The 144,179-nt window shown below is 35.0% G+C and overlaps 8 protein-coding genes and 1 pseudogene across 11 annotated transcripts; 2 read left to right on the top strand and 7 right to left on the bottom strand.

Moving 5' to 3' along the window:
• Positions 1 to 522: 522 nt before the first annotated feature.
• On the bottom strand, positions 523 to 2,952 carry LOC145574546 (uncharacterized). The gene has a single exon (XM_081632364.1). The coding sequence runs from the start codon at positions 2,609 to 2,611 to the stop codon at positions 692 to 694; it is 1,920 nt and encodes a 639-aa protein (XP_081488490.1). The 5' UTR covers positions 2,612 to 2,952; the 3' UTR covers positions 523 to 691.
• Positions 2,953 to 39,984: 37,032 nt separating this feature from the next.
• On the bottom strand, positions 39,985 to 41,149 carry LOC145575185 (uncharacterized). The gene is made up of 2 exons (XM_081633087.1): positions 40,949 to 41,149; positions 39,985 to 40,755 (listed from the first exon to the last, which is right to left on the bottom strand). The coding sequence occupies exons 1-2, from the start codon at positions 41,147 to 41,149 to the stop codon at positions 39,985 to 39,987; spliced, it is 972 nt and encodes a 323-aa protein (XP_081489213.1).
• A 40,504-nt stretch (positions 41,150 to 81,653) lies between these two features.
• Positions 81,654 to 82,934, top strand: LOC145575184 (F-box protein SKIP23-like). Its single transcript, XM_081633086.1, has one exon. The coding sequence runs from the start codon at positions 81,654 to 81,656 to the stop codon at positions 82,932 to 82,934; it is 1,281 nt and encodes a 426-aa protein (XP_081489212.1).
• Positions 82,935 to 82,961: 27 nt separating this feature from the next.
• Positions 82,962 to 87,049, bottom strand: LOC145574545 (root phototropism protein 3-like; annotated as a pseudogene). Its single transcript, XR_014098100.1, has 4 exons — positions 86,842 to 87,049; positions 86,669 to 86,741; positions 84,816 to 85,945; positions 82,962 to 84,672 (listed from the first exon to the last, which is right to left on the bottom strand). The product of XR_014098100.1 is annotated as a root phototropism protein 3-like (transcript).
• On the bottom strand, positions 83,002 to 84,033 carry LOC145575183 (uncharacterized). Its single transcript, XM_081633085.1, has 3 exons — positions 83,868 to 84,033; positions 83,559 to 83,719; positions 83,002 to 83,505 (listed from the first exon to the last, which is right to left on the bottom strand). Exons 1-3 carry the CDS (start codon positions 84,031 to 84,033, stop codon positions 83,002 to 83,004), a joined length of 831 nt encoding a protein of 276 aa, XP_081489211.1.
• A 4,120-nt stretch (positions 87,050 to 91,169) lies between the features above and the next one.
• LOC145576255 (alpha-crystallin domain-containing protein 22.3-like) lies at positions 91,170 to 98,263 on the bottom strand. The gene is made up of 3 exons (XM_081634040.1): positions 98,116 to 98,263; positions 93,479 to 93,783; positions 91,170 to 91,807 (listed from the first exon to the last, which is right to left on the bottom strand). The coding sequence occupies exons 1-3, from the start codon at positions 98,133 to 98,135 to the stop codon at positions 91,560 to 91,562; spliced, it is 573 nt and encodes a 190-aa protein (XP_081490166.1). The 5' UTR covers positions 98,136 to 98,263; the 3' UTR covers positions 91,170 to 91,559.
• A 4,625-nt stretch (positions 98,264 to 102,888) lies between these two features.
• On the top strand, positions 102,889 to 105,684 carry LOC145576254 (increased DNA methylation 2-like). Its single transcript, XM_081634039.1, has 3 exons — positions 102,889 to 102,959; positions 103,915 to 104,790; positions 105,224 to 105,684. The coding sequence occupies exons 2-3, from the start codon at positions 103,938 to 103,940 to the stop codon at positions 105,496 to 105,498; spliced, it is 1,128 nt and encodes a 375-aa protein (XP_081490165.1). The 5' UTR covers positions 102,889 to 102,959; positions 103,915 to 103,937; the 3' UTR covers positions 105,499 to 105,684.
• A 545-nt stretch (positions 105,685 to 106,229) lies between these two features.
• LOC145574543 (nuclear transcription factor Y subunit C-3-like) lies at positions 106,230 to 112,925 on the bottom strand. Of its 3 annotated transcripts, none has more exons than XM_081632362.1 (4): positions 112,778 to 112,925; positions 112,359 to 112,416; positions 107,381 to 108,148; positions 106,230 to 106,568 (listed from the first exon to the last, which is right to left on the bottom strand). In XM_081632362.1, exon 3 carries the CDS (start codon positions 108,145 to 108,147, stop codon positions 107,398 to 107,400), a length of 750 nt encoding a protein of 249 aa, XP_081488488.1. In that variant the 5' UTR covers position 108,148; positions 112,359 to 112,416; positions 112,778 to 112,925; the 3' UTR covers positions 106,230 to 106,568; positions 107,381 to 107,397. The 3 variants fall into 3 exon arrangements, with proteins under 3 accessions (XP_081488488.1, XP_081488487.1, XP_081488489.1); XM_081632361.1 differs by having other exon boundaries at positions 106,230 to 106,565; XM_081632363.1 differs by having other exon boundaries at positions 106,230 to 106,565; positions 112,784 to 112,914.
• Positions 112,926 to 122,200: 9,275 nt separating this feature from the next.
• LOC145576253 (cation/calcium exchanger 5-like) lies at positions 122,201 to 128,741 on the bottom strand. The gene is made up of 2 exons (XM_081634038.1): positions 127,801 to 128,741; positions 122,201 to 123,660 (listed from the first exon to the last, which is right to left on the bottom strand). The coding sequence occupies exons 1-2, from the start codon at positions 128,602 to 128,604 to the stop codon at positions 122,896 to 122,898; spliced, it is 1,569 nt and encodes a 522-aa protein (XP_081490164.1). The 5' UTR covers positions 128,605 to 128,741; the 3' UTR covers positions 122,201 to 122,895.
• Between the last annotated feature and the right edge of the window lie 15,438 nt (positions 128,742 to 144,179).

Raw genomic sequence — 144,179 nt, 5'->3', positions numbered from 1 at the left:
CTTTTTTCATCCTTTTTCCTTAATGAGGAAGGGAGGGCCTGAAAACTGAATAGTAAATTTGTGTGGTCTATGAAAGCATGCAATTTGAAAGTGTGCTTTTAAACATAGAGAATATGATTTGATTGTAGTTGGATTTTTTTGGCATAGTAAAGCAAATTGCCAAACAAGTTACATTGACTGATTCTTACTTAGTTGAGATTTTGGACTCCACGTTATACACTTCTAAACCTTGTAATAGTAGTATACAACACCCTACACTCCCCTTAATAATTTCATCATTGTTGGTGGTTGGACTTTGGATTTATTCATAGGACAATATATCTCCCTTTCTCAAATTGAATACAGCTATTATAATTCCGTACCATTTGTTCCTTGGTCGTTGTCAATGCGAATACGACTATGCCCGTTCCATTATGTTTCCGAGTACACCTAAACGAGAACACGGATGGAATTTAATTGCACCAAACAAGAATACAAGATAAATGCATTATCATCATAATAAATTTTTCATTATTATTATTGCATTGCAAAATTTACTTTTCATCAAAAACATACTAGTAGTAGTAAGTAAAACAAAATTAAACAGTCATTCTTTCATAGAAGAAGAAAACATCCTAGTTTTCAAATGTCAACTATTTTGTCATTCTAAAGCTTTTTTTTTTTAGCAAAAAGGATTTTCACTATTCACCAATCAACGAACCCTTGAAGCATAAGCAAATGAAACAACAGCAGCCAAAATTGTTGTTGCAGAAGAAACCAAAGTCCAGAAGCTTTTCTTCTTCCTTTCCTCCAACAAAGAGTATTGCAAACTCTCCATTTTCTGTTGCACCTCTCCTACCTTCTCATCCCTCTTCTTAAAAACCGACCTCATCGCCTCCAACTCCGACAATATCGGTTTCAATTCACCACTGATGCTCCTCTCATTCGCCGCCTTGTTCCCTGCATCATCACCTCTCTTCTCGTTTTCCATAGACAGTTGATTGACAGTGTTTCGCACCATAGACACAACCAACTCGAACATCTCAGTTTTCGCCTTCATTGTATCCTCTAACTCATTGACTACCCCCTTGTGTGTAGCAAAATCCTTCTCAATCAACTCCTTATCTTCCTTTAGTTTGTTATACTTGTTCTCAATCTCTTTCTTTTCTCCTACAAGGGTATCACTGGCAGTCCTTAAACCCTCAATCACCTTCGCAGTATCCTCCATTTTCTTTGAAATTTCCGATACCTTAACCTGTAAAGTCATCCCATTCTTCTTCTCCTCATCCAAGGTCTTCCTACCCTCATCCCTTTCCTTAGTAACTCGGGTTAATTCACTCTTGTGATCATCAATTTCAGAGGCTAATTTCTTGTTCAATTCGATATTATTCGTATTCGATTCTTTCACCAATGACAACTCTCCTTGAGCCTCTAACAACTCTTTCTTCAACCCACAAACTACATTGCTCACCCCCTTGAACTTACTCTTCAATTCAACAAGTTCTTCCCTAACTTGTTTTGCACTCTCAAGCTCCTTCTCTAACTCTCCCAACCTCGCCTCGACATTCGATTTCTCACCCTTTAACCTCTCAATCTCCCTCTTCTTCTCATTCTTCTCCTCCAGCAAATCACTCAACCCCTTCTTAACATCCTCCAATTCTGCCACTGTCCCAGCATTACTCTTCTCCAATTCGAAAAACTTCTCCCGCCATTTCTCCTCATCTTCCCTAACACTCAAAACAACACCATTCAATTGCTCAACTTCCTTCTCCAATTCACTAATTCTCACATTGCTATTCCTCTTCTCATCACACAACTCATCATTCGCCCTCGAAACCGCCTCCTTTTCGCCACTCAAACCCTCGATTTCCCCCTTCAAACCCTCACAATTCTTCTCCATCAAACTCAATTCACTCCTCATCCTCTCAACCTCCTCCTCCTTCTCCTTCACCGCCTTCGCTGAAACCTCATACTTCACCTTCAACCTTTCCAACTCCTTCACAACACTTCCCTCTTTCGATTCCGCCACATTAATCTTCTCCTTCAATCGATTAATCTCCTCAACTCGAACACCCAGCTCATGATTCAACTCATTTCGCTCTCGAATCGCTTGATTTACACCCTCTTTCTCTCTCCTAATCTCATTCCTAAGATCATTCTCCAATTTCTTCATCAATCCAATCTCATAATCACCATCAAACTTTGCCTTCTCCATCTCTTCTCTCTCCTTCACAACAACCCCCATTTCTCTCTCCACTTCCTCCAACCTCTTCTCAACACCCTCTTTCTCTCTCCTCAACAACCCCACCATCTCAGACTCCATGAAAACAGACACAACCTCCTTCACCACCTCCACTTCAACCCCTTCATCCTTCACCCGAGTCAACTCAGCCTTCAACGCTTCAACCTCCGATTTACACCGAGTCAACTCCGAGTCAAGCGATTTAATCTCCTGCCGCTTCTCAACAGTCTCCTTAAGAAGCATTGCATTCAAGGAATGCAAGCTTTTGAGCTTATCCTTGTCATTTGCAGAAGGGTCATCAATGGCGGCGGTAGTTTGATGGTTGTTTTCCTCCATTTTTGTGGGATTTTGTGGGGTTTGAGTTTGATGGGTAGGTTTCGTTTTGGCCATAGTAAAGTGGGTCTGAATCAAATAAGGGTCTTGTTAATGGTGGGGTGAAGAAGATTGAAAATGTGAGGTGATTGGGAATTTCTAGGGTTTATTTGAACGGCTGATAAAAAAGAGGAGATAAATAAAATTGGGAATTTTTTGAAAAAGAGTGAGAGAGTAGGAGGAGAGAGAAAAGAGGGGTTTAAAGGGTGGAGTAGGGTTTTTGATTTTTGAAGTTTGGTGGAATTGGATGGATTCGATGCATTTCAAATTCAAAATGAAGTGCAGTTTTCGAGGGACATTTTGATTTTTTTGGGTGTTACAGAGAATCAAAGGAATGCCGGAAACAAGGCCTTGTTTCATGCCACGTGTTTTTCACGTGATGGCCTCTTCGTTTGCCTTTTTTTTTGACAATTTTTTTGGGTGTTAAGATGATAAAAAATGAGAGATCTTTAGCCAAAAATCACAAATGAGTGACACAACAACATAAGTGGACCATTTTTTGTATTGTCAAAAATTAACCAAAATTAAAACCACCCTAAAGAATTACTCTATTCATCTTTTGAATTATTGTCCTCTTAAACAATTAAGCATGAACTAAACTGATTGGAGCTAAACTGATTAGAGCTGAACTGAACTAAAATTAAGCTAAAGTAGACAGACCCTTATGTTTTTTGAGCTGCTATGGTCTATTCTGCTCTGCTGAGTGCAGACACCTGTTCTGCCATGCCCTGCTTGAAATCTGTTATGCTCTGCATTGGCTGTCCATAAGCTCAAAGAAAAGGCCTAATTTGTTTTAAATTGATCGCACTAGTTTGATTGACACACTTATAATTACAGTATGTGTGTGTGTGTGGAAATATTGTAATTATCTGTCGTGGATTAAAATATAAAAAGTTGATACAATAAAAATATACTTAAAGACTAAAAACATTTTACTTTACAACATTATTTTTACATATTCATTAAAAATTAGTCAAAATAGTTATATAAATAATGCAAAAGCCAAACTATAACGATTAATTTTAAAATAGAGGTTGTAGTGTAGGCACAATATAGGTTTATTTGGCAAATAGTGGAAAAGTATGAGTAAAAAAATTGATCATGAGAAAGAGTCATCGAAGGTCTCCACATCACATAAAATATGAAAAAAAAAAATAAGAAATAAGAAATAAGAGTGAGATAGTTAGTGGGAGTGGAGCCACTCATAGTATTAGGTCCCGTTCTTTTCACCTTAATTTTGCTGAACTGAAATTATTTTTGCTGAATTGAAATTATTTTTACTGAACTTAAATTAATTTTACTAAACTGAATTATTTTTGCTGAAGTGAAAATATTTTTTTACTGATTTTCTATTATAATTCTTCTTTCAGAAAACTGAATTTTACTGAAGTGAACTTATTTTTACCGAACTAAAATTATTTTTCCTGAACTGAAATTAATTTTACTGAACTGAACTTATTTTTACTGAACTGAAATTATTTTTACTTAATATTATTTTTTTAAAGTGAAGAGAACAAGGCCTTAGTTTCATATGTAGTTGGCCAAACCATGTGGGCGGGGTTGCTTGGTCAGGGTTTACTTGGTCGGCCAAGGTTACTCGGTCATGCTTGCTGCTTTTCATTAGGAGTAGGTGGCGCCATGGCAGACTTTGATCAACTTTCCTTCGCTTACCAAAGAGCAAATTCCTTAATACTGTCTTTTCGCGATAAGGGTTACTTGGTCAGGGGTTACTCGATTGACCAGAAGTTACTCGGTCAGGGATAACTTGGTCAAGGGTTACTCGATCGCTCAGGAGTTACTCGATCGGCCAAGGGTTACTCAGTCGCTTAGGGGAAACTCAATCGGTCTGGGGTTACTCGATCAGGGGTTACCGTTTTGATGTGTCTCGATCGGTCACACGGTCTTGTTAGCCACACAAAAAAAGGGTGGGGGCTCATATTACATGGGTTGAATGAACTGAGTGAAATTTGCATTTAGAATAACAAAACAAGAGAATTGACCAAAATAGTACTCGTTGATTAGGAGTTTAGGACATGGGTTTAATGAATAAAGTGATTAGGAGAATACATGACAAAAATATGAGGACCGAAAGTGCAGGTATTGTGACATGATTTAATAATTACTTTAGTTGGATTGGATTTAGCCCAAAAATAATCATATCCGAACTCATTGAATAGGATTGGACTTCATGGACCAAAGTAGGCATTTCCGGCCAAGTTTGAACCTCATCATTAGATTGCATTATATTGACATATTGGTCATTAGATGATCAACTTTTGGTGGATAACATAATTATCTTTAATCAAATTATCGAAAATTGAGTTCAATTCAAGAACCATTCAAGAACCTCAATCAATTTTCTTTCCTCATTCTCGCTCAACCTTTTGAGTCCTACATCATTAGGACGTGTTTGGCATAGCAAAATATAGTTTTGGAGGAAAATGTTAGTAGTAAATGTTAGCTGTTAACAAGTTGTTAGCTGTAAAGGTAAGTAATAATTAACCAGGTGTTACATATAAAAATCTATATTTTTGTTTTCCTAAAACTATAAATTAAATTTTCAACAGCTACCTCTAATCTTTAAAGCTAATATTTTAAACTTTTGATAAAAGCTACATCCATCACCAAACACTAATCTAACCACTACACAGTCAAACTCTCATATTTTTTTTATTAAGTAGTGATTTGACCAAGTCAAATCACTAAAAACTACTCAAAAGCTACTATGGCATATTATGTTGGTGTTTGCCTTACAATGATAGCAAAATAGCTTAGTCGTTCAACCACCACTACTGGCTAGAGTTAGCAAATGCTTGTTCACTTGCTCTTGTCTTGGCTTAGAGGAATAATGAGGGAGTAGGGATGGCAATGGGTCCTGAACCCGACCTAGACCCGGTTGGACCCGACCCATATTTTAGGGTCTGGGTCCTTAAATTTTAGACCCGATGGGTCTGGGTCGGATCTGGGTCTAAGCTTAATAGGCCGGGTCTGGGTCTGGATCCAAATATTGTAGACCCAGACCCAACCCAGATCCGACCCATGGACCCGTTTTTAAATTTTTAATTTTTAATTTTTTGTAAATAATAAATATATATATCAGTTATAAAATTATTAAAAATCACTTAATATACTGCGTAAATAGAGGTTTAGAAGATAAACTTTAGTGAAAATGAGCAAATAAAACAATAAGCAACCAAGAAATTAAGGTTTTTGCGGAGTACGATTTTTTTTTTCTTACATTGTCTTTACTTTTTAATGAACAAATTATGTTTGTGTAAAAAATATGAACAAGTTTTTTTTTTTAATGCGTCTTTTATTATTTTAAAGTAGTACTATAGTTATAAATTTATAATATATATACAAAATTATAAAAAATTAATAAAAATTAAATTAGACCCGTTTTAGACCCGAGACCCGCTAGACCCGATGGATCTGGGTCTGGGTCGGATATGGATCCACCTCTAAAATTTCGGGTCTGGGTCTCAGTGGACCCGACCCGGACCCGACCCATTGCCATGGATATGAGGGAGGGAGCGAGTATTTATGGGAAGAGAAAGAGGGAAGCCTTAATAAATGTTTTGTAATTGTATGGTGGATGCCCAAACTAAGTTAATCGAAGCTATATAAATAAGTAATCAATTGTCATTCTACATTTGACATTTCAATTGTCAATCTACATTTGGTTCAAATTATACTTCTTATAATGATATTTTTTTTTTTATTTTTTTTTGAAACATACTTCTTATAATGATATAGAACTTGTCTTTTATGAAAGCTAGATTACGGTTTAATGTTTTCTATTTTTTTTTGTTTTTAAATAAGTAAGAAGAAATAATATTAGGAAACCCTCGTCACGAGGGAAAATTGCTTTCGATACTTAGTTATATATATATATATATTTTTTAAAATATTATTTTAGGAAATACTCAATTATGTTTTACACATAATGTTTGGCATACAAGTTAAAATGGTTAAACAAAACAAAGAAAGTAAAAGACCTGCGTGCTTCTTTAGCTTATGGGCTTTGGGGCCAAAGATGCCCAAACAACATATTCACAAACTCTAATTTGCTATCAAGGAATTGCCTTCCAAACACTTTGTGCAAATCAGTGTGAAACCGTGGCCCATTAAATTATGAACATTTTTATACACATCATCAACCAGTCCACACTATCGTCTCATTTACCGCATTTATTTCGAAAATCAATTAGACTAAAAACAAAATTAGTAGTAACAAATTTATGAAAGAAAAAGAAAGAAACTAACAAATTTATCTCTAATTTATCGATGATTACTGAAATTTATTCTAAGAGAAGAGCTATTGCATTAAAACAATTCCTATTTTTATACCTCCTCCGGTGAAATAAGTGGTCGAAAATTTTCATTTAAGGCACGCGTCATACCTAACACCATAGTTGTGGTGTTTTGGCTACTACACAAGTTCAGGGTGTTCAATGCACCTAAGCCATACTTGCTTTAGAGTGTTGCGCCTAATTTTGCCTAAATAAAAATGCTCCGATTTTTTACTTGTAAAAAGCTTTGTTAGTTTAGTGTGACCCAAATTTTAAAGCCCGACTTATTATGTCTTAGGCTTCTAGAAAATTTTAATACGTTGAGAAATTGATATATGGAAAAGCCTATAAGAATTGGAGAATTCTCAAGATGCTTCCTTATTTAAGTAGATATTTTCAGAAGGTGTATAGAAATTTCCACACATATCTTCCACCTCCATATCTTATCTATAAATAAATGTGTGTTGAACATCATTTGGGATCCACCTACATAATCCTCCAATGCTCCGATCACCATATACACTCTATGAATGTCCTTCATTATAATGTTTCAACTTAGAGAGGTTTTTATCTATAAGTTTTTATCTACATTTGAAGAATGTCAGCTCACTAAATCTTGAAGGACAAATCACAAAGATACTTCTTCTAGTTCCACTTATGCAATTTCACAAACTTGCATTATCTCTTCAAATAAGATTAGAATTAGATCTTTCAGCTAGATTAATTAAATATTTGAAATTAGTACTCATTGCTCTTATATGATATAATTATTGATATTAAAACATAATCCTATCGAGTTAGTTCCCTAAGTCTAAAAATTGATAGTATTTTGCTCACAACTAGTAAGATTTTGAATTTGCTCTTTGTTTCATTGTATACATTTTTTACTTGTACATAGCCCACATTTTAATTGATATACATAGTACGTGCTGTAATGTGTATATGTACAATGCTAATTGAAGTATTTCGACGGATTCAGGATCCAATATTCGTACATGCCCCAAATGTTCTTAATCGTTTTAGAATCATCATCTATTTTCTTATGACAAGAAAATGAGTGGCAGTGAACCTAGGGATTAGAAACAAGGGATTTGATGACATGAAGCAAATTTATTATTCAAATTTTTTTTAGTACAATTAAAATATTTTATTATTTCTTTAATTTTTTTTTCAGAGACTCCACGACAAGCTCTTAACAGTTGTCGGGGAGCATGCTCTGTGAATGGAAGAATGGCAAATGCTATCTTCGACAACTGTTGTTTGTCTATGAAAATCAGTTCATACAAGTTCCTCATAGGTACGGATCACAGAACAGAAACATGAAATGGAACCTTGGATGTTCACTTGATGATACTGTCTATTTTCATAAAGAGGGATCTTTTACCAAAACGGCTAGTTTGACAAAAAGTATTTACCAAAACGGCTAATTATAAATTTAATTCCCAAACTAGCTAATTTATTAACTTGGAAGGAATTTATCTATTTCTTATTTCCTTTGAACCGGTTTGGTTTACTTTTTTTTTTTTTTTTTTTTTTTTTAAACTTTGTTTTTTTGGTTTTATTTTTATTTACTTAAAGATTTTTTAAGTTGGAAAATTTAAGCAATATACAAAACTACGAAGAACGTAAATAGTTGCAGACTCGTAGAACCCTACTTCCGATCAAAAAAAAAAAAAAATAAAATAAAATTAAAAGCACTAATTTTTCATCTTGATCATATCAATCACAAAAATTTTGAATTTCAAGTAGTATTGTTCTATCAAGACTACCGCAAATAATACTCTTTGTTAATTACGACGATAAGAGATTTTAAGGTACTGTTCATCTTTTTCATGTCTATTAATTATATACTCTTTGTTAATGTCGGCTAGTAGGAATATTTTTTTGTTTAATGTGTATGATAAATCAAACTTACATATATTTATTTCTATCTTTATGTGTTAAAAAAAATAGTTGTTTTTTTTCTTTTGTTTAAAACTTGAGAATTGCTTCATATATATTATGTTGATTGTTATTGTTCAAATTAATGGGATATTTAAACTATGGCATTAGAATTTAAATAAAACCAAAATTTTAAAAAACTAATTCTTTTTAAATAAAACCAAAAAAAAAATAAAAATAAAAAGAAAACATAACGGGTTCAAAGGAATATAAAAAATAAATAATATCCTTTCAAATCAATAAATTTAGCTAGTTTAGGAATTTAATTTTATAATTAGCTGTTTTGGTAAATACTTTTGTCAAATTAGCCATTTTGGTAAAAGATCCCATAAAGAGGTTGATTATAAGGTATAATTTGATCTGGACTATTATCTATTGCTCTATCTGTACAGTCTACTTAAGTAATCTTTGGTGGGTGTCAGGTTTCTAATTATCTGGCAATTCTCACTGCAGGGTCCCACTAGGTCTCGAGAGCGCAATAGGAAGGAGCTTGACAGTCATGATCCAGGAGCTTACAAGAAGCGCAACTGTGGAGAAGATAGAAGTGACGGGAGAAGGTCTAGAGAGCAGCACGATAGGCTCAATGACAGTCATGATTGAACAACTTACAAGAAGCGCAAGGTTTGTGCTGATGACAGAAGTTTGTAATGTGGAAGATGTTTGTAATGTGGCTGAGATCTGGGTGTTGGGAATTTTAATTAGTATAAATCGGTTTAATTAGTATATAAATCAGTTTAATTAGTATAAATTAGTTTATTTTGATCCACATTTCGTTGAAGTGAATCAAATGTTTCACCACATGGTTTGTTACATATGTTACCTTAACAAAATCATTGAATTCATTGTAAATAGGAACTTTGGGGCAGAGCTTTCCTAACATTGTGGGATCTCTGTCTCCACCTATATAATTCCTCTGTAACTCAAAATTTGGTGAAAGGTGTGTTTAATGTGCCCAACTTGGGTATTTGGTAGATGTATCCATATTTTTGGTTGAAAGTGCCTTTAAATCTATGTTGTTTTGGTGACTGTAATACTTACTCTTACTGTTTTTTTTTTGAATAGCAAAAATATTTCATTAATTAAAAGTCATACGACATCTACAATATAGATTGACGTTAACAAATACATAAGATATTGAATCAAAATAAAATTTTCATACATAAAAACTACGATCGTCGAGTGACTGTAATACTTACTCTACTGTTTATTTGTTAGTTGTTAGTTTATTAATTACAAGGTAATATGTTCTTTAATTTGTGCTATGGTTAGTCTGGGTTATTGAGAATTTATTGTGCTTTATAAATTAAAATGTGTTACTTTTATTTGCTTAGTGTTAACATACGGTGTGCTTTTAGGGTGGCTGTAAGTCTGTTGTGATGTCCTTGGTTATATGAGTCCTGTTCTTATTATTTAAATTTATAATCTTTAAATAATTTATGGATACATTTACTCTCTAGAGGTTATATATATAAATATATCCTATTATTTTGCATTTTACACTAGGTTTCTTTGGTTGTGTTTTGGGTAAGGTTTCTGATTTTTCTTGTTCTTCTTCTTGCTCTCCTTCTAATTTGTATATATATTGTGCATCCATATTATTATGGTTGGTGTTTTTGTTCCTGCAGAACTTTACCAATTGACTTTGCAATTAATGGATTACCTTTGGACTTAAGTATTGTGGCTTATAATTTGAACTATAACTATTTTGTGAGGCGGTGGTTGAAGTGATGTGTCAATAATAGAGAGATTAGAGAGAATAGAGTAGTATATGTCATATTAGCGTATGCACAAGTATATAGATACAACCTAGAGAGATTAGGGCTCGTAACATAACAACGGCCCAATAGCTATACATTATATGGCCTAACACCCCCCTCAAGTTGGAGCATGCAAATCACAAATGCCCAACTTGCCAAGTAGATACAAGAATTGTTGTTTGTTCAATACCTTAGTGAAAATATCCATGAGTTGATCCGTCGTTTTCACATACGACGGACTAATAACCCCTTCCTGAATAGCATCCCTAACATAATGTCAATCAACCTCAATATGCTTAGTACATTCGTGAAAACCGGATTTTGTGCAATATATAATGAAGATTGACTATCACAAAACAAGCTCATCGCAAGGGGATGAGAAACCCCAAACTGAGGAGTAGAGCCTTCAACCATTTCAACTCATCTGTGGCATTAGACATTGAACGATACTCTGCCTCTAAAGAAGACTTAGCAACGGTTTGTTGCTTCTTAGTTTTCCAAGAAATAGGGAAAGCACCAAGAAAAACCAACCAACCAGAAATCGATCGCCTCGTGAGAGGACAGCTAGCCCAATCCGAGTCACACCAACCTGTATATGTAGATCACAATCAGAGCTCAAAAGGATTCCCTGACCCGGACATCCTTTCAAGTAACGCACCGTACGAAGGGCGGCCTCCCAATGATCTTGACGCGGTTGTTGCATAAATTGAGACAAGATATGAATCGCATAAGCCAAATCAGGTCTCGTGAAAGATAAATAGATCAAACTACCCACAAGACGTCCCTCAAAAAAAAAAAAAAAACTACCCACAAGACGACGATACATTTCAAGATCAAAAATAAGAGGAGACTCTGATTTAGCCAGAGTATGATTCTGCTCAATAGGAGTACATGCCGGACGTGCCCCTAGCAAACCAGACTCTACAATAATATCAAGAGTATATTTCTGTTGACATAAAAATATGCCCTCCGGACTACGTGCAACCTCGATGCCAAGAAAGTATTTCAACACTCCCAAATCTTTCATATGAAAACAGTCGTTCAGATATGATTTGAATGATGAAATTGCAGAGGAATCATTACCAGATATTATCAAATCATCAACATACACCAGAACACTAAGTTGAATAGCCCCAGATTGCAGAGTAAAAAGAGAGTAATCAGAGTACGATTGTAAAAAACCGTACCTTTTCAGAGAAGAGGCCAACTTAGAGAACCAACAGTGAGGTGCTTGCCGTAACCCATACAAGGACTTTTGAAGACGACAAACCAGCCCAGGTTGAGAACCATGAAAACCAAGTGGAGGCTTCATATAAACCTCCTCATCAAGATCACCGTGTAGAAAGGCATTATGAACATCCATTTGGTGCAATTTCCAATTTTTCGCAGAGGCCACCGCAAGAAAAGCAAGAACAGTAACCATTTTTTCCACGGGAGCAAAAGTCTCGTTGTAATCGATACCCTCAACCTGATGATTATCAAATATAACGAGACGAGCCTTCAATATTTCAAGTGTGCCATCGGAATTAAGCTTGACCTTGTACACCCATCGGCACCTAAGGCTTTCTTTCCCGGAGGCAACTTTTCCATCACCCATGATTCATTATTTTCAAGAGCAGTAATCTCTTTTTGCATGACCTCTCTCCAACCCTCATGCTACATTGCCTCGTTAAAATTAGGAGGCTCAACCATTGTATCCACAACTGCAATAAACACACAATGTCATAAAGAAAATTTATCACAATTCACAAAATGTGCTAAAGGATAGGGAGTACCTGAGGAGCTTTGACTTGGCGGTGAACTTGGAGAAGTAGATAGACTCAGAAGAGAGATAGTATGTGCGACATAATCATGATGCCAACCCGGAGGATGCCGTGGACGAAGTCCTCGACCCAAGTCGAGATTAGAGGTAGAAGGAGAGCTCGGAGCAGCATCCGAATTGCTGTCTGAGTTGCTGTCATGGGCAGCAGCAGTAGGCGCCACAGGAGGGCTGCGGACAGCACTAGAAGCCACAGGCTGGTTGTAGTCTAGGCTGCCAGCAGCCTCGGCAGATGCGGCAATGTGAGCAGCAGAACTAGGGGATGCAGTAGCAGCTCGAGCCATAGAGGGAGAGTGGGGAGGGCTGCCATCAAGTGTGTTCTGTGACCCATGTGCAAGTGAGGCCTCACCAACCTCCAACACAAACTCCAAATCATCCAAGAAATCATGATCGATTCCATTTGTGTCATTATTATCTCCTTTATTAGAATCATCCATACTAACAACACTTGCAAAAGGAAACTATTTTCATAAAATTTGACATCCCGTGAAACAAATATTTCACCCGATTCAAGATCATAACACTTCCACCCCTTTTTACCATGAGGATAACCCATAAATACACACTTCCTACTACGAGGAGCAAATTTGTCCCCCTTAGCCTTTTGATTATGAGCAAAGTAAAGACACCCAAACACCCTTAATTCATCAAAATTAGTTTCCTTACCAAAAAGTATTTCAAATGGGGTTTTATTAGATAGAATACGAGAGGGAATACGATTAATTAAGTAAACCGCGCCTAGAACACATTCACCCCAAATTTCAATCGGTAGGTTACCTTGAAACATCAATGCACGACTAACATTCAATATATGTTGGTGTTTACGCTCTACTCTACCATTTTGTTGAGGGGTGCCAACACAAGAGGTTTGAAAGAGAATGCCATTTTCATTAAAATACGGGAGCATGGGTTTAAACTCCATACCATTATCACTCCGCACTCATTTAACATGAACATCAAATTAGCATTTTATCATAGCAAAGGAGGAATAAAAAGATGAATAAACCTCAGTTTTATCATTTAATAAATAAACTCAAACACCTCGGGAAAAATCATCAACAATTGTTAAAAAATAATGAGCGCCACAAGTAGAAGGTGTCTTATATGACCCCCACAAATCACAATGAATCATTTCAAACATACGACTAGCCCTACTATCACTATCCGGAAAACTAGCCCGTGGACAAATTTCACATGCTTTATTTAAGAATTTGCTACTAGAACTAGCACTAATAGCAGGCACTAACTTGACAATTGGATCCGACGGATGTCCCAAACGACGATGCCATAACTCGAATGTAGAAACCTCTGAAGATGTTACCACACATACTTTAGGAATTCGCCGGAAATAGTAGAGTCCATCTATCCATTCACCGCCTCCAATCAGGCTCCCCGAGTGTTGGTCCTGTATAGCACATAAAGAGTCAGTGAATCGTACATAACAATGTGAGTCATCAATCATTTTACACACCGATATTAAATTGTAATTTAATTGTGTAACAAATAAGACATTCTTAAGAGTGATTCCGTCAGCCAAATACACACGCCATTCTTTTGAAGCAAGAGCCTGTGTACAATCCGGAAGACCAACAGGGCATGAAAAATGTCACGCATATCCATCAAGCAAGATTCATCACCGGTAACATGATGAGAAGCGCCGGTGTCGATAATCCAAGAAGAGGAAAAATACTCACGCTCATCTTTTCTTGTTGATTATTAGTAACCATATTCAACAAAAGACGAACATGCTCGGGCTTAAACTCGGATGAAGCAGTGAGAGTGTCTTGAGAGGGTAAGTTAGGGGGCCCAATAGAGCTGCCCATGGCATTAGCTCGTGCCATGGGCTTGCTGGTATTTGCGGCAGCAGCAGGCAAAGCGGGAGCAGTAGCAGCAGAGGCAGGGACAGAGGACCTGCTGCCCTGCTGTGAGGCAGAGTGTCCAAAAGTAGCGACGCCCCCCTTCTTCCCATATTTTTCCAGCCACCAGTCGGGGTAGCCGTGAAGAATTAAACAACCAGAGTTTTTGTGACCCGATCTTTTGCAGTGAGTACAATAGAGCTTCAATTTGTCAGTGCGAGAGGGAGATTGGAAGGAGCGGCGACCATCTCCTTGAAGAGCAAAAACATGAGTTTCGGCCTTCTCCATTGTAGCCTTCCCTTGAGAAATCCCACGAGAGCTTTCCTCTTGAAGGAACGCTTGATAAGCATGGTCTAGGGTCGTCGGGGGCTGCTAAGAAAGAAGATTCGTACGCACAAGAGCATACTTATCATCATCAATACCAATCATGAATTGGTGTAATTTTTCTTCCTCCCTGTCCAATTCATATTTCTCGGGCAACGTTGCACGTACACTTGCCGCATTCACAACCATGCGGGGGCTTGAGACGCAATAAATCATCAAAATAACCCATCAATGTTGTATAATAGTCCTCAACCGTCATAGACTTCGATGGTTTGCAAGTAGCTATGGCTGTCCGTAATTGTTGGAGACGAGGACCACTAGCCTCGCAATATCTTTTCTCCAAATAAACCCACGGCTTCCTTGCTTCCTCAAAGTAAGGAACAGAGGCTGCAATCTTGGGGTCAATTTGTGCCGCAAAATCCATGAGATTAACATGGAATTAACAGTGTTCCAATCAAGCAATTTGGTTGCATCAGAAGGTTTAGCGATTGTGCCGTCAATGAATCCATATTTTCGCCTAGATTTCAATGATAGAGAGATAGCACGAAACCAAGCAAGAAAATTATCACCCTTTAGGATGACATTAGTGATCTGATTCCCCGGCTGGTCGCCGACGCCAAGGTAATAGGGAGACGAAGGGTCAATTTTCGTGTCATCCACCATTGTTGATTAGAGAAAATTAGAGAAGATTAGAGAAAAAAATTGTAGAGTTTTAAGGTTTAGTGTTGTTTTGGCTCCGATACCATGTCAATAATAGAGAGATTAGAGAGAATAGAGTAGTGTATGTCATATTAGCGTATGCACAAGTATATATATACAACCTAGAGAGATTAGGGCTTGTAACATAACAACGGCCCAATAGCTATACATTATATGGCCTAACATGATGCATTATTAATAAGCATTATTTTGTGAGATGGTGGTTGAAGTGATGCATGATTAATAAACATTATTATGTGAGATGGTATAATTTTATTCAAAAAAGTTACAAATAAGTTTAAGTTAACATTCATTGGTCAATTTCTTTTTCTTTTAAAAAATACATTTACCATTTTTTTTTATAGACCAGAGAATTTAATGAGCAAACAATATAAATAATTAAGTATTGAGTAAGATAATTACAAACCCTTGTACTCGAAGAATCTTCTTTAGAATCGTTTATTTTCTCATAATCCAAAAGTCTTTTGTGTCCAATAAGTATTCCATTACGCTTATCCGTGATATCGAATGTTCTTGATATGGCTTTCCATTTACCATTCGATGCGCTTCGTTTTGGACGACCTCCGAATACATTTTTTCTCTTGGGGTGAAGAAGTACCACTTCCCATCTTGTGCGGGGTAGCATGCTGTAAATACGAGTAATTGTAATTTAAAAATACGAGTAATTGTAATTGTAATTGTAATTTAAAAATACGAGTAATTTTTATTAGATGTCTCCAAAGGGACAAGATACTCAAAATCTAATACGGTAGAATCAGCAAAACACAAAGAGCAACATATCCACGGTTTAATTTAATTTTATTTTCAATTTTTAGGTGCTAATTAGAAGACCAGAAGATTAAAGAAGCTCTAGAATCATAACCATTATAGGATATAATGTACATGAATAGATTATTAAATTAATAAAAAAATATAATACAATTATAGGATAGTTTTGCAATAGTTACATTAAAATTGTAACCATTATAATTGAGTGAATTTTAACCCTCCAATTATTAAAATCCATCTTATCCATTCATTGAGTTGATTTTTGACTAAAAAATTGAGTGAATTTTTACCCTCCAATTATTAAAATCCATTTTATCCATTCGTTGAGCTGATTTTTGACTAAAAAGTTATCATCAAGTTAAATTTAAATAATCCTTTTCATAAAAAAAAAAAAAAACTTTAGATATCCCTACCTTATAAAAAGTAAAAGATAACTTTAAGGAATAGTGTGATACCAATTATACCCTAAAAAATGTTAACAAAAATTGTGTACAAAATGTGTATTTACTTTTTTACCCTTATTAATATGTTTACTATCATTAACATATTTAATGTTTTTTTTTTATTAAACATATATCATCAATTAATTCGGTTTTTTTTAAACAAAAAACTTGTAATGTTTTTTTTTTTTTTTTTTTTTTTTTTTTTTTTTTTTTTTAATAAAAAAATTCTAATGCTTCACTCCATATGATATTATCATTATTTAAAAAGAAAAAAAAAACTGTATGTGCAAAGAGACGGTTTATTACCAAACAACTGTTTATTTTTACTCTTTCATGGTTGCTCTTCTTATTTACTCTCTTGTCGTCCTTTAATTGCAACTATTTTTAAGGTTTATTAGCTTTTGAAATGAAAATATAAACAACGTTATAGAATTTGATTGGGATTCATATTAAATAGTATAGTGATATTTGAGCAGATGTTATCAAAAGGTATAAAAAAAACTTAAAAATCCTAAAATCAAAGGAAATCAATGGTAGGAAAAAAAAAAAAGAATTGAAGCTTGTATTAATTATGGAGAGAGTTTAAGAGGAAAAATATAACTAATTGTTTATTGCTTTAGTACTTGGTATTAGATATGGATATTAGATGGTCGTCATAGAACATTAAAGAACTTACATTAAAATGTTTTCAGCTACAACATTTTACATATCATTACTCCGTATGACCAAAGCTCAGAAAAAAATTCATTTGAAGAAAAACATGCTAGAAATATTATACTAAGTACTCCGTATTATTGAAACAAGCAAATCAATTAAAAGTCTAAACTAACAATTGTCGCTTAAAATATGAAGGGGTGCAAATCAATGAAATATTATTTGATAATAATTTTGAAATAACACTGTCAAACTTTTGAGGGTTTTACAAAATAATTGTCATAAAAGATTTTGGTGGCTTTCTTATACTTCTACAAATTTCCATATACGCACATAAACCAAATAGTACATATTAAAATTACCAGTTCTATCACCCAAACCAAACATGTAAATACACTCTAATACAATTTCTCCTCAAGAGCTAGCTCATCCGTAGGCCAGCCTACTAAAATTAAATTATGAAAATTTTCTACACTACTTTTTTAAACCTGAAATATCTTGTCGATCTTTTATTATTATTTATTATTATTATTATTATTATTATTTTTTTGTTCTAGTTTTGTTTCTATGGGGATAATTCATTCTTCAATGAATTTGATAGAAAACCCGTGAACCCTAAAAATCTATGTTTAGTGCTATAAAAGACAAAAATCTAGTGTTGATTTTTAAGACTACAAATTAATACGCACTTCGTATATGATTAAGGGTACCATTACTGGTATAATGTACGGCCTTTTATAAGTGTGTCACCAAAATTAAATTTTAATTAAAAGACTAATTTGTTTATACTCCATATTAATATATAACATCATGTATGGCATGCCAATAATCTGGTTAAAAATTAAACATGATTTGCTCTCTAGAATTTATAAAATTTATGTCTCAAAATTGTTATGGAAGCTAAAGGTTTTTAATGTAAAGTTTTAATCTTGCGTACCTGTGATAACGCTAGGATATATGATTTGCGTGAATATTGACTTCATGCATGCGATTTGGGGGCAAAACTTGGCCATTGATCTTGGGATTGAGATAGTAGAGGATGAGTTATTCATCATAGGGATTAAATCTGTAACCGAGAGGAAAGTTATTGAAGTAGAAATCTAATTGTCTTTCAGCGGCGGGATCATCGCTACTTTGATTTTTTTGTTGAATTTTTTTGTTTAGTATATATAAGAGTTAGGGTTGTCCATTATTCAAACTCTAGTCCGAAATCCAATCCAATTCAGTCAAAAATAAGCTATTTGAATTGGACATTTTTTTAGTTTGGATTGGATTTGGACTTAAAAATTTTGAAATTCGGATTTTCGGATTGAATTTGGACTTAATTTTTTAAGTCCAAAAGTTCAATCCAGTCCAAATAGTACGAATTTATAAATAAATAAATAAATATATATATATATATTAATATATAAAATTAATAATAATAATAATAATAATATAATAACCTCAACCCATATAACATTAGGTAGCCCAAAACCCAATAGCCCAAATCCGCCAAATCCCCTCATTACAATTTAAAGTTTGTTTAGTTTATCAGTGTTATGATTCTTATGAATTTCTTAGGAAGGTTTTTTTTTTTATTTTTTTTTATTTTTTTTTTATTTTTTTTTTTATTTAGTTCAGATTGGATTCGGACTATGAGATTTTAATTTGGATCGGATTGGATTGGATTTTGAAAACTTTGAATTTGGACTATAAAATGAGAGTCCAAATATATTTCGGATTGGATTGGACTAGGCTTCAATCCAATCCTAAGTCCGAACGGACACCCCTACCAAAAGTAGTACGTTTAATTAATTATCCTACCTATCAAAATTATATCTTTTAGTATTTGCATCAAAAAGAAATTATATCTTTTAATATTACTCGTATAAAATACTATCTTATGATAAATGTGTGAGAATATTTCCTAATTTAATTAGACTAGTTTGTTTTCGGTAGGTTAAAGTACTTTGATTTGTAGGTCATTAGTATAATAGGATAAAATTGTACAAGTCTAACTTATTTTTCTTTTTTGCAAATTAAAAACAATAAAAGTAACTCTGCCAAAATCCTAAAATTTGTGAAAGTGAGGGATAACTCAACTGGTTATAACTCCCCTTTCGATTCCAAAAGAACTTTAGATTGATTCTCATCACCCGTTCTTGTGGCTCTCTAGATTTTGGAAAAAAAAAACCCTTGAAATTTGTCATTATAGACCAGGCCATCACAATAAACCAAACTAACGAATAAAATAGAAGTGAATAAAATAATAATAATAAAAAATTGTAGTCACTTATACATGCATTAAACTATCTAATACCTAATAAATAATTAATATAATTAAGTTGTTACTAGTAGCTAATGAACCTAATGATGTTTTTAGAGTTAACATCACAATCAGGCCCTTAATTCTTACATGTATCACTCTTTGGGTACTTAATTTTTTTTTTTTTCACTTTATGGGTAATTAGGACCTGTTCACATTTAAATTAAATCGAACTGATTGGAGCTAAACTGCACTGATTGGAGCTGAACTAAACTGAAATGAATATTTTATGAGAAAGGGAAATTAGGAGCTGAATTGAACTGAACTGATTGGAGCTGAACTGAACTGAACTGAAATTAAGTAAATGTGAACATGCCCTTAATAATCAAGTTAGTTCCCGACTCATTACTTAAGCGTATGATATAATTATTGATTTTAAATATAATCGAGTTAGTTCCCGACTCATTACTTAAGCATATGATATAATTATTGGTTGTACAATATAATCGAGTTAGTTCTATTCACTTCTATCATCAATCATTTAGTATTATGCATTTCCTCACTTGTACCAGAACACATTTTAATTGCTATGTATACAAAGTGCGTGCTGTAATAAAATGGAGCACACTTTCTAAGTCAATGCTACATCAAGTAAGAGCTAAAGTATTAGCTTAGAGATTAAATAATATTTCGGAATCGAATTCGTGAGAAAGATTAATGGCATGGAACTCTGTTCTCTAATATAAACCTATGAAAAAGATTTTCGTTATTATCAAGTATTGTAAAGGACACATGTTGATCATTAAAGAAAATAACATAATGGTATGTAGTGAAATCATTGAATATCGTTTTAATATCATTAATATAGGTTGAGAGATGGCTAACTCTAATATAAGTTCATCAAATAGACAATGTACTATTTCTTATTTATATTAAGCAAGCTAAGTCATCAACGCAATAAATAGAAGTATATAGTGTAGTAAATGAAACTCAAATTAGAGCAAACCAACAAAAGTAAACTAATGTTAAGTTTGTGTTAACATTCTAAAATAAATAAAATCTATTAGCTCAAAATTCCGACCACTACCTTTCCCTCTAGCAAGAAATTCCACAACCCTATATTTTCAAAATTCTATATATCAAATATATCTTTTAAAATTGCTCATTTTCAAAATTCTGTAAATCAAATATATCTTTTAAAATTACTCCGTCCCACCACGAAAGGTCCATCATTATGTCATTGAAATTATAAGTAGCATTATTATTATCACTACTTGTATTACCAACCTCGAACGTTGATGGCATACTTGTGTGGCCAGGGTATTCATATATGGTGCAATTGCTTGTACTTCCAACCTCGAAGGTTGATGGCATTGAAGAATTGATGCAAGGATGCTCGATTGTATTACCGACATTTATGTTCTCAGCAGGTTTTATGGTACTACTACTGCTTGTACTTCCAAGCTCGAAGGTTGATGGCATTGAAGAATTGGTGTAGGGATAATGCTCGGTTATTGTAGCGACGGCTACGTTCTCAGCAAGGTTTATGGTACTACTGCTTGTACTTCCAACCTCGAAGACTGATGGGATTGGAAGACTAGTGTAGGGATGCTCGATTGTAGTAACAATGGTCGTGTTCTCAGCAGGTTTGTCATTCTGTACACGTTGTCCTTCCTTTTTATCAGTCGCTACTAGTGCTGAATTTTTCGACTTCTTTCTGCCTTTTCCTTTGTTTTCCTTTTTGTATATTATACATAGTACGTAATCCAACTTTATACAAGTTTGTCAAAATAAAAATTAATTAATACGTTAACATTTAATATACATAGAAAATAATAATAATAACAATAATAAAAATGCGAGACAAGATCATATTTTAATTAAATCCAATTACAAACAAAGAATTAAGTGTAAATTTTAGTTGATTATAAAAATAATAAAATATCTGTTATTTTCACTTACAACGAACGCTTAGATTATGCACTATTCATATATTCCAATTGAAGTAATGGAATATTATAACAAGCAGTCAAGCATTATTATGTGAGACGGTATAATTTTAGTCAAAAAGTTACAATTAAGTTTAAGTTTATTAAGTTACCATTCATTGGTCAATTTTAACACAATTTCCATTATTTTTTTTAGATCAGAGAGTTTTTAATGAGCAAACAATAAAAATAGCTAAGTATTGAGTAAGATTACATACCCTTGTACTCGAAGAATCTTTTTTCAATTGAAGTATTTCGGAGGATTCATGGATCCAATATTCGTACATGCCCCAAATGGTCTTAATCGTTTTATTAGAATCATCATCTATTTTCTTAGGACCCAAAGTCTTTTTAGACTTTTTTTTAAAATCGTCTATTTCCTCATAATCCAAAAGTCTTTTGTGTCCAATAAGTATTCCATTAAGCTTATCCGTGATATCGAATGTTCTTGATATGGCTTTCCATTTACCATTCGACGCGCTTCGTTTTGGACGACCTCCATTAGGATACATTTTTTCTCTTGGGGTGAAAAAATACCATCTCTCATCTTGTGCGGGGTAGCATGCTGTAAATAAATCAACATTACAATAACAAAATACGAGTAATTTTTATTAGATGTCTCCAAAGTGACAAGATACTCAAAATCTAATACTGTAGAATCAGCAAAACACAAAGAGCAACTTATCCACGATTTAATTTAATTATATTTTCAATTTTTAGGTGCTAACTAGAACACCAGAAGATTAAAGAAACTCTAGAATCATAACCTTATGCGGCAGCAACGGGAAAAATAAATTAAAAAAAAGGATAATACAAAATAATGTACATACATTAAAATTAGGAAATTTTGTCAGAAAAAACCATTTATAACAACTATTTTGTTGCAAAAAACCTTATAAAAATTTTTTTGGCAAGAAGAAACCAGATTGTAAAATATTTTTGTTGAAGACAACCTAAGATCTCTAATCAGTTAATTAACCCTAATTTCCCCTTAATTCTTCTAATTACTCGTAACTCTCACTAACTATTTAATAATTAAGTTGATTTATAAATTAAAAAATAAAAAATAAAAACCACCCTCACCACCCCCAGTCAACCACCCTTTCCTTCTCCCCCTTCCAGGACAGCAGTCTCCTCCCCCATCCATGCCGGCGTCCAACCCGCCGGCCAAACCCGAAATCGCAGCTAAAGCATTATCCAACAACATGAAGACCCATCGCCAATCCAAACTGGGTTTACCTTCAACCGCACATCTCTCTAACAATTTCAACGCTTAAATTGCAAAATCTAGGGCCTTAATCGGGCCATCCTCATAAGCTTCAAAAGAAATGGGCATACATTTAGGTTATCAAGGGAAGATTCGTCTAAATTGAGTGGGATTTTTTGTGGGTTGGATTTTTCTTCCCTGAGCTACGATCAGGGGAGGTTTTAGCCAGCGAAGTTGAAGGTGAAGGAGAGGGAGTGTGTATTGGTGCAGGAGATGGGGAGTTGAGGCGAGACCCAATTGAGGGGCAAATTTGGCCTTTGGGTGGTGGGTTCAGTGGAGGAGAGAGAAAGTGTTGGTGGTGGAGTTTTAGCAAAGCATGTCATTTTTGGGGGAGAAATGGAGGAGAGAGAAAGAGAGGATGAAATTGGAAGGAAGTAGATGAAGATTGAAGAGCTTTGGGTTTGAACTGCTAGGTCAGAGCGGGGTCGCCGGCGGACAAAAAGGGGCTATTGGGTTCGGTTCGGCGGGGGTGAGGGGTTCTAGGCGGCGGCTAAGGATGGGGGAGGGGGAGAAGAGTGGTGGTGAGGGTGGTTTTTTTTTTTTTTTTTTTTTTTTTTTTTTTTTTTAAATTTATAAATCAACTTAATTATTAAATGGTTAGTGAGAGTTATGAGTAATTAGAAGAATGAAAGGAAATTAGTGATTAATTGAGTAATTAGAGATCTTAGGTTGTATTCAACAAAAATATTTTACAATCTGGTTTCTTCTTGCCAAAATTTTTTTATAAGGTTTTTTCCAACAAAATAGTTGTTATACATGGTTTTCTCTGACAAAATTTCCTTAAAATTATAACTATTATAATTGAGTGAATCTTAACTCTCCATTAATAAAATCCATCTTATCCATTCATTGAGTTGACTTTTGACACATATTATAAAAAAGTTATCATCAAGTTAAATTTAAATAATCCTTGTAAAAAAAAAAAAAAAAAACAACTTAAGATATAAATTTTAAATTATGAAATTTTTTTCTGAACTACTCTTAAAAACCTGAAAATGCTTGTCGATCTTTTATTATTACATTTTTCTTTTCTTTTTATTTTTTTTATTCTGGTTTTGTTTTAATGGGGGATAATTCAGTCTTCAATGAATTTGACAGAAAACCCATGAACCCTAAAAATCTATGTTTATTGGTATAAAGGACAAAAATCTAGTGTTGATTTTTAAGACTACAAATTAATACGAACTTCGTATATGATTAAGGGTACCATTACTGGTACTCCGTATATTGTACGGCCTTTTATAAGTGTGTCACCAAAATTAAATATTAATTAAAAAACTAATTTGTATTACACTCTGGATGAATATATACATCATGTATGTATGGCATGCCAATAATCTGGTTAAAAATTAAGCATGATTCGCTCTCTAAAATTTATATCTCAAAATTTTTATGAAAGCTAAAGATTCTTAATTGAAAATTTTAATCCTACGTATGTACCTGTGATTACGCTAGGAGCCTAGGATGATCTGCGTAAATATTGACTTCATGCATGCGATTTGGAGGCAAGACTTGGCCATTGATCTTGGGATTGAGATAGTACAGGATGAGTTCTTCGTTGTAGGGATTAAATCTGTAACCGGGAGGAAAGTAATTGAAGTAGAAATCTAATTGTCTTTCACCGGCGGGATCATCGCTACTTTGATCATTGTGTTGTTCTTCTTCCATGGTTCAAATAATTTTTGTAAGAAAAATCTGAAGTTCAATAATTTTGAATTCTACTTGATTTTTTTTGTTTAGTATACATAAGAGTCTTGGGATTACACCAAAAGTGTAGTAGTGTACGTTTAATTAATTATCCTAACTATATCAAAATTGTATCTTTTAATATTTACATCAAAAAGAAATTATATCTTTTTATATTACTCATATAAAATACTATCTTATGATAAAAGTCTGAGAATATTTCTTAACTTAATTAAACTAGTTTGTTTTCGGTTGAAGTACTTTAATCTATATGTATAATAGGATAAAAATTATTTAAGTCTAAATTATTTGTGTTAGAATTTTTGTTTTCTTAAGAATTGTTTTAAAAATTGTTTGTAAATGTCGTTTGACTATCTTTTATTATAAAATCTTAAATAAAATAAAAGTAACTCCACAATAATTCTGAAATTGGACTCCATTAGGATTTAATGTAGCTTAATTAACTAAGCTTACGATCCCTTGATTTTACAGTATGCAAGGGGATTGATGACGACGACTTTGTTGTAATTGTGATCTATTTCACAATTTCGTGAAGTATAATCATCAACAATTATTGTTGGCTCGACGGGGATAAAACGGCCAAAATGCGCATAGTCTTAACTTGTTGTCTTGGAAGGGATTAGCGTTGATATCGGAGTTTTATGGATTCCTCACATGTTGTGATCGATGTTAGCACAATTGGTAACTTTAGCCCTTCTTCACCTGTTTATGCCAATAACCCTTATCATCCCAATCCTTTTCCTTTAAATATTATCTTTTGCTATATAATTGGTTCGGGTCACGACCGAATATGATGCAACACCCTATTACACTCATGATTCTAAAGTCCATCATCTTTATCTTTTGCTTACATGGCCTATCCATTTTTTATTTTTAGGCCAATCTAACATATTCTACAGATTAATTTTATCTTCTATCAATATACATAAAAGATAAAAACTAAAAACTTCTGTATAACTTTACGGATTTATAGAATTGATTTTTTTTTTTTTTTTTTTTTTTTTTTTTTTTTTTTTTTTTGTATTTTTCCAAAAAGAGTAGACTTTTTTTTGTAGATTAAACGTACGCCACCTATGAGCCCTAGCACATATGAACAGCTATACCTGTTTGATTATACGATTATGAGGCTGGTTTAAATTTATACCAAATTCTGCTCTTTCATATTGATAAATTCTCACTGTATTTTTTTTGTCGAATAATTTGTTGGTTGTATTTCAAATGGCTGATGATTGGTCTAGGTTGCCAAATGATCTTCTCGATGCAATTGCTCTGAAATTAGATTCAATTGAGGACTTAATATATTTCTCCGCGGTATGTCGTTCATGGAATGATCTTTTCATCATGAATAAGCAAAAGTGGATGTCAACCACACCTTGGTTACTACTAGCCGAGCACGAGCACAAACACGAGCACGGTGTTTGTTCGGGTCGTAGGAAAATCTTTGACATCGGCATGAATAAGTGTTTAGAATTGAATATACCACAAGCCTCTAGGAGGCGGTGTTAGGGTTCGAGTTATGGATGTATTGTGATGATAGGTGGCCACAACGACAAGCAAGTCTCGTTATTTAATACCATCACTAAAGCTCAACTAAACCTACCATCCTTGAATCCTTGCCAGTGTTGCCATTCAATACTATACTGGTAGTTCGATAAAACCCGGGAACTTCAAAGTCACACGAGTACACAAGGCATTTGTATTAAATATTGGAGATGATGATGACAACGACTTTGTTGTAATGGTGATCTATTATCACAGAATACTTCACGATATTTACATGTTATCGTTGGCTCGGCCTGGAGATAAAGCATGGACAGAGGTTATATCAACAAGCCGCGAAGAATTGCCTTATGTAACTGATGTTATGTCTTGGAAGGGATTGGTGTTGATCCTGCATCGAAATGGACACCTAACATATTGTGATCTTGGCACAATTGGTAATAAATATAACCCTTGTGATTTCAACAAATGCATTAAATTTGAATATTTTGTTATGGTCAAACCCTTTATAAACAATTTTCTGCATTAAATTACATAAAATATTATGATTACATCCAAATCTTAATCATTTGAAACAAAACAAAAATTATGACAGTTTTGTTGAATGACTAATTCAAAGTTAGTTGCTATTATTTAGCTATGTTTAGTGTTAGCAGTAACTTAGGATGCTAATAAAGTTGTTTTAGAGGTTGTTAGTGGGTTAGTAAGTTTATGCAGTAAAGTTAGGAAGTGGGATTATGCTCCCTATTTTTTAGTTTATTTTTGTTAGTAAGCTGCACTATTTAAACAGATGTAATTTGCTTCCTTCAATTCAAGTTAATAAAATCATCTTTTGCTATCTACTATATTATATTGCTTCAACATTGTGGTATCAGAGCATGACCAGGTTTCGATCTAATTAAAAAAAAAAAAGTAAAGTTAGAGTGAGAAAGCATCAGTGAGAAAGTCCCCTGCTTCACCGTGAGAAACCCATTACCCCAAACACAAAACCCACAAAATTGAGTGTGAGTGAGCAAAAATGGCAGGAAATGGCACAAATCCATCCTCTCAGCCTTTAATTCCCATTTTCAAAGGGGAAAAATATCATTTATGGAGTCTTAAAATGAAGACCATGTTTAAATCCCAAGAGCTATGGGATTTAGTGGAGAATGGGTATGATGAACCAAACCCGGCATCGGCAATTCCCGATGCACAATTGAAGGAGAACCGCAAGAAGGATGCAAAGGCGTTGTACTTCATTCAATCGGCACTAGATGACGACATCTTTCCCCGAATTACAGCAGCAACAAGTGCACATGAAGCATGGGAGACACTCAAACAAGAGTATTTGGGTGATCAGAGAGTTATTAAGGTACGATTGCAAACTCTTCGTAGTGATTTTGCTGACTTGACCATGGGTGAGAAGGAGAATGTCCAAAATTATCTGTCTAGAGTGACTGAAATTGTCAGTCAAATGAGATCATATGGTGAAAAAATTAGTAATGAGACCATTGTGAGTAAGGTGTTGAGAAGTTTGAATGATGATCGGAATAATGTCGTTCCTACAATTGAAGAGTCAAAGGATTTATCAAGCTTTACCTTTGATGAATTGATGGGTTCTCTGTTAGCTCATGAGAGTCGAATGAAGAAAAGTGCTGCCAAGGTGGAGGAAAAGGCATTTCAAGTAAAGGGGGAGTCTTCCTTTCAGGGGAAGAGTGAAAATTCGGGAAACCATGGCAGAGGCAGAGGTGGTTTCCGTGGAAGTCGAGGCCGAGGTCGAGGAGGATATCATGGTAATGGCAGAGGCAGAGGTCATTTTAATGATTCTCGTCAACACAAGTCTCAAATCCAATGCCACTATTGCAAGAAACAAGGTCACAAAGAGGCTGATTGTTGGACCAAACAGAAAAATGAGCAACCTCAAGCAAATTTCTCTGAGAAGGCAGAAGATGAGAGCAGGTTGTTCATGGCATATTCTCACATTTCCCCAAGAACCCATGATGTGTGGTTTCTGGATAGTGGATGCTCAAACCACATGTCCGGGGCAAGGTCGTTGTTCAAAGAGCTTGATGAGTCAATAACAAGAGAAGTTCGTCTAGGAGACAACAAGCAAATGCAAGTGGCAGGAAGAGGTGTCATCGCCATCAAAACCGTGCAAGGTGATGTAAAACTCCTGTATGATGTGCAATTTGTGCCTAATTTAGCTCATAATCTATTGAGTATTGGTCAATTGATGAGTAGTGGCTATAAGATTGTGTTTGATGATGGTGTTTGTGCTGTGATTGATAAGAAGTCAGACCATAGTATAGCAAATGTTCAAATGACTCAGAATAGAATGTTTCCGCTTGATGTTTCAAATGATGTTATGAGCACTGTATTGATTGCTAAATTAACAAATGAATCTGAGTTGTGGCATTTACGTTATGGGCATTTGAATGGTTGTAGTTTGAAGCTTTTAAGTCAGAAAGAAATGGTAGTAGGATTGCCAAAAATAGGTGAGCTCAGTTTTTGTGAAGGTTGTGTTTATGGGAAGCATAACAGAGCCTCTTTTCCTACTGGGAAGGCATGGAGAGCATCCGAATGTCTTGAACTTGTGCATGCTGATTTGTGTGGGCCTATGAAAACTGAGTCATTAGGTGGAAGTCGATATTTCTTGTTATTAACTGATGATTATTCACGCATGAGTTGGGTTTATTTCTTAAAATTCAAATCTGAGGCATTTGAGAATTTTAAGAAATTCAAGGCATTGGTGGAAAACCAAAGTGGAAGACATATAATTGCTCTCCAAACTGACAGAGGGGGTGAGTTTGTGTCTGATGAGTTTAATGCCTTTTGTGATGAGCATGGACTTCGAAGAGATCTTACAGCACCATACACACCTGAACAGAACGGGGTGGCAGAGCGCAAGAACCGAACAGTGGTAGAAATGACCAGGAGCATGTTGAAGGCAAGAGGGATTCCGAATAAATTTTGGGGAGAAGCTGTGTCTACTGCAGTGTATCTCCTAAATATATCACCAACAAGGGCGGTTTTCAACCGAACACCGTTTGAAGCATGGAGAGGTAAGAAACCCGGGGTAAGCCACTTGAGAATTTTTGGTTGTGTAAGCTATGCTTTGGTTAATAACCGTTCTAAACTTGATGATAAATCTGACAAATGCATCTTTATTGGTTATTGTTCTCAATCCAAAGCATATCGCTTATACAACCCTGTAAGTGGAAAAGTGATTATAAGCAGGAATGTGGTGCTTAATGAGGAAGCTCGCTTCAAGTGGAATGTCGACAAGGATGGCATGGCTGATTATGTTCCCATAGATGGTGAAGCTGATGAACAACCAGCTGCAAATTCAACCACCTCCTCACCTGCAAGCACTCCACCATCAACTCCAAGCAGTAGCACGAACGAGTCACCTAGCTCTTCTGGCAGCAGTGACAGCCGTGAGACTCCAGTAATAAGAAGTAGGCCTCTGGCAGAGCTTTATAGTTCATGTAATTATGCTCTGCTGGTCACCGACCCTATTTTATTTGAAGAAGCTGAAGAACAATCTGAATGGCAGCTTGCTATGAGAGAAGAAATGGCAGCAATTGAGAGGAACAACACATGGGATTTAGTTGATGCTCCAGAAGACAAGAATGTGATAGGGCTGAAGTGGGTGTTCCGAACAAAATATAATGCTGATGGAAGTATTAAAAAACACAAGGCTAGGCTCGTGGCAAAAGGATACTCCCAACAGCAAGGTGTTGACTTTGACGAGACATTTTCTCCCGTTGCTCGATTTGAGACGGTGAGAATAATGTTAGCATTGGCTGCCCAGCTCAAGTTACCTGTGTATCAACTCGATGTGAAGTCTGCATTTTTGAATGGTTATCTACAAGAAGAGGTTTATGTGGCCCAAACAGAAGGCTTTGTTGTAAATGGCTTTGAAGACAAAGTATACAGATTGAGGAAGCTCTTTACGGGTTGAAGCAGGCACCACGAGCATGGTACAGCAGAATTGATTTCTACTTTCGGAACAATGGATTCACAAGAAGTGAAAATGAGCCCACCTTATACTTCAAACGTGAAGGTAATGGTAATTTTTTACTAGTTTGCCTTTACGTAGATGATATGATTTTTATGGGTTCATCCGAGTCTTTAGCTGCAAACTTTAAGTCTAGTATGATGAAGACTTTTGAGATGACAGATTTGGGGTTGCAATATTTTTTGGGTCTTGAGGTAAAACAAGACTTGGATGGAATTTTTGTATGCCAAAAGAAGTACTCTACAGATTTGTTACAGAGGTTCAATATGTCAGAATGTGAAATTGCAGCCACACCAATGAATGTCAATGAAAAGTTACAACGTAAAGATGGAACGGAAGCAGCAAATGCAAGGCTATTTAGGAGTCTAGTGGGTGATTTAAATTACTTAACACACACTAGACCCGACATTGCTTTTCCAGTCAGCTTGGTATCCAGATTTTTGCATGATCCTACCCGGCAACATCTTGGTGCAGCCAAAAGGATACTTCGATATGTTGCTGGAACTATAGACTTTGGCATTTGGTACTCAAAAACATCAAGTTTCAAACTTGTGGGCTTCACTGATAGTGATTGGGCAGGTAGTATTGATGATCGTAAGAGCACTTCAGGGAGTGTTTTCAGTCTTGGTTCAGGTGCAGTAACATGGAGTTCTAAGAAGCAAGAAACAGTAGCTTTATCGTCTTCTGAAGCGGAATATGTAGCAGCTACTTCAGCAGCACGTCAGGCTTTGTGGCTTAGAAAATTACTAGCTGATCTTGGTTATATGCAAGCAGAAGCTACTGATATTTTTTGTGACAACAGGTCAGCTATTGCAATGAGCAAAAATCCAGCATTTCATGCCAGAACTAAGCACATAGATGTGCAGCATCACTTTGTTCGACAACTTGTAGCTGATGGAAAAATTATTCTGAAATTTTGTGGCACCAATGAGCAGGTGGCTGACATCTTCACTAAGGCACTTCCTCAAGCTAAGCATGATTTCTTTCGGATGCAACTAGGAGTGTGTAACTTTGAATCAAGGGGAAGTGTTGAATGACTAATTCAAAGTTAATTGCTATTATTTAGCTATGTTTAGTGTTAGCAGTAACTTAGGATGCTAATAAAGTTGTTTTAGAGGTTGTTAGTGGGTTAGTAAGTTTATGCAGTAAAGTTAGGAAGTGGAATTATGCTCCCTATTTTTTAGTTTATTTTTGTTAGTAAGCTGCACTATTTAAACAGATGTAATTTGCTTCCTTCAATTCAAGTTAATAAAATCATCTTTTGCTTTCTACTATATTATATTGCTTCAACAAGTTTTAATACCTCATCGTACAATGAAGTAGAATAGTACTGAAAGATCGTGCCTAAATCATTAATAAGTCGGCCTCCACTTGAACTCTGATTATAATCATCAATCATGTACAAAAAAAAAGACATGATTTTGTTACCAAAAATCATTAATACAAGCATTAACCTGTACGGGGGTATTTGGTATCCTCCCACCCGCTTGCGCAAGTTTTTTCTCAACCTATAAAAATGCATAATAATATAAACAATTGTGTAAGAATAATGTTTTTAATAAAAGTGACGGAAATAAATTAGGTAGAGCTGTTCATGGGCGGGACGGCCCGCCAAGCCCGTCCAACCCGGCCCGCAAAAAGGGCGGGCTTGGACAACCTTTTTGAAAAAAATTGGATATTTGGGCGGGCTAGGCCCGGCCCGTTAACATAAATGGGCGGGTATGGACAAGAAATATGTATTGCGGGCTAGCCCGCCCGGCCCGTTTATTAATATATAATAATAATAATAATAATAATAATAATAATAATAATAATAATAATATATCTGTGGTGAGCTTGTTTCACAGAGAGTGTCGAAGACCGTTGTGCTAATGGATGCTGTTGCTAAGCTCGATGATCCCCAATGCGAGTTGTTGCTTCTTCGTGCGTGTGCTGGGGTTTCAAAACTCTACTTTGCTATGCGCACTTGTCCTCCTCGTCTTTTTGAAACAGCACAGGTTTCTTTTGACTTGGCCCTTCGGGCTTCTTTGGAGCGCATTGTAACAGCTTCGGGGCCTGGTTTTGGTGATTGGCAATGACGACTTGCCACCTTACCTTTTTCTTATGGTGGTTTGGGTGTCTATTCGGCGGGTGATGTTCGGCTTTATGCTTTCCTTGCATCACGTCTGCAGTCTTCTGGTCTTCAGGCTACGCTTCTTCGCCATTCTGGTATTGTTGGTCCGGGGCCGGCCTTCGATGGTGCTCTTAGTCTTTTTAACAGCGCTGTGGAGACCGACCTTATGAGTAACCCTAGTGAGATCGCTGCCCCCAAACTCATGAAAAAGTTGGCAGATATATATTTCACGAAGGTCACTGCATCTGCGGATTCCACTTTCTCCTTAACTCCACGTCAGGTAGCCTTATGGAAGTCCCAGCAGGGGGATCACTCTTCGGCCTGGTTGCGGACGGTCCCGATATTGGGTTTGGGTCAGACTATGAATGGTAAGACTTACCGTAGTGTTCTTTGCTACCGGTTAGGTGTTCCTTTGTTCTCCGTTTCAACTCCGTGTTCTGCTTGCTCAAGGGTTTTCGACGGGGATATTTATGGGGATCTTGCAGTGTCTTGTGTTGGGATGGTGGGTATTAAACATCGGCACAATGTTGTTCGTGACACCCTTGTTGATATTTGTTTTCGGTCTGGAATTTCTGCTCGAAAGGAGGTTAACATTGGGTTGATTGGAAGAAATGACGGGGCTCTACGACCAGCAGATGTGCTGCTTTATTCCTGGGATAGAGGCCTTGATGTGTGTGTTGATTTGACGGGGTCTTCACCTTTGACGCAATCGGGGTTGTTTGACTTCGTTCCTGGTCGTGTTGTGTCGGCGGCGGCTCAGCGGAAGCGGGACAAGTATGGGACGCGTTGCAGGGCTATTGGCTATGGTTTTCTTCCTTTCTCTTTTTCTTCGTTGGGGGAATTAGAGAAGGATGCTGTTGCGTTGCTAAAGCGGATTCAGGCTTTCGCTAAGACTCAGGATATTGGTGCTCGTGCAGCTGCTCACATCTTCAGCAGGATAGGGTTCGCTATAGCTAGAGGGGTGGGGGCCCATATTGTATCTCGGCTCCCCACCAATTTCTTGTAAATTGATTGACTCTGTAGGTTTTGATTTTTGATATAATAATAATAATAATAATAACATTCTTATTTTAATAATTTTATTTAGTTAGTTAGTTATGACATACTTTGTGTATTTTTGAAAATAAATACAAAGAGACTATATTGAACTATAAGCATTTATTAGTTACATTTATTCATTTTAATTTTATATTTTATCATTAACACTTATTAAATAAGTTTTATCATACATATATTTATAGCATATGTCATAATTTCAACCTTTTTTTTTTAATTTTTATTATCATTTGTGAACAAAAAATTATAAGACAACTATACCAAAATAATTTTAGCACTAGTAAATAATAAAAAGATTAGTTAGTATTATAAAAAATAAAACAAAAATTAAGGCCCGTTAGCCCGCGGGTAAGCCCGGCCCGTTTAACAAGCGGGCATGGACAAAGTATCAAGCCCGCATAAAAGGGTTCGGGTTTGCCACTTAAAGCCCGTTGGACAAAAAAATAAGCATTGGCCTGGCCCGCTACCCGTCCAAGCCCGCAAATGATCACCTCTAAAATTAGGTGAAAAAGGCTGATATAACTGTATAACAGATTGTTGTGTAGTACCTCAAGTATCCAACCCAGATGGTTATACATCTCGTTATACTCTTCATCTACTTTTGACATATAATGCAGGCACCTAAAATAAATAAAAGTTGGACATATAAGTAAACATTTTACTCATTAATCATCTGTGAATTAGTTAGGTAACAAATAATACCAAAGAACACTTACTCATCATGTTTTTGTTGCTTAGCATAGCCTAGTAAAATAAGAGTTGCAGCATAAACTCGAACAGCACCCATGCTGCTCAATACAGGAAACATATACGTTAACATTATATTGTACAAGGCTCTTAGGCTCGAGAACACGCACGCACACACACGGACACACAGGCTCACAAAGCACAGCACACACACGCTCTCAAGCAAACATGAGGCGCGCACACACGCAATCAATATCACGCACACGTCAATTTTTTGTCTCAAAACGAACTCTAGTGTAGCTTTTCAATAGATATAGTAAATCAAAGTTAACAATTCTAGAAAACTAACTGGACGATACATATAAAAAACAAAACAAAATTTATCGAACCTTCTGACAATTTCTTGAAACTGGATAAGCGAATCCACTATTGCTGAGAAATCAAGATTATGTTGTTTTCTGTTCATAGGAAAATAGAAAATTAATCAATTTAAAAAGAAAGAAGAATTTTTAAAAGAGAAGCAATTAATTTAAATAATCCTACAGATCATTAGTCAGTTCTTGAAGAAATTTCATAGAAAGATCATGTTCAGCGATATATTGTGTATAGCTATTGGGCCAATGTATGAGCCCTAACCTCTATTTCTAGGTTGTATATATATACCGTACATATCGTAATACAAGATACGAAACTCTGTTCTCTCTAATTTGACATTGTATCGGAGCCTTTATACTCTAAACCCTAATTTTTTTTTCTCTAATTTCTGATTTCTAATCTCTATTACTCTAATCACTACTCTACTCTAATTTCTATTCCTCTAACGATTAATTATCAATGGGTGACGAAGGGAAACTTGATCCTTCATCACCTTTTTACCTTGGTGCCGGAGATCAGCCGGGCAATTTGATTACACATGTGGTGTTAAAGGGTGAGAATTATCTTGCGTGGTCTAGGGCTATCACCCTATCTCTGAAATCTCGAAGGAAATATGGGTTTGTTGATGGTAGCATCTCCAAACCAACGAAGAAGAAGAAGATGCTTGATTAGGACACTGTTAATTCTATGCTTGTATCCTGGATTTTACGAGCCATTGACCTGAAACTTGCGGCATCTATTCCATACTTTGAGGAAGCACAAAAGTTGTGGGATTATTTGGAGAAGCGCTTTTGCGAGGCTAGTGGGATTCGACTTCAACAATTGCGTTCTTCAATAACTAATTGCAAACAGTCGAAATCAATGAGTGTGGAGGATTATTATAACACCTTGATGGGTTTCTTTGATGATTTGATTAGCCTCAAGCCTCCCCATGGCTGTGAATGTGGGAATTGCACTTGCAATGTGGCAGCGAAGTACGAACTTGACAGAGAAGAGGAAAAATTACACCAATTTTTGATTGGTATTGATGATGAGAAGTATGCGGCTGTGAGGACCAATCTCTTGTCTCAACAGCCACCGCCGACGCTTGATCGTGCGTATCATGTCTTTCTTCAAGAAGAAAGGTCTCGTGGCATAGCTCAGTCCAAGGCTACCAAGGAGAGGGATGATGCTCATATTTTCGCCCTTTCCTCTAATCGTAGCAGAACTTTCCAGCCACCAAATCGGGTCGATAAATCTAAACTATACTGCACTCATTGCAAGCGCCATGGCCACGAGAATTCCGATTGTTTTATGCTACACGGCTACCCTGAATGGTGGGTCGAGAAATATGGGAAGAAAGGGAATGCCGCGTCTTCTGGGCAGTCGAGCAGCTCGTCCCCTGTAACTGGCAGCAGGTCTGCTCTGCCTTCTTTTGCGGCTGTTGTACTTGCTACTGCTCACAGCAAGCCCACGGCACGTCCTAATGCTGTGGGCAGCCCGCTTGGTGATGCTCCATCACCGGACACTCTTTCGGCTCTATCCGAGTTCACACCCGAGCATGTTCGTCTCTTGTTGAATATGGTTACTAATAAACCTGATAAAATGATTGGTGAGTCTTTTTCCTTGTCTTGGATTATCGACACCGGCGCCTCTCATCATGTTACCGGTGACGCCTCTTGCTTATTGGATGTACACTTTATTTTATCATGCCCTGTCGGTCTTCCGGATGGTACACAAGCTTTAGCTACGAAGGAGGGGCGAGTGTATTTGGCTGACGGCATCACTCTTGAGAATGTTTTATTTGTTCCTCAATTAAATTGCAATTTAATATCGGTGTAAAAAATGATTGATGATTCAAATTGTTATGTCCGATTTACTGACTCTTTTTGTGCTATACAGGACCAACACTCGGGGAGCCTGATTGGAGGCGGTGAACGAGTAGATGGACTCTACTATTTCCGGCGGATTCCAAAAGTATGTGCGGTGACAAATCCGGAGGTTTCTACATTCGAGCTATGGCATCGTCGTATGGGGCATCCATCGGATCAAATCGTCAAGTTAGTACTAGTTCTAGTAGCAAATTCTTGAATAAAGCGTGTGAAATTTGTCCACAAGCTAAACAAACACGGGATAGTTTTCCGGATAGTGATAGTCGGGCTAGCCGAATTTTTGAAATGATTCATTGTGATTTATGGGGGCCGTATAAGACACCTTCTACTTGCGGTGCTCATTATTCTTTGACTATTGTTGACGATTTTTCTAGAGGTGTTTGGGTTTATTTGTTAAATGATAAAACTGAAGTTTACTCTTCATTTTGCTCTTTCTTTGCTATGGTTAAATGCCAATTTGTTGTTCATGTTAAATGTGTGCGGAGTGATAATGGTACGGAATTCAAACCTATGATTCCGTATTTTAATGAAAATGGCATTTTATTTCAAACCTCTTGCGTTGGTACCCCACAACAAAATGGTAGAGTTGAGCGTAAACACCAACATATTTTGAATGTGAGTCGTGCATTGGTGTTTCAAGGTGATTTGCCGATTGGTTTTTGGGGTGAATGTGTTCTTGGTGCGGTTTATTTAATAAATCGTACTCCCTCTCGATTACTAGATAATAAAACCCCTTTTGAAATGCTTTTTGGCAAGCAACCTAATTTTGATGAATTGAGAGTGTTTGGGTGTCTTTGCTTTGCTCATAACCAAAGGGCTAAGGGTGACAAATTTGCTCCTAGAAGTAGGAAGTGTGTGTTTGTGGGTTATCCTCACGGAAAGAAAGGGTGGAAATTGTATGACTTGGAGACGGGAGAAATTTTTGTTTCAAGTGATGTGAATTTTTTTGAACTTGAATTTCCGTTTGCTAAAGAGGGTGAGGCTCATATGGATAGTATGGACGTGATTCATGACACTAGGGGCATTGACACTGATTTTTTGGACGATTTGGAGAGTGTTCTTGAGGCGAGTGAAAGCTCCCTTGAGCCCGAGCACACGGACAACAGTGCTGCAGGCAGCTTCCCCGCATCCCTAACCACTACTGCCCCTGTGCCGCATGCTGCTGCTATTGCTGGCAGCCTAAACCGCGACTCCCCTGCGGTTTCTAGTGCTGCCCGCAGCCCTCCTATGGTCTCTACTACTGCTGCCAGCGAAGGCAGTGTGGACAGCCCTTCCCAAGGCACTTTGAGCTCTACTTCTTCCTCTAATATTGACATGGGTCGTGGCCAACGACAACGGCATCCACCGGGTTGGCACCGTGATTATGTCGCACATAATATCTCTCTTCTAAGTCCATCTAATTCTCATAGTTCACCGTCTCCTCCAAGCTCCTCAGGTACTCCTTATCCTTTAGCACATTTTGTGAATTGTGACAATTTTTCTATGCGACACCGTGTATTTATTGCAGCTGTAGATGCGGCGGTTGAGCCCCGTAATTTCAAGGAGGCAATGCAGGATGATGGGTGGAGAGAGGCTATGCAAAAAGAAATTGATGCATTAGAAAATAATGGCACATGGGTGATGGAACAATTACCTCCGGGCAAGAAAGCTCTTGGGTGTCGATGGGTTTACAAGGTCAAGCTTAATTCTGACGGCACACTAGAGCGATTGTAGGCTCGTCTCGTTATTTTTGGTAATCATCAAGTTGAAGGTATCGATTATAACGAGACTTTTGCTCCTGTTGCTAAAATGGTCACTATTCGCGCTTTTCTTGCTGTCGCTGCTGCAAAGAATTGGGAATTGCGTCAGATGGATGTCCACAATGCATTTCTTCATGGAGATCTTGATGAGGAAGTTTATATGAAGCTTCCCCCTGGGTTTCATGGCTCTCAACCTGGTATGGTGTGTCGTTTTCTAAAGTCGTTGTATGGTCTTCGACAAGCACCTCGTTGTTGGTATTCTAAATTGGCCGCCTCTCTGAAAAGGTACGGTTTTATGCAATCGTACTCTGACTATTCTCTTTTTACTTTGCAATCTGGGTCTATTCAACTTAGTATTCTGGTGTATGTTGATGATTTGATAATTTCTGGTAATGATTCCTCTGCGATTTCAACATTCAAGTCATATTTGAGTGACTGTTTTCATATGAAAGATTTTGGTGTTTTGAAGTATTTTCTTGGTGTTGAGGTTGCTCGTAGTCCGGAAGGCATATTTTTATGTCAACGGAAATATACACTTGACATTATTGCAGAGTCTGGTTTGCTAGGTGCTCGTCCGGCAGGTACTCCTATTGAGCAGAATCGTACTCTGGCGAAATCAGAGTCCTCATTCTTTTCTGATCCGGAGCAGTATCGACGACTTGTGGGTCGTCTGATTTATTTGTCTTTTACTAGGCCGGATTTGGCATACGCGGTGCATATTCTGTCTCAGTTCATGCAAAACCCGCGCCAGGATCATTGGGAAGCGGCTCTTCGTACGGTGCGGTACTTGAAGGGATGTCCAGGTCAGGGAATTCTTTTGAGTTCAGATTGTGATTTGCATATTACAGGTTGGTGTGATTTAGATCGGGCAGGTTGTCCTTTGTCGCGCCGCTCTATATCTGGATGGTTGGTGTTTCTTGGTGCTTCTCCTATATCTTGGAAGACTAAGAAACAGGACACTGTGGCCAAGTCTTCTTCAGAGGCCGAGTTCCGCTCAATGTCTAAAACTACTGATGAGTTGAAATGGTTAAAAGCCCTTCTTCTGAGTTTGGGTGTCTCGCATCCCCGTGCTATGAGTTTGTTTTGTGATAATCAATCTGCTTTGTATATTGCGAAGAATCCGGTTTTCCATGAGCGTACCAAGCACATTGAAGTGGATTGTTATTATCTTCGTGATGCGATCCAGGATGGTATTATTAGTCCGTCTTATGTGAAGACAACGGACCAATTAGCGGATATATTCACCAAGGCTTTGAGTAAAAATCAATTCATGTATTTACTTGGCAAGTTGGGCATTTGTGATTTGCATGCTCCAACTTGAGGGGGGGGGGGGGTGTAGAGCGATATATTGTGTTTAGCTATTGGGCCAATGTATGAGCCCTAACCTCTATTTCTAGGTTGTATATATATACCGTACATATCGTAATACAAGATACGAAACTCTATTCTCTCTAATTTGACAGATCAATTAAAAATCCCAGAATTTCTATTCGAAGGTCAGGTTCTTGAAGTATCTCATGAACATTGCAGTTTTTCTGATTCAAAATTCCCTGAAAAAACAGAGAAAAGTTAAATTCAAGATTTATTAGAGAAAGAAGAAGAAAATAGCTATGAATTAAAGTTAAATTAATGAAAGAAACATCCATTTTTAATGCCAATAAATTTAAGAATCCTTCAAATCATTAGATACCTCTTGAAGGATCATTTTAGTAAATTTAACATGGAATTTCTGAAGTTCTGTAATACACTCCTTATCCATGTTTGCAACTTTCTCTCCAATTTTTATTTTTTGTATTCAAATGAAATTTGAAGTTCGTAATGAATTTTTTTTTTGTTTTTTTTTTTTGAGAAGTTCGTAATGAATTTGAAGCTAAAGTTCGTAATGAATTTTAGCTTTATAGGTTATGAGGTTCTTCCCCAAGTATTTATATGAGGTTGTCTAAAACAATAATGTGTAGAGTCCTAGTGAACAATAATATGGGCATAAATGACATTTCCTTTTCTTTTTAATAAATTAATGGGAAAAATTTATTAAAAAGAAAAGGAAATGAAAAAGAAAATATTTTTGACAAACACACTTCATTTTAATTTTGGAAAATTTGTTAAAAAAAACCTTTTAAAAGCACTATTTTGCGAAGAAAAACCTTTTAAAAGCTTTTTGGTTTTAAAAAAACCCAATTTTTAACATTTTGGCAAAAGAAAACCCGATTGTAATTTTTTTTTAAAGGAAACCTTTTTTTTTTGAGGGGAAACGTTAGCAGGAGTATTATTTCAAATCAAGTTCCGCTAAAGCCACAAGACTTTGCGGGAAAGAGTTAGTACAAACTAGCTCCGAACTATTACGCGTGTCCCTTCTAGCTACAAGATGGGCAAGCGTATTTCCTGCTCTATGAACATGAGAAATCTTAAAATAGACAAACGATTTAGCTAGGTTACATACATCATTAAAAATCAGCCATATTGGTGAAAAACCATCAGCAGCCCTGCTAATGTTGCTTGCAACAGATAACACATCACTTTCCACCCAAATATGTGAGTGCCCCATTCTCTTTGCCATCTTACACCCGAACCGCACAGCAGATACTTCAGCCATATCAACAGGGCAGTCAGCAGCTATTTTCTTCGTAGCAGCCCAGAGGATGGTACCCACCTCGTTCCTTGCCACTGCACCCAGCCCCCCAACACTAGTAGTCCCAATGTGAGCATCAACATTAATCTTGACAACTCCAGATTGAGGGCAGCCCCATTTAGTTGCTGAAATTGCTTTAAACCCATTTGCAAGCTTGAAAACTCTGCTAGCATAATTGTTATAGTCGTGTACCATACGAAGGAAACCAGCAGCAGTGTAGCAAACATCAAGGTGTTCATTTTCGTATGCACGTCTGTTCCTACAGAACCAAACAGCCCAAGCAATGGTCATAATTCTTCTTAGCACATTTCTGTCCACTTTGCTATCCATCCAAATCAGCCACTTAGAGAAGCTATTATGCCTTGGAGAATCAACAATAATGTTAGCTAGACCATGGCTCGTCCAAACCTGTTGCACATTAGCACAATCAAAGAGAGCATGGGTAATAGATTCTACCCCTAAACCACAACCCTCAAAGATCATCAGGAGCAATGTGGCGCCTGAACAACTCCTGTTTCACGGCCATACTGCCTCTACAGGCCTTCCAAACGAAGTGACTCAATTTTGGAGGTCCACCCAAATTCCAGACAATGCGCCACACCTCATTGTTGTTCCCATTTTCAACCCGTATTCTCCCTAAAATGCCCAACCAATAAGCAGATTTCACAGTAAAAATGCCATCCTTAGATGGCCACCAGTAGTGCACATCACGGGGAGAGTTGTTTGATAGACGGAGCTGCTGAATAAATGAACAAACCTCATCAGAGAAGAGTTGGTGAAGCATTGCAACATCCCATATCATTCACCACACTACCAATCTATAAGAGCAAAAACCCGAAGCTTAGGGTCAAAATTAACATCATGGGTAGGAATAACATTCCCAGGGAGCCACTCATCTAACCATACCCTTATATCCCCACCATTTCCTACTCTCCACTTTAGACCTTCAACAAGCAATGCTTTTGCACCCCATAAGCTTCTCCAAGAATAGCTCGGATCATAACCCCTAAAAGCCTCCAAAACAGAATTATTTTTAAAATATCGAGCTTTAAGGATAGCATGGAGCAGCGGATTTGGATTGCTATAAATTCTCCACATTTGTTTGGCAAGTAAAGCTTGATTGAAGACCTTGAGGTCTCTAAATCCCATTCCACCCATAGCCTTCGGTTTACACAACGACTCCCAACTATGCCAATGCATCTTTCTAGTCGTATCAGTTGAACCCCACCAAAATCGAGCCAACAAAGAATGTATTTCATCAATAAGACCATCCGGGATTCTAAAGATACTCATCATGTATGTCAGAATCGCCTGTGCCACTGCCTTTATCAACACCTCCTTTCCGGGTCTAGAAAGAAGTTTCTCTCCCCACCCTTGTATTTTCCACCAAATTCTCTCCTTAATACTTGCAAAAATGGCTTTCTTTGATTTTCCAATGATAGTCGGTAACCCCAAATATTTCTCATGTTTTTCTACTTCACGCACCCCCAAAATATCCACAATCTCCTTTCGACGATCAACATCCACACTCTTACTAAAGACCACATCTGTTTTTGTCAGATTGACACTTTGACCAGATGCTCTCTCATATTTGCTGATGATATCAGCTATAACGGAGCATTCACTAACAGTTTCTCTTGCAAAGAGAAGGCTATCGTCTGCAAAAAATAAGTGAGACACTCTGGGGGCGCCCCTACAAATCCTCGCCCCATGAATCAAGTTTTCAAAAGCAGCTTTAGATAATAGGATCGAAATAACATCAGCAATAATGAGAAATAAATATGGCGACATGGGATCTCCTTGACGCTACCCCCTAGAAGGAATAACAGAACCAGAAATAGCTCCATTTATCTTAAAAGCAAAGGAGACACTTGAAAGACAATCCATAATTCTTCGAACCCAACTGTCACAGAAACCCATCTTATACATCACCTTCTCTAGAAAACCCCACTCCACCCTATCATATGCTTTGCTCATATCCAGTTTCAGGGCTACCGTCCCTTCCTTACTTTCCCCCCTCCTCTTCATGGCATGAAAATCTCAAAAGCAATCAGTGCGTTGTCTGTAATTAACCTCTTCGGGACAAAAGCACTCTGGTTTAAAGAGATAATTTTATCCAAAAAAGGCTTCAATTTGTTTGCTAACACCTTTGAGATTATTTTATACACAACATTGCAACAACTTTGCCGAAAATCCAAAACATTTTTAGGAACATCACATTTCGGGATTAGCACCACACAAGTTTTGTTTACATCATTTAAGTTCAATTCACCACGCCACCAACTTTTCACAAAGCATAAACAATATCATGACCAATAATATGCCAGAATTTTTGATAAAAGAGAGCATGCATACCATCAGGTCCCGGGGCTTTATTTGGGTGCATTTGGAAGAGCGCAAATTTTATTTCATTCGCAGTTGGTTCTTCACAGAGCATCTCATTCATGTCATCCGATACAACATTATCAATACCACCTAAAGCCTGATCAAAATCTGTAGGCGAGCAAGAACTGAAAAAAGTCCCAAAATAACGAGCCACTATCCTTTCCATGTCTGCTTTCCTGTTTCTCCAAGTCCCCTCTTCATCAAATAAGCCTAATATACTGTTAACACAGCGCCTGCAACTAGTTTTTTTGGTGAAAGTACGATGTGTTCTTATCACCATCCTTGAGTTCATCACACTAGAACGGGCATGCTAATACGATTCTTCAATACGATGAAGTTCATCCAAAAGACCCAAAAGAGTCTTGCATTGCTCGAACATTGTAGCATCTGGCAGTCTACTCTGCGCTTCTTGAAGGGCAGCTTCTGTTTTTTTTTTTTTTTAATTTTTTCCTTTAAATCGCCAAAACACTTAGCTGCCCATGAGGATAGAAGTTCAACACACAACTCAATTCTCTTCGCAGGTTGTTACCCAGCACTGCCTACCCACGCTTCTTCCATCACTTTGCCACATTCTTCATTCGAGAGCCACCATGCCTCAAATTTGAAAGCTTTCTTTCCACCACCTAGTATTCCTAATTTACTCAATTAACCTCTAATTTTTTTTAATTAACTTCTAACCCTTACTTAATTATTTAATAATTAATTAATTTATGAATTAAAAACAAAAAATACCACTCCACCACCATCCAACCACCCTCTTGCCTTTCCCACTCACCTGGCAGGCTTCTTCCCCAACTGAGCCACTGCGTAGAATCCTCTACCGGCCACCCTCAGTGACCCATCTTCACCGGCAACAGGCAAACCATTCATCTTTACTCTCGTTCGCTACTTTCTCTCTCCTCCCTTCAACCTCCATCCCCCCCCTCCCGCCCACCAAACTCCTCAACCCCACTGGCAGCATTTTTTGTGGTGGTGGGTTGTCACCATTACAAACCTTCCATTACCATCTCCCCCTCCACCAAAATCCCTAACCTCAAATGGAAGATGCCCACCTTAATGTTTTCTCTCTCCTAAGAAGATTCACAGTGATATGCACACCAAGTAACCTGACATTATCAACATGGCTGCTTCCTCTCACAAATGTATTTTTTTTAGGGAAATTCTCAATGGTAACCCTCTACTTTTGCTTATTTCCAATGATAACCAACTTTTTTTTCGATTATCTTTGGTAGCCATATACTTTAAAAAATTCTCAACTTTAACCTTACTAATGTTTTTTCCGTTAAATCTAACTTATTACTCAACCAGAGTTAAGTATTACTAATAAAAAAATAAAAAAACACTTAAATCATGGTTAGTTTTCTAAAAATAAAAAAAACCACCCCTTCTAACACCAGCCCAACCGCCCTCTTCCCCTCTCCTTCCACTGCCGACGGCCGGTGCTTAGCCAAGCCTTTCCGGCCGACACCTAGGCCTTCCCCATGCGTCGATTTACTCATCTACCTTGTCACCCCAGCGGCCCAACCCCCACCCATCCCCTTTCACGGCCCCCATCCCCTTCGATTTCCCTGCCCCTGAACTCGTCCTTCCCCTTTCCCACCACCGCAAAACGACCCCTTTCACCACCACAAGTCGCGCGCCCCCAATTCCTAAATCCCCACCTTGAAACCACCCTTAACCCTAAAACGCGAGTCTGGGCTGGTTTCAGGTAAGGAATTAGGGTTGTGGGGGGCGGCTCATAGTGGGGAAGGGGAGGTTTTCGGGGTATTTTCGGTGGGGGAAGCCTTTGCAACGGCGGGAAGGCAAGACCAGGTGTTCCAATCTAACCTAGCAAGCGAGCGATCCCAGTTCGCGGCAATGAAGAAGACCAACAATGGAGGATTGGAGGGGAAGGGGGAGAGGGTGGCTAGTGAAGTGTTATTTTTTTTGAAAGTTAACCTTGGTTTACAATATAGTTAGTTTTAACAGAATTCTAATGGAAAAACATTATTAAGGTTATGGTTGAGAAAATTTAAAAGTATATGGCTACCAAAGATAATTGAAAAAAAAAGTTGGTTACCGTTGGAAATAAGCAAAAGTAGAGGGCTACCTTTCCCTTTTTTTTAATTATTAATTACAAATAGCTAGAATCGGAGAACATCTCAAGGTTAGGGTTTAGGAAGGCGGGTGGTTGCCGGTGGGGATAAGGGAGAAAGGGGAAGTCGGTCGGCGGTGGAGGTTGGTTGCCGGGGGTGGGGGGATTTGGCGATGGGTCCGATGGGGGAGGAGGCTGCTTCTATGGGAGGGGGAAGGGAAGATGGTGGTTGGCGGGTGGTTTTTTTTTTTAAATTAAATTTATTTATTAAATAATCAAGTGGGTTAGAGGGTAATTAGAAGGAATGAGAGAAAATCAGTGAGTAATTAAGTAATTAGAGAGTAATTAGGTAAACAAGTTTCTATTTGCAAAAAAAATGAACCTGGTAGTTTTTTTTAACCAAAAAGCTTTTAAAAGAATTTTTTTTCCGCAAAATGGCCCTTTTAAAAGGTTTTTTTTGACAAATTTTCCTTTAAATTTTTAGTCTTCTATTCTCTCTCTTCACTTCTTCATTTCTTCACTTCAAAACTTGCTCTCAGTTTCTCCCTCATCGGAAAAATAATTTCGCGATGGTGAATGGTGGGCTTACCGGATTTTAATCCTGGTATCATCAGTGCGAAATCTTGAGGCGAGTTTGAGTTGGAAAGGTGAGGTCTTAATTATTAGCAAGGGGTTGCAAAGTATATATAAATTTACATTTGTGGTGTTGCTTGATTTTTGGGGGGTGTGTGTTTCACAATCTGCATGTTGTGGTGGTAGTATTGATTCTAGAAATGTAGTGTTGTGTTGGTTTATTTTGTGTTAGAATTCCTAATTTTGTGGTATTAGGGGTTTGAAATTTGCAATTTTTAATTTATGTTAATTTTATCTGTTAATTTATTTAGTGTGATAATATGCAGTTTAAATGATGGGTTTGTTAACCTTTTTATGAAATTAAGTTAGTTAGTATTGTAACAATTAGTGTTTATTAGTCGAGTTCCCCCCATTTAGCGGCAAATTTTAATTGGGCTCTTGCTTTGATTGTATGTTTGTGTTGTTGTTTGTTGGAAAGACATGAAGTTAGACTATGAATGTCGGTTGGGATTTGTTTGCGTATGGGTTGTAAAAGTTTCGAGGTAGTTCTTTGTTGTTGGTATTTAGTTGGCATGGGTTGGTGTACTATTATGGTTTTTTATCCACGTTGTTGGGATTGATTAATAATTAGTTTACAATGTATTGAATTTTATAAGAGAGAAATTGATTATTTTAAGAAATTACAATTAAATGTGAAGGGGAGGGGGGAAGCCCACTAAGATAAAATAGTGTATCATATTATAAAATATTAAATGTGATAAATTATCATATTTGTTAAAGTTGTAGTAATTCATTTTGTGTGTTGTTATTGTTGGTGGTGAAGGTCATCTTCAAGATGTAGAGGAGATCAAAAAACCCGACTGTAGGTAGTCGAACAAACTAGGGGGTTAACATTTTATGTAACCGGAACCTTTTATCCATTACATTATGTTGTAGTCGAACAAACTAGGGGGTTAACATTTTATGTAACCGGAACCTTTTATCCATTACATTATGTTGTAGTCGAACAAACTAGGGGGTTAACATTTTATGTAACCGGAACCTTTTATCCATTACATTATGTTGTTGATAGGAAACTACTAATATGGTTGATGTGATCCCATTTTCAGATGGTGAAAATGACTGAAATTATGCCGGGTGAAAGAGCCTCGTTATAGGGACAACCCCCACCCCCCCCCCCCCTCCCAAATGATTAATAAGAAGTGAAGATGAGCAAGAATAGTAAACAAGAACCTAGCTAGTGTAGAAGATATAAGAGATAGATAGAGAAGTGGAAGAGTGGTTAAGAACAAGAGCTGAGGAGCAAGAGGGTGGGATAAAAGTCCCTTATTCAAGTTCTGATGATCATCAACAGAATGATGATGATGATGATGATGATGATGATTCTAATAATAAGGATGGATCCAATGATAATGATGATGAGGAGAATAATGATGATGATGAGGAAGAATCCAATGACAATGATGATGATGAGGAAGAATCCAATGACAATGATGATGATGATGATGATGATGGTTCTAAAGACGATAATGGATCATTCTAGGTTGGATGAAAGTTGCTATGGAGAGGTTTTCAACAAAGTTCCCCATTGTATGTCCTGCTTCCATGGCTTTAGTTTTATTTTCCCTCAATTGGCACATTAATAACCCCTATTCTGTAAATAATCATTGCAGGAAGTGATATCAGAAACTCGTGAGAAACTACTTCTGTAGGAAATCCTCTCAAAATACAATGAGAAGATTGCCTCTATTGTAGAATCATCTGACTTTGATGTCTAGGATAATGAGGATGAGGATGAGGCTTAATAGAATAAGATAGACCAGTAACATTTTGGAAGATTTGCAAAGGCATGTGTGAAAAAACTTGATTTCAGTTAATGATGGTGTACTGTATATTTTTGGCCTTGTATATTTTCGCATATAACAACATCAGAATTGGTTCCTTATCTATTTGTGCATTATCAGATGAGGAGATGTGTAAAAGGAATTACCTAATTAGTCGTTTAATGCTTATTATGAACTTATCGATACATATATGTCCTTTTATCATATACGTAGTATAAACAAACAAATATAGAAATGCAATACATGTTAGTGATGTGCACAATACCATCTATAGGTTTGTTGGCATTTCACAACAACTAAAAGAATACCAACTAGGCATGTTATAATACCATAAAAACTATCTCTTTGCTTTTGTACAACTCATTGTGGATACCATTTGGGTGGTTATATTATAATACCAAATTACTTGTAAAATGTTATTGAAATTATGCATTAAGCACCCTTCCCCAACCTTCCCTACTTTCTCCCTTTTTTAGGACATGTGCCTGATAAGTGTTTTATTTGTCCACGGCCTTTTAAACATAATTTTGTACTCTTTCCCCTAATTTAATCCCTTTTTCTAACTCCTTTTGTGCTAAATTGCATTTTTTGGCTTCCCCGTTTCTTTTTATGTGTGTGCTCGTGTTTGTAGATGCAATGAGAATGTGGTTAAGTAGCATGAGCTTGAAGACTTTCTCAAGGGAGCATTTACCAGGAAGGAGCGGGTGTGCACCTAAGAAGGAGCGGGCGCACCTCCCTGAATTCCAACATTCTGCTTACCCCCTGCATCGCCAGGAGTGGGCGTGCACGCCTGGAGGAGTGGGCGCTCCTCCTAAGTTTTCTACAATCTGCCCTGTCCTGTGCAGCTAGGAGCGGGCGCGCAAGAGAGGCCAGGAGCAGGCGCTCCTGACAGAGGAGCGGGCGCTTTTACTTACTGGAGCGGGCGCTCCTCCTATTCTGGAAGCCGATTTTGATGGATTTAACCATGTAATTTTTGGGCGTTTAAATACGACCCTTGGCTTCATTTTTCGGGATCTTCTTCCCTTTAGTCTTCTTAGGCCCTTAGTTTCTCTAAACTCTCATTAATTAGCTTAGATCTTCTCAAACTCAATCATTATAATTGTTAATTGAAGATTATTCTCTTGAATTCAACACTTTCTCAACTTTGAAGCTCCATTAGTAATCTCTTTCCTTTATCTCTTGTTCTTTATTTTATGTTTTTATTTACTTTGAATTGCTAATTTCTCCCTTAATCTTGCTTAATTGTTGTTGCATGTTCAATCTACCTTGCTCTCACTACTTTTCTCAACTTGTTAATTTAATGCTAGAATTAGAATTTATTGTTATGAGTTTCTTCACCATGTTTAGTGAGTAGTTAATTAGCTAGGGGTTGGGTGAAGACCCAACCAAGCCATGGGTTGATTGATGTTTGTGCTTGCATGTTCATTTTGGGTTGATGATTGATTGTTAAAGGATTGGTTAATTACATGTGTAATTGGATGGCCACTTATTGCTCATGTATTCACTTCTATGCTTGCAATGAGAGATGGAGTCTAGTTGTGAGCCTTGTCTTATATGATTATGCTAAATTCTTCTTGATTACGGTTCCTTGTTTGGATGAAGTAGTAGTTTTAGTTGCAATAATTAGGTGAGAAATCCCGATTACTTGTGCCTTAATGCTTTCTTGGACCGATCAAAAGACAAATCTGAGTTAGTAGTCTACTTCTCATCGTTAAGACTTGGTTGGCCTATCTTGTTGGTTGAGTTTGGTTTAGGAATGCTTAGTGTTGTGGTTTCGAAAGAAGGTAATGTTGAGTGCTCTTTCTATCACCCAATTTTTGTTCATGCTTGCCTATTGTTTTGATCCGTCGGTTTGGTTGGCGTCGGTTCCCATTTCCCCCTAGTGTTTGTCTCCATAGTAGTTATTAAATCAAAACCCCCAAATTTGTGACCGAGCTAGCTTACAACCATTTCATACTCTTGGTCTTCGTGACCCATTCCCTGTGGATACGATCCTTTACTTACCCTAGACTTGTCTTAGGTTAGTTTAGGTAGAAATATTGTTTGGTTTTAGGGTGATTGTCCAACGACCGATTATTCCTTTATCAGTGCCAAGCATGCAAAATTATAACGTGTACATATGGTTTGTACAAAGTGAATAAAAAAACTAGCATAAGTGCGTCCAGTATTGTATAAAATATAAAGAGGTAGAATTTAAGGAAGTGAATCAATAACTAGCAGCGGCTATGGTAATTAGTTATGATACCAACACATTATGTTTTTAATACCATGATACCCTTTGTTGGTAGTTGGCCTTATTTATGTTGGTATAATAATAATACCAACATTTCTAATGTTGGCACTTGGCCTTATTTCTGTTGGTATAATAGTAATACGTATTTCCTTTGTTAGAACTTGACCTTAGTTATGTACTTATGTTGGTATAAGCCAAGGGCTTAATTATGATGAGAGACACCCACTGTTGCCAAGAGATTGTTGTTGTTCATTATCTGCTGTCGAAGTAAGATATTTATAGAATAAAAATGAAGCTCATTTAAAAATTGATGAATTTTGAAATTGATAAAAAAAAAAAAAAAAAAAAAAAGAACATGTAGGTTGTCGTAAAGTTATTACGGCCAAAATTACTTTGCCTAGAAAAAATGATCGAAACACAAACATATATCTGATCAACAAAGCAACCACTGCCGATCACAAGAAGGAACTTCAGAAGGTCAAAAGGTACTTTTTACTAAATGTTTGGTATTTACTAAAATACCCTAAAAGTTCATTTATATTGTTGTTGGTCTTTTATGTCGAATAAGTTAGTATTCACTAAAATACTATGTAAGTCCATTTATATTGTCTGTAACACCCCCAAATCTCCCTCTACGGAAATACTAGTATAATACGTATAATTATACCGTAGAGATAGATTTAGGCGTATTACCGCCGCGTGATTACGCATGGCTACTCAAACTACTTAACCCAATAACAAAACTTGCAGCGGAAACTCAACTTTCTTTTATTAATACTTATAAAAATAGTAACATTGTTATGAGTACTCAAAATAAAGACGAGACCAACATTCCTAAACTAGGTGAAGCAAATCCCTGGACTCTCATATGCTCATTCACGACTCCACCTAAAAATAGTCAACACTACTTACCATTACGGTAAATAGGGCGAACCAAAACAAATAAGAAATACGGATTAGCAAAATATGCTAAGTACGATAAGTGCAAGATAATGTAAACTCAATTTAATCTCCAACTGAAACCACTCGACCGATCTCATCCACACAAGAGCATCTCCAAAATCATTTGTGAGAGATTAAGACTGGTACTTCCAGAACTCACATGCTTTAAAAATCAATTCAAATAATTAATCCAATAAATTCCTAACTCATTATTCCAAAATCAATTCCAATGATTCAATATTCAAAATAATAGTTAATAAAACCAATTCCTTTATTAAGAACCAATTTCTTTTAATCCAATTCCTCACCCAAGTGTGCACACCCCCAAGCTAGTCTCCTTATATTACAAGGCTATTCTTGAGGAAAGACCCGGTCATACAAAGTCCATGGCCTTATCAATAAACCAAATTCGCATAGTGAGATTACCAACATGCTTATAAAGCATTAATAATAATAATTCAATGGTTCAATAAATCCTTTTAATATCCAATAAATTCCAATATAATTCAAACTCCTTTTTAATAATTCCACATACTTTCAAAATCAAAACCTTTTAAATAAATACTTGATAATAAAATCTCGTATTAATAACTTTTCAAAATCAATAACTCTTCCTTGAAAAACCTTTTATTTAATTCAACAAATCTTTTAAAATCAAATCCTTTATTTAAACATGATAAGTAATTCAAAACATGATTTAAAAATCAATCATTCAAAATTCTTTTATTAAAACAAATTAAATATTAAAATCAATACCTCCAAACATAATTCAAATCAATTTAATTCAATCACCAATAAAACCATATAAAACATGTTATTCCAACCAATCACTTTCAAAGATATCTAGCCACCTAAACGTACCTTGATCCTTGCTAGAAAAACCACAAAAAGAAGCTCAAGAACCTTGATTCTGAATATCAATCAACACTTTGCACTTTCAAAGTTCAATCACGAATACACCTTGCAAATAACATAACCATAAGATTATCACAACATAAACTCAAATCTAATGTGCATGGACTATAAAAATAAATCTTTTAAAATAATACTTTAATATAAAATTATAGCTTTGAAATAGGTATTTGTATTTTAGAAAACTAACCATGAAGAAGATAAAAGAATAGGATTAAAGAGAATTGAATTTTCGTTGGAAAGAATATGCAGAACTTGCAGAGGTCATAACTCCTTCAATATAACTCCGAATTGGGTGATTCTTGAGCCTAACCTCAAGGATTTTTCAAGAGGAACAATCTTCTTCGAAACATCAATACCCCAAAAACTGACCAGAAGTGCCCGAAAACTGGCTTCAAAGGTATACGAGATAATATTTGTATGAAAAGAGGAGAAGAAAAGTATAAAAAGGTTTAGGGAAAAGAAGAATAAGAGAGAAGAAGAGAATTGAGTTTTTGGTGTGAAGAATTGAGAAGTATGAAGGGGTATTTATAGGCTCATGAATGAGGGAATTATGGTAGGAGAATGTAGGAAGAATTATGGTAAAAAGTATTGAGGAAATTACTTAGATAAGTGAATAAAGAAATATAGAAACTTTTGATATTAAGGTGATTAAGAATAATAGAATTTAGGAAAGTGTGTTTGTCATGAAAATAATATGGCAAAAGAGATTACTTGGGGAATAATCAAAGATGAAATAAGGTAGGAAAATAAGATGATCAAATCTTTGTGAGATGGAAAAATAAAATTAAGGAAAATAAGAGATTTTAAGGAGATAATTAAAAATACAATTTAACAAAATAAATCACCCAAAATCCAACCTAAGTGGCCTAAAATTTTTGAGCTTCCATAGCTCCAAATTTTCGGACCATATTAGTAGTGTTTAGGAAATTATTTTGCTAGATTTTAGACTTAAAAATAATTGTGTAAATAATATATTTTTTATAAAATAATTAATTAGGAAAATACCAATTATTCACTAATTAATTTAACTAAGAAAAATCAGAATTTCTACTTAGAAAATTCGAATATCTTAGCTAATTAATTAGGGAAATTCGGCCCTTTAAAATTAAATAAGAAAATATAATTTTGTTTAATTAAAATATCCGAAATATATATAAATAATCCGGTTTTTAAAATAAAATAAATAGATGATAAATCTTATCCAAAATCTGAAATATTTACTGAGTTTTAATTGGCGCCAAAATTCAAATATCATTTTGGCTCCAAAATTCAAATAGTAAAATAAATTACTAAAATACCTTTTTTAAGATAATACTAATTAGAAAATACGTTTCAAAAATATGGGGTATTACATTGTCGTTGGTATTCATTTGAATATGTTAGTAGTGACCAAAATACCATATACGTCTTATTGGTAATATTATAGTGATTTATTCTAATGTAATTTATATAGGTATGAAGAAGAAATTGATTGAGAGGGGAAAATGTTACTAACAAAAGCACTAGAGCTCATCAAAGGTTAAAAATCAAACGACAACGATGATAAGTACGTTTGATTGATAAAATTATATAAGGAGTTTGGAAGTCCTTTTTAAAATTTACTTTGTAAGGAAATTGTCGTGGTAAGTTAATCATAAATATTAATGATTCCTATTCATTAATTAATATTGGTATACTGATGTTAGTAGTGTCGATATTATTATGATTGTTTTGAATACAATTCCCGAAAAAAACAAAGTTCAAGAGTTTTCCTTTATTTATTTGGAAATGTTTGTGTATAGAAAATAGTAAGAGTAATCAATCATATTAATTTAAATAAACTAAGAGTTACCAAATTAAATTAAATCAAATTTCCGCAAAATACAATACAACACGCTTTTGTAATTGTTCGGATTCATGGTCACCGGGTATTTGACATTCTATGACAATTGTATAATTCTTCAGTAAACCCTCCAGGTTGAGTCAATATTTTCATATTGCACACGTTCTTAGCAAAGCAGGCAAGCAATTCCAAATTTTGTGTCAGTTGAATTCCGCCAATTGACATGTAATTACAAGGTACGTGAAGGGGTGTTGGGAATAAATTTGTAGCCACCCCATTATTCACTCCATGACTCGCAGCCTAATAGAGGCAGCAACAACAACAAGAAGATTCCTTCATTAATCAAACACAAGTTCGATGGAAATAAACAAATAATAGTTCGTAATAAAACATATACCAAATATCTAACTTTAGATACCAACATAACATTAATTATAGCGTTAACATCAATACAAATGTGTGATGGTATATTAAAATGATACAAATGGTGTGAGAAACTAACTTGTTGGGGATCATGAAGCTAAAGATACGCAAAATCACCCATTTCTTGACCTCCGATCCATTGCGTGCATAGGTGTTTAGAAGGTTGTTGGTAAAACTAGAATTAGCCCGTGTTAAGATCATCATCAGCATAATCTTCGTTTTTAATGCTCCATTCCATTATGTAACAAAAGTGTTAGAAAAAGCAATCCTAAACTTATCCAGTTCTTCCCAGGTAGGAAATATCATGCCTACTGATGATGGGGGATTGGGGGGACATCAACAACAGTAGAATTCATTATTATTCCATGACCTCCTTCTCCCTGGTGCATCTTCACCTACATCATCTCTAACATTTTCGTCTCCTGATGCACCATCAATGTCCCCATCATCCTCCAAATCAACAGCCTCCTTTGTACTTGCTCTCTCATACATATTTTATATAACATTATGCTACAAGAACATTATTTCAATATTTCAAAATTTCTACTTGTATATATAATATCTTACTCTACACATTCTTATTATCACAACACTGATGATAGTTGCATCCACATTGATTTTTCAAATACATATAGGGAAAACATCGCTAGCCTACAATTACAAAAGCTTAATTGAAATTCATTTACATTAACAGAACCATTACAAAATAAATTACAAGATAATCACTCTTGTTGGTATTACTAAATCTTCAACTGCAATGTAGTTGGTATTAGACATAATTAGTGTTGGTAGTGTTTAGTCACACCATCAAACAATCTTAAACTACTATAAATTTAGGGATTTCAATTTTTTAGATCTACATTTTGTCCCATCTTCAGATGGTTACAAGAACATTCACTAATTGTCTACAAAACCAGGGATTGAAATCCTTCTACTACTCCTTACAATGTAATCTCAATTTTAGACATAAGCAATTCATACATACGAAACTACGCAACTCCCAAATTCAATTAGATAAAATAAAAATTTCCAAAATCAATAACATAAAACAACTATTTCCCTATTCAATCACAAAAAAACAATTCCTTGATTCAGTCAATCAAACAAGATAAAATACATTCACAACTCCATTCAAATTAATTATAAAACCCTAACTTTTACCTACTCATAATGCACCTAAAAAACTAAAACAACATTATAGAAAACCAACTTACCTCATCAATTTCACAACCTCGGGGTAATATTCTCCATCTCCTTATCAAATAGACTATCTCCAACTCCAAGCAGCAAGAGATTCTCAGTTGTGGTTTTATTTTCTCTCTCTTTAATAGATTCTCTCTCTTCAATTATCTTTCTCTCTCAGTCTCAGTTGTGGTTATGGGCAAAAAGGTTTTCGTACCAACAAGTAGGGGTGTACATGAACAGGACCGGACCTGAAAACCGACCTGACCCGGACCTGTTGGGACCGGACCTGACCAGGACCTGTAGATTCAGGTCCGGTCCCGGTCCTTGAAAATCAAGGTTTCCGGTCCCGGTCCGGATCAGGTCCAAACCCGGGGTTTTCAGGTCTGGACCTGAAACCCGTAAAAAATGCGTTTTTATATTAAAAAAAAAAAAAAAAAAAAAAAAATCCCAAATTTCAAAAGAAGTCAGTTGCATTTTTGTAAACCCACTAACCCTAACTCACTCCTCACTCACTCTCTCTCTCTCAGCCGACACCACACCAACACCCACTCCCTCTAGACCACCGCCGCCCAGACACCAGTCGGCAGTCACCACCGCCCACCAGACCAGCAGCGACTACACGCTAGCTCCATCACCTACGAGGCTGCGAGGTTGCGACTCCCTGCGAGGCTGCATCTGATTTGTAAGTTCTTTTTTTTTTTTATAAATTAAATCTAATTATGTTTGGTATTGCTTATAAAGATTGTATTGCTTATAATTCTGGGTTTATAATTCTGATTTGGTATTCTGATTTTCTGGGTTATAATTCTGATTTGGTATTGCTTATAAAGATTGTATATTTGTATGATGTTTGCATGTTTGTAAGTTATGTTTTGTAGTTCATTTTTTTCGAATTCATGATTTTTTTTGAGGTTTTTTTAGTTATGTTTTTGATTCATTTTTTTCGAATTCATGATTGTACAGATTGATAAATCTGGGGGACATGGGGGTAGATTGATAAATCAAAAAAGATTGATAAATCTGTTTAAAGTAGATTGATAAATTTGTTTAAAATCTGTTTCTTTAGATTTTAGTTCATATTGTAGAATTTGCTGCCTTGCTGGTGTATTGTACATTTGCATGTATTTTTTTTATTTAGTGAATTCAATTTGAATTGTAATTGATTTCTATCGTTTTATGTGTTTAGGATCAACAAGAACCACGGATTCTTACTCTTGCAATGTAAGTTGTTCTCACATTTTTTTATAAAATGTTATGTGTTTATAAATTATAATTGTTACTTAAAAATTACTTATATTGTGTATAATTATATTGAAGATGGAGAGCTCTCAATCCAAAAGATCTGCTGCTTTTTCTCAAGAAATGTCACAGCCACTTTCTGAAAAGGATATGGAAGAATTGCAATCTACTTTGCCTCCAGATAAGAAGTTAAAAGCGGGGCGGGAATACATATGGAACAGAAAAAGTAAGAGGAAAGCTGAGTATTGGAAATATTACTTAGAGTATGTTGAGAATGGAAAACTACGAGTTGAATGTAAGTTTTGTACTAAAACTTTTGCTGCTGATGGTAATCTTAATGGTTCAAAAAATGTTAAAAATCATGCTGAATCATGTCTTGGTAATCCTATCAATATAGAAAAAGAAAAGGGCAAAGAAAAGCAAACTAAATTGTATTTTGATCAAGAACATGAGAGTGCTGGTGAATTGAAGTGTGGGAGTAGGAATATTAACTTGAATGATGTTAGAGAGGCATTGATTCACATGATTATTGTTGATGAGTTACCATTTAAGCATGTGGAAAAACCTGGTTTTAGGCACTTTGTGCAAGTTGCATGTCCACAATTTCACATTCCATCTCGTGTTACCATTGCTCGTGATTGTTTAAAGTTGTATTATAGTGAAAAAGATAAATTGAGGGAAATGTTTAAGACATGTCAAAGAATTTCTGTGACCACTGATACTTGGACTTCAATACAAAGAATCAATTATATGTGTCTTACCGCTCATTTCATTGATCATGATTGGAAATTGCATAAAAAAAATTATAAATTTTTGTCCAATTTCTAGTCATAAAGGAGAGGCTATTGGAAAAGCAGTTGAAGCATGTTTAGAGTATTGGGGTATTGATGATAAACTTTTTACCGTCACTGTTGATAATGCTTCTTCAAATGATGTTGCTTGTGCACACTTGAGTAGAATGGTTAGAAGAACAGGATGTATCAATGATGGAAAAAATCTTCATATTAGATGCATTGCTCATATTATTAATTTAATTGTGTGGGATGGTATTAGAGAGCATGGTGTGTGCATTGATAGAGTTCGAAATGCTGTGAAATTTGTTAAGAATTCCCCTGCTAGATTACTTAGATTCAAAGATCTTGTGCAAAAATCAAACATAGATTCTAAGTCTTCTTTATCCTTTGATGTTCCCACTCGTTGGAACTCTACATACATAATGTTGGAAACGGCTTTGAAGTTTCAACGTGTTTTTAGTGGGTTATCTCTTCCCGATGGAGAGGATTTGAAGGACAATGAAAGGCCTCCTGAACCCGAAGATTGGAAAAAAGTGGAGAGGTTGGTTTTGTTTTTAGAGGGGTTTTATGTGTTGACTAAACGTGTTTCTGGTTCCCATTATGTGACAGCTAATAAAGGTTTAGGTGAAATTGCTTCTATGTATGATATGTTGAATAGTTGGGAACAAAGTGAGGATTTGAATTTTCAAGCTATGGCTATTGCAATGAAAAAATAGTTTGATAAGTATTGGGGGAATGTGGATAAAATGAACAAGTTCATTTATGTTGCTCTTCTTCTTGACCCTCATTCTAAGTTGGTTATTGTTGAATTGACACTAATTGATATGCATGGAAAGGAAAAAGGTATGAAACTTGCTAATGATGTGAAGGAGTTCACTTGCACTTTATTTGAGGAATATAGAAAAATGTATGCTTCTAATATTCCTCAAAGTACCCAATCTGGAGATAACATGGCAATGGATGTTGATAATAGTAGAAGAGTGCGATTTGATGATTATATGAAAAACCTAAAAGAAAAGGCAAAAAGAATGAAGGGGACAAGTGGATATGCGATAAGTGAGTTAGATAGGTTCTTAAATGATCAATTAGGGCCGGAGGAGGAAGAACAAGATACATTGACTTGGTGGGGTAAGAATGGTGAGCGTTATCCGATTCTTAATCGCATGGCACGTGACATACTAGCCATTCCATTGTCCACTGTTGCATCGGAATCCGCTTTTAGTACGGGAGGTCGTACTCTTGATCCATTTCGGAGTTCTTTAACTCCTAAGGTAATGCGTCTTTATCTTTTTTATTTTATGAAATCAAGTTAATTATATCTAAATATGACTTTGTTTATACATACTTAAGTAATACTTTTGTATTGAAGATGGTTCAAGCGCTACTTTGCACACAAGATTGGCTTAGAGCTAAGAGAGAGTCAATTGTTGATGTGGAAGAAAATTTGAAAGAGTTAGAAGAAATGGAGAAAGGTAGTATTAATTTTATGTAATTGTAATTTTGTTACACCAAATTTATTAATTCATTGTTATCATTCATTAATTAATATATTCTATATTGTTTTTTTTTTATTTAGAGGTGCAACATGATGTATCTAACGATGGAGATGATGAAGTTGTTTTCGTGGACTCATTAGTGTGAATCACGCAATCAAAGGGAAAGCAACTCGCCAAAATTCAAGTTGTCTTGTCTTTGGATAATTTATGTATTTCTAGTTTTTGAGACTTAGAGACTTTATGTAATTTAATGAATTATTTGTTATATTTGAGACTTATAGATTTTATGTAAGTTTTGTTATTGATATTTTCGGATTTTCTGTAAACAGGTCCATAAACAGGTCTATAAACAGGTCCAACAGGTTTTTTATTTTCTTTAAAAAAAAACACACATAACAGGTCTGTTCAGGTCTAGACCTGACCCGGACCTGATTTCTCAGGTCTGGACCTGACCCGGACCTGCTGAATCAGGTCCGATCCCCCGGTCCTCAAAATTGGCTGATTCAGGTCCCGGTCCTAACAGGTCCGGTCCAGGTCCGGTCCGGTTTTGGACCGGTGTACAGCCCTACCAACAAGGCAACAAGGGTACGAAAATGAGATTCATTGTAAAAAAATTCCCCGCTTCCTATTTTCACCCAATATTATCGAAAACTTTTGGCGCCTAACTTTATTTTTACAATGAATTAAAATTCCCTTTTCTTTTAATCTTTTTAATGTATTTTATTCCTATTAGTGTCCTCTAGGACTCTACACATTAATGTATTTTCCTTTTCTTTTTAATCTTTTTAATTTATTTACATTGTGGCTTATTATTTTTGTTTGATAAGTCAAAGTGTTCCTAATTATAACTTTTAGTTAATTTATAAGAGCTTTTTTTTAGAAACTACCTATCAAAAGCCAATTTTTTTTTGAGAAATTACCTAATAAAAAAATGTTATAAGAAACTACCTATTAAAGTGAAATTGTTGTAAAAGACTACCTTTTTACCGGATTCTCACCATTTACTAATTTTTTTGACGTTGACTACTGTATACCACAAATGTGTCTCCCCAAAACCAAACCCAGTGATGAATACCTTTCACATCATTTGATTATCAAACGAAGTGAAAGTGTGAAAAGTCTAGTGATGCGGTTGTTTTTAATAAAAATACTTCTTTCTGTTTTCGAAAGTATTCCTTTTCGTACCCTGTTTATGAAAAATAGTTAGTCCAATTTAGTTTGGTCCATAATAAGGTTCCAATAATAGTGTAGTTGGATTGGGCTCGAAAAGAGCTTTTCAACGATATATTATAAGCCCAGTTCTGATGAATAATGAGGAAGTTATGGCCTAAATACTAAATTGGGCCCAAAATAAATTTTATATGCGGCCCAATGATCTAGAGGAAGACCTATTAATTATTATTCCTAAAGTTATTAGGATTGACTTTTAATCTTCTATAATAATCTAGAAGGTTCTTTTAAATTCTAATAGTATTATGATTGATAATTATATTTTAAAGAGTTTTATTTGGAATAAAATAAGTGTTTTATGATAAATCCGATTTTAATTTGATAAGCACGGACTTTGCTGCTTAATCATATTAAGAAAAGGATTCCGTACAAAGCGCGTTTTATCTTTTAATTAGCACCAAACGACAGATTCTGTCGCCTGGCGCTAATGTCTGTCGTCTGGCGACAGATGCCAGTTTTATTCCGTATAGAACTTAGAGTATTTTCTATCGTTTTCGGACTATTTTTCTATAAATAGGGGTCGTATCTCCCCGTTTTTAATCATTCACAATCATCAATCTCTATTCTTTCTCTCTCTCTAAAAGCTAGAAGCTTACTCTCTCTCTATTCTTTTTCTAAACCTTCCCTCATACAAAATTTCGCATACATTAGTTCTAGACACACCTATCCAAGTTCGAAGTTGCCTTCGCCCTAGACGTGAAAGGTTGATAATTTCTGAGGGTTTGGTCCCTAATCTCTATTTCAATTATTTATTATTAATTGTTTGATTTAATATTTTTCCTTGAATTTACTAACGCGTGTATTTTGTTATTAGAAAGAGATAAGAGGCATCTAAGTAAGTAATTTTATTATTATTTTGATATAGAAATCATGCTTTGATTATATTGATTCCTAGTATCATGTTAGGATGTCTTTATGATTCCTAGTATCATGTTTAGGGTAATAACTAAGATTTCTAATATCATGTATGTTTATATGATGCTTCCTATTCTTTCTAATATCATGTTAGTATCATGTTAGGGATGAAGATTTGATCTTTAATGTCTAGTGACATGCTAGGATTTATTATTAATCTTGTTAGTATCATGCCTAGGATCTTGCTAATATTATTATGCTTTATTGAGAATATTATTATTATGGTGATTGTTATTTTATTGCTTGATATATTATTGTTATTGTTGTTGCTTGATCACGCCTTTTATGCATGTTTAAAGGGAATTTGTACTTGTAATCACGCTTAATAAGATAATTAATAATCTTGTTTAGGCTTATATGATTATAATTCAAGTGATCACCAATAATAGTCTTATTTGTGCATTAATATTCAACCAACATAGATAAACAGGTTTAGGGTTAACCTATTGATTGCATGTTAGTCAGAAAGCGCACATGAATATGAGAAGAATAAAGTAGATGCCTATTTTTAGGGCAGGTTCAATCTCTTTTAGGTTGGATTTGTACTTTCATCCCCGAATATCCAGTCATGGTTCCAGACCGCTATGGAGGTAGCGATCTCATGGATCATGAAGGGGTGTAACCTTCACCCTATAAACGGTTTACAAGTTCTTAAAACTTGTTGGCGACTCTTTTGCTCTAGCTTCCTTCCCTTTGGACGCCACCATACTTAAGTGTATGATCACAGTGGGGCTCAAGTGTGGGATGCTTGAAATATTCCCTACAACCACCCACCTGCCAATCATGTGAAATTTTAAAACCTTTTATTTTTCCATGCCCCACCAACAATGCCACCTATCATGTGACCAACCGAGCATGGTTGATAAAAATCCGACGAATAATAGTTTTTTACAACATTATTTGCTTAAAAAGGTAGTTTCTTACAACATTTTTTTATATTAGGTAGTTTCTCACAAAAAATTGCTTTTAAAAAGTAGTTTCTCACAAAACGTCCTATTTATAATTATTAGTTAGAGGGTTACATTGCCCCACCGCCCACGTGCATAAGAAATTATTGTTTCATTTATTTAAACACAGATGAAATAATCAATATAAATTTTTCTATATAACCTCTCCAAATACACCACTTATTGAATTTACCACCCGTTTTTTTACGAATTTTAAAAATACCACCCATTAAAGACAAAATCGTAGGTTTCACCGCCCTTCTCTTATGCCCACTAGATTTTTTGGCCAGATTTCAATTTAGGATTTCCCAAATAAACGAAAATCGAAAATTAACTTAGAATAAACCCAAACCCACCCTGCCACCTCCGGTGCTACCTCTCCCTTCCTCGTCTCCATTTTTAGCACCCCCTCCCTTCCCTATTCTGGCTGCTTCCTTTCCCACTCAACAATTTCAGCCAACCTTGTTTCCTTGGTTTTGGGTAGTTTTGGGGTGAGGGGTTTGGGTGATGGGTGATTTTAGGGGATAGGGGTGGTTTAGTGGTTGGGGCTAGGGAGGGGAAGACATTTTGGAAGGGGTGGGGGCTAGGCTGATTTCGCAAAATGAGCGCAGTTGAGGTGCTAGGTAGGGTGTCGTGGGCATGGGTGAGGGCTTAGTAGGATTCTGTGAGTAGGGGTAGGGGCTTAGTAGGGTTCAATAGATGGAGTAATGGTTGGAGGTGGTTATTTGGGGTGGGAATGGTCCGGCAAGTGGCTGGTTTGGGTGTGGTGCCAGGAGAAAGGGAGAGGGGGATTTTTTCTAAAAATATTAATTTTAATTTATTTTCTTAATTTTATTATTTTTTACCAATAGGATGGTGACACATGGGCCCCTAGTAAAAAAGCAGGCCGAAACATAGGAGGGGTAGTGATATATATATCGGTTTTACGTTTTGGGGGTAAAATTTTATTAATTTCGTAAAAAAATAAAAAGGTTGTAAATTCCACAAGTGGCGTGTTTAACGATGGTTTTTTTTTATTTAAATTTTTAGGATAAACTTAAAATTATTGATAAAATTTTGGGATAACCTTTTTTGCTTGAATGTTACAGCTATATAATCCCTTTTGATAATGCAAAATATTTGGACATGCGACAGTATATCGCTTATTCATATAATAGTGTACTTTTGTAGTTTTGTTTGTAAATAGATACCTATGTTATTATTAACTTGAAATTATTTTAATTGAAATTAAATTAAATAATTTTCCTGAACTGAAATTATGTTTATTAAACTAAAATTATTTTTATTGATTAAAAACTTATTTTTACTAATTTCCTATTATTTTATAATTAAATTATATGTATTATAAATAGATCTTATTTTAAATAACTTTTTTGAAATGGATCTTATGATGGAAATAGCTACAACTGAGTTATAGAATATTTATTAAAAGTTATGATTAATTTTGTATATATGAAATATTAGAAGTATATCAATAATAAAACTCTATACAACATTTATATCTTAAAAAATCAATCCAAAATTTACTTATTTAGTATCATATGTGTCACGGTAACACCTCTTTATCGCCTACGTGGCTCGACACTTGGCGAAAAACTGAAATGCCAAGTGTTTCTATTGTAGTGAGATAAGTACACTGATACGTCTTGTTTACCGTATTAAATCTAAAACCTATATTTATCTTTAAAAAAACAAAAAACTAGTAAAAGGGTAAGAAAAGGTCGATCTTACGAAGAGATTTTATAATTTCCGAAAGTTTGAGTTTAACTAATAATACATATAATACAACAATATACCTATTTACATAGAAGAGTAAAAGAAATATTATTTACACTATATACATAAGATGGGGGGTTTAAGGATCATAAACCATGAAATAAGAGAACTAAAATATAACTAGTCTAACATTTACAAGTGACAAACAAGTAACCAACATAGTTGAGGTTCGATCATTGATAAATTCGACACAAATTAACCTCTTATTTCCATTCCTTTAGTCTCATTCTGTTGAAGCTTAAGAGTTTTGATGATGATGAATGAAAAGCAAACTTCAACTAATGCGAATTCTCTAAGTGTTGTATTTAGAACAACTGAAGTTGACTTTGGAAGTGGAAGAGTAACTTGGCTTTGAAGACACAAGTAGACTCCAAGGAAAGCTAAAGAAAGTAGAAGAAGGGTTCCTTAGTGGAACTAACAGAGTTCCCTAACAGAAACACCAAGAGAAATTCCCTAATAGGAGCTTGATGGCAAGTTGAGAAAATTGACTTGGTCTGCGTTCAAGACAGCAAGTTCCATAAGAACTTGGCCTACGAAGTTCCAGCAAGGAGCTGGAGAATGTGGGACAGCAGGTAGGGCTGAGCAAAACTGCCCAAAAAACCGAAAACCCTAAAAACCGTTCCATAACTGTAGGGAATATTTCAAACATTACCCCAAACTTGAATCCCACTGTGATCATACACTTAAGCATGGTGACGTCCAAAGGGAAGGAAGGTAGAGCAAAAGAGTCGCCAACAAGTTTTAGGAACTTTTAAACCGTTCACAGGGTGAAGGTTACACCCCTTAACGATCCATGAGATCGTCAACTCCAATAGGTCTAGAACCAAGACTGGAAGTTCGGGGATGAAGGTACAAATCCAACCTAAAAGAGATTAAACCTGCCCTAAATAGGCCTCTACTTCATTCTTCTCGTATTCATGTGCGCTTTCTGACTAACATGCAATCAATAGATTAACCCTAAACCTGTTTATCTATGTTGGTTGATTATTAATGCACAAACAAATCTATTATTAGCGATCACTTGAATTATAATCATATTAGCCTAAACAAGATTATTAATTATCTTATTAAGCGTGATTACAAGTACAAATTCCCTTTAAACATGCATAAAAGGCGTGATCAAGAAATAAATAAATAATAATAAACATCAAGCAACATAATAATCATCATAATTATAATCATAACAATAATAATCATAATCATGTTAAAGCATAATATTAGCAAGATCCAAGGCAAGATATTAACAAGATTAATAACAAATCCTAGCATGTGACTAAGCAATAAAAATCAAATCTTTAGCCCTAACCTGATACTAACATGATATTAGAAAAGAAAATAGGAAGCACCCTAAACATGATACTAGAAAGCAATAATAACATCCTAAGCATGATACTAGGAATTAATAAATAATAAACATGCTTTCTACAAGAATAGAGCAATAAGACTGCATACTTTGATGCCTCGTATCTCTTTCTAATAACAAAATACACGCGTTGGTAACTTCAAGGAAAATAATAAAATAAACAATCAAATTAAATAATTGAAATAGTGATTAGGGAACAAACCCTCAGAAATTATAACCTTTCACGTCTAGGGCGAAGGCAACTTCGAACTTGGCTAGGTGTGTCTAGATCTTGTGAATGCGGAATTTTGTTTGTGAAAAAGGTTTAGAAAGAGAGAGATGTTGATTGTAGATGAGAATTGATGATTGTAGATGATTGAAAACGGAGGTTTAAGGACCCTATTTATAACGAAAATCGGCCCGGATATGATAAAAAAGAATCAGAGTTTGAAAAGGAATAAAAACACGACGCTGTCGCCGCAATAGCCTCTGTCGCCGCGCGACAGCCTGTGGTGCGGCGTTGTAGAAAATTTTTCCGCATGTCTTCCTATTTCTGATAAAATTTAGCGTACGAGGGATAAAACTGTAATTTTATTTAAAATACTTCTTTTATTCCAAATAAAAACTCATAAAACTCAATTATAGTGGATATTAATAAAGAAATTTTAGAAAATAACACCACAAAAATCTCACAATTTTGATTATTATAACACCAGAAATTTTAATTCTTATATTATAACACCACAAAAAAAAAAAAAAAAAAAAAAAAACCCAAAAAAATTGGTTTCACCACCACTTAACTTTGTCATCCAAAAAAACCGTTAAGTGGGTCCACATGGTACACATGTCAATCATCTATTGGATAAAAAAATTAAAAAAAAAAGAAAAATTAAAAAAAATCCTAACATGATCAACCAGCAACCACCACCGGTGGTTTTCCACTTCCGCCACCGAAACCCAGCCCCCGAAGCTCCGAAACTGCGCTGAACCACCGCCGTCACCCATACCTAGCCCCAAAACCTCCAAAACCGTCACCAAACCATCATAACCCCAACCTAAACTAGCCAAAACCCCAGCCCACACCGTCGTTGAACCACCGTAACACCGCCAAACCACAATTGTCGAACTCCTTTGCCCTACCCTTAACCGTCACCGAACTACTGAAACCCCAACGAACCCATACCCATACCCATACCCAAAACCACAAATCGTCCTATTCCTCTCACCCTCACCCAAACCCGTACCTAGAAACCAAATCAGGGGTGGTTTGTGGGTGACGGCTGGTTTAGGTTGAGGTTAGGGTACGAGATTGGGTGGGCTGGTTTTGTCGGTCGACGGTGGTTTGCTAGGATTGGGTGGTGAAAAGTGGGGGCTGAGTTGGGGTGACGGCGGTGGGAAATAGCGCCAGTGGTGGGAACCGACGCCGGTGGCGGAGACCGACGTCGGTGGTGGCTGGGTTTAGATTTAGGGTTTTTCTTTTTTTATTTTTTTTATTTTTCATATTTTTATCTAATAAATAATTAACATGTGTACAAAGTGGGGTCCACTAACAGTTTTTTGGATGGCAAAGTTAAGTGGTGGTGAAATCAATTTTTTTTGGGTTTTTGCTGGTGTTATAATAAAAGTTTTAAAATTTATGGTGTTATAATCAAAATTGTGAGATTTTTGTGGTGTTATTTTCTAAAATTTCCACTACTAGAATTCGGTTAAATTGCGACCATTTTTCTATGACTGTCAAGGAAACGGTCGCAAAATTCATATTTTGCGACCGTTTTAAAATGCGGTCGCAATATTACGATCGTTTTAAAAGCGGTCGCAGATTTGCGACTGTTTTGCGATCGTTTTTGGCCTTTTAAACGATCGCAAGAACATATGAACAATTAAAAATAATTTTAAAATAAAATAAACCTTTTGCGACCGCTAAAAACGGTCGTAAATAGCGGTCGCAAATGAGTTTTTTTTTAAAAACCATTCTCCCAAACCCTAATCTACCTCTTCTTTATCAGCTGCATGCGCCGCTCATTGCTCCTATTTTATTTCTCTCTCTTCTCTTTCCTTTCTCTCTCTTCTCTTTCTTCTCCTTCCTTTCTCACGCTCACAGTCCTTAGTTTTCTCTCTCCTTTTCTTTCCTTTCTCCTACTTCTCTTTCCATTTTCTTTATTCTTACGTCTCTATGCTCCATTAACTGGCATTTGCATCACCATTTCCTCCATTTTTGTTCTCTTTTAATTCATCATTTTTTCTTTATCTTCGAATCCGTAACAAACAATTTTGGGTGTTCGGATTTTGGTTAACAACTGAATAATTATGGTGTTTATGGTCAAATTCGACCATAAAAATTCAGATCTGGACTTTTTATGGTCGAATTTAACCATATAAACCCAAAGAGAAAGAAAATTGGAAAAGGTATGTAATTTTAATTCATATTTTATTCGAATTTCCATGATTATTGTTATTCAGTTTTTGTTTGATTTTTTCGATTTTTGTAAGTTTTTGTTTGAATTTTGTTGATTTTGGGTTTGATTTCAAGTTTTTGTTGAATTTGTTTGAATTTTTGTGAACTTTTTTTATATAAGGTTGAATTTCGTGAACTTTGTTCATATTGGGTTCGAATTTCGTCGACTTTGCTTTATATTTCGAATTTTCCTTGATTTTTTTTATATTTTTGTCAATTTTGTTCGTTTTTTCTATTATTTTGTTTATATATTTAGTTATTTTCTTCTAATTTTTGTTGAATTTTGTGAATTTTTAATAATTTGTGGGTTGTTTTTAGGGTCTATTTTTTTAGTAAATTTAAATATTTTTTGAAGGGTTGTTTTGGGTGGGCGGTAGTGGTGGGTAGAGGTGTTTTGGGTGGGAAGTGGCAGTGGGTGGGATATGAATAGTGGTTGGGCTAGCTGATTAGTATAGACAGTGAGTGTTGTTTATTTTTTTTTTGTTTTTTTACACTTTTAGCGACCGCCCAAAGCAGTCGCTATTTTTGAGATTTGCGACTGCTGTGAGAAACGGTCGCAATTTAGTTAATTTGCGACCATTTTCCTTGTGGTCGTTGAAAATAATGTAAAATATTGCGACCGTCAACCAGTCGTAATAACCTTTTTTTGCGACCACATGAATTACGACCACCCGTTACGACCGTTGATGGTCGCAATTATTTTTTGCGACCATTTTTCCTATTTTTAGTGACCGTTAGTGGCGGTTGTAATTTAATCGAATTCTAGTAGTGTTCCTATTAATAAAATCTACATTGACACGATTTAACAATATCTCACATGACTATATTTTATTGTAGGAAATTTTGTTTTTTACCACCTCACAAAAACACGAAAATTGCTTTTACCACCTCCCAAAAAAATGTTTTACTTTACCACCAGATAAATTTCCAAAAATTTGGTATTACCACCACTTAACTGATTTCGTTTAGGGATCCGTCAAGTGGGCCCATAAAGCCACGTGTCGTGTTATTATTGGCCAAAAAAAGAAAAAAAAATAAAAAATAAAGAAAAACCTAAAACTACCCAGCCACCATTACAGTGCCACCACCGCCCTCTCCCCAACCCAACACTGCCCTCCCCGAATCCACCACCGGCCCCAACCCACCTAAACCCTCCCCCTCCCTTTCGCGCAACCCTGCCACCCCCGAAACAACGAAACCCAAAACCCTCGTTCCCCAAAACGGCCACGAATCTGGCCACAAATGGCTGAAATCGGCCGGTTTTGGGGCTTAGTGGCCTTAACCGACCGATTTCGGCCTTTTAAGGCCGGATTCATGGCCGTGTAGGGGGGACGGGGGATTTGGGTTTAGTGGTTTTTGGGGGCGATATGGTTGCGGGAAAGGGAGGGGGAGGGTTCAGGTGGGTTGGGGCTGGTGGTGCGACGCCGGTGGTGGGTTCGGGGAGGGCAGTGTTGGGTTGGGGAGAGGGTGGTGGTGGGGCTGTGGTGGTGGCTGGGTAGTTTTAGGTTTTTTTGTTTTTTTTTTTAATTTCTCTTTTTTTAACAAATAAAATGCTGACACGTGTTACTTTGGGCCATACTTAACGGATTTTTTTGATGTAAACCGTTAAGTGGTGGTAAAACCTATCTTTGCGTTTTTTATGAGGTGTTAAAGTAAAACTTTTTTTTTGGGAGGTGGTAAAAGCAATTTTTGTGTTTTTATGAGGTGGTAAAAAGCAAAATTTCCTTTATCGTATTTATAAATCGTAAAAGCGAGTCAAAGTGTAGTGTGTAAATAGTGCAAAAGTCATATGGTGTAAAAAAAATGGAGGTAGTATTTACTTTCTTATTCTCATCATTTTTTTTTTTTTTTTTTGAGGGGAAGCAAACAAATTACTCATTAATCAAAGCATCCATGAGTACAAATAAAGCTATATTAGGGGGAGTACAGTTTTCCCAAGTCTGCTCTACACCAAATGGAAGCACGTACTCTAGCCAAATTGTGAGCAACCATGTTTCCATCACGCTTAACATGTCGTCATTGAAGACTAGAGAGCAGGGAGCCTTGGTACATGGCTTCACACAGAACAGAGTCAAGCTCAGTATTAAACGCAGCCCCCTTAATTAGACAGTTTGTTGATAATTAACTAGCAATCCGATTCGATAATCACTCTTTCACAACCAAACTTACGCCCCAACCTAATAGCCATCACAATGACTTTTGGTTCAGCAACTTCCACCTGCCACCATGCCCGTACTCTCCTCATTGCAGCAAAAACCACTTCACATTTCGAATTGCGCGCAACTACGCCTAATCCCACCCAGCCCTCTTCTGCCAGGGATGTGTCTGTATTTATTTTGATGGTTCTAGCAGGGGGGAGACCAATTTGCAGGGCTGGGTTAATGAGAGCTAGCAGGGGACTTGTAGATAGCATTGGCATACTTGTTTGTTTCCTCAGCCCATCTCAACACACAAGTAACCAGAATGTTGTTTGGAGTGCTAGAGTTTTGGAAGACCTTAAGGTTACGATCCTGCCATATACCCCACATGAGATACACTCCACGCACCAACATATCAGCTTTCAATCCCTTCCAACGCTCAATTAAATCGCAGGCCCTCTTAGAACACTCGTGCTTGACCATTTCACTACAGTCCAGATCATACCAAAGCTCTCTAACTCTTTCACACTCAAAGAAAGCATGCCACCAGCTTTCTGTCTCTTTATTGCACCAGGGACATAAGTCACAATAAGTGAGATGGCGATATTTGAGAAGTGCTCGAACAGGTAAAGTCTCAGTACAAAAGCGCCATAAAAAATTGCGGGTTTTTGGGAAGACGTTCATTTTCCAGATTTCAACCCAAGCTTGATGGAAGTCGTCCAAATTACATCCCTTTCCAATCATATAAGCTGACTTTACAGAATACAAGCCATTTATAGAGAACGCCCAAGCAAGTTCATCCCGAGGCAATCTTGATGAACTTAAAGGAATGGCAAGTATACAGCGGGTGTCCCTCTCATTGAACACATCACGAAGCAGATTATAATTCCGCTTTATGCTTTCATAACATATCAGATCACTCACCTTAATCAGCTCACTTTTAGGAGTACTTGTTGCAAAACGACCAATGTCATCCACGAGCCAAGGGTCCGACCAAATATTGATGTCACCACCATTGCCCACTCTCTAAATCACCCCTTCCTTCAGCAGCGATTTCGAACCCCAAATGCTTCTCCATGAGAAGCTCCCACCATAGCCTAAATAAGAGAAATCAGAATTAGGGTAGTACTTAGCCTTCATTACTCGGCTAAGAAGAGAGTCTGGCTTAGTTGCTAATCTCCAAGCTTATCTACCAAGAAGTGCATCGTTAAAGATTGACAAGTCTCTAAAACCCATCCCTCCGAGACATTTTAGGGTGCAAAGAGAATCCCAACTCTTCCAATGAATACGCCTTTTATGCTCACTCTGACCCCACCAAAAATTTGCCATGGCTGAATGCATATTTCTAGTCACTTCACAAGGGAATTTATAAACACCCATAAGATAGGTTGGAATGGCTTGAATAACCGATTTTATCAAAATTTTCTTTCCGGCTTGAGATAAGAGTTTTTCTTTCCATCCCTGCAATTTCTTCCACATACGATCAGTAATGGCCTAAAAAACACTTCTCTTTGATCTTCCAAAAATATTCGGAATGCCAAGATATTTATCATGCCGGTCAACTTGCTTCATACTCAGAATGCTCATAATTTCCTCTTTCTGTTCTGCTCAAACCCCTCTACTAAAGGACACCTCCGATTTATCATAATTGATTTTTTGGCCTAGATGCTACTTCATACTGGTTAAGAATATCAACAACTATTTCGCATTCCTTTCGGTTTTCCCTGGTAAAGAGGAGACTATCGTATGCAAAAAGAAGACAAGAAATTTTTGGGCCACTCCGACTTGCTTTTGCCCAATGAATTTCTCCAGCATTTGCTTTATTCTGAATCAACTGATAGGCGGTCGCACACCTAACAAAAATAATACCTAACTAAACCTCCTAATTATGTAGTAGGGTAAGTCAGGGTCGATCCCACAGAGAAGGTAGTATCAATATTGGTTACTATGAATTAAAATTAGTCGAGTCAATCAAAATAGGGTTGAAAATATCAAAATATTATACTACTAAAACAAGAAAATCAAATAATAAAAACATCTAGAATTAAGTATCACCACTAACATAATCAATGCAAGACAAATTCTTACCCCAACCAATTAATTATATGTTCACAAGGAAAAGTAATCCCTATATATAATACCAAAGGTCTCTTTCGAGTTATCAATGGCTTCTCTAATCACAATCAAGCCTATTTTCATGGAATCATGCAAATTAGAGACATTAAGCACATTACTCTAACTTCCTAATCATCCATTCAACTATTTTCATGATGAACTTCAAACCCTTAATTAATCTATTCGATTCCGTTAAAACCCAACTTTCGTTGCGATTAAAACAAAGGAATAATCACAATACCAATTATCTCTAATCTAGTATTGGCATAAGCACAATTAATTAAGCATGAACAATATAACAATTAATTGAGAATTTCAAAGAATAAATCAAGTATCAATCATGGCTAGGGTTAAACCTAACCCTAGAATAATAATCTACTCTGAAATAATAAAAGAAATAAAATAAATGAAAGAGATGAAGAAAATATAATACTTGAATTAATAAAATAAAACTAGAGAGAAAACTAGGGTTCTAAACTAATGGGGGTTATGGGATAATAAAGCCAAGGAGTATTTATAATAAAGCTAGGAATTAGGATAGAATTAGGAAACTAATTCGGGCTAAATCGTCCAAGAATTGTCCACACACGGGCGTGTAAGCATAGGGCACGTTCGTGTATCTCGCTGCTGCACGCGTAGCTCTTCTTAAAACGGTTATAACTTGAGCTCTAGATCTTTGTTTGAGGCGTGTAATATATCGTTGGAAAGCTCTTGAAGTCTACTTTCCAATGCAATTTGAATCACTCCAATATCATGTGTAGATCAAAATTTATGATCAAAATAGTGGACGGGACTCATATTTGCCAGGTCTTTCATCAACGTCCTTGCTTCTTTCTATCCTTATTTCATCTCGAAGACATGATATGAGATCCTAGAGCAACGTAGCTTCATACTTTATTATTATTATACTCAAGATTAGCTAACCATAATCCATTTGCATCTAAATCACCTGAAATTCATCAAAACACACAAACGGAGAGTAGTAGAGCATAACCTAAGCAAATAATGTAAAAATACAACTTAGACTTCTAAATCCATAAACAATTGAGTGTAGATAAGCACCTAAAATATGTACAAATTAGGACCTATCAAATTCCCCGACACTTAACCTTTACTCGCCCTCGAGTAAACAAAAGAAAAACAAAACTAACCTAGAAAGCAATAAATCCTAATACTCACTGTCGTAGGAATCACGATTGCATTTAGCATGTGCAACAAGCCCTTTAAACCCCTAGGCTACCCTAGTGGACGAGTATGGTCTCATGAAGGTTTTCAGAAGGCATACCTACAAAGCCGACTCAAGAACTTCCAAACCAATTTGTTCAACCAAGTGACTTAATTAAAAACCAAAATCATTTTAAATCAAAATTCAATTTATGTATCACAAATCAATGACATGGATGAAACGATAAATTGTAGCACCCTTCAATAACCAACCAATCTTGCCGCTTCCTTTCCTCAAGCTTGAACCTTCCCTAAGGATGCTCAACCATATTAGCTCATACCTCACTTCGATTTGATGAACTTCGTCAAGACTTGCACAAAATCTTGCCCTCCAATAGTAGAAGGACCAAATTGCAAGGAAAATCAAGAGGACTTTAAAAGGGTAAGCTTGGGTGATAGGGTGAGAGAGATGTAAATTTGGGAATGTGGTGGTTAAAATCAATCCAATAAAACTCATATTTAACATCCTTGAATGTAATATGCAAGGAGTAAAGAAACATCAACAATGAAATTAATGACATCAAACATCACACCGCCAACAATGAATGCATTACTCTTCCTTATCAACTCCATTGATTCAACATTAACATTCACCCCTCTTTATTTCCCATCATTTTTTCAATACTTGTTTTTTTTAAAAAATATTTTTTTGAATATTTTTTTTTTTTTTTCTCTTTTTCTTTTTATTTTTTTATTATTTTTATTTTTTTTATACCACCTTCCTTCAACTAGCTCATCATACAAATCAACATGCCTTAACAAAATACTCTTCTTATCCAAACAATGCATTACGAAACCATAATGTTGTAACACAAGGGTAGTCAAGAAAGAAATAAGGCTCAAAGGGGCTATCAAGAGAAGGATGTAACATATAAAGAAAAATTCCTAAAGATGACTCTGAAAGCTCTAAATAACAAAAATATGCCTCAATCATATTTCCCAAACAATTCGGCAATCGATCTCAGGAAGCTAAAATGCAAGTCTCAATTGGGGCGATCAAGAATGAGGGTATTTGATTTGAGTCTTACGAGGTTCGTGTCCCTCCAATAGGTACTTATCGCACAAGAGGAAAGCGATACCATCTAACCACAAACAATTGTTATCAAAAGGATTTACGCTACTTATCGAATTACTCAAGCTAATGCCAATCAATTCATGAAAAGAAAATAGAAAATGTTTTTTTTTTTTTTTCGAAAATCACTTGTTTCACATTTTGGAATAAAGGTTCAAGATGACACTAAGACGACAAAGCCTAAAATAATAATAATAATATAACAATTAATTGAGAATTTCAAAGAATAAATCAAGTATCAATCATGGCTAGGGTTAAACCTAACCCTAGAATAATAATCTACTCTGAAATAATAAAAGAAATAAAATAAATGAAAGAGATGAAGAAAATATAATACTTGAATTAATAAAATAAAACTAGAGAGAAAACTAGGGTTCTAAACTAATGGGGGTTATGGGATAATAAAGCCAAGGAGTATTTATAATAAAGCTAGGAATTAGGATAGAATTAGGAAACTAATTCGGGCTAAATCGTCCAAGAATTGTCCACACACGGGCGTGTAAGCATAGGGCACGTTCGTGTATCTCGCTGCTGCACGCGTAGCTCTTCTTAAAACGGTTATAACTTGAGCTCTAGATCTTTGTTTGAGGCGTGTAATATATCGTTGGAAAGCTCTTGAAGTCTACTTTCCAATGCAATTTGAATCACTCCAATATCATGTGTAGATCAAAATTTATGATCAAAATAGTGGACGGGACTCATATTTGCCAAGTCTTTCATCAACGTCCTTGCTTCTTTCTATCCTTATTTCATCTCGAAGACATGATATGAGATCCTAGAGCAACGTAGCTTCATACTTTATTATTATTATACTCAAGATTAGCTAACCATAATCCATTTGCATCTAAATCACCTGAAATTCATCAAAACACACAAACGGAGAGTAGTAGAGCATAACCTAAGCAAATAATGTAAAAATACAACTTAGACTTCTAAATCCATAAACAATTGAGTGTAGATAAGCACCTAAAATATGTACAAATTAGGACCTATCATCAACTGCGAAAAAGCGTCAGCCACAATAATAAATAAAAAAGGAGAAAGAGGATCTCCTTGACGTAACCCTCTAGAAGGGATTACCGAGCCAATTACCCCTCCATTAATAATGAAGGAGTATTTAACAGACGAAACAAGTTCCATCACCATATTCACCCATCTACCATCAAACCCCATCTTCAGTAAAAGTTGTCTCAGAAAACTCCATTATACTCTGTTGTAGGCCTTACTCATATCCAGTTTCATGGCAATGTGACACTTACGACCTCGACTCTTTTTCTTCATTGTGTGGAATAATTCTAGAGCTATCAAAGCATTATCGGTGATTAGTCTCCCTGGCACAAAAGCACTTTGGTTTTCGGAGATAATGTCACACAAAATACTTTTCAGGCGAATAACCAAACACTTAGAGATAAGCTTATACAAAACATTGCAGAGACTAATGGGGCGGAACTCGGCAGCTAATTTTGGTTCTTTGACTTTCAGAATAAGAGCAATATTAGTATTATTTAAATTTTCCGGAATAGAACCTCCATTCAAAAAATTAGTAACAAAAGTAGCCACATCATCACCAATAATATGCCAAAAACGTTGATAAAAAATAGCATGCATACCATCCGGGCCAGGAGCCTTGCTAGGATGCATTTGATTGAGAGCAGTGAAAACATCGTCTTTGGTATAGGGCCTTGTGAGCTCGCAATTCATATAATCCGTGACTGACTTTTGCACTTTATCTAGTACCGAACTGATGTCTTAAGTGGATGGATTTGCCGAAGTAAAAATACCCCTGAAGTAAGCCCTAATAACTTCTTCAATCTCTTCCTCCTTTTCTTTCCACACTTCATTTTCGTCCCACAAACCCGCAATATGATTCCTCCGTTGCCTCTGCGAAGCTTTGTGGTGAAAATATTTGGTGTTCTTGTCCCTATCCCGTACCTCAGCCACCCTCGATCTCAAGTGCCAATAGGCCTCGTATTGTCATTTAAATCATCGAGAAGGCTCTCAAGGTTAGAGCACTCCTTGCAACTATCATCATTAATGGGACGGCTTTGGGCAATTAAAAGAGCAGCCTCCACTTCTGCAATTTGTTTACTAAGTTTATCAAAAGCCACCTCTCTCCATTGTCTCAATTTGAGGCTCACTCCTGTTACCTTTTGAACTGCACTCCCCCTCCCCGTACCACCCCAAGCTTCTTTCACAATCTCTTCGCATATCTTGTCTAATAGCCAGCAAGTCTCAAATTTAAACTCTCTTTTTGTCTTCTTTTTCTTCTTTTTATTAGGAGCACAAGAAAGGATAATTGGTGTGTGGTCGGATTTGTATTGTAACATATGTTCTACCTTAGCATTCGGGAAAAAACTGCACCAATTCATCAACCCCAAGAATCTGTCCAACCTCTCCCTCACTCTCGTGGTTGGATTTTTGCCCCTCTCCCAAGTGTACCAAGCACCATTAAACCCCATGTCTTTCAAATTGCATTCCTTAAGAACTTCTCTAAAATGCTTCATCTCCCTCCTATCCCCCTGCGCACCCATGAGCACGGGAACATCGCCATCACAAAGGCTTCGAATAAGATTCCGTGTGTGAAATTTTTCTCCTGAATTCGGCCACCCATATATTCCAGCAAAACACCATGAGAAAGACCCTTCACTCCAAACTTCACCACAAATATGATGATGAGAGAAATACATAATGCGGAAGTCCACCCCCTCCCTCCAATATAAGCACATACCACCAGACTTGCCTCGACTAGAAACACCAAAGGCTCCCTGAAAACCGAGAGTACCCCTAAGATTCTCCACAACACTCTTATCCACCATAGTTTCAGACAAAAAAAGTAACCCCGGGCTATGTTTATGGCTCCATTTTTAAAGCTGACGAACTGATCGAGGATTGCCCATTCCCCGATAGTTCCAAGCTAAAATATTCATTGGGTCTGGCGGGGTTGGTCATCACCAAGCTCCGCCAATGGTCCCACACCAGTCGCAAGCTTTGCGTAAATGATTTTTTTCAAAATATGATCACTGTCATCACCCTTCAACACCCCTTCTCTACCCTTTTACCATCAGCAGCAGCAACATCAGGTTTAGAGACTCCCCCCACCCCACTCCTAGCAATCTTTTTCCACTTTCTCATCCCTCCCTTCAAAGCATCAGGTCTCTTTTCACTATCTCCTACATTACTTAATACACCCTTACCCTCCAATCTCCTCTCCTCAAGGTCTGTTGAGGCAGCCTCAGCTTCCTTCTCACTTGATTCAGAGCTCCCCTGCCCATCAAGGGATGTATCATCCAGAAGGTGATGGGTTTCTGTGAGTTGTTTTTCTTTGTTCACAAGGTCTGAGGTAACCTTATTTTTGAGGGATACGACCTGCAGCTTCTCAACAACTTCACCAATGTCCTCTGTATTCTTTCTTGGCAGAGAATGTTTTTTGGTGACAAAAAGTCTTTTTGCAGCATTTCTAACATGATTTTCCCCGTCTTGTTCATCAAATTTCAAGGCTTTCCATGGAGTAGAGACACGCATCCTCTCACTAAATTTCCTGGCAACAAAAACATCATCACAATCCTCTTCTCCATGTCCTAGCATCCCACAAACATAGCAGAAAACAGGTAATTTTTCATACTTCACCGGAACTTCAATACTACATCTCCCGGTTTTGATTTCCACCTTATTCATCAAAGGCTTCTCTACATCAATGAGAATTTTCATTCTCAACGATTTATTAATGCCAATTGCATCCGATTTGTCCATAGTTAAAAACGTCCCAATTTTATCTCCCAAGGGCTTTGCATTATCTTCATTGTTTCTTCCCTTAAAGGGCAGGTCATAAATTTGAACCCAAAAGGGTACCTTATTCAGAGAAATATCATAGGGTTTAGTATTACTGTCAACATTGTCAAGGATCAAAACATGATGATCGAAGTGCCAAGGTTGCGACTCCATAACGAATTGCTTGTCCCTCTAGTAATGAAATTGGAAAAAGAAGGTTTTTTCCCCTATTATATTTGCTTCACAGCCATGTTTAGGGTTCCAAACTTTCTTCATCGTGTTAATAAGAGCATTAGAGTTCACGTTCCAAGAAGTCCAGATTTTCCCAACTACTGCAAGTTCAATCTGGTCTTCCTCCTGTCCATCCCCATCTTCAACCCAATCAATTTCTTCGGTCCCTGATTGGATCGTTTTTATTAGACTCTTTTCCTGATGAACGTCCTCACCATCAGTTGAGGCCATTGTAATTAATAAAAACACTTGTAATCACTAATCAAGAACCTTCGAAAGAGAAGCAAAAACTAGCAAAAAGCTAGATCGAACACCCTCCCAAGAGAAAACTCTAGAGTCAGCTCTAGAGGGAACTTTTATAAGTTGCAATCATTTCGCTGCCGCGTTGAGGGAATTTTTTTTTCTTATTCTCATCTTGCTATTCCCTTGTAAGTAATATTTGTAGGCTTGGTACTTCCATATAAGAAATTCTTTGATCCGCAATTATTATACTTGACCCCGAAACCTTAAATGCAACCTATCACAAATTGAATATAAAAGTAGTAAAATATGCATAAAATACAATACTGCTAATAAAATATTGTCAAATAATAAACATTCACAAAATCTCAATATAATTAATAAAAGACGACTATAATAATAAAATTAGGGAATAAAAATATGGACAATAATGCACTTATCATACACTAAGAGGAATTACATTAATCATATTCATAAGCACCTTAATAAACAAAATCTATGCACAACACATAATTATACTTTTGAAGCGTGATTCCACAAGCAATTAAACACGAACAATTAGGAGAACAAGAACCTTAAACGCAATTCCCTATTTTGTCCACGGTCTAGGATTGAACCTCTACTAATGCTAGTTAGTTGAGAACGAATGCTTCGATCTACCTTCTACGGAGAGGAGAAGAGAAGACTGAGCAACCATGCCTTGCTTGGTGGTCCGTATTGTACGAACGAGAGGGGAGAGATAGAGAAGCGTATTTGAGGGGGGAGGGGTTTGGTTGCTTGCGTCAATTCATAATCTAAAGCTCAAGTGTATTGTGCCTTATATGTCTAACCTAGGCAAGACCTCTATTTATATATCTGATATATAATTAGAGTCCATGTGAAGTCCAAACTCCTAATCCAACCCAACCTACTCTAACCTTACACTCCATGTGGCCTGCCATTACCTCTTGAGGCCCATTAACGGGCTTCATGCTTTATGAAGGACCATATATGATCCATTTGTTTGGGCATTGTACATTTAACTAGTCCAAATACCATTTATTATATATAAAACTAACAATAACAACCCAAAAGAATGAACTTATTATCATCGATGATAAAATCTAATAATTGCACTTGACGGATACATAAAATCTTTCAATCTCCCAGTTGTCTGATTTGATATTATGATTGCATCACATGTTAAGATCATATTAATCTACAAATTATTTTTTGAAACTGATTTAGAATTACAAATTAAAAGAAATTATTACTGAGTAATTCATTTGAGCGGTCATGCATGATTTCAATTCTAAATTTTTTTTGAAAGATTTTTTATATGTCTTTAAAATAGCGAATTTGACTGAAAGTGAAACACCCTATACATTGTCCCAAAATACAAAAACACTTTAGGATTAATGTTATTGCGACCTTGGTAAGAAAAAAGGGAAAAAAATCTATCATTAATTTGGCAATAAAATTACTCCAACATATCTTAGAATTTTTTTTTTTTTTTTTTTTGTTTTTTTTTTTTACAAACATATCTTAGAATTTAATCATCAAGGACTTGGGTATCGCCCGAGCAAAAACTATATTATTCCGTATTTATTTTTTGGGAATATTCGGCGCATGCCCACATAAGCAAATACGAAGTATATTAGTTCGGTCAATGAAAAAAAAAAAACTCCACATATATTATTACTAGATGAAGCCCGTGCGATACACTGTTTGTTTGAATTTTTAAAAATATTTTTTTTATGTATGTGCTAAAATTTGTTATATATTTAGATAAAATTCATAATATCAAAAGATAATATTTTATATTTAATTAATTTAAACTTAACAATCTCATTCGCCAATTTTGCTTACATGGCATTTGAATTATTTAGTTTTTAAAAAAATTAATAATCTCTTATTTTATTGGCTACAATTAAAATTTATAATCCTACGTGGCGCGTTAAGAAAATTAAATTCTACATGGCTCTCTAAAAACTCGGGAAAAAACTCCCCTTTATATAAATACTAGTTTTGTGCTCCGTGCGATGTCCGGGTTGTTTATTAATTTTTGAGATAAATTTTAAATCTATATTCAATTTCAAAATATATCTCTAATACAAAATTATTTAGGAATTGATGTGCTTTTGTCACGATTTAAACTATGTAGTAGGCATGTAAATGACTAATAATAATATTGGTATTATTTTTAGAGTTATAATCTAATATTTTTTTGAATAAAATTATAATTCAATTTATACATATGAAATAGAGTTATAATCTAATGTTTTTTTAATAAAATTATAATTCAATTCATACCTATGAAATATTGGTATTTTATCGAAAATAAAACTCTCAACTAACAATTTTATTCTAAAATTATATCCAAATTTGATTGAAAATAGAAATCTAAACTAATTAATTTATCTTATGAAGTCTATCTAAGTATATCCAACGTGGCACGACACTTGGCGAAAAGTTGGAATGCCAAGTGTCGTTGTCTCGTGGCTTGAGTAAAAGTTTAGCTTTATATATTAGTTATATGATACTCCGTATGATATATATTAGATTTTATTATTTTTTTAACAATTTATATTTTATTTTAGAATCGCTTGATAAACGTGCTAGGTGGATATAAATTTGTGTACAAGTTTCAACAATAAGATAAAAAAATTAAATAAATAAATAAAAAAAGTACATCAGATATTTAGATTTTCTTTATTTAAGGATTGGACCTCTTTCCTAAAACATGCCTCCGGTAAATCCTAGTTCATATGGAATTTCTCCAATTTGATTATATATATAATCTAATCTAATCTAATCTAATATATATATATAAAGGGGAGTTTTTTCCCGAGTTTTTAGAGAGCCACGTAGGATCTAATTTTCTTAGCGCGCCATGTAGGATTATAAATCTTAGTAATAGCCAATTAAATAAGAGATTATTAATTTCTTTAAGAATTAAATATGGCGCAAAATTGGCGAATGAGATTTTTAAGTTTAAAATAATTAAATATTTAATATTATCTTTTAATATTAGGAATTTTATCAAAATATATAACAAATTTTAGCTCATTAATACATAAAAAAATAAAATAATCAAACAAACCGTGCATCGCACGGGCTTTATCTAGTATATATTATTGTGGGGTGCAGGGGCGGATCTATGTAGGTGCATGGTGAGTCACGTGACTCACCAGCAAAAAAAAAATTAATTTTTTTTTTAAAAAAAAAATGTCAAAGAGACCGCCTATTATAGATAGGAGGTCTCTTTTCTGCTACGCTGCCTAGCACTTTGTCAGAATGTTAGATACTCATATTTTTTTTTAAATAACAAAGAGATCGGTTATTTAGATAACCGGTCTCTTTCCTGCTGACATTGAATTTGTTTGTTGCGCTGCTTTCATTTTTCATCAAAGAGACCTGTTATGTTTAATAACAGGTCTCTTAAGTTATCTCACTATTTTTTTTGTATTCCGTATAATTTTTTAATAATTCTTGTTTCTATTTATACTATATTTGTGCAACCAATTTTAATATTTTTCCACAAAGCTTATCAATTAAGTAAAAAGTTATAAAGTCAATTTAATGTAATAATTTTATAGTACTATTTGTTTGTAACATATTATTTATTTGGAGTACATACTTTCGACTTGTAAGATTGAATTTTTAAGTACTATTGTAGTATGGATTTTTATGTCCTATTTTTGGAATAAGGACAAGTGATCAATTATTGATGGTGACTCACTAGTTTGAAAATTCTGGATCCGCCATTGGTGGGGTGAATTTGATTTTGTATACAAATTCTGTTCAACTTTGATTTTGATCATCTCTAATACTCCGTTTTTTTTTTTTTTTTTTTTTTTTTTTTTTTTTTTTTGAGTGAAAGAAGTTTGGTTGAATTAAGATGGGTGATTATTCGTGTTTGCCTCAAAAAAAAAAAAGAAAACGAGAGATGGCTGATTGGTCTACGTTGCCTAATGATCTTCTCGATGCAATTGCTCTGAAATTAGATTCAATTGAGGACTTAATACATTTCTCCGCGGTATGTCGTTCATGGAATGATGTTTTCATCACGGTTAAGCGAAAGTGGATGCCAACCACACCTTGGTTACTACTAGCCGAGCATGAGCAGGAGGTTTGTTCGGGTCGTAGGAAAATCTTTGACATCGGCAAAAACAAGTGTTTAGAATTGAATATACCACAAGCCTCTAGGAGGCGGTGTTGGGGTTCGAGTTATGGATGGATTGTGATGATAGGCGGCCACAACAAGAAGCAAGTCTCGTTATTTAATCCCATCACTAAAGCTCAACTAAACCTACCATCCCTTGAATCACGACTTGGTGAATGGGCTATTACCATCGATTTTAATGTGCGCAAGGCAATTGTAATAAAAATTGACGAAGATGACTTTGTTGTAATGGTGGCCTATAATCACCGATTATCGTTGGCTCGACCTGGAGATAAAACATGGACAAAGGTTATAACAAGCAACGGCGAAAAAGCCGTAACTCGTAGTAGTCATGTTCTTGATGTGTTGTGCTCGAAGGGATTAGTGTTGATCATGGACAGTCATGGATTCTTCACTTGTTGTGATGTTATGTTGTGCTCGAAGGGATTAGTGTTGATCATGGACAGTCATGGATTCTTCACTTGTTGTGATGTTAGCACTATTCGTAACTGTAGTCCTTCTCAACCTGTTTATGCCAATAAGCCTTATAATTCCATTCCTTTCCCTTATTTAAACGACGTTAGTTTGGGTATTCTTCAAGACTGCTGCTATATGGTTGAGTTAGCCGGTGATTTTTTAATAATAGTACGAGTACGATATAGATTTGGAAATTGGCAACACAATTTTGGTCCGGCTCATGACGAACTTGAAGCAACACCCTATTACACTCGTGATTTTAATGTCTATAAGTTGAGTTGTTTGGGAGACATCGTGCCTAGGACTAGATTTGTAGGTACTCTACTTTATCATTATAGAGCCGTGAAGATTTGGTCCGATGTTGAAGATTTAGGTGATTATATGGTATTAGTTGGTAATAACTCTGCCATGAGTGTTCATAAATCAAAGCTCCCTAATTGTCAGCATAATGCTATTTACTTTACCGATGATGGTGGAAAGGACATGAGTATGTTTGACATGGCGTCCAAAGAGGTCAAACGGTTTCACCGAGGCAACGATACCTTGTCTAGGGTTTTTGCTCCTACATGGTTTATGCCCGAATTTTAAGCTATATGCCTTTGCTGTAATTCTTTTTTTTTTTTTTTTTTTGACAGGAAATGCACACAGAATATTATTAAGCAAAGGAAGGGCTGAAATCAGCCTTTACAAGCTCTAGTAGAGCACCAGGGATGTCCTCCGTCCAAACCATCATTTCCTCATAACTACAACTTAAAGAAGCTAAGCTATGGGCAACCTTATTCCCCTCCCTCTTAACAAAAGAAAAAGAACAAGAGACACAAGAGTATGAAAGCTGTAAAATATCATGGACAACCAAACCGAAAGCTGTAGGATTTGCCACCGATCGCACCAAACTGTTGTAAAGTGACAAGCAATCAGTCTCAAGACAAAGATTATTGAAACCCGACTGTAAAGCAATATTAAGAGCATGCCTCATTGCCATTGCTTCAGCAATTTCAGCCTCAAACCCCCCCTTCACCTGATGACACGATGAAGCTACCACATCCCCCACATGATCACGCAAAACTGCTCCAAACCCCACTGACTCATTGCTGAAAATTGCTGCATCAGAGTTTACTTTAATTACCCCAATGGAAGGAGCAGACCAAAGCTTAGGATGCTGAAGGGGCTTCACACAAGTGCTACTAGCTTCAATCACTTGCTCATACTCACCCACCAAGTTGACAGCTTTTTGGAGTTACTCTCCAATATCTTTTCTCTTGCCCTCATAAACCCACGCATTCCTCCGTAGCCATAATCCCCAAATAATACACCAGAAAATACTCCACCACTGAACATCCTTGTGTTTGCTCCTGACCGACGCACACCACAAACTGAAATTACTCCCCTCAAAAGACTCAACATCCAAACGCAGAGGAGAGAGGCGCCAGGCAAATTTTGAGTCATTGCAAAAAACCAACAGGTGCAGAATATCTTCCTTCTTTTCACCACACATAGCACACACATTATCAATTTGCATACCTCTAGAGCATAAGTTTACACGGGTAGCAACCCCATTACTCACAGCACGCCACGCAAAGTTTTTTACTTTTGGGGGAACATCCACATTCCACACAATATTCCAATCAAACTCCTCATTACATCTAGATGACGATGCCTTCTCACGGTCCTTCATTAAAATCAGCATTTTGTAAGCGCTCTTGACAGTGTAATTCCCATCCTTTGAATAGTGCCATGCCCACACATTTTGTAATTCTTTTTGGTTTTGAAGACATGCTGTAATTCTTTTTTACAGAATATATACATATTCAATTTAGTAATATAGTAGTATTGTAAACTTATTGTTTTTGTTGATCCTGTCTTAAATTTATCATTTATGTTCGGATTAAATTTACTAATTTACAAATAATTTTTTTTTTACCAATGCATTAGCACACACACCCTAGATAAACAGGAATTTAACCTTATTTTCAACTTACAATTTCCTGGCGAGTTTTTTTATATTTACTCTACATAGCTGCACCTTATTCAGCTCATTCTTCAAGCTTTCAACCTCTTGTTTCATAATCTTCATCTGTTTTTGAACCTTGAAGCATTCGCTTTGCTTGCTGATAATCATCTGTGCACTTGTTCTTCTATACATCGTCCCTTCGTTTACCATTGACTTCACCATGTTCACTTGCTGAAGAAGCATAAATTGCGCGTTCACATTCAATGGCAGCCTATCATTCTTCATCGTGTGCTCACGTGCTTCTTGTGATAGCTTATGGTACTCCATGGCTCTGCATACCCCTTCCCTCTCTTCCTCGGACAAGTTTGGGTGTGCCTGCATTTCAAACATTATCGACTCAAACCAACACACATTACAAACAGAGGCAGTACTCCGTACTTCACCATAATGTGAAATAAAAAAAAAAAAAAAATGACCTTTGAATCAAACTTAGTAAAAAGATCTTATTGAGAGCATACCTTGAGGTATCTATCTATAGCTCTGTAAAGATTGTCGTCAGAGTATCGAACATTCTTTGGGAACAATTCTGCAAGCATTCGAAAATCATCAACTGGAAGAGTCTTGTCCCTTGCTATAAGTGCCAGAAAGCCATCCACTAGCCTTGCAACTACAAAGATCTTCGACGCAGAATTTCTAGAAGCAAGTGAAACATAAGCATCCACTATCCTTGCTACAATGTTAACATCATACAAAGTCTCACTTTCTCCATAATTTTTAACCAAGAGGTCTACTGGTTGACAGTTCTCCAAGGTTGAGGCGATCCTTTTCTCCAGATTAGACAATAAACTGGCATCGATTTTCATCATCAAACCAAGCTTCAAAAGATGAAGCAAGAAATTGCTAGGTACTGAGTTTTCCTCAACAGGTATTATCCGAATTAAGCTCTCAACAATCACCCTTCTTACTTGATGGTTTATGCTTTTGTGGGTTGGTTTCCGAACACCAAATGAGATTCTCAATAGCCATTTAGCAGTCCAGTAGGCTATGCAGGACCCCAAAACCTCGGGCTTAACTCCTTTCTTCTTAATGAAAGTCATTACTTCAATGAAATGATCAATTCTAAGCAACGAAACATCTTCAAACCACCAATTTTCTGCTATTTTTTTCTCATATGAAAAATCAGTGTGATTTTCCACCCAAAAATTTAAGCATTGTGATTCATCATTGCCAACAGAGATTGCAGTTGGATTTGTACAAACTTTCCAAGCAATCGCCTCAGAGCACCTTCTCTGGATCTGCAAATCTCTGGCATATGAAGAAATTGTTTCACAGGTTTTCAGAACTTGGAATGTGTCTTTCCAGGAAGAAAATATTATGAAGCTTAAGAAAGTTTCGGTCCTGGAAATGAGGTTACCAATCTCTAGATCATCAACCATTTCCAAGAAATATGCAGCACAGTATAATGGTGCAGCATTATTAGCTGTTAGCTCTACCTTCCAACCATAACAGAACTTCACTATCAGCTCGAATACCTCTGCTCCGCCCGGAAGGTTATTCAGTTCAACTTGTAAGTTGTTAATGCTCATGCCAGCATTTTTCTTCTTGAACACAATTCTATTCAGTAGGCACTTCTTGAGATCATAGGAAGCTAAAAATGAACAAGATTAAAGAAGTAACATGTTAGCTTAGGACGGCAAAGAGCAAGAAACACGGGATGCAGCCATACTAAGCTACTCAAGAATTTAGCAGGATGAGAAAGTAGCTTAGATAACTAGATTGAACTGTAAAAGGATTGAACTATAAAACTCCACACATAAACACATCCGTATCACAACCCAAAAGACCTAAAAAAATCTCTAGGTTTCCCCAAATGCATCCTCCATAAGTTCCCAAATAACTTAAAACACCCTCATGAATCATGATATGCAAAATAGATGTCCCCTGATTTAAGCTTAAGATGTTCAGTTCTGATTTTGTTCACTCGTATCCAAGTTTATAAGACGGACCTTAGCAATTTCATAAAATCTTGAATCTTCAAGGACTACACAAAACATTTTTATTTTATTACAGTGTAAAAACATTCTACAGAACTTTTTTATAACTACATCCTTGAAATTAACAATGAAAATCCCCAAAATCCTTTCAGTGTTTCACATTAGAAATCTGTACTTCTTGTCAAAAAAAAAAAAAAAAAAAAAAAAAAGAAATCTGTACTTAATATATACGATGTATGAAATGTACTGAGACCTATATTACATACAGTCAGTAAAGAATAGAATAAATGAAATATGACTTCATGAGAATAAATTGTGCAAGATTTTCATTTAAAGGCAGGATTTAGAAAATAAAGAAGAGAGGGAAACTTGTATACAATATGCAGGTGGAATTTTCTCTTCTTTCCAATTTGTACAACCAGATCGCTTGGTACTTTTGTCCGAACAAACCTGCAGCCAGAAGGTTCTCAGCACAACGAGATAACCCAAAAATTAACAATAAGCAGATATGGAGAACTGAAGGGGGGAGAGTTAGACGGCGAAATCATACCAGTTAGTGTCTTTTCTTTCTATAGCTTCTGCAACCATATTAACTGTAGATGGAACAATCATACAGCGGTTATGCTTATCTGCAGATACAGAACTTCGCCTCCCAAGCATAGCAGCTTTCTCTTGCACAACTGGAAGTGATTTCTTCTTCATTGCAAATTTGTAAATTTCTATGCAGTGATTTGAGGAGAAATAACATGTACATCGTGTATATATATGTGTGGATCAATGGCCAAGAATTCTGCACAGAGCAGAACACACCGAGATATGTGTAATAAATGATTTACTTACTGCAGTTGGGGACCAAGAGAATGTCATTTGTGCTAGTGTTTTCGCATTAAACATCCCCCAACATGTGATGTTACCACCTGCATGACTTTTTAGTAGAACTGATCCAAATGCAAGATATGTGGCTAGATTTATAAGAGTATGATCTTATACCATATGCTTGTGGTTGTGGTTCGGTGTAATGAATACACTGAAAGAAATGGAAAACGATTTAGACAAAATAATTGACAAAGCATAAATGAATGGACGGTGTATTAAGAATAGATGACACTATGTACAGTTCTGGGATCAAACCGTCTATGGCAAGGTTGATGATAGGAACAGATAACCAGCAGCTATAATGGCACAACTACTAAATTGTCACAAGCGAAGAACGACTAGTCAAGTTTAAAATCTTTGCACCCAAGATCCTCCTGTAAGAAATAGGAGCTTTGGTATAAAAAGTGTGTCAGCTTCATGGTAATTTTGTAGTATTGCCAACATATTTAACTTCAAAGTTTTTTAAGAGAGATTCTCTGTATTTACCTCTATAATTTTGCTGAATTAGACCTCTGACACAAGGAACAACTAAATTTCACACAGAAAATAAAAATTTAAGAAATTACATAGTCCTGTAAGTACTTTGTATGTTTGAAATTCGATATTAAGGAAGTATCCTCTATACTAATGTGTCAACAAAGAAGGTTAGAGAGCCATGGTAATTGAGCACGAACCACAAGTACTTGCAATATACATTGCTTTTGTTAACATAATAAGCAATCAGTCCCAAAAAGACTCACAAATGAGTTATTACATTGCTTTAGGAGTTAGCCCACTTAGGCATATGAGATTGAGTCATGAATTTATATTAACACAATCTGCAGTATACGAACTAGGACGAAAATGAGATCAAGCTAGGATGTAATTTGACACTTTGACATACCTGCAGAACTTGCAGCTGAAAACATTCAGGTGGAATTGCATTCATAGTTTATAAATCTTGAGAGAGTTATCCTAGCGCTAAGTAAGATGCTTAAAACTATAAAGATGCAGCTTCCTTTGAGGGACTCAATCATGAGATCCATCATAACTTAATTTACAGGTCCAACACTTAAGCCTGTTTTTGTTTACGTGTATAAAACTGCTATGTAGTAATAGACAAATAAACCATTAAAGAACATCTTGACAATATGTCCAATGTGATAAATTAGAGTACGAACAAAACAAAACAACATTCGTCTATGATTCTAGAACACGGAAATAGTTTAATCCTGTTTTCTTGTTTTATTTCTTTTCCTTTCATTGTACCACTTAGTCACTTATCGAAATGATTATTTTGTGATCACTTTGCAAGTTCAATAAACATCAACAGGAAAAAAACACACACAAAAATGTTATACAAAGTACTTCGCATTATTCGTAATACAGTAGTTATCCTAGTTAACAATTTTCTTACCCTCAATGAGGATGATTTTGGAATAGAATACATTATTTTAACACTTTCACTCTTTTTTATTTCTATATACTAGAGTGTACCCGTGCAAAATGCACGTGATATATAAGAAAAAATATATTTTAAATGTGGAAAGTTGATTTTGATGTGTAATTTAGACTTGAGTTGTAATGGTCGGTTTTGGATTGGTCGGTTCTGTTGAACTGTAATTAGCTCTGTTGTGCTGAGTATTAATAATCGTATTAATAATGTGATGACACCTGTTGTGCTATGTTGAAATATGATATTCTATGCTTTGCTTAGAAGCTTAAAAAATAGGGTCTTACTCTTTTATGTCGGTGGCCACGCAATGCTATTATGGGGTTTACTTTTTCAAAGTTATAGAGGCTATCCGTTTAGTGTTATAGGGGTTGCTTGTGTTACTCAGTTAGTGTCATATGGGTTAGTGTCTTGCTCTAGGAGTTACATAATTTGTTTTGTTGCAAGTAGTTATTCGCTGAGCCCAGTTGCACAAAAACGTGTTGTACATTTTTTTTTTTTTATGATTAAAGAAGTGGAAAATGTTTGGCGGGTAGTCCCTAAATAAATGCATATAATTGAAGGGTTAGGGATTTAGAGTACTATAGTGAAATGTTGATAAGTAACTGTATACTCGTGCTAATGCATGACATATATTATACTATACCAAAAAAAAATACTCATAAAACAAAGTGAAATGTTAGTACATAGTGTTTAAAAAAGAGTGAAATGTTGGGGATTTTGAGTGCTATAGTGAATTGTTGATAAAAGAACTATATACTCGTGTCAATGCATGTCAAATGTTATACTACATACCAAAAAAAAGAAAACACACTTCAAAAAAAAAAAAAAAAAAAAGTGAATTGTTAGTAGTAGTCCCATAAAAATTGAAAAAAAAATTAAAAATAGTGAATGGGTAGTTATTGATTTTATTTTTTTTTAAATGATAAAAAATATAAAAATAAAGTAGTGGGATTGGTAGTTATTTTTTCCTTATAAAAAAATTTAAAAATAATTATAAAAAAATCCTTAAATGCATGAGAGTTGAGCATTGGAGTTTCGGAGGGCTCTCGTTAAAACGACTTTACAATTATATTATAGATTACTAAAGAAACTTTATATATGGAGTATTTTGTGGTTTTTTTTTTTTCACTACTTGAAACTTTTTTTTTTTTTTTTGAAAACAAAACAAAACCATCTATTTTTTAATTTTTTTTTCAATCTGATCAAATTCGCCAACCTAAAGATTATATTGTCCCCAAAAAAAAAAAAAGAGTAAATGTAATGTGTGTGTTTTGAATTCAGACCGAGCCTTTGATCCTCAGTTCCTCTTTCTCATTTGAAACGGTTTCTTTTCCACTTTTAATCTCCTTCAAAATTCTCTCGAAAGAGAAAGAAAGACATTGATGTCCCCTGTAAAAACCAAACACAAAGATGCAACAAATCGCTCAACCCATCTCCTTAATCCTCATTAAACCCTCAATTTCTCCATTAATTTCACCAACCCACAAATTCAAATCCAAAACCCATTTCCAAAACCCCATAATTTCTGCAAAATGGGGCAAAAAACGATCTGGGTCTCAAAGATCTCACAAACTCATAATCAATTCAATCGCTTACATTGCTTCCACCTTCAAGATTCTACCTGAACCATTGGATTCAATAGTCAGAGAATTCTGTGTTTTGGGTGGTGGAAATGGCGGGAAAATTGGGTTCAAGACCGGCTTCGGCGGAGGCGGTGGAGGAGGAAGAAATCGAAAGAGGGATAAATTAGGGTTTTGGTTGCTATTATTAATTTCATCAAGTTTGGCATTGTGGGTTGTTTTGGAGAGAGAAAATGATAGTGAATTCGTTTTCTGGGTTTTCATTGTTTTAGTTTCTGCATTTGCTGTTTATTGCTTGGTGACAGGATGGAGGAGAGAGATTAAAAATTGGGTGTTGGGATTTTCTTGTGGAGCTGCATTAATGGGTTTTGGATTAAGAAATAATGAAAATTTTGTGAGATTGGTTGATGAATTTAGGGTTAATTCTTTGAATTTTTCTATCTTAAAAAAGAAGAGAAGAAAAGGTAGAAGATGGGTATGAACTATGAAGAACAATAGAGAAAATATACTGTAATTTTCTGTTGTTTACAGTTTACCCTGTTTTTTTTACTACTTGTTTAGGCTTAGGGTTGCAATTTTTGCTTTAGCGCAACCCGAATAATTGTAATCTAGACCTGTTAATGAGAAAAAATGATTTTATAGCAAAGTGTTTGATTGCCTGCTATATTGTTCATTCTTTTAAGTTTGCAAGCAGTTCAATGTTACCAACATTCACAACTATCACAAGTATAAGTAGCGCTAGCACGAGAAATGTGCTGGCTGGAAAACAAAGATGGTATAGTGAGTGCGAGAATTGTAGACTCTTGATGTAAAACTGAAAAGAGGATACCTTGAGTGTTAAAAGAAGCTGTTCCGAGAGGAATAATTCTTTTTCTGCCATCAGAATTTGATAATCACCATAAGAATCTACCACCTGCAATATAGAGTTTTGGATTCGAAGCAGATAGAATGACATTGTCTATAATGCAAACCAATGAAACAGAGTAATGATTTGGAAAAACTCCGAAAATTATAAAACCAATCCCAATTCTTTAATAATTCTATGTTTTCACTTAAACCGTTACAACATTCAAGTACAAAAGCCACAACAAAATGAAGGTCTGCTTGAGAACTGCAAGCAAGCTTGAAACACATAATGGACTGCATCTCCTGCTTGCCAGTAGTACCGGTAGCAAAAACCCAAAACAATGTGGCTTGTACATAGCAAATTTCGATAGAATGGATCAATCAAACCTCCCTTTGTTAAGCTGTCTATTGGGATGGGCCCATCTGTTGCTCTAAGAAGACTCCAATGCAAACTTCTGGTGTAATGCCTATCTATTTGTTCTATGATATAATTTGACAACTAAAGAATGTACATAGAATTCTGCAAACACATCAAGCTGATGGTTTCTTCTTTTTCACTATGCCCTCAAAAACACCATCAATTCCATAATGGCCAGATAGATGTACCGAAGCAACAGGTCCTGGCAGATTAAATGAGACGGTAAAGTGACCCGGTGGGCACAGGTTCTGAGATTGCATCTCAAATTTCAAGGAATTCTTGTAGACAGTCTTCTCTCCAGTTGTAGTAACACCTTTGATAGTTACATGCCCAGTAGGATCCACAGTACATGAGAAATCATCTGTAAACAAAACAACTAATCAGAATCCGGCATTTTCTAAAAATAGCAAGGGTGATAGATAAGCAGGTCAAGGGAATCAAGGTCACCATGAATAGGATTTCTGAGTTTAACACACTAATCAAGTCCAATATAACTCAGAACTGAGGTAGAGTGGACTGTGGAGGACAAATTCCGACATATTAGTCTCTCAAATGCATTTACATGAAGGTCACTGATGTACTGAATATCAAGACTGTCATAAATGAGAAATTTTGGCAATTAAATGTCGGTGATTTTGCTTTTTAAGCAAAAGAATATTGTTTAAACAACAAATTCTTGAGTCCAAGCAGTGTGATGATCATGTTCTAGGCCTTCCATCTAAGCTGGTTTATATAGTAAGTCCAAGTCAAAGCATTCTACTCCCAGCCAAAATAATACATCAAATGGCGTATAGATTATTCTTCACAAGATAAAACATGGAAAATTAAGCTGGAGTAAAGAAGCAAAATCATGGAAGTTCGTAAATTCATGTATAAATCTATTTCCTAGGCACTTCAATATGTATAATACTCCGTATAGAATAAGTTTGCCATTTGGTTGGAAGCAAATAATTACATTTCAAGAAAATTTCAATTTCCATACAATTGCATTTAGTGAGAAGTGCTTAAAATTGTTTGGTTCATTAAAAGGAAATCAATCGCCTATTAAGGGAGGTAGGTCAGCCACTTTCCCCCTTCTTGTGGGAACTGAGAAATTCCATAAGTGCATCTTCTTACATACTACATATAACTCCCCATGTACAACCTCTGGCTTTTCCCACATCAACCAAATAACTGCTACAACGACAACTACTGCTCAAAAGATCCTGATGGATTTGTTACCATTCATCTTGAGAAAAGGAACTGAAGGCTAATATCAAATTAATCAATTTTCAAGAGGTGATATAGTGGGATGCAGAATTAAGCAAAAATAATACTCATGGGATATGTAAGATGATGCACTTTGACCAAAATGGCATATTTCGTGAAAGCTCAGATCTCGATTTTCACTTTTTTTAATCAGCCAAAGTCCCAATCCAGAAATTATTAGGTTTGTTACCAGTTTTTTTTTTTTTTTTTTTTTTTGGGAAATTGTGCAAATCTACCTGCCTTAATGCTGTCAATGTCTGAAAATTGACAGGGTTAACTTTGTACGTATAGATTAATGAACCTAGATATAAATACAGAATTTCCAAAGTACTTCATTATACTAACAGGGGAGATAAATAATCTAACAATAACCATAATTTTTGTATGTGCAAGGAGCAATAAATAGCCAAATTTTATCAATGCATAGCCAACATCAAAACTAAAACATAATACCAGTATGTGCAAGGAGCCAGATTGCCAGAACATAAGATAATGATGGATGTAAAATACATGTCTAAATTTGCCAAATTCTGTTTAGAAAGTTCAGAAGACAAAAAAATAAATAAATTAAAAAATTTAAAAAAAAAAAAAAAAAAAATCTGTTCAGATCTCAAAAGATGATCAAAATAAACACATTGTTCCAGTATGCAAGGAGCCATAAAATAAGATATGATATTCATAATAATGAATCTTTAAACTATGTCTAAATTTGAGAGAATCTCCAAAAAGACGAATAGAAAGTGAAGTAAATTTTGCAAACTTGAGAAAGGCAGCATAATTTTACCTTTTGCAACACCTGGAAGGGACACTCGAAAGAGGTAAGAATCCTCACTTTCACTAATATCCAACTTCCCAAGAACCGGCCCAATTGTTCCAAGTGCTGCACTGCCTCCCAAACCAATTCCCCCCTTCGTAGCAGATAAGATAGGACCCCATTCCTCCTCAGTAGGTTCAGAAGGCAAATATACCAAAGCTGGTTTGGCCTTATCTACAGGACCTGATGGGATATCAATACCTTGTGGTGGAATGGGATCAATGTAGGGCATGCTGTTAAGAGGAGTTACATTCAGAGCTGGCTGCAGAGGAGCCCTATAACGAACAAAAAAAAAAAAAGAAGCTAGTTATACAGTATATTAACATAGAAAGAATAAAAAAATAAAGGGACATGGGTAGTTTAAACAGGTAAATAATCCCCAAAGCAATGAAAATACATGATGCCTGATTCAGAGACTATTGTATGCAATTATATATTATGGCCTTTTCACATCAATCATGAAATTCAACATAAGAAATTTTAAAGGAAATTTTGTTAACAATCACATCCCTCAAAACACACTATTTAGAACTAACCACCTCTTTTATACAAAATTATGAAATAACACCCCTTAAATTAAAAAGAGTTGGCGATCACCACCCCTTCTCATATTCCGGCCAATTTTCCGACTTGGGGCCCATTTTTGTATTTTACCTTTTTTTCTCTTCTGTTTTCGCAATTTTTTTTGTACCACTGAACATCATCATCGCTCATCACCACCGTCCCACCATATTCCTTCCTTATTTTTTCCCTTCTCTTGTTGCGTTCAGATCCATCTTAGAAACCCACCATCAAACCGCCACCTTATTCGAAGCTCCATCACCCATCCACCACCACCAACCGCAGCAACCCTTGCAATTCCCACCTTCCCTCACGCCAGCGATTCCAACCTGCAACACCATCACCCAACTCTCCCGATTCCACCAAACCGCACACAACAACAAACCAGAACACTGCACCACATCTACACCGCCACTACACCGGTACACCCTCAACCTAAGCTCCACCACCACTATATCGGTACCCAGTCAAGGTGGTTTGCTCATTTTGGGTTTTAATCAGGCTTTGTGGGTCAAGTTCAAGAAATCCCCAAATTAATTTTCAAGAGACCTAACTTCCAACAACAGATCAAATTGAATGTTTCATACATCAATTAAAGCAAAAAATTAGCAATTCAACACATAATTAGCAACAATTAACCTATTAATCGAATTGCCTTTCATTATATAGCATCAAACGAAGTAAGTTGTTTTTCAATTACCTTAATTTTTTGCCTCAACCTTTTCTGAATTACACTTTTGAGATGAATTATTGACAGGATTTAGAGAATTTGGAGAATTCTGGTTGAATTTGGAGTTTTGTTGAGGAGCATAGCAGTTCAAATTTCAATATGAAGAGGAAAATATCGAGTCCAACGGTTTAAAAAACAAAAAAAAAAAAAAAACTAGCCGTTACGTGGGCCCCATGTCGGAAAATTGTCTGGAATCTGAGAAGGGATGGTGATCGTTAACTCTTTTAAACTAAAATTTTATAATTTCATAGAAAAGGGTAGTTAGTTTCTATATAGTGTGTTTTGAGGTTAGTTATTTACAAAGTTTCCTATTTTATATCTTCATTACTTCTTACAACTTTAGCATCATATATAATTATATATACATAGAGAGAGATTGTGTTGCTTAAAAATTAATATCACATGCAAAAAAATATATATTTGTACAACCCTATTAGGAATATTTTAAGGCAACACACATTAGATATGTGCCATCATTCTAAAAGACCACTAAGTTCTAGTCACTTCATAACATTTAAAATTCATAATATGGTCCTATAACACAATTTAAAATTTGTACTGTTAATATAATTTAAGGGCCTAGGGCTGCAAATGATCCGAGTCGAGCCGAGTTTTAGTCTGTCGAACAAAGCTTGATAAGAAAAATTAGTGATCGAGCTATTTCGAGCTTGAACAATCTTTCAAAAATCTTGTTCGAGCTTAGCTCTTTAAAGATTTGACATGTTCGAGCTTTGTTCGCGAACATGCTCGTTTGTATTTCGAGTTTAAGGTTAAGCTTGAACAAGCTTTATTCAATAAACGAGCCAAGTACTATATCACCTTAAACTTATAAATTTTAATACATCTACTTAATTTTATATGAGAAGTTTCCATTCTTTTTCTGGTAAAAAGGTAATCCAAAGTTTTCATGCCTATATAAGATGTAATAATTTGTAATTTTACAAATAAATCTGATGCCGTTAAATAATGGAATTTTCATGTACTCTACACACAATATTAATAGGACTTTTATGAAGTTGACTTGGTAACTTGATGGTAGTTTAAAGATGTGAAGTCTACAGATGCAAGGCAAGCATGAGTTATAATCTTGTGCTGAGTTTTTTAGATGGCATGTATTGCCCCTCCGACAATAAAAAAAAGTAATAAATAAAAAATAAATTAAAATAAAAATAAAATAAAAATACAGATTAAAATATGAGATTAAAATATTTTGACTTGATCAAATTGTTGAAGAATACTTATGTATTCAATCAATTGGCAATGATTGGTTTGATGATCAATAAAATTATAACTAAAGATAGTAGTAACGGAAAATAGATCATTAATCTCTTCAACAAACCGAATGAAAATTTCAATCTCATATTACTTTACTTGCATCATCTTGGGAAATTGTGTCTATAACTAGTTCACTTATTAAAAACCCTTACATCATTTGTTTTAGAGTTCATGTCATTTATTACCTTTGAGCATCACTTATTCAAGAGTATATACATATCTATTAAACCCAGTACGTCCATGTATAAAATTTTGCCATTACTGTTGAAAAATTAACTTTTGAATCATTCATGAAACCATAATTTTGACTAAAATTAGCACTGAGTTTTTTTTAAAAAAAGAGAGCACTAAGTTTTAGATTTGCCACTCAAAATTCAGCTGCATACTAGACAAGTTTTTCTTTTGATCCCACACTAAATTACAACCTTCCATAAATTAAAGATCCAATACCCAAAATGTAAATGAATATGCTCAGTGGCTCTATCTCAGCTTATCAAAGAGAGAAGTGAACCACACAATTGAATAGATGAATGCATGTTATACTTTGCCTTTTAAGTTAGGCAAACAAGAAACAAATTAATGAAATTTAAAGAGTTAATAGTGCCAAATTTGTTAATTTACCACCAAGCTCTTAATTGTGTTGATGAATAAGGTCTAGTATCTTAAACCATTCTATGAATGTTTGAGCTCAGAGAACCTAGTAATAGCCATGTACCCCATATTGAATAAGGTCTAGTATCTTACACCATTCTATAATTCTATGAATGTTTGAGCTCAGAGAACCAATAGAGCTGCTAGCAGTGCCCAGAACCAAAAGACTTGTGACACCAGGACAGCCAATAGAACTGCTAGCAGTACACTGTTGGAGGATTATAAAACCATAGGAGTAGTCAAGACAAGCCTTAAATGGTATGCCTAAGACTCTAGGGCTCATGGCTGCCGGAATTTGGGTGTGAGCAAGAGAATAATGGTTGCCGGAATTTGGGATCATGACTCTAAGGATCATGGCTGCCGGAATTTGGCTCAGCAGTGAATCGTTATCTGCTAGATGTATTCTTTGATTATATAACTCAAATATTAACATTTATGGTAGCTATTGATTCTTTAAACCCATTTATGATTAAAAAAAAAAAATTGATTCATATTTCACATTAATGGTAATGAATGATTCATTCCACACAAAAACAGATAGGAAATCAATTTTTACAATAACTTGAAGATCTTCAATTATCTCAAAATTATGCGAACTTGGTCTTCCTCCAAAAGGTCACACCACATGATATCTAAACCGTAAGCGTTGGCACGAGTGCACGACACATTAAGGGCCTATTCTACACAGCCAGACTCTAATTCTCTATATATCACTAAATACCGCGAATACACAAATTGCTAAACTTGTTTTTCAAAAATAAGCAACAAAAATACCCAAGCAATCAATATCATTAAAAAGATAACATGAAAACAACATTAAAAAGTAATTATCTACACACATAAACAAACGATAATACTTCATATGATTTTTAACGCGACACCACGATAACCTAGTCACAAAAACTGGACTCTAAATTTCACACCAAACCGCAAAATTAGCATTTGATTCTCACAAACAAGCAACGGAGATATATCAGATATAGCAAAGCAATCAATTTCATTTAAACGAAGAACTTAAAAACAGCATTAAAATAAACCTAAATCCAAACACAAAAATAATCAGCCCTAATTAAACGGTTTCTATTCATTCATTATCTCCTAAAGCTTTCATTCAATGTAACCATCAAAAAATCAAAAAGATCACCAAAAAAAAACAACAAAAAACACTCTGAAATCCACAATCAAACAACAAAAATGTCAAGTATAAACTTCAAATACGTAATTAAAGTAAGATTAAACAAAGCTTCCAATAATCAAGAATTTGAGAAATTACGCTAAGATCAGAACATAAAAATAGCGAAAAAAATTGACAGTTTAGCATATAAGAAAAGAAGAAAGAGCAAAAATTTGGTACAAAAAAATAGAGAAATGAGAGCGTTGTTTGGAGTACCTGTTGGAATTGAACGCCATGAAAGTTGGAGTTGAAGCTCTAGAGTGAGAAAGTGAGTGAGGAGAGAGAAAGTGAGAGGAGATTGAAATGGGGAAAGTTTGATAGAGAGGAAAACGGTAATATCTGTGCCCTTTATTTGGAGAACAGTATTTATACACCTGAAAATGGCTAAATAAAGAAACACACACAATATTTTTGGGAGAATTAACAACTAAAAATAAATAAAGTACATTGGATATAGTCCGTCAGTATATGTTGATTACCAAGTGTTTTATTAAGGAAACATAATGTTTGAGGTTTTTTAGGAGTCCCTCTTGATTACGGAGTAGAGTATTTTAGGAGATAATTATTGAATAGGTATCTTTTGTTAATCGTTATACTTTTTTTTTACAAGGCGTAATTGTTAAACCTATGTTTTAAAATAAACACGTAATAATATATACAAGCATGATTGCATGTTCACACTAATATGAGAAAATAATATGCTATGTTGTAAATGAATGATGCTATGAAATTTGCAGTTGCTTGAAGTTAAAACAATGAAATTTCTTTGTTTTGTCATGTCAATTAAGATCCAATATGTTCTTATACTTTAATTTCTTATACTACCTCCGCTTTTTTTTAGTTGTAACTTTTGAGTATTATTTGAGAGATATAAAATATTTCAAAGTTGCAACTAAAAAAAATCGGAGGTAGTATTTTAATTTTGATTCTCGTAAATGATTGCAAGCATTCATTCCCTGAAACTTGCTCCGCTCCGTTAAAATGTTAATGCTTAAAAAGGAAAGTATTATGTAAACTACTTGAAATACACATATCCTTCATAACATAAGATTGAAACTTATGTGAAGATTGAACTTTTCCAGTTTTCTTAAAAACACATCCTAAATACAATATGTTTTTAAATTCACTTTCTTATTCAATTCAATGCAAAAACTTTATCATCAATCTCCACAATGTCTTATATGGATCAATCCAAGCTTCATTGTCTTCCCTCATGAACCCTGGCCTAAAAAATGGATATGGATATTATACTGCAAGAATTACACAATTAAATGTTGTAGTGTGGGGGTTTAAAATAAGTACAAAACTCACATGTTCAATGTGTATATGAACGAATAAATATATCTTGCCTTTATGTTATGAAATATAATCAAACTTCATAATTCTATTTATGTACTGATGCGGCGTCGAAACGCACACAAATTAATAATAATTACCCTAAGACTACTAACTTGTAATTAGTGGAAGTAGGGGTCGATCCCACGAAGAATGTGCTTGCAAATAACTAAGAATAACAAAGACTCAAAACAGTAAAAGATTGATTGGGGGGTGTTTAAGGATAAAGATAAACTAACAACTAGGAACTTAAACTAATAAGAACAAGAACAGATAAGGAACTTGAGATACTCAGCAACTACATATAGTAATCCACCATGCAAATGTATAATCACGGACTTATTACTTAACCCTTTAGAATAGCTTGACTTATGGAACAAGTTCCTCTGTTTTCCCTTAGTAATGGTTAGATCCCGTACGACTTTCATTAACCCTAACCAACAGATAACCCCTATACTACGAGCAATGAATTTAACCTAATGACAGCATTAAGAACTAGGAAAACATCAGGCCAAGACAACCACAACACTCCGGAACTTACGTGATTTGGCCTCGATCAAGAATTACTTTTCAATTAATAGAGTAGAACGTCCTCCTCTACAATTGTTTGCTACTCGATTAATGTTCCCAAGCAATTACGGACTTAGTAGTATTAATTAGCAAAAGAAATCAGACCCAAATAAATAGTTGTACACCTACTTATAAGAAATCATCATTCGTATGAACAAAACAATAATTCAAGAATACTCTAAAGCATTAATCACTAAAACCAACAATACTCGTCTCAAATACTTAATACATGGCTTCAAATTAATAGTTACTGAGCATAACAAGCTAAGGACTCATAATACAAAGATAAGAAAAGAAAACGAAACAAGAACCCATCAAGTTTCTCAGATTCGGATCTGAGTTCCTCTCAGGCAACTCCGAATTCCTTCGCTGCAATGTATCATGAAGAGTGACCAACGACTCCTAACCCTAGAAGGGTTTTGGAGTGAAGCCTCCCTTCTCTTTCGTCTCTTCTTCAGTGTCTAGCTTCCTCTTTCTCTATAATGTCATGGCTTTAAATAGGCTAAGAGATAATTGGGAATCTTTCAAAGATAAGGAAAGTAATTAGATAAAATTGTGAAAAATATATCTCTTCCATATCATAACCAATTGATAAGATCTTCTTTTAAATAAAATATATCTTTTCCAACAGCTGTAGATCTTGTAAATTATTCCCCAAGACTTTCCCAAATTCGTGGATTCAATGAACCTAGACGAACAAAACGTGCCCAGCAAGCTGTTTTCATCTCCGTCAGTTTCTCAAGTTCCTCGGCAGGAACTTCCAATTGTGCTCCGCATTGACTCCTTCATTTGGTTGATCTTTTTACCTTCTAAAACCACTCAATAACCTATCAAAACACAAAAATGAGAAATAAGCCACAAAATATCAAAAACCTAAATAAAAACACTAAAATGCTAAAGGAACTTATCCAAAATCTAAGGAACATATATATAAAATAGTGTCAGAAATGACACTCATCATGTACACTAATAGAGATCATATCAACCCTTATAAACCAACTAAATTACGTCATCTTTTTGAATGGTAGAACAATTTAAAAGGGAAAAAAAGGATGGGTAAGAAATAGGTGGAATGGGAGGGGGCGGAAAAAGTGTGTGGAGTTTCATTTTCCCTTTAAATCCCTCCAACTTTGGAGGGATATAGAAAGGTTGAACACCCCTCCCCCTCCCCCACCCCCTCCTTCCATAAATCCATTATTCAGACAAGGTGGTTTGTCCCCCTCTCTTTCTTTCTCTTCATTTCCTTTTATCCAAACAATGTGTGTAAGAGTTAAATTAATATTACATCAAATATGGTGATTATAGTTCCGATCGTAATTAGCCATGAAACCCACTACTAAATCATTTTGCCAAACAACAGAATAAATTGAATCAAATAGAACAAAATCCTTCTTCACAGCAGGAATAATTAAAATTATCGACGAGATATTATTCCATATACGGTTTATAGAATTAATGAAGCAAAAAAAAATTTCCTTCAACTATTGGAGTAAAATGTTTAGTGAAAAAACTAGTCCCACACTCCCACAGTGTATTGGTTTTTGGCTTCTGCACCCCTTAATGATGATTGATAGATAAAATAAAGAGTTGTTTATAATTTAATAACTAATTGATGATTAATAAGCGTCAATAATTAATAGTTCGCAATTAAGAATTAACTATGGTACCTCCATTTCGTTTTGTTCTTTACGTTTTTTTTTTTTTTTTTTTTGTAAGTTTGTTCTTTTTTGTACTTTACACTTCTATTTGATCCTTTTTTATAATGATATTTTAATTTCTTTTTTTATATATTCCCCATTGTCACACATAACCACCCGACTTATTGAGTCACTTGTCACAGTTTATACATATGTCGCTTGTTGCGTCTCCCCCCCCCCCCCCCCCTAATTTTTATACAAAAACGATAAATAGTGAACATAAATAATGATAGTAAGCATTCCATCCATTCTACAATATTTGGCCTATGTATATTGTTGTATTCGTCTCAGTTCTTATTAGTATCTAATTATGTAATTTGTTTTTTGTGGAATCTTGTTAAATTCATCTCGTTATTTATATTCTAAATATGTAATATATTATTAGATTTTTTTTTTTGCTTTACGTGTATTGAGATATTTTTAATTACAATTTTGCATGATAATGGTGCAAAAATAGATAGGATATTTTTTAAAAAAATTAGAGAGTACACTTTGTAATTGATAAGTAATAGTATTAGCCATGTCTCCTTCACCGTATTTTTACTCAAAAAAACTTATTTTTACTCAAAAAAACTTATTTTTACTACTTCTCTACTATAAAAGTATTGAATTTTACTGATTAAAACATATTTTGAATAAGATGAAGATAAGGATTGACAATGATATCATATCCTAATAATTAACTCTTTGATTCTTTCCATGTTTATTATTGTGTATAATAAATCTTCATATTGTTCTCACTTAATGGATTCCTCCCTGATCATGGCCTTATAAAGTTTTAATCACTTGTCAGTTGTCACCTTTTTTAGTTGCACATTACTAGGCTCCTAGCACTGTGATAACTTATTTACCATAGAAAATTAGGATAAACATTTAATAGTTAAACAGCAACAATGATGTAAACTTATCAACCAATTAAAACAATCATTAGTTGATTGTCAAACAACAACATACATGTATGTAAAGACGTAAGAGTACATATCAATAATTCATCGGACATTTATTTAACTGGATTGAACCGACTGGCTGTGTCATAAACCCAAATACTTATAATCGTAGTTTAACCCAATCTCCCTTATCTATAATCACAATTACACAGTAAAATAACAACAAAACATCGTGCAAATTACGGAGTACTAAATCATGCAAGTATCAAATTACACTACCCATCACCTTTCCTTATTAGTTATTACCCATCAAACAAAACACACACATTCCCCAAATTAGTAAAATATTATTAACACCAACAACATAATTAGCATGACAATTGCCATCACTTATCCTTGACTAATCACATGTGTCATGTTTTACATGAGCCTTCTTGCATGCTTACTCTATAAATAAATAATTCTTCCTTTTTCTTATTTTTCCTTTCTATTTTTGTTTTCTTCCTCACAAAATTCACACTCTCTTTACTCTCAACTCTGCTGGTTTTCATCCTCCATTTCTGAATTTCAGGTCATTTTCTCTCTTCTCCTCTCTCATTTTCGCTAATAATCTAGCTGCATTTAGTAATTTTAGTATTTTTGTTTTAATGTTTGAATTAGTTTCTTTTTACAGTAAATTTCCCACTTAGATTTCAACTAATTGAGCTCAAAATGTTGGATATTGTAGTAATTTGAGTAACCCCATTATGTATGATTGTGATTTTATGCTGTTATTATTGTGTAATTAAACTGCAAAAGTGTCCTTTACATCTGGGTATAGAACCCAGAAAATAGCTATTTTGTTGAAATTATTTTAATAAATATGTATATATCTTGCTGATTCTCTAGAATTTGTCTGATTACTTTCCAATTTTTCTTTATGATTTTTTTTTTCTTCCTATTTTTGGGTATTTTGATACTGCAACTTGGTAAAATGTGCTATTATTTCTTAATACCAGATACTTGCTTAAATAAAAACGGAATACTATTTAGAATGTTGTAGATTTGTAAGATTTATAATCTACTCCTTTCAACTTAACCTCTTGATTTTCAGCAGCTGGTTGAATAATATATAGAGCTAAATAGCAAATGTAGTAGCAAAAAACACCCTCGGGTAGTTGTTGGGTGCATCTAGCTCGAGGTACACTCGGGTGCATAATAGAGGTTCTATGTACGTGTAGTTAAGTTTGTTGAATTGTTTATAAAAACTTGGCAAATTGCTAGAAGTGGATTTGGACATAACATTGCAATATAGTGTTAATGTATAGTATAGTCCATAATTGACAAATAGGTATATCTATTTGTGCTATCAGTAAGTTGGAATGAATGAATTATATGCTTCGCCCTCGTCCTTACTGATCGGATTCTATGTTAGTATGTTGTTTATATTGTAAATCGTCCATCTCCTAATAGCAATACTGTATGGTGTGTTTAGTTCGAACATTATTTGTTATTGATTAGACATGAAATTGGTATTGATAATACAGGTATCAGCAACGTGATAATCAAGATGAATGCAAATGAGGACTGCTGCTTTCTCCTCTACTTCATCATGGGCACATATTTCGGCCCTGATCTCAAAGGGGAGAAGACCCAAAAATCGGCGTTACAGAGGATAGCAGAAGATCTTCCTCCTTACACACTGGATCAGTTGGCAGATTCCCACATCAGAACCTCTGAAATCGAGCAAATTTACTATTATCTGGTAAGGAAAGCGGATAGGTCACTCATCGTCAAACTACCTGTGTTGTTACAGTTCATTCAAGGAAATCATCCTTCCGAGGGTGAAGACTTCCTTACACTCTTTCCTTCTCATTTGCACCCTCAAACAGAGTCACTTAACCATAGCAGAATTGTAGCAAGTGTTGCATTTATTCGAAATCCAGCTATCTTTTATATCAAACAGGAGGATATTGAGAGGTTCAAGAAGCTGACAGGACTAGAAGAGCTCTTCATAGAAAACACTGTTGTAAGGTTGCCGAATGGTATATATCTGGAGAAGGGTGACGATGATGATTCTGAAGAGGAGCCCATCGGAAGTTACTTTCGTGAGTGTAAAAGCCCTAAAAGGAAACGTCGATTAGAGGAAATTTTGGAAACTGAGAATCTGAAGTCACCACAGTCTCTTCAATTGGCTTTTCCACCGTCTGGAGTGAGAGATGGACCTGGTATTGTTATTCTCCCTTCCCAGCCAAGCAGAGAGGAAATGCGTCGCATTGTGGAGATAGCAAGAAACGCATATGCAGTGACTGGAAGTGCAGCAAAGGGTCAGGTGGGATCTGTTATCGGGCTGATGGACATTAGTGAATCTGAGGATTCATACCTATTCCGTGTTGCCCTTCCTGGAGTTAAAAGAGAAAACAGTAAGTATCACACTCTAGCTGTACACATGATCTTTAATTTACATAATTGTGTGCCTCTACACAACTTCTCAAATTTTCATCGCAGCTGATTATTCATACAGGTGGTGTTGGTTTGGTCAGTATTGACTTAATCAGGTTGTTTACGATCCCCTGAACTTCTGTTGAAAAAAATCAGTTGGCAAATTTTAGATTATACAAGTTGGACTAATTTTGATTCCAGGTTGAAAATAAAATCATTTTCGGGTTGATTCAGGTTGTCTTAAGGTTAATTGCAGTAGGTCATTAGTTCATTACATTGTAATCCATACTACGCTTTTCGGCATTTGAAACCTCTTGCCGGGTAGCTAGGAGTCAAATTGATCAGCCGATACCAATAATACTGCTTCAAATTATATATTGTGCTTAAATTTGCTCCTTGATCATGTATATGCAGGAGCATTCCAATGTGAGGTAGACAGCGATGGCAGGGTGGTGATAAAGGGAGAAACAATCACTGGCGAGAAGAGAGTTTACCGCTTTTCACAAACATTCATCATGCAAACACAAAACTTGTGTCCAACAGGACCCTTTTCTGTCTCATTTCAGCTGCCAGGTCCAGTTGATCCCCAAAGATTCAAGGGTAGTTTTGGTTCTGATGCTATACTCGAGGGTGTTGTGATGAAGCAGGTGCCTTCAACAAGATTAATCAAATTTGGTGGTGAGCAGTAAAATCTGTTGAAAAAAAATGTCGCATTGCTAGATATTCCCAGTAAGCAATGTATGACTAGTAAGCCATCGTAAATTCCTAGCTGATAGACATCCTGACTGGCGTAAATATTCGTAGCTACTAGCTAATTTCCGTATGACCCGAATGTAACAAGACTATCAACCTCAAGTAATATGACTTCACTAGTAGCTAATTTCCGTATGACCAAAATGTAACTAGACTGTTAACCTTCAAGTACTATGACTTCACCTATGTCCGGTGAATCAGTGATATTAAAAGCTACTCCATAGTGAAATTTAAATTTTGCTTGTAATCTTCTATCAGCAGTTCCACAAAACTAGACCTAGCAAAACTAATCCTGTCTCAGGTCACCCAGCCCACCCTTGAAATAAAACTGAAATCACTAGAATTAACTTGTTAAACCCGATTCACCCAAAACTATACTAAGACTAAATTGAAAAGACTCCAGCAGTCCTGCTCGAATAATACATGAAACAATGACACCTCAAATGATACGAAGTACAGCTAGAGAGTGAGGGAGATTGATATCAGAAACAGAGGGTAGCTAAGTAGCTTAGTTAATACTAAAATACCAGCTCACATATTTTACTTGAAGAGTAACCCATTTGCTAGATACTCCCCATGAGCATCCGAGGACCAAGTCAGCTTGAGGCACCAGAGAGCAACCAAATCACCAAACAGTCCCTGGATTTTCATACAGATAGAAGATATATTCACATGAACACCAATAACTAAACTGTAAAGATAAGTCATGCATTCAACCTTCCAAAAGGCTACAATGGCAGAGTATAGAAAACTCAAAACAGAGCTGTCCTACTTATGCATTCTAATTCAGTAAAGAAGACCAACTAATCTCTAGTAGCAGAGCTATTGATGACAGCCATTTAATCAAGTACCTCACAGTAACAACTGAGGTTAAACCGTTAAAACAGACTACACAAGGTAACAAAACACATGTTCTACCAAAGATAATGATACTCTGATTACAGAAAACCAAAATGTCGCTCTATCCCCAGCTTGCATTCAGCACCTGCATCCTCATTCCCATCTGCTAAGAACCAGTAAGAAGAATTGTCTAGTTAGAATTTCACAAATTTGAGAGAAAAATCAATAAGTTAGACAAATTTTACAAGTAATAACATAGTGAAAGACACTTCAAACCTTCAACTGGCCAGGGAAAGGAATGTGAGAGGGGGAAGGAAAAAGAGGCGGGGAGATTGCATCACTTCAGCCAAGCTAGGCGTGGGAAACAGAAAAAAATTGGCTCTTATTGCAAACAAATTTAAATAACTTAAGGGTAAAAAGGTATACAATAAGACACAAATGACTTGTTACAAGACAAGGGGTGACTTCTGCTTCTAAAAAGGGAAACATGTAAAATTACAAATGAAGTTGCCTAGTTAGTGAGCTGGACAGCTACAGAAAAAAAAAAAAAGGCACCTTCGAGTATGATCTCCAAACACAAATCCATACCCCAATAATGAAGGATAACTTTTAGATTGCAAACTTGCAGTCAAAAGGCAACTCTTAAACAGTTTTCACAGCACAGCCCTTTGACCACCAATCATAAGTGCCATTAACAAAATGACCAATTTTAAGTGTCAATTTTTGAACGTCATTCTTAATCATTTGCATGCAGATAAACTCATAAACGACATTTCATAAATTTCTACAGTTGAAGGTTTTCGATCAAAGATCCTGAGACAATAAGTAAATAAATTCCCAACTTGATGGTGAACGTTGTGAACACAGAATAAAACTTTTAAATTTCTTCCATCTTTCAGTCGTCAAGCATCCAGCTATGTTCAAGTCAACAGTTGGACAATTGCTATTGAATTAGGAAAAACCACAAGGTACACCTACCTTTACATTTAAGGATGCTAAGCATCAGAAGAAGATTGCTGTCGCTGAGGTGGTTGCTGAGGCCACATTGGCTGACCCATGTATGGCTGAGACTGCGCGGCATATGCATTAGGATTTCCCATCATCACACCTGGAGGTCCAGCCTGAGCTGGGTTTTGTGCCGGCGGCATATAGTAGTAGGGAAGTGCATCTGCAGGGCCAGCAACAGGCATGCCTGTTCCTCTTGGGAGAGTGGCAAGCACATCATCCTTCAAATCCTCCCTTGGCACAATGTCCACCAAGAAGTCAAAGATGTCGGTTCTTGTGATCGCTGCTGCAATGTCATTCTTCTGTAAGGTCCTCCTCTTGTTCTCCTCAGTGTGGTTCCATGATCGCAGGGTCAGCTCAAGTATAAACATCTCACACGCCCGTGCAAACACAACAGGAGCCTCAGCTGAGATCATCCGGACATCCTCATCAGCCTTCATGATCTTCTTGATCCTTGCCAGGGGAAGGCTGTGGTTCTTAAAATCTGTGACCTTCTCAATATCCTGGTACTGATTCTGCCAGAAGGACTGAAGTTGTTGTTGTAACTGCTGCTGCTGCTGGTGATGGATCTGCTGGTAAGCAAGCTGGTGCTGAGCCATCTGTGCCCCAGAGGGTTGTGCAGAACCATGAACAGGTGCCCCAGTAACTTGATTCGGTTGGTATGCACCACCATATGGAACCTGACCGGCACCACTCACTGTTCCTACTACCGGAGCTTGACCATGCCCTTGCTGGTCCATTCTGGAATAATTACAAAGAAACAAATATCATTTAATTTAAACTTTACTCCAAATCATATTAGGTATTTGTACACTAAGATCATAGAGTTCCCAAAAAAAAAAAAAACAATAACAGGAACCAGAATAACTGATCAAAATTTCCCAGCAATAATATGGTAAATTTTACATTTGTAATCAACAGGTTGGCTTCACACAGTTTGATGATAAATCACCCGATTTTTTAGCAGACACTATCCATAAAATTCGGAATGATTGTAATTCAAAATTGCTCAATGTATTTAGGTATTGTAAACATGGCATATACAGGTATATCTCTATAATTCAAAGCTGAATCACAAAATTCCAATGATAGCATCATAAATGAAAAATGCCAATAAAAATTAATTTCCATGCCCTTGTGTAATCCATCAAATTTTATCCCGACAAGTGTCAGCATAGCAAATCAAGGAACAAAGGATCTTCATAAAGAATTACAGAAATGTAACCAACGCATCCAAGATGAAGAGATTAAAATTCAAATGGCTGAACAAACTGGACATGTGATTGCTTCATGGTGAATTACCAAAAAGATAACATTGCAAATTCAATTCAAACAAAACAAAGAATGATAACACAATACAATTAAGCAGATAAACAAGAAACGAGACAACACACCTAGGCAATATGTAAGCAAACTTTTTAACAGAACTCATGAAAGCTAAATCTCTCTACAAAACTGTGGCTGCAAAATACATAAAATAACACAAACCCTACGAAAGACGGTGAATGATCGATCAAAATGCCAGCTAGTTGGTGGGAAAATGGGTTTGGTCCAAATTCTATGTTTCTACTCTCGCGGCCCAGAAAACAAGCCTACATCAGCCCATACAGTGAACCTTAATAAAAACAAGTCATAATATAGGGAAGTATAATTAAAACTACTCCGTAATATAATTGAATTTCCGTCAAACAATAACTTAATAAAGAATAAAGATAATGTACTATAAATAGTATATATGTGAAAGTATAATCTAAAGCTTGAGCCATAGATAGGTCGCCTAACAAGCAAACCAGGGGTAATGAACAATAGGAAAGATAAATTCATGATTTGAATTGAACAAACAACCTCCTCCAGCATTCCCTTTACCAATGAGTCCACAATGCTATATAATTAGTAAGCTTCTTGGTGTTTCCAGGTTGAAGCTATAGTAAGTTTAGAACCCACCAAACCTCTTTCATTGCCTTGAACAAGAGGCCACTATAATCAAGTAACATCCCAAATCCAGAAACTGGAATAATGCAGTATTAATAGCAATTAAACTAAATGAGAAGGTTCACTAAAGCATAAGTCATATGACAATCCACCAGCATATCCAAGTTCACTTACCAGGTTTCTAGCTCTAATTACATTCATGGGCTGTTACACTTTCTACAAGACATATACTTTAAGTCCCTCCTAACTATCAAATATAGTAGTCTAACAATCTTACCACCCACTCAAATGTCTCACATCTTTTAAGAGACAATTAAGATACACTGTTGAGAAAGTTTGCTGTCTGGTGGTGGTTGTATTGTTGAAGAAAAGGAGAAATTTACTATAGCAATATTGCAATAAAGAGCAACACATTCAGAATGGCCTTAGATTTTATTCAGGCTTTTGGGAATCAGACATCTGTCGCTCTTTCTAGGAATAATGCTTTGTAAGTTTTCTAAAAGGAAAATCTTCATGAAAGCGCCAATTTACTCAAATACTCCAAAGTAAAAATGATATCCACTACATGTCATTTAATCAATTCACGTTATGGTATCCATAAATATCAAGTAATTAAGTTACTCCAAAATCAACAAGATCTAGTATCTTGAAAATAGGCATAAATACAAATAACTCATTAACAAGTTATCTTCACCACAGCTACATCCCATAGAAAACAATAGAGCCATGTGGCAAAGAACGTGTACCATGTATGGCTCCCCTACTCCCAACCCCTACATATGGTTAAAGAGCAACTAAAATTACTGCCAACAGTCCCAGGATATCATGGAGAAGCACCAAGGTAGATTCATCTTAATCCAATTGTCCCTTTTAGTTCTTTAAAATATCTAAAAAACTGGAACTACAACCTCGAAGATCCAGTAAGCCAATATCATCAAGAGCACTATTTCATACTATCATATTTTCCTTCTGTCCACAAATCTTAATTATTTCTCCTTTCTATTTGTTTAATGGACTGCATCATTATCCTTTCAGAAAATATTGTCATGAAGACACTAGGCAAATCTGAGATTAACAGTATAAAATCAATGCATAACAGTCAAGGCTCCACAAGGCACTTCAACTGGAAATTTTCAAAAATGATCAAAAAAGAAGCTTCTTCAGCAAACAAATCCAATTGCACGCTTCACCCTTCAACTCTTCAAGGAACCCTCAATCTACTGATTTACATTCTCAAATGCGATCTTAAAATGGATAAAATACTGGAATCCTGGTTACATGACTATGAGCAAATCCATGGAAGACAATCCAAATGCATTCTCATGAGGCAAGGATGAAGTACACATACATCTAAGCAAAGTGGGCACTTGGCTCAAAAGAAAACAAACAAAATAACCGACATGGAAAACATAGATTGATAAATAACTTTGTAGAGTTTAAGATCTAATATTGCCCAAAGGTACTTATCTAAAACATATTTTTAGAATCTCAAATGTCCAAGAGATCAAATTATTCACAACAATGTTGTGCAATACCCTCTTTTCTCTTTTTTGCCCAAGGGAAAAATTACTGCTTCAACAACCTTAATTAAAGCTGTACTAAACTTGATAGTTACAACAAAACTAATTAGACACTCATCCAACTTATAGCTAAGTTATTTTTTTCTATATACTGCTATGAACCCACTTCAGTTCTGTCTCTCAACATCCCAAAATGCATTTCGATTACTCGTGCTCAAAGATGCCTCACTTTTCGTCATACAACTATGGTGTACTTTGTGACTTCCACAACTATACATAAATGTAGTCATCACTCCCCCCAAAACAGTCAGCCGACCCTACTTATGGGATTAAGGCTTTGATTGATTGATTGATGTACCTTAACCTTCCTTACAAACATCAAGGTTATTTTAGAAAATATATCCAGTTCTCGTATTTTTCTTTTTAAGTTCCAAATTCAGAAGAAGTAAAAAAAGAAGAATATATAGTTTGAGTAGTCAAATATTCAACAGTGTGTTTGGGAGCCAAGCATTAATAAGAAAATCAATGTGAAAGTGAAAAAAACCGAGAACTCCTTGGTTTGACAAAATTTGGGTGCTGAGAAGGAAAAATTACGGATAAGTAAAACTGAGCAAGTTTGAGTACTGTAGACCTTCTATTATACACAGAACTTTGCCAAATTTGTTTTCCATAGTTTTTACGATTGAAAAAAGGCAGGAAATCAAGCTAATGAATATCTTAACTGCATTAAAACTCTAATATTCTCACAGATTTCCATACTACAAACAAACCAAACAAGTGAACGTTAAAGATTTCAAAGACAATGTAAGTTAAATTGGACCGTTAGACGCAAGATATTATTGGGGAATACCCAATTAGGTCAAAAAAATAATTACTACAAACATTACAAAAAAGTACCCGTATATACCCTAGACAAAGCCAAAAACGCGAAAACAAAACATACACAGGAACAGTTTTGTTGTAACTAGTTGTATAGAAAGACACAGACAAAGGCAAATGTTAGTTTGGAATTACTAGACATCTCAGAAGGTGGTCCATAGAAACACCCCAGCTCACACATACTTAAACACGTTTATTAAGCATTAAACATACAAGGAAAAAGGAGCGTATTCAATAAAATCAGATTTACCCTTAATTTGACAAGAAAACACAAGGGGAGAGATATCGAAATAGTCGAAAATAGACATAAAATGAATGGAAATTGAACTGTATGACCAGCAAACATCAATTTACATTCTGGGAATTTGAGTAGCTACTCATATAAAGCGTTCAAATTGATTAAAATCACATAATTAAACATCTTTTTCGATTTCGAATAGCCGAAAATTGCAACAAACAAAGTTCGCCATGAACCAATTACACCAAAATTATAGGGTCTAAAATTCAAAATTATAATCACTCATAAAATTACAATCCAATAAAACTACAATCCAATAAAATTACATGCAAATCTATACCCATGCAAAATTAAAACAGAGAATTAAAAAGAATCAAATTACCTTAATTAATGAAAAAAATTAAATTCCCAGTAATTTCCTTCTACTAGTACACCACCACCTGAAATAAGAAACAAGAACACAAATTCTACCGATCAAAAAAATAACATCAATTACATAGAAAATTTTTTTTAAAAAAAAAAAAAAAAAAAAAAAAAAAAAAAAAAAAAAATTGCATGAAATAAAAAAATTAAAGGGTGCCTAGAATTAGAATCAGAAAATAAAATTGATTTTTTTTTTTTTTTTTTTGAAACGTTGATCCCATGATTTGGGGAGGTGGGGATATGTATAAAAATCAAACTAAAAAATTTTACATAAAAAGAAAAAAAAAATCGTTTCTTTTTTCTAACTTTAGGGTTTTGATTTGATTTGGGAAAACCCAGAAAATTAAAAAATCAGAAAATTGAGGAGAGAGAAAGTACACTTGCAGAGGTTTGAAGAACAACGGGCTGCTGCAAACAAATGAATCTTCTCTGTTGTTTTTCTTTTTCTTTTTTTTTTATTTCGTTTTTATTTTTCTGTTTGATCAAAGCTGAGAGAAAAGAAAGAAATAAAAGAGAGTTTGATTCTGTTCTGACTTCATTATAGCAATGTCAGAAATAGAAGGGTTTTATATTTTGTTTAAATAAAAAGGAAAATTTGTCAGAAACAACCTTTTAAAGTGTTCACTTTATTTAAAACAACCTTTTAAATATTTTTTTACAAATTCAGACCACATTATAATTTATTTTTATCAAAGACAACCTAATGCTAGTTTTCGGCGCTGACTCTATTTCTCCGATGTTGACCAAGAGTGTATGAGGCATGTGACCTCATATATTGCTAATTACACCCCTTTCCCTCCAATTCACTCGTACTAAATCCCCTCCTCTCTCAAAGTAATTTGTCACTTTGAAGGGTTTTAATAGGAGTTAATTGGAGGGGAAAGGGGTATAATTAGCAATATATGAGGTCACGTGCCTCACACACTCGTGGTCAACATCGGAAAAATAAAGTCAACGCCGAAAACTAGCATTAGGTTGTCTTTGGTAAAAAAAATTTATAATGCGGTCTGAAGTTGCAAAAAAAAATTTAAAAGGTTGTTTTTAATAAAATAGGCACTTTAAAAGGTTGTTTTTGACAAATTATCCAAATAAAAATTGGGAAGCCTTTTTGCATTGACTATTTTACCCTTTAAGGAAATGGAAAAAATAATTAATTAAGAAATTAAAAACCTTGGTTTATAAGAATAGATTAGAATAGAATAGAATTAATTAATTAATTTAAATGAAAAATTGTCTTTTTCTTTCATGTCACAAATTATGTGTCCTACTCTCACTTTACCAACTACAAAAAAAATTGAAAGCATTTGCCACCTCCACCCCCTAAAATAATAATGTACTATAAAATCTAGGTAGGTTATCAATCTATCATTAAAGATGAAGTCATGTACTTTCTTGATTGGTTTGCTCATGATGATATTTATTTTAGGTAATGTTGGAAATTTGAAGAATGCAATTGTTAAAGTTTTTGGTTGGGGAAGATACTATCATTTTCGAATAATCTAATTATATAGGCGATTTATTAAGTTTGATAATAGTGACATAAGGGAAAATAATGATTATTTATTACATATTTAGTTTTAAATCTGTTTTTGTTAAATTCCAAATAAATTTCAGTAGAAATCATTACAAAGTCACAACATTGACCACACCATCTCATTAATCTCGCCGGTTTTTATGTACAATATAGCTTTGTAATCAACCATGTGCAAAACCTAAACCTTAATGAAGAACGAAACAATACACCTAACAATCCTAACATACAAAGTATATAATTATACATTTATGGACTTCAAAAGTAGAAAAACCTTTACATATCTATCAGATTGACGTGCATACAATGTATCATAATATAGTTTAATTAAATGGGAATTTTAAGGTAAATTCTTTAAACTAAATTGGCCTAATGATTTCATTATAAATATATATGAATAAAAGGTAAAATTTACCTTCATATTTTTATACATATTTTTTTTAATAAATAAGAGGCACTATAATATTTTGGGAATATAAAAGAGTCACTGTAGAAAAGTGATGTAGACAAGAATTAATCGCATGATATTGATGGGCGTTAGAACGGTCACACATTCCACACTCAATCAAACACACTTATAAACAAACATCCTACAAACCAAGCATAATGATAAGTAAGAGTTCGATCCACAAGGAACGAGATATGGCTGCTAAGATCTTAACACTTAAGCTAATTCAAAGTCTATGGTGATTTGGGTTCGTCAAGTAGACAAACAAACTATGATTCTAATTCAATGGATTAAAGACAATAGGGAATGAGATCCACTCAACCAAGGCAATTAGGCAAACGGGGAGGAAAATAAACAAGATATAGCAAGGACTATATGTAAGATCAACCTCATGTAGTTAGAAAACAACTCACACTACCAAACTTAGATTCCTCATTAGTTTAGCAATAGAAGATAGGAAAAATACACTTTAATAATCTCAACTATGGCCGATTTACTTTTAATAATCCCAACTAAGGTTTATTATCTAATAATCCTAACTATTGGGTATCTTTGCCAACAATAGTCCAACCGGTCAACACAAAGTCAACGACCTGTTATAACAGGTTACCATGACACGTGTCAACATGTGATTGGTCTAAAATAAAAAAATAAAAAATAATTAAAAAAAACAAAAAAAATCCCAAGCCACCTTTCTCACCGTGAAACACTAACCCCCACCCCCTAACCTCGCCGGACTGGTCGGCTACCCCCTTTTAGCCACCAAAAACAACCGGCCGGCCAACCCTGACTGCCAACACCGACTTTAAGGTAGCAGGGGCAGCCGCACAAACCACCAGCTACCAACAACAAACTGCAACAATACTCCTCGCAGCCGCACAAACCACCAACCACCAACTTCCATCACAACCCCTGGCAGCCGCATCAACCTATGCAACCCCTCAACATCACCAACTGCGACACCCACACAACAACCACCTACTCCTGGCAGTCGCACCGACCCACGCAACCCCTCAACATCACCAACCGCAACAACCCATGCAACTGCTGCAATTGGTGGTCGAAATTGATGTGATTTGTGGCGAATTATGGTTATTGGAGGTTAAATTGTTGTTTCGTGGTGGTTGAATTGTTGGCTAGAGGTCGAATTGTTGGGAAATTGGAGGTCGACTTTGTGGTGGTTGAATTGTTGGAGTGGCTGCTGTGGGCGCCGCTGGCGGTGCGGGAAGAGTAATTGGTGGTTATGGTTGCGGTGTGGCTGGTGGTTTTGGGGTTTGGGAGGGTCGGTCGGCCTTTTGGGGGGGGTGGCTGGGTTAGGGAGGTGGCCGGCCGGTTCCGGTGGGCTGTAGTGGAAGTTTAGCCTTGGGTTTTACGATGAGGGAGTGGTGGTTGTAGGATTTGGGTTTTTTGTTATTTTGTTTTTTTTTTAATTTAATTTTGTTTAATTTTAGGCCAATCATATACTAACACGTGGCCTTTTAAAAAAACATTTACCCTTTCAGTAGGTTACCGGTCATTGGGACCATTGTTGGCAAACATACCCAATAGTTAGGATTATTAGATAATAAACCTTAGTTGGGATTATTAAAAGTAAATCGGCCATAGTTGGGATTATTAAACTGTATTTTTCCTAGAAGATACATAATCAAATTGCAATAAGTAATGACATACTCAATTCACATTTCCATGTCAAACTAAGCATATTATGCTATCAAGCTCCTAAATCAAGGGTATCTAATCCTATCATGAAGAACTAACAAGCAACCTCATACAATCAATTTAATTGCAATACAAACATCAATGCTTCTCCCACATTTGCATAACTAACCCAAAAGGTTGAGCTTCACCCAAGCCCTAGCAAGAAGACTACTCACAACTCATATTAATCAACATGCAAACAAGTATTAGGGTTCTAACTACTTCAATAATTGGGTAAAAGTGGTTAACAATTGAACAAACTATCATCCAACAACAAATTATCAAGAACTAAGGAGATTCAAGTAACATGCAAATACCAAGTAGAATCAGAAATTAAGTAGAAGAAGGTTGAAGAAATTACTAATTGAACCTTCAAATGTTGATTACAACGTGCCAAACCTTGAGAATATCTCTTGAAATTCACTACTACAATGATTGGATTGATGAAAACTAAGCTAAATTATCAAAGAGGAATGTTTCAAACTAAGAGGAACTTCTAAAAACTAGGCTACTGCTGTCTACTTTACAAATGAGCTCAAGGGGAAGTATTTATACTCCCCGAAACACATAAGTAAATTCGTCAAAATAAAACGGATTCCCAGTGAGGAGCGCCCGCTCCTACGTCCTGCGCGCCCGCTCCTCACATCAACAGAACGAGGCAGAATTCAAATCATCAGGGAGGAGCGCCCGCTCCCCTGTTCCTCAGAATAAGTCAGATTCGACCTGAAGGAGGAGGAGCGCCCGCTCCTTAAGGAGCGCCCGCTCCTTAGGTTGCGCACGCCTGCTCCACATAGGTCATGAGAAGGCAAAATGTGGTGGAGTGGCTAGGAGCGCCCACTCGTGATCGGGTGCACACCCGCTCCTAGCAGATTCAGGACTTGGGCAGAATGTTTGGAGGAGCTAGGAGCGCCCGCTCCAGCTAGGTCGCACGCCCGCTCCTTACTGGAGGGAGGTTCATGGCAGAATGTCTTCAATTCGATGGAGCGCCCGCTCCTGGAGAGGTGCACGCCCGCTCCACCAGGAGCGGGCTCTCCTTTCTTTGTCTTCAAGCCTTGAACATCATCCCATGCTTTGAGTGCTTGTCAAATTGAGTTACAATACCTACAAAACATGGACAAACACAAGCAAAGAGGGGGCGAAGCCGAGATACAACATTTTCATTCAAAAATGGGTTAGATAAAGGGGAAAAAATTGCAAAATCGGGTTTAAATTAACACAATAAGTGGTCAAATAAACCACTTATCAGATATAGATACCACCTTCTAAAATTTTAGCCAACTAAAATTCCTAGCATCTACAATATGGTAAGTATATGACCTGATATGCAAATCATTAAATTTCTGTAGTCTCCGAGGGTGATTTATTTAGAGTTTTAAACAAATAAATAGGTTGGTTAAAACTTTAAAGTAAAAACCAAGAATTCCAGAAGGTAGTATTTATTTGAAGGGTTTTCAAAACATTCCTTTTAAAATATTGACCATCAATATTCTTAATTTCTATTAATATTAACAAAAATTATATTAAATTTATTTTAAATAGCCACTATATTATGGAATAAAGGGAGTAAAATTTTGATACTAACTCCATGTGTTATTCAAGCCAAAAAAAACTTAGGAGAATTTTCAAAAGAGGATATCTAATATTCCTAGTACAGAATGATCGGCTAGTAATATAACTCCACTTGGAATCAATGTCTTTTCCAACTGATGACTTTAATTCATGACCAGACATATGGGTATCAAAGCAAACTAGCTTCTTTTACTTCTACAACTAGCATAGCACCCGTGCGATGCACGGCTTACAAAACTTATTACTTATATTCATTTCACAAAATTTTAAGATAAAACGATTTAGGCCCTGTTCTTTTGAGCTTATGGGCAAAGCAGAGCAGAGCAGATTTTAGCAGAGCAGAACAGATTGAAGCAGAGCAGAGCCGAGTCGAGCAGAGCAGATTTCATTATTATTATTATTATTATTATTACTACTACTACTACTACTACTAATACTATTATTATTACAATTATTAATATTATCGCATTATTATTACAATCATTAAATATTATTATTAAATGTTAATTATTATTATAATACTAATTATTATTAAATATTATTTAATTATTATTTTTATTATTATTATTAAAAATTAATAATTAGTATTATCTTTGAATATTAGTTATTATCTTTAAATATTAATTTTTATTATAACAATTATTATTAATATTATTAATAAGTATTATTATTACTACTATTATTATTATTACTATTAAATATTCATTATAATTATTAAATATTAATTATTTATTATTATTAAATATTAATTATTTATTATTATTATTAAATATTAATTTTCAATTATATTATTATTAAATATTAATTTTTAATATTATTATTATTATTAAATATTAATTATTTAATATTATTATTAGATATTAATTATTATTATAATAATTCAATATTAAGTATTACTTTTAAGCAGAGCAGGGCAGAGTAGAGCAGAGCAGCTCTAAATAACGGGGCCTTAATGAGTAATAATGAATTTACTTACATAGATGACTTAATCATGCATTTTTAACCTCTTAAAATAATGATATCTACTTTAAAGACAACTTTTTTATTCTTAAATTGAATGTAAAGTTTTTAAATATAATTCAACTCAATCAATAAACTACTGATAATCAATCCTTACATTAAGTCATTTTTTTTTCTCATTTCTACTTGAGTCACTGGCCACCTTATTTTAAAAATGATTAAACTCTGTCCACTAACTTAATATATGCAACGCTTTTTCTGTGTGACTGGCACGGCTGACACACGCCAAAACACGAGTAACCCCTGACCGAGTAACCCCAAACTGACTGAGTGACCCTTGACCGATCGAATAACCCTTGACCAAGTAACACCTGACCAAGTAATCTCGGCCACACGGTGTAGCCAACCAGATATGAAACTTTGTGAACTCAATATATATGTTTGGAAAAATAATTTCTATTATAAAGCAACATGATCATTGTATTAATATTGTATTTCGTATATCACAAATAATGTCATATCTTTTTTCTCTATGGCCTCTAAAACACTTTTAAATTTAACATGTAACTTCTAAAAATAGGAATTTTTATATTCACATATAGCATGAATATAGTCACATCTTTTTATAGACATTTTATATGTTTATCACAATTTTTTGTATGCAGCCTGTTGTACCGTGCAATAGGGGTTACTCGAGTTACTCGGTCAGGGGTTACTCGAGTTGTCGGGGTTACTCGAGTTACTCGGTCAGGGGTTACTCGAGTTACTCCTGACCGAATAACTCCTCAAGTAACCCCTGACCGAGTAACCCCTGACCGAGTAATCTATGACCGAACCCCTCAAGTAACCCCTGACTGAGTAACCCCTCAAGTTACCCTTAACTCCTTAAATAACCCATAACCAAATTACTCGAGTATGTAACCCTTGACCGAACTCCTTAAATAATCCTGACCTATTAACTCGAGTAACCCCTGACCGAATAACTCGAGTAATTCATGACCGAGTAACCCCTGACTGAGTAATCCCTCAAGTAATCGTAGAACCGAGTGAACCCCTCAAGTAACCCTGTCCAAACCCCTCAAGTAACCTCTGACCGAGTAACTCGAGTAACCCCTGACTGAATAACTCGGGTAATCCCTGCCACACGGTATGGCCTGCTGCACTAAAAAGTTGTTGTAGTTTTATTATGTATGTAAATATTAGTTCTCATATTTTTCTTTCCCTCGTGGGGAATAAAAAATATGAAATTATCTTGTCTCATCACCTACTAAATTTTATCAAATGATGAATCAACCTCATCACCACACACATATTGCATCTTCCACATCCAAAAATTTGCACGTCTAAAAATCTGAAAAGCCACTGCTTAGTATAATTTTTTTTTTTTTCAAAAATTGTAACCTTTAGCTATATATGACCTTAGAAGGATGCGTAGGCTTGCCCTTAATTGTTTGATTAATTGTCTTTTTTTAATTATTATTATTATTATTATTATTATTATTATTATTATATGTAATCATTTGATATTTTTATTGCACATACAAGTATATAATAGTGAAAAAAAAATTATATGTACACAAATTTAAGAGAAGTAAAAAAAATGCATATTACTCTTACATATCACTCGTGACGGCATATAAAAAATATACAACGCATTGTGCGACTGGCACACCGTGTGGCCGCTTGTAAAAAGAAATAGTAACGCTTATGACACAAACAAGTTAACCCCTATTTTTCTAACATATTAGAGTATCCCCTTAGTATACTTATTGAGTAACTCTTAAATAATTAACAAATAAAGTATCCCCTACAACACTCATAGTGTAACCATTATAACACTTACTAATAAGTAAGCCCTATATTTTCCTCCAAAAAAAAAGTAAGCCCTATATCACTAATTGAGTGACCCATGTAACACTATGGTGGCTGCCCACATTGATGAATAACTAACACAATCAAACTTTGCATACATGTCGATGCAATAGTTTGACTTAGTTTTTATGTAATTAAATATCAATAAAAATTATATTCTTTTTTAATTATAAAACCTTACATCAATATCTATTTAATAACTTAAAATGATAAAATATGAATTTATAACATTTATATATAAAAAAAAGGTCAAATAAATAAACTACAATCAAGGTTAATATTATAGATAAAGTCTAACGTGTCAGTTATAATAGAAAGAATGGAGTAAAAATTAGTGTCGAACTCTGTATTTAAAAATGAGAATTATAGTTTATAGAGAATTATATATCAATCAACTTTTTTACAATTTGTAGATGTTATGCATGAGTGTGTTGTGACTTTAGTTGTCGAATAAATGGTTTGTTTATAGGTTTAGCAAAAGTTTAAAAACTTGTTATAATAATTTAGAAATTTCGCGTTTAGGAGTTCTGTAACAAAATATTATAGCAAATGAATTATATATAGCATGTATAATTTTTTAAAAAAAATTAAGTATGATATACCTAAAATCATATGGTAGAAAATTAGTAAAGTCATTATAATTGTATCACAATTTACATTTATTTTTTTTTTGAGAAAACACGGTCTACATATTTAAAAGTTATTTACGATTCACAACATGTCTAATTGTTTAAATATAAGGTAGAAAGCACATTATTATCAAGTTTGATCTTATTAGATTAAAATTGTTATAACTTTTCAATATATCAACTTTGTATAATTTAAATTAATGCACAATTATATATAAAAAAAAATTGGTCAAAATAGTGAATTGGAGATCGGTTAAATGTAACACTTAACAAACTGGAGGTAGTACTCCGTATTATATTTTTTAAATAAGGTATATAATTTATACACATTAGTTTATTTGAGTGATAATCTACATTTAATATATAATCAAATATATCTTTTACTCATCCGTAATATAAACTTGACTTAAATATAAAGATATGGATGGAGAAGGTCAGGGTGAGATTCATGAAGAAACTTGAAAAGGTCATAACCCACAAGTATAGTCTCAAGTTGAATTTTTCAGGATAAATAATTGGTTGAATTGAGTTTGATAATATTAGTGAGGTTGACAACAGAGCACAATTAGATTCAACATCATTAGGAATGGTGTTAGTAGCCATAGGAATAATGTGGGGAGGAAAAAAATTAGGTTGAAGGAATAACCTGCTCTAATATAGTTGTACGTGTGCTAATAAGGAAACCTAAAATATAATGTACAGAGTACAAAATAACAAAATATACTCTCCTTGAATTAAGCAATCTAAAGTCAAATGATATGGACTAAATATATGCTGAAATTCCATAAATAATATTAATTGAAAAACAATATTTAGAAAGTCAAGTTATTATCTCGGATTATCTTTAATAATAAGATATTTGACAATTATACATTTTACCAAAAAGAAAAAAATTAAAAAACCTAAAACATGGACACGTGGCAGCCATAGAACTAATATACCCTGTTCCAGTATAGTATATAGATAGATAGATTGGTGGCACTCCAACTGATTAATCATTGAAGAATCGCAACAGTTAGAATACACTTTACAGTTGGAAATAAACTCTTAGTCATATTAGTTAGAAAACTAATAGGGGACAGTTAGAATGCAAATAGGTTAAGCAAACTGGTTTAATCAGGTCATGCAACAAGGATATAAGAGGTCTGGACTCTGGACAAGTCTCAATATTTTGACCTCTGAGAAAAGATTTCATTTCAGAAATCAAAAGTATAGTTTTACAGTTACAGTGGGGAAATCGATGACAATTCCCAGGCATTAATCCCCCGTTCCGGCCAACAAAAATGAGCCAGAACTCACACACACCCTTACGCACCCCCCACCTTCTGGACAGCCCGAATAACTACCCAAGCAAACCTTTACATAGTCGTGGCAGTTTACATCCCAAAAGAATCACCTCTGGTTGTGTAATATACAGTGTATTTTACTAACAGCAAACATCACCTGAGCTCCAACAAAATACCAGGAAGGACGGAAGCCTTTATACTCTTATAAGCGAGCATCAATTTATTCCACAAATCAATTACTCTGCAGTGGAAGAAGATATCAGCCTGTGATCTTGATTCTCTTCAAATCTGATAAAGGCTAAAACCAGTGACCTTGCTTCTCTGTTGCTCCAAACTCTGATAGCAGATTATGCACAAACAAAGAGCGTATAATGGAAACTGATCTAATCATCAGAGTTATCACTACACCCCATATTACTGCCAAGTGCCTTACCTGGCACTAGCAAGTTTAGGAAAGAAGAATTTTGGCCCCCTGTATCATCCAAGTGGCCTTTGTAAGTTGATCAGGCAGTAAACTTGGCTATGACAAGGCTCACAAAGATGAAGAGAACATAGAGGCCAACAAGACAGAAACCCCAGAACCTTGGAACCCGGAATCTCGACCAAGTTACAACTAGAAGTGATCCCATCAAGCTCAAAAATAAAAATACAAATGCTACCACAATGCTGACATGGAAATGGAGCACATATGGTTCAGGATAGAACTTGGCTGTCTGTATCATTAAAGCCGTGCCAAGCCCAATAAGCATGTTAAACATTGGGCCCGCAAAGCATCCAGCCATGGCCAATGCAGGCTGGCCTGCTTTAGCAACTGCCACATCAGCAACAAGATCGCCAACTGAGTTCCCCCATGCAAGCACTGTTAGTCCAAGAATTGAGGGTGGCAAATTCAGAATCTTCCCTAATGCTCCTAGACAGTTGAGTAGTTCTCCAGCTACATTGGATATCCAGAAGACACTCATCACAAACGCAACTAGCACGACATGGATTTGCTCGGTCTTGGGAGGTTCCTTTTCAACAATGTAGTGGAGTATTGCAAGAGAAGAGCTTGAGAAGAGTACCACTGACCATAGAGGAAGATGCATATGTGGAATCAAAAATATAACAGGATGTGACATGGGCATAAATGATTTGCAAGAGTAAAGAAGCGCAAGTGGACAAAGAGCAATATTTGCTGATTGGTAAAACCGGCTCCACTCGGATGGCGAAGTCTGGGGAATAGTCAGCTTCAGAAGCAGTGAGACTGGAGTCTCCCATATCTTTGAGATCTAAGCATAACAAAGAGAAAACTGGTATTAAACAATGAAGCTAGTTCAAAATATAGAAAGAGTTGATAAGGGCAAAGATGGCAATTATAACCTGACTCGCCAACAGTCAAGAGAAGAGAGAGGGGGGGGGGGTGTACTTTACAATCACATACTTTGCTAAGTATCAAAGAAAGACAATTGTTACACATAAATTCCATGCATCAACCACATTGAGATAACATTAAGGGCAAATGACAAAATAAGTAGTTTAAAATTTTGCTCATAAGTAATTTAGATGGTGGAATCCTATTTAAACTATGAAAATTTATTAAGGGAGATTTGCCGTTTCTCCCCAACCATTACGCCCACCATCCCACCACCAACCCACCACCATCTATTCAAATCTTCCCCCTCTCATCATCATCATCTCTTCCAACTTCATACCCTCTACCATTCAAACTCACCACAAGCCAAATAAACTCAACTCCTCTTTTCAATGATGAATTGCAAGTATAATATGCAAAAATGCTTAAAATTACATCCAAATGGGGATAATGAGGAGTGGAAATGGGATATTTGCCTGGGTGGAGGCTAGGTAGTGGCAGGTCACCAAGAGGTAGTAGGTTTGTATATGGTGGTTACTGTGATGTTTTCGAATAGATGAGAAAAGAAAGAGTTACTAGAGAGAGGGGAAAATGAGAGGGGTGTTTGTGGGTGGTGCTTAAATATGTGTGGGGGTCATGGGTTCTGTTTGGGCAGCGACAATTAGTATTAGGTAGAGTGATGGGGTGGCTGCTGGTGAGTTCAGATGAGGAAGAGGGAGTAAAAGTTAGGGAGGTAGAAGAGGTGGGGTTGGGTTTGGTGTGGTGGTGGTCGGCTAGTGGAGGGATGACAGTGGACATGGAGGTTGGGGAGGTGAGGAATAAAAACGAGGCAAAAACCAAAATCACGTGAAGTCAAAGCTGGAAAAACCAAGTCAAAGCTCAAAATCCAGCTAAATTGCTAAAAGTCCCCTAACAAAAAAGTAAAAATAAAAAAGTAAGGTCTTAATTGCCACTTTTTTTATGAAAGGACCTTTCTCAAAAAATGTCTTCTTAAAAAGATCCTTTCTAACAAATTTTCCTTTAAACTATGGGCTCCTACCCCGAAGTATCCAGTGAGCCGGATATACCAACTTTTCCCATGTATTGGGTATTTTCGAAGCCATGGTTTAAGCACATCAATTAATCTACAAAACTGAACATGTAGCTACTTTTCAGCACTCAACACTTATCCCATCTTCTAACCTTAGAGGACAGATTTTCATTCTCCTGAATCAGGTTATGTGGTCATCATCCATCTCAGCTTTTGATGGTAAGACTAGTAACTAGAACTGTAAATTTTATCTATGCTTTAGTAGATAGAAAACATTAACAAACCAATTAAATCTGAGTGTGACAGATGATACTATCAACTCAACAAGAACAGAGTTTTTCACTCCACTATAATTACAAGGATTCCTTAAACATTCCAATGGTTCTTCCCCTCATCTTGCTTTTTTGGTTTGTATCAGAGTCCAGTGGTGTGAACATTTACCAGGTTCACTATCCAGTTAATAATTATATAATTAAGCAGCTGTTTTAGCCTCAGAAACACACCAACTTTGCTTACTATGAACCGGTAATCACTCAAAGCTATAACATGCTTACAAGTTGCTCTAGTCCTAAGCAGATGCCAGGAAACCGGCAGAGCAGGATCTATTCGAGGTTAAGGTTCTAATCATTCAAAAAATGGCTCATAGGAGATAATATAATATTCAATAAGCTATTGGGGAACAAGCTAATGTTTGCATCTTTACAACAAGGAAACAAACAGCTGCCAAAGTAAAGCAAGCAGCAGCGACGTGATATATTTGGTCAAGCAAGAAACTGCAATCAAATCACGCATAATATGCAAAAACTCAAGGAAAAAAAGCTTGCGCTTTCTTTCAGAACACGTTATGCAAAATCATACATACATTTCATCATTTCGGATGAAAGGAGCACAATTTACATGCAACAACTGTATCTACACCGCAACAATATTTGATCCATACATTATATCAACCTCGATGGCATTCAAACAATCTTTCTAGTTAGATTGTTCTCTACTTATATCTAACATAACAAGTATTCTGTTTCCACCAAGCTAAAGCAACAAAAAGAAACATTTTTAAGCTGACTTTTTTTAAGTGGAATGCCAACTCCTCTCAAGATTGCATTTGTTGAGCAATATCCCTACAATATCACCAACAGTGTTAGTCCACCTAGTATGCTTTGGCTCTTTACTCCTTAATAATCACACCTCTTTATATCCCTTATCTAAAGTTACAAATAACAGCTTAGTCAACTCGAGGTAATGCTGCTGGAGTAAGCAAAATGAATCCACAGGATCCAGTGGCTACTGCAATCCCTAAATTTTGTGTGTGAGACCATTAATCCAGTTGATGTCCCCCATGCTCTCCTCCGTTCTGTTTTGTGATTTTGAATCATGTTTTATTTGCAAACATTTGAATAAATTTTTTTTCAAGGTACAAACAACTATGCCATAGAACTTGATTCAAGCAATAATTACGAGTATTATTTATATAAATCATTGCAAGTATAAAATAAAATCATATGGTCAGGGCCTTCAGGCCAGATTTTGGTTAACCAGAATCAGATTAGATGGTCAGTCATCTCAATTTAACATTGTAACAAGTAGTATTCCATATTAATCTTAGTCTACATGACAAGAAATGGTGGCAAATCCACGAAATAGGAGAGTACCAAGTGAAGAGAATATCCGATGAACAAAATCAAAGTTTTCACCCCACCATTTCTAATCTTATGACTCAATAAATCCTCAAAGCGGCATTCTCATTTTTATGAACTGCAAGCCATGTACCAAAATGGCAGGGTTCCTATCTAATAATAAAAACACCTACTACAGCTTGAAGCCTTGAAGAAAACATCATTTTTTTTACTTTTTATTCTTATTCACATACTTGTGGTCTATGAACCCGGTAAACTACTCTACTGGCTATGCTATTCCATATAGCACAGTCATTAGTTGGTTACCCTGATTCTAAACCAGAATCCCAAACAATAAAGACCAAATCAACACTATTCACTGTACTACATAGCTCTAAAACTAGCAACCAAGAGAAACCAATACATGCATCTTTAAATTCAGAAATCAACCAATAGCCGAAACAATCACTCCCCTAATCCCATATCCCCCAAATAATTTTTACCCTTCATGCATCCTCAGCCTTGAAAAGGACGATCCAATTACCATAGGAAATGCAACGGATCCCGCCTCAAAGCAAAGTAAGCAGTAGCATATTAAATATATTTGCAAGCTCACCACTGATAACACAATAAACCCAATCTTACATAATATATCAACACTAAAGACTAAATAAACCAAACTCAAGCTTCTTCTCAGTGAAATGTTGCAAAATCATCTACATACATATATTTCAGATATATACTATAGCTTGAAGCCTAGTAAAACAAAACATCTTTGACCTTTTATTCTGATTCATATACTTGCATCCTACGAACGCAGTAAACTACTCTACTAGCTACGCTATTCCATATAGCACACTCACTAGTTGCCCTAACTCATCTAAACCAGAATCCCAACAAAGACCAAATCAACACTATTTGCTATACTACATAGTTAGTTCTAAAACTAGCAACCAAAACAAGCCAAAATATGCATATTTACAATCAGAAACCAACCAATTGCTGAAACAACCACGGAACCACCCCTCCCCTACCACCAGTCCACGCTGTCCACCACCATCCATATATTTCCTCTCCATACATCCCCAACCGTTCATATACGAATAGGTTAATCCATTTTCCAAAGAAAATAGAAAGGATCCCACCTCGAAGCAAAGCAGCAGCAGCGTGTTAAACTATGTTTGCAAGTTCACCAGCAGTACTTGATCAAGTAAATAACAGAAACAACTCAATCATGCATAATATATATTAACAACTCAGCAAACCAAACTTAACCTTTGTCTCAAACAAACGCTGCAAATTCATCTACATACAAATATTTTAGGTAAATAAAATTTGTTCCAAACAATCAAAGTTCATTCCAGTTCAATCAAAAGAGGCAATATAAAGTAAAAAAATCAAAAGCATATACCTTCTTCAAATCTGGAAAAACCCCAGAATGAATTTCATGAACATGATGATCACCCTTTTCAGAATCCATCATTTCAACACTTTTCTGCGCCTCAAAATCAACAATCTTCTTACTCCCACTTCCAAAATCCATCCAAAAAACAAACCCAACAAAGAACAAATAAAACACCACAAATCCAAAAGCCTGCCAAAAATACAACTCCCCACTTAAATACACATAAAACAGAAGAAACGCAGCCATCAAATAGAACAACACATCCCTTACAAACGACGATGGATCAACACAAAACGGCGCCGCATAGATCCCAACAAACCCCACAACAAAAGCCGACACAAAAGTTCCCGCCGACAAAATTGCCCCAAACCCAGTTCGAGTTTCGCCGCCGGCGACGGCGGCAACGGAGGCGAAGACGTCGGGAGCGCCATTTCCGAGAGCTAATAGCGTAACGGCAGCCATTGAAGGAGAGAGAGAAAGGTGAGAAGAAAGGGTAGTTACGATGATTGAAAACCGAGTTTGGGCGGTTTTGATGAGGATGTAAAAATGGAGTAATAGGGTGAGGAAGAGGAAGAGGAGAGAGAAAATGGGGTTGGAAGGGAAGAAGCAGGAATGGAGGGAGAGGTAATTGAGGAATCCGCCATTAATTGAGAGGATTGAACAGCGTTTTGAGGTGGGGATAGAGAGGAGGGATCTGTGAGAAGGGGAGGAGAGAGAAAATGGGGTTGTGAGGAAGAAGAAGAGGAGAGTGAGGAGGAGGAAGAGGGTTAGTGTTGAAGAATGGAGGGTTTGAAGAGAGATTATTGCCATGCCATTAGAGATGAAGCTCCAATAATGGCGTTTTGAAGAATAAGGTTGCTTATTTTAGTGGCGAAGTTGACTGTTTTAGAGTGAAGGGTTTACAGTTGAGATTGCGGGCAATTTTTGGGGGGATACAGCTGACTTCTGGCTAGATTTTACGCGTTTGATTAAAATTTAAAATTCAATGTCGAGTTTGAACTCATGAGTAAAAGATGGCACTTGAGTAGTTGAGTTGAGGGAGAGAAGAGACTTGGCCATCAAGGGCCAACATGAAAAAAACTCGGCATAATAGGGTACGATTTTGTTCATATTGAGCCGTGGATTAGACAATGATCACTTTTTTAAAAGACAATTAAATATGCTTCGTATATTTGAGGTAAAAAATCTTATAATGAGTTAAGTTATTAATTAATACACTTTTGTTACTCAGTATAATTTTTAGCTGATAAGTTGTCAAGTAAAAAACTAAATCTCTAAATTCGAACGTATTTCTTTAATGGAAGAGAAAAAAAAATCACTTATCCTTAGGGATTAACTATGCCCTGAATTTCTTCATTTTTCATGGATTTTTGCAATTCAGCAACAAAGTCGTTGTTAATGCCAGTGTCGATGTAAAAGGGAGGAAGATAAAGGTGGGTGGGATTGCAAGAAGATGGTGGTTGATATTCTATTGTGGATCGAAGGGTGAAGGAAGAAGATGGTAGTGATGGTCGGTTCTAGTGGTGGTTCGCACTTTGCAGGGGGAGACTGAGATAAAGATAAAAAAAAAAAAAAAAGGATAGTGATGTACAAAAATGTCCTTCGCTTTATTATGGAATATCTTGCTCGAGTTAAAATATATTAGGTATCTCAACACTATGACCAAATGGGCTAGTCAACTTATATTTTATAGCTTTTTATAATCATAACTGCTTGTGAGGGTGTTAATGGATAGAGAAATCTAATAATTTTAAAGTTATGGTCACAATATACATATACGTACTTTCTCTTCTTTAACCTTAGCTTGTTAATCGACCCACCTACTATCGACATGTAATCCACATCAAACCTTTTACAAAGTGACTCGCCAATGGCATATTCTCACATGCATACTCATGCATGTATCCTCATACATGTAAGAATAGTTGCAACACGCTGAAACGCATGACTTTGTTCATGAAACGCAGCCCGTCTCAAATCATACAATCCATAATCATCTCAGCTCTAACGTTCTTCCTGTGTAAATTTTTGGTTTCCTTTTTCCTAATTCTCTCTCTTCTCTTTTCTTTCCTAATTCTCATCAAACTTTTTGATCAAAAATTTCATTACAACTTTTTCTTATTCCTTCTTTAATTTCTCTCTCCTCTGTTTTTATATTTTTCTCTTTTTTTTTTCAACTTTTCGATTGAATTTGTTCCTTACAATATGGAATTGGTTGTTCTTCCCGACAAGATTGTCAATGCAAGTTAGTGGCTTTTTTTGCGATTTGTAATTAGGTTTTTTTAAGTTAGTTTCAATTGTAATTGTTTTTTGTTTGATTTTTGGTTAGCTTCGATCAATTTCGATTTATTATGTTTCAATTGTAATTGTTTCGATTTATGTATGCATTTCGGTTTGTTATGTGGTGAATTTGTGCTTAATTTCGATTGATTATGCTTTATCTGGTTTTTTGAATTCATATGAATTGAATTTTGTTAGCTTCGATCAATTTCATCTGTGTATGAATTTCATCTGATTTTCTGCATTTTTTTATCAATGAACATAATCATGCAAAATATAAACACATGAATAGATTCCCTTAAATGTGAACATTAGCTTTTCAGAAAGTGAACATAGGCATATAAAATATGAACATATGCATTTCAGAAAGTGAACATAATGATTCAATATATGAACGTAAGCATTGGTTTCCTTAAAGTGAATATAAGCATTTAAAAGGTGAACATATGCGTAAAAAATATGAACATATGTATTTAAGAAAGAGAACATATGCATAAACAAACTTACTGAGAATATTTCATGAACAACACATATTTACATCGAGAATATTTGAAATTATCTATGAACATATAAAATATTATGAATATAAGGCATTTAATTATGAACATAAAAATTGAAGAAATAAAAAATAATATGATTATGAAACTGTAGGCGTCGTTTGAAGTGCACCTATGTTAGCATGTAGTGAATATTCTTGGCACTCAAAGGAAGTGAGAATTGACATATACGATTAGGGATAACGAAAGTAGGGAGCCGCCAACAAGTTTTTAAGGAACTTGTAAACCGTTCACGGATCATTAAAGACAACCACGAATAAAGGAAAAACGATAGGCAACAACGATTAACCCGTGAAGGTTACACCCCATTCATAATCCATGAGATTACTAACTTCATATGGTTCGGAACCACGAAAAGAGGATCGGGGATGATGGTACGAAGTGAGTCATGAAGTCACATTCGCCCGTATTGGCCTCTACTCGATTCTTATAGCGAAAAGTATTCCCTACGATCTCAAAGGCATGCAAACAAAAATTCAATTCGCTCCAAACTATTATTATGCTAAATTGGTTGAATATTAATGCAACGCATAATTCTAAAATATTGTGATCCCTTAATTAAATAACAAGATTAAAAAGGAAACTAAACCGGTTGTCCAAATTATCTTATTAGGCGTGATTTTCAATTACATATTCCCTTTAAACATGCAATATGGTGATCAATAATAACAATAGAATAAACATTAATATTGAAAGCAATTCAACAATAAATTGTTAGTCAAATCAAATCATAATAAACCTAATCATGATAAGCAACAATAATAAAAATAAGAGTAATTAAGTGATTAATTACTCACTTTCCGCGTTTCCTTGAATTGCTACATCATGAATAAACTGTTAGTAACTTCAATAAATATATAAAAATTAAATTGAAACAATTAAATTAAAAAGTAGAGTTGATTTGGTCCAAACCCTCAGTTAATTCTACCTTTCACGCATTGGTTTAAGGACAGAACCTCGGGTGTTGTATGGACTCCTTAGAGTGCTTAAGGAAGGAACGATGTAATTAGGAATACAGGTTTAAGGCTTACAATATGAGAGAGAGAGAGAAGAGAATGATTTTTGGTGTAGAAGAGAGGAAGAGATAATGATTTGGTGCCCCGAACTGTAGAAAAGAGGCTCGTATTTATAGAGGAAATGAATAGGAGGATGCACGGAACCCTAGAGCTAAGATAAACCCTAATTTGGGCACCGTGAAACGGTGTGTCTACCGTGACACGGTCACTGAACACCGTGTCACGGTATTTTTTACCGTGGCACGGCAAAAAGGTTTGCCCTAAATACGATCAAATTGATAAAGTGCGTGCAGAGAGTACGCGGGAAATTCTGTGTCACGATATGTGTACCGTGACACGGGAGAGGACACCGCGACGCGGCAATGTCCACTGTGGCGCGGAACGTGGCGTCGTGTCACGGTGTACAGTTTTCCAGAAATGCGTCCAGGTTCATAAGCGCGTGAGAACAAAACGCGAAAAAGACTCTGGAAAGCACCGTGACACGGTGAAAATTACCGTATCACGGCACCAGGCACCGTGCCACGTCAGATTTTGCCGCGACACGGCGTTTTAGCTGTTGCGCGGTAATTCTGGTTATTTATGCGTTTTTAAAACTATGATAACTTTTGATCCGTAACTCGGAATAAGGCATATAATATATCAGGTCAAAATCATTTGTAGAGTTTAAGATATATCCGTTTTAGTGAAAGGGTGTCGGTTTTGGGCCGAGTTTAGTGTTTGGCTCATATCTTCTTCGTTTTAAATCAGTATTGGGCTTATGATATATCGTTGGAAATATTTTTGAAAGGCCTATCCAACCAAATAATAAATGGTACAAAATTATATAGCCACGAAATCATATTAGCTCGGTTTTGTGACGTGGACACGAAAAGAGGAAAACAAGTTATGGTGTGGGGAAATAGGCTAAGAATTAGGTTAGTTTATGAAATATGTTGAATAGAAACATGGATTAAGCACTCCAAAGATTAGATACTCAACCTGACCAATAATAGCGGTGAAAGGTTGCTCATCATCGGGTTTGATTTCGGGATACATTTTTAGGTGTCTACAGAAGCCCAATTCACTTAAAGAACATATGCATTATAAGTATTAAAAATATGTACATATTAAAAAAAATGTGAATATATAAATTCTAGAAAAAGAACATAATCATGCAAAATATGAACATATTCATATGTAATACCCCGTATTTTTGAAACGTATTTTCTAATTAATTAATATTAGTATTTTCTAAAAAGGGTATTTTAAGTAATTTATTTTTCTATTTTAATTTTGGAGCCAAAATGATATTTGAATTTTGGCGCCAAAAGTATTTTAAAACTCAATTATTATTTTTGGATTTTGGATCAGATTTATTATCCATTTATTTATTTAAAAACCGGATTATTTATATATATTTCGGATATTTTAATTAAACAAAATTATATTTTATTATGGCCGAAAATTCCTAATTTAATGACTATGATTTTCGGATTATCTATGTGTAGAAAATCTGATTTTCTTAGTTATTTTATTTAGTGAATAATTGGAATTTTATTAATTAATTATTTTATACAATAAATATTATTTACACAATTATTTTTAATTCCTTAAAACTAGCAAATTAATTCCCTAAATATCTAAAGCCACCATGATGGATTTTTGGGTGACTTATTTTGGTAAATTATATTTTTAATTATCTCCTTAAAATCTCTTATTTTCCTTAATTCTATTTCTCCATCTTTTTAATATCTAATCATCATATTTTCTTGTCATTCTTTCTTCTTAATTATTCTCCAAGTAATTCCAATGTCCTTATTATTTTTCATGACATACATACATTCCATATTCAAGTATACACAATCACCTTAATATCCAAACTTTCCTTAATTCTTTTATTCACTTCTCCAAGTAATTTCCTTAATTCTTTTTACCATAATTCTTCCCACATTCTCTTACTATAATTCTTGCATGAGATAGCCTATAAATACCCCTTCATACCTCTCATATTCTTCACACCAAAAACCTAATTCTCTTCTTCTCTCTTATTCTTCTTTTCCCTAAACCTTTTCATACTTTTCTTCTCCTCTTTTCATACAAATATTATCCCGTATACCTTTGAAGCCAGTTTTCGGGCACTTCTGGTCAGTTTTTGGGGTATTGATGCTTCACAAAAGATTGTTCCTCTCGAAAAATTCTTGAGGTTAGGCTCAAGAATCACCCAATTCGGAGTTATATTGAAGGAGTTATGACCTCTTCAAGTCTTTCCTATTCTTTCCAACGAAAATTCAATTCTCTTTAATCCTATTCTTTTATTTTCTTCATGGTTAATTTTCTAAAATACAAATACCTATTTCAAAGCTATAATTTTATATTAAAGTATTATTTTAAAAGAGTTTTATAGTCCATGCACATTAGATTTGAGTTTATGTTGTGATAACCTTATGGTTATGTTATTTGCAAGGTGTACTCGTGGTTGAACTTTGAAAATGCGAAGCATTGATTGATATTCGGAATCAAGGTTCTTTTTGTGTGGTTTTTCTAGCAAGGATCAAGGTACGTTTAGGTGGCTAGATACCTTTGAAAGTGATTGGTTTGAATAACATGTTTTACATGATTTGATTGGTGATTGAATTAAATTGATTTGAATTATGATTTTGAAATAAATTATGTTTGAAGATATTGATTTTAATAAAAGTATTTTGAATGATTGATTTTTAAATCATGTTTTGAATGGTTTGAATTAATTATCGTGTTTAAATAAAGGAATTGATTTTAAAAGGTTTGTTGAATTAAATAAAAGGTTTTTCAAAGAAGAGTTATTGATTTTGAAAAGTTATTAATATGAGATTTTATTCTCAAGTATCTATTTAAAAGGTTTTGATTTTCAAAGTATGTGGAAATTATTAAAAAGGAGTTTGAATTATATTGGAATTTGTTGGATATTAAAAGGATTTATTGAACCATTGAATTATTATTATTAATGCTTTATAAGCATGTTGGTAATCCCACTATGCGGATTTGGTTTATTGATAAGGCCTTGGACTTTGTATGACCAGGTCTTTCCTCAAGAATAGCCTTGTAATATAAGGAGACTAGCTTGGGGGGTGTACACACTTGGGTGAGGAATTGGATTAAAAGAAATTGGTTCTTAATAAAGGAATTGGTTTTATTAACTATTATTTTGAATATTGAATCATTGGAATCGGTTTTGGAATAATGAGTTTGGAATTTATTGGATTAATTATTGGAAATGATTTTTAAAACATGTTTGCAAATAAATTGAGTTTACATTATCTTGCACTTATCGTACTTGGCATAATTTGCTAATCCATATTTCTTATTTGTTTTGGTTCGCCCTGTTTACCTTAATGGTAAGCAGTGTTGACTATTTTCAGGTGGAGTCATGAATGAGCATATGGGAGTCCTGGGATTTGCTTTACCTAGTTTAGGAATGTTGGTTACGTCTTTATTTGAGTACTCATAACAATGTTACTATTTTTATAAGTATTAATAAAAGAAAGAGTATTGATGTTTCCGCTGCAAAGTATTGGTTTTTATTTTAGTAAGTTTTGAGTAGCCTTGCGTAATCACGCAGCGGTAATACGCCTAAGTTTATCTCTACGGTATAATTATACGTATTATACTAGTATTTCCGTAGAGGGAGATTTGGGGGTGTTACATCATAGATTTTCTTAAATGTGAACATTAGTTTTTCAGAGAGTGAATATATGCATAAAAAAATATGAACATATGCATTTTAGAAAGTGAACGTAATCATTCAAAATATGAACATAAGCATTGGTTTCCTAATATGATTATGAAACAAAAAATTCGAACAGTGTATCGAAAAATTCGGACGAGAATTAAGGACGAAAGTCAGTGATATTTATAAAAATTTACATAAATTCGGACAAAAATCAGAGAAAATTTACCTTTTTTTTAGGACAATCCTTTTGATTTTGCATCTGTTCTCGTATATCCATGGTTGATTTTTCAGTTTTTAGTGAAGTAAAATCATATAGAGCAGAGAAAATGGAGTTTGGAGAGAGAAAATCAGAGAAATTAATTGTAAAATTTTATTTTCGAAAAATTATTGAGAAGTAAAACGGTTTTTTTATAAAAAAATAAATAAATTGAAAACCAAAATATGGATTTTGAGCGGGTCGCGTTTGGGAAGTGAAGTTTGGGTTGGGTCGCATTTTCGTTTTGGGACATTTGGACGAGTTTAGCAACTGGGCTGCTTCTTTATTGGACTGATGTTGTATGTATCCTAACTGCATAAGGATGCGTGTAAGACCAATTGCTCCCGAATGACCTGGATTTTGGTTTTTTTGTTTTTGTATTTTTTTAGTGGAGGGCATTGGTTTGTAATCACCGCAATGTGTGAAGCGTTTTGCATGGTTTTTGGTATTATAAATTAGGCTAGGAACCTTAGGAATTTTCTAGTTAAGAACCCTATTGATCCTAGTCACCTAGTGGCCTAACTGGATTTAATTAACCGAAAGGTTCATTGCGAATAATTTGTTGTAGTAATTGAAAAGCATGATCAGCAAGTGGAGAAGAAAAAATGTCAATTGGCCCAATACTCAAAAGCCCATCACTAAAACATGCTGCACAAGTTCATTTATGATAGGCTGCCAGCCTACCACATGAGATAGCCCAAATGTACAGAAGCCCATAAATTCTACTAGCAGTCCATAGAGCTAAGTTGAGCCTAAACTCTGAAAATTTGTGTGAGTAGCCCAAACTTGAAATTCTATTGAATTAGGGTCTGTTCACTTCAACTTAATTTTAGTTCAGTTCAGTTCAGCTTCAACAAGTTCAGTTTAATTCAGCTCTTAATTTCTTTCTCTCATAAAATATTCATTTCAGTTCAGTTTAGTTCAATTTAGTTCAGTTCAGCTTCAATCAGTTAAGTTCAATTTAGTTACAGTTCAGTAAATGTGAACAGGCTCTTAGTCACGATGTATATCTTCCTAAAACATAGTATTATTTATTTTATAAATTAAACTAACATAAAATTAAAGATGTTAGTAATCAAAATTATGCATTGACACATATATTATTCAAAGTGATGCATTTATTAGATTTAGAAGGAGTGAAGGACAGTATAAGTTTGAACTTAGGACATCTTTTAAGTTTAACTGAGATTGCGCTTATTAAGAGCTCATCAATCTTATAAGTAACGAGTAGCAATTATCTTTTGGTTATTCAATAGAATTGTAACAATACCCCGTATACATTGTGCATATCCACATACGCAATAAATATGTAGACTCAAAAATTATATTTTTCATTTTTTAAACGCACTAAGGAAAATGTCACAGTAATTTCAACTTTAAAACTCCCATATGTGTTTTTGGTCCAACCTTATCATAATCCCATACTCGCCAATAGGTATTAAACCTCTTGTTTTAATGAATATATATTTAATATTAGGATCTTGCTAACGAACGTCTCCGGGGCGTTGGATAAGCATTTAAAATATTGCCTAAAATGATATTAATTTAGGAAAAACATGACAAAATCACGCGTCAATCGGTGTAATTAATGTTCATTTTAATTTAATCTCTACTTTTAGCTAGCTTATCAAACACCCACGGGACGTTCGTTAGCTTTTGCCTTAATATTATAATATATTTGAGTTTGTAAGAAAAAATGATTGGTAGTTGACACTAATGGAATTCCAACCAAAGTGTTTGATAATTGCATGTAAACAAAGTTATCAATTCAACATTACCTTTTCAAACCTTTGACTAACTATGAAAATTAACCACATAAATGTACAATTTCTCATGATGAATTTATGTAACATAAGCCTCATATTTCATGGCGGCAGTTACATACATTAATTAAATTAGAGATTATCATGAAAGTTACATTACCTATAAAAGTTACATCTATCTATCATCATATATTATACGACAATCACACGGCTCTTTGGTCGGTAGAAATAGAATGCGAAATATGCCTAACATTAACAATCTTCAATCAAATTGGTGGGTCTAGTTTTTTTTTCTTTTTTTCTTTTTTTTTTTTTTTTGTTCAATTCATATATATTTAGCGCATGTAATCATTAATTTTCATATGCATTGCACCTTTTTTGGTAATAGATTTTTGTACTATTGTACAACTAAGATGCGATTCACCCCACGACGCGGAAATTATACAAGTCTCAAAGTTTTGATACTCAAATAATTAATTATACACTATGGTTTGAAAAGTATGGAATTATATTTATATATACCTCCGACAATAACTTGAGGAAACTCAATTGAATATTCAGTTTGTATGGGGATAAATTGCATGCGTTTATGGAGAGAAATTCAATGAGGTGGGAGCTGTTCTTGTTTTTATGTACCCCTTCTTTTTGGAAATTAGGGTCAATTCTTTTTGGAAATTAGGGTCAAATATAGTGAGGAAACTCAATTGAATATTCACTTTTTATCTCAATTGCTTGTTATTCCGTATTTTTAATGGCTTTTTCAGCTCAATGTAACATGTCGTAACATTACTTGATGGTGTGACAGATTCAAATGATCGTGATGTATACTGAAATGTGAAGTAATTTATGTGGGCATCGATTCAAATTAGGGCATGTTCACTTCACTTTAATATTAGTTCAGTACACTTTAGCTTCAATCAGTTCATTTTAGCTCAGCTTCTAATTTCCTTCTCTCATAAAATATTTACTAACTCCGTTTCTTATTATGTGCAACAGAGAAATATTATTGTGAGATATAAAATATTCCTTTGTTGCACATAAAAAAAAAAAAAACGAAGGTAGTATTTCAGCTCTATTTAGTTCAGTTCAATTCAATTCAGTTCAGCTCAATTCAGTAAATGTGAACAAATCCCTTAGAACTGACAATGTATAACCGGAGATCTTGATAAAATTTTCAATGGTACATATATAAGTAAGCTGAAGTTATTAATAAGTTATGACATTTCCTGTCAATAAATCTATAGTAATTTTAAGAAATTGTAGAGTGATAAACATTTTGATGAGGCTATTGAATAAATGCATTGATCATCAATCGAGTGTATAATAAATATTATCTAGTAAGACGATCAGGTTGACGATCTTTTAGCCTAGCTCATATGATGATAAAATCAATTTTAAAACGTTACGTATATGACCATTATTTCCAAAACATCCTAAAAATATATAGGCAATTAACACTTGTATCGAGTGAATAATATAATCCCTTGTGAAGGTTTCTATAAGATTTTAGGTGTGACAAGATCATGTTACTATAGTTAAAGTCTTGATATACGGTAGGAGGGAATTTACACAAGAAACAACCTATTAGGCTATTAGGCTATAAGATTGGTCTAGAATTGACTGCTATGCTTGTACGTTTATGAGTGTAATTACGCACAAATCATACATGATAATAGGTATATAGCACGTGCATCTCTCTAGTGAACGATAAATATTCTTCTGAAATGTAATTAATTACTAGAACGAAGTAATCGTTACTCGTACTATAATATGATGGACAAGCCCACATGGAGCTACTAATTGTGTCATCTAGGAATTAATAGGATTTATATTAAAGTAATCTATCTATCCCATTTTTTGCCTATAACATCACTTCAATATTTCAATTGAAGTTCTAATTAATGTTACTTTGTCCTAAGGTTTACGTATTATTAGGTCTTAATATCTAATATGGTTTAATTAATTGAATAATTGATATTCCTCTATGAATGCATTTGTTATTTCAAGTTGGGCACCCTATCTATGCTTCCCACTCTCCTTGTACATAAGTTTAGAACAAAAGAAGTAGTATCGGTAGCATAGATTCGTGATAATAATGGGTTAGAGCTTAAGTGCTTAGAGCTCTCTTTCCGATTACTAGAGATTTTGGGATAGATTCTCATCAACTGTGCTTGTGACTCTCTAAATACTCAAAAAAAAAATAGATTCGTGATCAAATAGGATTATACAGTACAAAATGCTATGTAACTGTTACCTATGTATGCAATCGTTAATAATTATCTAAAATAGGTGGTTTAATTACCCTTGAAGCTTAATTATGTTTAACTAACAATAGCCCCCTCCCAAATCTCACCAAATAATAAAGTGAAATTAAATTATCTTCACATGCAAAATATTCCTAATTGTTGGCGCCTACAATGAAAGAGAGGGAAATTGAAGTCATCACATGTCTATATTGAGAAATCTTGATCATTTAGCAATTAGCATCCTAGTTTAGGCACCTACTCAATTTGTTGTTGAGTTGAACATTGGCCCCTATAGGCTATAGTCCTACTATCCATTAGAAGTTTGAACAACAAATTTAACCATCGAAAAATTATTTTATCAGGGACATACACTCGTGTGCCGCTTCATTTTAAAATAATTGACATATTGATATAGTTTATATGGTTGACCTTTTTTGAATAAGATACCCGATTACTAAGTATTAATCTTTATAGTTGACTTACCATATTTAGGGGTTATGCTTAATGAAATCTTTACTTTATCTTTCAATGTGGGATACATAATATCCAAACAATTGCATTTAACATAGATATATACAATTATAAGTGCAAAGATTGTTTAATATAAGTTATTCACTCTAGTCACAACTATATTGTTAATTTAAATAATCTTGTTGGTTTATTAGATAAAATGCTAGACTTTAATGATTAGAATGAGATTGTTATGCTTGATTTTAAGATTTGAAATTGTTAAAAGCCTAAAAACTACAGTATTTTCTATCTCTGTTTCACATTATATGCAACAATATAATTTTATGTCTCACAAAAAAATACTCAATTGTTATACATAATCTGAAACTAATATAATATAAGAGTGACTCATTTGTGAAGATAATGCGTAGGTCCTAAATAAACTCGAATAAAGGGATCGTTCACACATCACAAATACCTTGTGGAAAACCTGATACGTTGAGAAGTGAACAAAAAAACGTCTCCTTAGTCAATAAAATGTTCAAAAGCCCCCAAACTAAAAGTTACATGCATGTTTGTCCATTTTGGAAGAAGCTAAGGTCTAATCTAAGATGTGATCTCATTCCCAACGAAAACATTGAATGCTTCCTAACCTCCGCAATTCTCTCAATTCCCTGCCCCATTTGGATTAATACGTAATACCACTTCATTTTTATTGATTTTAAGAAGTCTATCTAAGTTCAATTATCATGAAACGTGTAATTTTAGGAAAGGAAAGATAAAATCAAATGAATATCATATGATGCATTGAATTTGCTCTTACAAGGAACCCCAAGATATATTTTCCGACAAAGAGATATGTAAGAAAATATCCCTCTTGTTATAATTAAAAGTTTGAAAATTCGTTTTATTCTTTAATCATAAGCTTAATTATGCTTTGACACCTTAGGAATCTTCCATTTCTTGTAGAAAACTTAATTTTTTATTATGATTAATTCTAAGGATGTATGAAATGGCCTATAATGTACATACTCATGAAAGACAATAGTTAGTTTACTTATACTCCCTCCGTTCCCTTTTGATAGTCCCTTATGAGCATTTTTCACGGGAATTAATAAACACAAATAAGAATAGTAAAAATACATTGAAAAAGTAAATTGACATTGGGTATGCAAAATAGTAGAGAGAGAAAGTAATAAAAGTACATGGGAAAACAAAATTTACATGAAAAAATTAAATTTGTACAAATATTATTGCAAATTGGAGGGAATTCTGGTATAAAATAAATAAAATGGTTGTTGAAAAAAGCAAATGAATTGAATATTTTGGGACTAAAATTTGCCCATAAAAGACTATCATTTGGGGATGAAAGGAGTAACTTCAAATGAGATATATACGAAGTATTATTATTTTAAATCAATTATCTGTGTGAGGAATTACCCCTCAAATTCATTAGTGCGTGACACAATATTTAATTTGATTTGATCATGACCATCTTGTTTATATTTCTATAGTTGTTATTTGGTTTAGTTTGATCTTGAATCGGGTATGGCCAAGTACTAAAGTTCGAGTTAGGTCACATGTGCTCTATTAGTAACCTTTCATGGATGTTTGTATATTTTAAACCTATATACTATAGTCTATACCTATTGAATTTATGGCCATTATGAATCATGTTGGTTCAATTCAAGTCAATTTGAATACAACTTGTTCTCTTAATTTCTAATATACACTTTAAACAATTTATGCTTGAATCATACAGGTACAATATTTAATTATTCTATATTTTTTTTAGCAATCAATTAATAAGTGATTATTACTTCTTCTCTTATGATCTTATCTAATGTAACTTATGTGAGACATGGACAACACATTTGTACACATGACATACGTGGGACTCAACATAAAAAGCGTATAATTTTTTGAACTATTCTTTACTGACCCACTAATCTCAACGGATTGGATTAGGCTCATTCACCTGTCCTATTTTTACAGTCACATCCATAATCAGTTCTATTCAATCTCATTATTTTTATTGCTACGAACTATCCGAAAACTTCCAACTTATTATCGAATAAACCCTATCTACACATGACTTTGCAATCGAAAAAAACCCGAGTGAAGAAGCTAATCCAGCTCAAATTATCAATAATTGGTACCATGTTTAGCTTAAGAGTTACATGTTGTTGATATAATGGTGTACTAACTTAAAGAGAAGGGACCCCTTTCCATGTGCCCCCAAGTTGCGTAATGCCATATATGGAGCTTTCAATTGCCAGTGCCTTATCACTTCCTGCTCCCTCACTTGTCAAACACCCTCTCATATTTTATACCCTTCTAGTTGGTTTTATTTATTATACTCTATTAATTGTTTCACCAAATTGTATCAAGTTGACATTTTATTTAATAAATCTCTAGTACAAATTTTGACAATACTTCTACTTTGTATTATAGTTTAAGATATTTTTTATAAAGAGGAAAACTTTTTATTCAATTTTGGCCATCAAAAAATTCATTCATGGACATAGTATAATTGGAAAATTATCTGTTAGAACTTTTTTTTTTTGGTTATTATTATGTGCAATTATGTAAAGTCCCTTTGAAATTTTGAGGGAAAGCAGCTTCTTTTGAGTGAATAATGAGTGTTCCTTGATTATTCCTCTTCAAAGTAATCTAATTTTTAAGAGAATATTGGGTGTTCCTTGATTCTTCTTCTACAAAGAATCCATTTTTTGGTAACCTCTGCAACTTCCAATTCGGGTTTCTTGAATTGGAGAAAAGGAATTATTGATGAGGTTTGATATTTCATTCGGTTGAATATTAAAAATAAAAAATTCGAGTACAACATATTGATCTTGTCAATTGATTTTTTCACACCAATTCTAAAAAGGTTCACCGGCGAACCAAATCATCAACAACAATTTTACTGTGTGGTTGGCTACACAATGTGATAGGGTTATTTGTAGGGGGTTACTTATTCAGTGGTTACTTGTATTTGTTACTTATTTATGGGTTACTTGTATCTGTTAACACTTATTTAAGGGTGACTTGTAGGGATTACTTACTCAGAGGTTACTTATTCAGGGGTTACTTATAAGGATTACTTACTCGATTGATTAGCTCGTTTTCAGGTGTGGCAGGGTTACTTGTAGGGCTTACTTATTCAGGGGGTTACTTGTTTAAATTACTTATTCAGGGGTTATTTATAGAGACTATTTACTAAGGGTTACTTGTAAAGGTTACTTACTCAGTTGGTTAACTCGTTTTCAGTGTGAGAATAACCCTTGTGTAAGTAACCCTTACCCGTTAAAATAATAATAATAATAATAATAATAATAATAATAATAATAATAAGGTAACCCTACAAGTAACCCCTGACCAAACTAGTAACCTTAGATTAAGTAACCCCTACCCGTAAATAATAATAATAATAATAATAATAATATAACTTATAAGTAACCCTGACCAATCGAGTATCCCCGGCCACATAAAAACTTGTAAATCATCAATTATCGATTTTGCTAGTTTAATTACTCGACAATTTCTTTTAATGTATTTTGGGTACGTAGTTAAGGACCTACTTTGTAATATAATCGCATTGTTATATTGTTAAAAAATAATAAATTAATAAATAAAAATTAACCTTACATTGTTAGATATCAATGTATTTGTGCGTAGGGAAAAAAATAATTTATTTGAATATATTTTAACTTGTTGAAAGACTTGAAACTTGTTTTTCTGAAATATATTTCAGTTTATCTAAAACTTTTTGGGTCTAAATAAGCCAAATAAGTCGAATTAAAAAATAATTAAAATAAAAGACCCAATATTGCTACACCAAGACAAATAAAAATTAAAAATTATAATGCCATAATCTATGATATTTATGAATTATTGAAAAAAAAAAAAAAAAAAAAAAAAAAACTTAGTACTTTCCGGGACTCAAGTGTCAAATAGAACACTCCAATAGTTGCGGCAATTTTGAAACATTAATAGTGTACCATTATCAAATGAATGCCCATAAACCTACATTATAATAATCAGAATGCATAATTTTTAAAACAATTAAACTAGTTGTGAGTTTGTGACAAAATCGAAAAAAACAGCTTTAGTTTATAAAATTTGGTAA

Source organism: Chenopodium album, chromosome 13 (assembly GCF_948465745.1).
Source record: "Chenopodium album chromosome 13, dcCheAlbu1.1, whole genome shotgun sequence".
NCBI classification, from domain to species: domain Eukaryota; kingdom Viridiplantae; phylum Streptophyta; class Magnoliopsida; order Caryophyllales; family Amaranthaceae; genus Chenopodium; species Chenopodium album.
The sequence above is the reverse complement of the archived record's forward strand: the minus strand, read 5'-3'. Positions and strand labels throughout refer to the sequence as shown.

Coding starts and splice junctions, on each gene's coding strand:
- LOC145576255 (XM_081634040.1), bottom strand. CDS start 98,135: ATGGCGTTCAATTCCAACAG. Junction 93,784..98,115: donor ATGGCGTTCAATTCCAACAG/GTACTCCAAACA, acceptor TGTTCGTTATAG/GGCTCCTCTGCAGCCAGCTC. Junction 91,808..93,478: donor CCTTCCAGGTGTTGCAAAAG/GTAAAATTATGC, acceptor TTTTGTTTACAG/ATGATTTCTCATGTACTGTG.
- LOC145574546 (XM_081632364.1), bottom strand. CDS start 2,611: ATGGCCAAAACGAAACCTACCCATCAAACTCAAACCCCACAAAATCCC.
- LOC145575184 (XM_081633086.1), top strand. CDS start 81,654: ATGGCTGATTGGTCTACGTTGCCTAATGATCTTCTCGATGCAATTGCT.
- LOC145576254 (XM_081634039.1), top strand. CDS start 103,938: ATGAATGCAAATGAGGACTGCTGCTTTCTCCTCTACTTCATCATGGGC. Junction 104,791..105,223: donor TGGAGTTAAAAGAGAAAACA/GTAAGTATCACA, acceptor ATGTATATGCAG/GAGCATTCCAATGTGAGGTA.
- LOC145576253 (XM_081634038.1), bottom strand. CDS start 128,604: ATGGCAATAATCTCTCTTCAAACCCTCCATTCTTCAACACTAACCCTC. Junction 123,661..127,800: donor TTTTTCCAGATTTGAAGAAG/GTATATGCTTTT, acceptor TGTTATGCTTAG/ATCTCAAAGATATGGGAGAC.
- LOC145575185 (XM_081633087.1), bottom strand. CDS start 41,149: ATGATATGGGATGTTGCAATGCTTCACCAACTCTTCTCTGATGAGGTT. Junction 40,756..40,948: donor AAAATGGGAACAACAATGAG/GTGTGGCGCATT, acceptor AATGTGCAACAG/GTTTGGACGAGCCATGGTCT.
- LOC145575183 (XM_081633085.1), bottom strand. CDS start 84,033: ATGCTGATTTTAATGAAGGACCGTGAGAAGGCATCGTCATCTAGATGT. Junction 83,720..83,867: donor TGTAAACTTATGCTCTAGAG/GTATGCAAATTG, acceptor GAGTAATTTCAG/TTTGTGGTGTGCGTCGGTCA. Junction 83,506..83,558: donor AAAAGCTGTCAACTTGGTGG/GTGAGTATGAGC, acceptor AAGCCCCTTCAG/CATCCTAAGCTTTGGTCTGC.
- LOC145574543 (XM_081632362.1), bottom strand. CDS start 108,147: ATGGACCAGCAAGGGCATGGTCAAGCTCCGGTAGTAGGAACAGTGAGT.